This window comes from Amyelois transitella, chromosome 7 (assembly GCF_032362555.1).
Source record: "Amyelois transitella isolate CPQ chromosome 7, ilAmyTran1.1, whole genome shotgun sequence".
NCBI lineage: Eukaryota > Metazoa > Arthropoda > Insecta > Lepidoptera > Pyralidae > Amyelois > Amyelois transitella.
This window is the reverse complement of record NC_083510.1, coordinates 3,614,953-3,749,518: the sequence shown is the minus strand read 5'-3', so window position 1 is coordinate 3,749,518 and position 134,566 is coordinate 3,614,953. Positions and strand designations below refer to the sequence as shown.

Genomic DNA, 134,566 nt, shown 5'->3' with positions numbered 1-134,566 from the left:
AATCAAATTGTTAGTACCTAATAGTCATAGTAGTAGACCGAAAACTAGCTGTAATTTTTTGAGTACCACATCGGGAGGACATCTGCTCATTAAATCTTGAGATGTTACCATTATCCAATAAGAATTAGGTTCCCCGCAAAGGTGCAGAGGTCAGACGGAAGTCGCATGGTGTAAAAATTGACTCGCCCATCTCAGGACCGTGGTTATAGGCGCACTAGGACTCCTCTCAAGGAGGTGAGGCTGCGACCGGAACTAACGCAAAGAGAACTATGATTACAATCAGAGGAGATTCTAACGGAAATCAAACTCATTCTATATAGAATATTTAGTCCAGCGTACTACAATAATTGTCAATGATTGTAAACACAATTACCACCCCCTCCCCAGGGCAACAAATGACAGTTAAACGACCCATTCGCCTGTGATTTGTTAGCAATATGCTTGAGATTTGAAACACAAATGCCTCTTAAAATTCGTTTCAGGTGTTGTAATTAGCTCTTTTCTTCGTTGGAGGCTTGCTTGTATTAAGATTTTGAATATTTAATGATTATTTAATGTCATAATAATAAGTCTATATTAATAACTTAAAAGGATGTAGTCGGAAAAAATATATTTTTTTTTTATATAGGTACGTAAAGGCTTAAATTTTGGTATTCTTTAAGCTTGAGCCTGACCCTATCTCAGAATCTCAATTCTATAATTAAACCATAACTTCAATTCTATCATTTTAGTAAAGTACCTATAATAAATGGGCATCTCTTGGAAAGGCATGTGACATCTTCGTCTACATCGTCACAGGTGAGATGGAAAAAAATGCGTCATCCAACATTTAATAAAATAAAAACAAAAAATAAACCTTCTAGCTAAACGTGCGACTTTTGACTAAATTGGACTTAAAAATTCACCTGAAGCCCTAATACGCGCGTGTATGAAAAATTGGATTCTGCACATATGTTTTGCGCATTATGTATAAAATTGAACATGGTGTTTTCAATTCTTACCGGCAGTTCCCGTAGGTGTTAAGGTACGATTGGTATCGCGTTATCCGATGCTGGTTTAATAAAGGCGATAATTAAATGTTGTACTTGAGTGGTTTATACCGCCGCGTCCCGCCCCCCCGACGTACGATAAACGAGTTGTGTGTTAGTTTGGACATTCGGACCTACAAAACGATGACCCGAGCCGTGGCGATATTAAAAAAGTAAGAATTTATTGTACTTTACTTTAACACAAAATAAATTTGCCAAAGATTAAACTTGATGCTAAAAGTTTCAGTCAGGGATAAGTTAAAGAAGATATGTGTTTGAATGTGTGACGGTAGATGTAAAAACATTGTCACTTGTGCACTTCGTTCAACAATCGCAGCTTGTGCAAAATTGATTCAAAGATAATTAGGCATTACCTCGTGACATTCAAGTTTAAAGGCATAATATTGAGACCGTCAACTTCAATTTAACTCCTTATTAAGTCGCATATTTCCACATTCCTCAAAACCGGTTGATTGAACTGCTCACATAAAATCGTTTTAACACCTATAGTCTCCAAGTGTGAAGTTTGGACTTCCGTTCATGCCGAAATACGTCGTAACCAGGCAAGGAGACAAGCGCGCCGCGTTTTATAGGCGTCGTAAACTGAGAATCGTACTGTAATAGCGCAAACATACTGAAGGTGACAATGATCTCTAAATGAATACTGCTGGACAGATTATAGCAGTAAAAAAATTACATACACACATATCATTAGGTACGTCTTTATTCCATAGGGGTAGTTACATCTATACCCCTCGTGGGGCAGACAGAGCCCACAGTCTTGAAAAGACTGAAAGGCCACGTTCTGCTGTGAGGCTTAATGATGGAATTAAGATTTAAATAGTGATAGGTTGCTAATCTAAAGAAGAAACCCAAGTTTATTAACCTTTCTCTTAATTGACTTTTACGATCTGCATGGAAGGCATTTCATCACTACCAGACGGGTGTGGAAGCTTGCTTTAGATGAATTCGTTCCTATTCCTTAGTCGCCTTTTACGATATCCATGTGAGAGAAAAAGAAAAATGTGACGAATGAAAATAATTCCCAAACAATTGCGATATAATTAGAATCAGAAGTGTTTACCTTCAGTATTAAATTATTTTATGGCAATATAATTAAATCATTGATTAAAAATATATTTGATATTATCTAAAAATAACTAACCAACTTCTTCAGTTTCTGTCCATCATCTCATACTTAAATATATGTCAGTGTGAATGTCGACTTTACGGCACCACAGGTATGTCAGATTCGTTAATCATCACTTAAATTGAAATCGACTACCGTTTTTATATGTTTAAGAGTTCATGAAAGTTTAACAATGTTATTTTTCTGTGAGAGTCTTTAAAATTATTTTTAGTTTAGGCATTTTTTTGTAGTTTTATGATATATCGTCTTATTTCGTACAGCTTTATATAAATGTATTTAATTTATTCTTACTCATTACGGCATACTAGGGTACGGCCGCGGAATCGAGACATCTTGTTGACATCAGTAAATTTACTTATGTTCGCAAAAACTTTTAAGCGGAGGTGCATAAATCTTTGTAGATTATTATGTAGCTTAGATTATCACTTAAAATGTATAGAGAGTTAAGGCGGACGAACGGTTGAGGTTCATATGGTGAGAGAAAACATCGTGAGTAAACCTGCTCATTCAGGCAACTGGATGGATGTGTAACCATATGATCCAATACGGGTTAGATTCCCCTGCAAAGGTAACGGAGGTCACATTGGAGTCGCTTCGTGTAAAAACCTGGCTCACTCAATCCAGGATCCATGGCCAAGAACTTACTTTGGGCTCCTCTCCAGATTGGTGAGGCAACAGCTAGTTCGATATATTTATGATACAATTATTGTTAGTTAACAAAGCGAAGCTGCAGGTAAAATCTAAAATACCTATGATCAATAAATCGCCGCTACATGAGGCTGGCGTTAATGCCGCCATTAAAAGTAATGAGCATTGGATGTTCCTGTATGAAAACCTGAGAGTGCTAGCATCGTGTTATTAAACCAATCTTGTTCAGGAACCTATTGCGAGATAGATGCCCGCCATCCTTCAAACTGGTCGATAAAAAGTAAATCACAGTGTCCATTAGACTAGAGAAGAGACAATGAACGTCGGTAGTCGAATAGGGAAAGATGCCCGGTTAAAATGCTTGTGGCACAAAAAGGCACAAGTCGAATCTCACCTCGGCCACTGTACTATTGACAATTTTCGAAGATTAGTTAGAATACAGTTGCTCTTACGGCGTGGGAAAAGATCGTGAGGAAACCAGCATATTTAGGCAACTGGATGTGTAACCATGATCGATCCAATACGGCTTAGGTTCCCCTGTGATGGTTGCGGAGGTCGGAAGGGAGATGTTGCTCGCGACTTCGCCCGCCCTAAATTTCTATACGTACGTACGTACGTACGTACATACTTAAAATCCCGCCTCTCCCATTATATATTTATGCTTAGTCAAACTGCTTTTATTCATCCTCTCCACATCTCAAAAAAATTAACTTATTTTTCATTCCAATGTCTAAGTCATATTACTGCAAAGCTTCATGAAAATCTGTTCAGTAGTTTTTGCGTTAAGAGTAACAAACATACCCACGCATCATTAAAAAATTTCGCATTTATATATAGTTATTAGTAGGTATATATAGTTAGGATTCAGATAGCGACTGATTTAAGCTTCTCATTTTAACTGCCTTGAACAATCTGTAGGAAGAAAAGCAAATGGCACACACTCCTTTTTCTTCGCTGCCTGACGGCTGTTAGAAACCGTATTACAATGAAAACACATCATTTGTAAGTGCGCAAAGCGGAGCAAGCGCCCTGGGCGCAGGTCCGGACGGGCCATTTATCGGCGCACGCGCATTCCCCACCACGCCCCCCGCCCGCGGTCCGAGCACGACCACCACGCCCCCAGGGGGCGCCCTGTATCTGGGAAAATTTGAATAAGCAGTACGGCCCTGGACTTATTCAAAAATCGAAGATGCCCTTAAATAATGAACTAAACATATTCCTCCTAACTACCATAAACTATAAATATCTCTTACTGCTTTGAAAGAATGCAGTCTTCTCTAATATTGAACGGTATTATACATAATTGACCACGAAAAGTAAAACAATTTAATATTTTATGATGAGATGAGCTGATAAGACGAGCACTTTTCAAAGGTCCCTTTTAAAACATTTGGCAGAAATATATTAGTACCATTAAATCCTCTATCCTTCGATACTTTTAAGATATTAAAATAAGATAATGCTCTCCTTTGAATTTTTGATATATGTATAATATTTTTTTAATCTATGTCGGCCTGCAGTTGAAATTATCAGAGTGAGAATCCATGGATTCTCACCTCTCTGATTGCGTCCCTGCGTCTGCGCAGGCGTATTCAGTGCGCGTGAAATACTGTACAACGTTATTGCAGCCGCGAGCCCGCCATTATAATGAGGCGTTATTTATTGAACAATCCTGCAACTAATCACTTCACATTCGTGGCATACAGAGAAAATAATAAAAATTAAAGGATACTAGTTGTACCGCGTGACTTCGTCCGCCTCAAATCTCTATAAGTTGTTATTTCTCATGTTAATTCAATGACTTCTAAGCTTCGGCAAAGTTTCATGAAAATCCGTCAGTAATTTTTGCGTGAAAGACTGAGTGACTACAAGCACAAATCCTTACAAACTTTCGCATTTTTAAAGTAGGATTTAAAAGATAAGAAATCAATCGTTAGCGTAATGTTTCATTAGATGCATTGATGCATATCTAAAAGTAACGTTAAACATGTAAAATTACAAGGACTGCAATTTTGTAGTTTTTTTATGCGAGGTAATTTGTTAGATCTTTAAGGGGTAAACCCTTAAAGATTGGAGACTATTTATATAACTTAGATTTTGGTAGTTCTACAGCCTTTTTTATTTGGCTTTACGTTCTTTGTATTGGTGGTTATAGATTTTATATATTTAAGTTGTTATGTGTATCTTGGTGCAAGTACTTCCTTGTATATATTAACCTTTTGTCATGACAGAAAACATCATGCAATTTCAATAAAATATTGACACATACATGTCGAGATCTTTATCTCTTGCGGGGTAGACAGATCCAATAGTCAAAATAAATTTTATACAAAAATGACCTGAATGTTTATTACTAACGCGTGACCACTCTCATTCGTTTAGCATGTCAGTATCATAGAATACATTTCTTTGGCGTGCAGATAACATTATCTGTAATGAAATAGGCAATTTTGACAGCCAACTAACTGTTTCGAGCAGCGGCAATACCGTCAATCTTCATCTATCTCGTTGTAATGATCCATCAAAAAATCACTTTCCATTGTATGTTAATTTATGATCTTATTACTCGGAGGCATCTCTTATTGGTATTGGATAAGTATTGCAAACTTCTTAGTACCGACCTACTTTAATTTCAATACAATGAATCTTGGAGTATTAAAAGTGCTTATACCTAATAGGTAATAAAATTATAAGCTTTAGCATAAGAAATTGGAAATCTGTCTCTCATCTCTGCGCGTTCCCGGTTGCACTCTCCACAGAAGTTTTGCGGGGCCCGGGGTCCGTCTTCCGACTTTTCTCTCTCCACTTGGCCTTGGTCAGGTACATTGGAAATATCCGTTGTGAAAAGTACTTTAAATATAATTATAAAATAATAAAATCTTTATTACATAACCATAATATAACAATTAACATAAGTGAATAATAGTAATGCCTGAACTAGGGTAAAAAATCACTGACATTTAATTTACCATAATAGTCGGAATTGTGATCAATATATCTACTCGTAATATTTCATAAATTTATCGTATACATACTGGTTCTTTTCTTGAAAACGAAGACCATGACCATAATGAGAATGTGCCTCTAATATAAGTAAGCATATATAAAAGTGTATACAAAGAAAATTATGTGTTATTGGACGCGAGGCTCTCTCCACCCCGCCCACTATGATAGTGCTAACGAGAGTGGTTATCCTCTTATCCTCCATCGCAGTATTCAGCGCACTGTTGTATTCCTGTTGTACCTATTATATTGCCCCTATTGAAAGCAATATTAAAATCAACATTATCTTATTTTTAACTTTATACCTATTTACAAATTCTAGGTAAGTGCGTCAAGTGCAGTGCAAAATAATTTTGTTTTAAATACCTATATTATATAACGTGATTTGCTATTCTCTGGTCAATATATGCTTTAACGGGGACAAAGTCAATATATCCACAGCTTTCCGAGATTAGATTACTCTATAATATGTACAAGTTCCAGTTATAGAGTAGGTACGTTTATTTTGACCAGTTTCTGTCTTCAACTTGACAGGGAATATTTTTCAATAAAAAAACTGACAGTTAAATTATCTATATAAACTCTGTTACAACTCGTACTTATCATACATTTAGAATTTTCCCCTAGGTCAAATCTTTGGTGCAAAAGGGAACCCAATATAATGGACTAATATGGCGAAACATCCCATTATAATTTATTATGTGTTGCTTTTTGGTATAACATTGACAGCTTGCGATAGTCACAATTAGTCAAATGGTCCATTATTTAGGTAGGTAAGTGGGGCGCCGATACTAACACCTACGGACGGACGGTCATTTGTTTTATTTAGCATCAAAAATGTTTATGCATAAGGCATTTTCCACTTAGGTAAGTATAGTACATACATATCCAAGAATTTTATTGCATTTAATATGCATCCCTTGCTTATCTGGCGACATCTTTACGCCGTCACAATAATAAAATCACGCAACGCTACCAGTTAAAAAACAGCGAAAAGTCTAAATCGCGCAAGCAAAAATTTCACGGATTGGAGCATATATACAACCTCCGACACAACATCGTTGAAGCCGCGGTTCCCCAGGCATCACACCTAGCCTGGCGGAAGATCTTCTCTTTGGTGGCGATCGGAAGAATCATCGCTCCCGTTACACTTATTAGTGTGTTTGTGTATTTAATCCGAATCAGTGTAGTTTGTTTGTAGCATCTTTTGCATTTGCGCTTTAAAAGCGGTAGCAGACATAATAATTATACTAAAGTTAACTTGACGTCATTAAGCGATACCTTGTATCCTATTTTGAAAATGATTTCTATTCTTTTTCATCGCGTAAGGTATTTACTGAACCAATCTGCATGAAATTTTACAAACATACAGTATGGGTACAGAAAATGACATAGGTCACGCAGATGGAGGCGCGGACAAAAGCGCCTTATAATCTATCCAATACGAACTTTTAATCTTCAGAGATATTGAGACAATTATTTTGGAAAGCTACACATTTAGATAAATTACATGGAATACCTCGATAATGTGCGCTTTAAATTATTATATTACGTCATTCATTAATTCATATACTCACGTCTATATCCCTTGCAGGGTAGACAAAGCAAGCAGTCTTGAAAGACTGATAGGCCACGTTCAGCTGCTAAGCTCAATGATATAATTGAGATTCGAATAGTGACAGGTTTATAGCCCACCGCGTTAAAAAAAACCCCAAGTTTATAAGCTTATCCTTAGTCGCCTTTTATTTCATCCATGAAAAAGAGATGGAGTGGTCCTATTATTTTTTATATTTGTGCCGGGAACCTTACGGCACTATATAACGACATTTCCATTTGCCAGGAAGTTTCCTTGTATGTATTAGTTAGCGGACACTTCTAGAATCAGCTTAATCTTATCAGGCATCGAACCTATAATTTAATATCTCATACCACTGTGCCATAGGTGAAATTTTAGCTATAAGTACTTAAGTATGCAGGGTCGAGTAAGTATTTGATATAAATTACTCTTGATGGCAAGTCGTGGTACTTTATAGATATTCAGATTTTTCATTCTTCCTAAATTTATGATTATCATTTCCTGTTGCTTGGTGGGACGATAATAAGGTTATGAATTAAAAGTAATATTAAAAGAGTTAAAATTCTAGAAAAGGCATACTTATATCGACTAATATTGTTTTACATTCATATTAAGATATGGAGTGGTCCTATTCCTAATCCATATCATTCCCATGGGTGTCGTAAAAGGCGACTAAGGAAAAGGCTAATAAACGTGGGATTCTTCATGTAGGCGATGGGCTTACTACTTGTCACTATTTGAATCTCAGTTCCGTCATTAAGCTATGCAGCTTTCAAGACTGTTGGCTCTATCTAATCAGCAAGGTATATAGACGTGACTATAGGTATGCATACAAACATACATATAGTCAGGTCTATATCCCTTGCGGGGTAGACAGAGACTATTTGGCTTAATGATAGAATTGAGATTCAAATATAAGTATATATATATAACTATAAGTATGGATTTAATATAAATATCATCTTTCAAGTTAGGAACGTCAGTTTTCTTTGGCCTACCCCTTCTACCTTGGTTCAGCGGAGCCTGGGAAGGGAACTCTTTGTCTTATCCAGTATTTCAACATCGGTAGTAACAATGAAACACCCACATCACCGTGCCCCACAAAAAGTAACGAGGATAACAGAGAAATTAAATTGAGGCAATTAAAACAAGGCTAAAAAACGTTTGGCAAGATGTATTGTATTTATTGAGCTCTACAGGGCGATCTAAATTGATAAAGTGATTTTTTGTTATAATCTTAAAAAAAAAGAATACAAAACGTGTAAAAACAAATCATCGGCGGGAGAGTCATTATTGAACAAACACACATATATACTCAAATAAATACAATAAAAAAAATTATTTGTTCTTGATTTGAATTTTAGACTTATGCTTCGCTCGGTTGGTTAAGAAATTATTGATTTAGTTTTGTACCTAGTGATAATTTTTACATAATATCCATTAATGATGAAGCGAAGGAAGTATACAGAGATCGTGGCAAGTGGAAAGAGGTAGTCTCTGCCTACCCCTCCGGGAGAGAGGCGTGATTTTATGTATGTATGTATGTAATATCCATTACGAGTATCATCAGAATTTACAAGTATTTACTTTCAGGTACCACAATTTATTTATAAATCAGCTAAAGTAATTTTGTAATTTTTCAAAATAATACGAATACGCGTACAGGGAATCTGATTATGTTATGCTTGTGTTAAAAAATTAGTCTGTTACTAACGAAGCTCCGTTAGAATATTAGAAGATGTGTGCATAATTCTTACTAATTTGTAAAAATTCATTTTTCTTTTAAAATTTTTATATACATTTTGAGAACAAAAGTGGCAAATCTACGGAATCAGTTTTAAATCAGCCTGTAGTAGGCCCTGTTTGTTCGGGTGATGAGTCGGCATATCGTAAGTCGATACTGCCTGTTGGGCTATTACTTTCCATACTTACCAACCTACTAATCTGAGTACACAAATATATTAATAGAAATAAAAAACCTTTCCTTACTTTGGTCTCTTAGTAATTAGAACTTATTCACTTCCCACAAGAAAATGGAAAAAGCCTGTTCTACTTTAACTTTTGCCCGTTTTGTTTTATTGTACATATTATTGGAATGAAAGATACCTTTTGTCCTTTCCAGTACTCCAAACTGTGTGTGTGCGAAATTTCATGAAGATAAAGTGTGAAGACGTTTTCTCTTCCCCCGGGATCTCCAGCAAGTGGGACTAACGCCAGAAAGGGAGTGATGATAGATATTCTATATCTATCAGTCCCATATGGAATGTATTTTTATTCCCACAAATTATAGCTTATAGAGTGGAAGTATCACTGGAACTGAAATAAAAATTGTAATTACCTAGCTTGTGACAAATTTACTTTACTTGACTGAATTAGGTATAGAAATGGAAAAAATTAAGTCAGTTTTTTTAGAAGTAGATAAAATCTACATCATAAATTGAAACATGTGGAGTTTTGGTTTTAAATTCAAGAATGCTTCTAAGGAGCGAACAGAACAAAGATGACACCGCGTCTCTCACACAGATTAACATCAAGGGTAATTTCACCTTATAATAATGATTCTATTAAGTACATCAAATTTCACTAGTAACATTTCAATGCGAATAGTTTCCCATAGATCTCGAGACAAAACAACAAACACAGAAAGCCAATAGCCATTCAGAAAACCTATTATGTTAATTTAAAACACATCAGAGGTGTGATAAGATCAGGGCTCGTTCACACCACACCTCCGAAAACAATAGTTAATAAGATGATTTATATCGACCCGAGAACTTGGTTCGACACGTTCAGACATCGGTTTAGCATAATCTCGGGTTCGGATCGACTTGTACAGATGTATGGAGCGAGTGATATCCTTAATCAATGTGCTTATGATAATTCGAGGTGTGAAAAGTGTGATGACTCGTGTAGAGGGAAATGTTGAAGTTAGCAGCCGTATGCAAGTAAATACGCAAAATATTTTGACCTTGTAAGTAGAGATGAGGAGCAAGAGATTACATAAAAAAAGTATTAAAATTATGTATGTAACTGTTAACAGAAGTTTATAGAATATTGTAACCACAAAGTCTCAGAAACCAATAATAGCCATCACAAATACACAAAATTCTATGACATTCTACTAGACGTGAGTCAAATACACTCTTAAGCAATTAATGCACAAAGCAAAATTATTAAAACTACCGTTAACACCAGTTATTAGACTTCAGTAAAACATTAAACAAAAGTCTCGGACACAATCAAAGAAAAAAGAGTCGATAAAATTATAAAACAAAAATATACAAAATTGTTGGACATTTTACCTGGTTACGAGGACCACAAAGACTCTTGTGCAATATTTTTGTTTTAAGCATTCACAGTACAACTACATCTAAACACACATCTTCATCCACAACTACATCAAAACTACTGGTATCACACTTAGCAGACTTCCGCGAAACATTGAATTACTGAAACAAAAGTCTCAGAAATTAATCATAGCTTTGTCATTATCGATATCCAATGTCGCGATTTCTACAATGACTCCTAGAGTGACTTCGCCTCCCAGTTTCGGCAATTAATTCGGTAAGAGTCTGGCCACAGATTACGAAGTTTGTCTTCAGGCCGGCACCATGACGCGCCGTTTCGTCCCTCGCCGTGTTATTATAAAATAATGAAAGTCAAGCCCCCGCTGCGCCGTACAATTGGCCTGCTTAGCCGCTTCTCCACCGTTTAACTATTTTAATTTTTCGTTTGCCCACTAACGGTGTTTCGTAACCGTGTATGAGAATAACTACTACGAGTTTTGCTTGTTTGTCGCTAGCGAGTACGTTAACGTACGATTTTCCGTGAGGAAGAGACTATAAATTACCATTTGTTACGATTCTTTCAATGGTTCCAATCTTTTTCAAGGCATGATGGACAAATACATAATAAATCTTAACAGCACTCGTCATCGGAACCTAAGAGATAGAATTAAGTAGTGAGAAAAGACAGGACATTACGATATATCAAAGCTCATGAATAACCCCATAGATCACTTTTTTCAAGAAAGCTCAAGTAAAATGAGATTTTCTATCTCAGTGGTAATACGAATTACTTTTAATTTTCTGTAGTTATTTGGGGTCTACATGACGTACCTATGATTGACGAAATTCTATTTTCATCGTAAATCTCTCACGACAGTCGCTAGCGATACCAAAACTTGTGGTAGCTCTACAAAATGTATCAGCAATCATTTCTGCGCGTCCGAAGTCCGCCTTCCCGTGATTGTTGATATTAAATTAATTTCACGTACTGTATTCCATCGTGTAGTATAGTGTTCTTATCCGTTGTTACTGTAAGCTGCGAATACTGGCTGGGTTGTAATTATTGTTTGGAACATATTGGAAACTTGTTGGTTTCATTCAAGCATACTTACTGACTTTGGGTACTCATATAATCCGTAGAATCGAACGAGTTATAAAATAGAGTAGTGAGGATCTTTATACGGTAAATAAATATTTTTCAGGATGTTCCTAGTTGTCATCTTCTTTGCTTGGGTTGTGCAAGAACTTTGGTAAAATTGCCTTATAAGTAAGTACTTATTGATTTTAATTGCAGAAATTAAAGCGTAAAGCAGTTGCATAATACTATATTTAATTCACGGTAACTCGGAAAAAAAGTAAACTTGCTTCACTAATACTTATAAAACCGGAAGAGATTTTCCCAACTAATTATTACACATAAAAAGTATTAGCAAGTTAATTTCGCGCGTAGCACGCATGCGCGACATACCCTGCGCCTGCGCCGCCATGTGGCGGGCGGTTGTTATCTCGGCATCTTCACGCGCCGCCGCGCGTGCGCGCACGCACCCCCTCCCTACGCCCTGGGTTGCTGTTTTTTAATTTGTCCACTCTCACAAACTATCCGTATTATTTTCGGGCGATATTTCACTTAAAACAATTATAATTCTAACAAGAATTCGCCATTCCGCCGGTTCCAATAGAAATGAAAGATTAAGAAATACGGCCCTAGAATTTTATGTTTTAGCTTATTAGCCCTAAGTAGCCAGTGCGGTCATTCCAATTTTGATTTCAATGTAAAAGTGAGAAAATATTTGGCGGCTTGGCCAGTGATAAACTTAACCGTAGATTCGAAATGAAATTAATTCACAGTAGGTGTAGTGTAGCTACATATTATTTTTGCGATCATAACCGAATTTAGGTAACAGCTTTACAGAACGTAGGTACCCGTGTCACATAGATATTCTAGTTCAACATTATTCTTTCTATCTACGTATAGATAGATACTAATGAGGTATAAACAAGGTAGGCAAGTAAATATAAATCAACTAAGTTGAAATAAGCATTCGATCAACATGAACTTTAATCAATGAAGTTATGTCGGCGTCTTTGCAGTTTAACTAACCGAGTAAATCTATGAAATACGAATGCTGTGTAATGGATGTGGTAAATGGTTGTAATTATATAAATACTAGCTGTTGTCCGCGACTATTTTCACTGACAATCTCAATACATAGAGACAGAAATTCTATAAATCACATTATTTGCTGGACTTTTATTTAAGCCGAAAGGCTAGAAAAGACAGAAATGTCTTTTCTAGACTTGGCCTTGTCGACCCAGTTAGAGACAAAGGCGTGATTATATATGTTTTATATTTATTTCTTGCTATATATAGCCGTACTTCAATTTTCTTTGACAAGTTTAAAATTTAACGGTTATGGATGTCATCTTACTCTAGAAAAAACGTAAATTATAAGCTTATAATTTTTGTTATATTCATAAATTTTGCTCATTTAAGTGATCTATACCTAAAAGTATTTTTGAATACTTGCCTGAAACATATCGTCAGCAAAATGCCGCATCCACTAAAGTCCGTGTTCCCACGTGCATACTTTCGGCTAGTTACAAGGCATGTCCACAGAACGCTGACTCAGCGTCTCCTCTTTAACTCCAACTATGATTGTTCCTCTCGGCATTGTCTGTCAAGTCCAAGACCATTGATAAATATCCGTTTTAGACAAAACAACATTTCTGTTTGTTTGTAAAACCATAATTGTTTAAGAAAATATACACAAGACTTTCAAACGAAAATACACAATAGCAAAGGGCTAGCAACCTGTCACTATTTTAATTTCAATACTATCATTAAGCCAAACAGCTTACCGTGGCCTATTATTTTTTTCAAGGTTGTTGGTTCTGTCTACCCTGTAAAGGATATGGACGTGATAATATGTATCTTCAGTTTCCGTTTACCAGGTTTTACCTTGGCTACGACCTGGAAGAATGACAAGGATTAAATACGTCTCATGATGGAGAATCTCTTGTAGCGGAAGCGATGATTCGGCTCGACCGCCACCAAAGGGAATATCTTCCGCCAGGCTAGCTGTTATGCCTGGGAAACCGCGCGACAGACGATGTTGAGTCGGAGGTTGTATATATAGCTCCAATCCGTGAAATCTTTGTAATCGCGATTTAGATTCATCGCTGCTATTGGCTAAGCGCGTCGATTTCGTTACATTATCTTATCCCGAATTCTTATATCTCGTAAGTACATAATTTCTGTTGTCTATTTCAATACATATCTATGGCGATGCCTCTTACCTCATGCTTCTCTCCAGCAATCCCACAGTTAATTACTTTTCATTAGACAATAACGCATTCTCTTGTGCAATTTGTATTAGATGAATTTGATTTTGGACCACATATATAATGTAGCTTTAATATTTCGGGGATATTTCCTGTTGCTTAAGTAGCTTCCGAGTGACAGTTTCAAAAAGCTTAATATTACTCTGGGGTTAAATGTATGTGGTACTACGTACTTTAACTTGTGTAACGATATTTAAATTTCCTCTGTTAACAAGAGCGATCAGAGTGGAGTCGTTTCGCGTTATTATGAGCTTACCCTTCCTCTGCTTCTACGACTTAGGCGTCCCTTGTTTCCTATCTGAGGTGAACGCAATTCGATGAAACTAAACCTCGATAATAATATATACATACATACATTTAACATACATAATCACGTCTTTTTCCCTTATGGGGTAAACAGAGGCAACAGTCTCACAAACACTGGTAAGGCCACGTTCAGCTGTATGGTTTAATGATAGAATCGAGATTCAAATAGTGTCAGGTTGCAGCTCATCGCTTAAAAGATGTAGTAAAAGGCTGCTAAAGTATAGGTTTGGAAAGGAGATGGTGTTCTTATTCTAAAGCGCCAGGAACCACACGGTCTTTATAATAATTCTATTAAAATCAAACGCAATCTTTACTGAGTTGTGTAAGTCAATTTTTCTTTTTTTTTGGTCTAAGAAATGAAATGACAATAGAACACTATAAAATACATACTTATTTATCTTTGTTTCTTCTTATTTGACAGACATAAAAATATTTTAAACCAAAATCTATTTTATTACCAAGGTTTCAAACTTAGAGCGCATAAATAAATACAAACGAAATGGTTTCAAAACGAATAAGTACGCTAATTATTTTTCAACAAGAAAAAATCTATTAGCGTCAATTAGACCGTGTATGTTTGTCACAGATGGAAAATTTAACAAGGCTCATAATGCCAAGTTAGCAATTAGTGGTTGTAAAGTACACTTACATAGTAAACTGGTTGTCCAGTATGGTTATAGGTCATTAGGATATTAAATGGAATTGAATGGAACGAATGAATGAGGTATGTTATACGAAAAAAAACATAATCTTATTATTTGTTGTGTTGTGTGTTGTGTTTGGCTTAGTAAAAAAAAGAAATAGCTTAAAAACTCTGGGAGCGAACATCTGCTTTTTTATTTGTCGATTGAGGTATCTCATGACTATTTCCAGTATCAGTGTTGCCATTTAATATGGCAGCGCCGCCAGCCTTCTGGGCACATTCCCTAAGGTCGTAACTATGAAGGGACTGTGTACAAATTTTTATTTTTTTGGTTTTTTAATAAATATATTTTTTCATATGTGTAGTTTTGTTTATTTTAGTTTTTAGAATAAAATTGGTGTTATAATTGATATTATTTTTGGACTAAAACATAATTCTTAATTTAATCTATATTTCACCTTATTTTTTTTACTTAAATATTTCGTTGCTATTCGTTACCTTCCCTAACATGAGAAAAAGGAGGAAAATGGTAAACGCATTGACAAAAAGAAGACCCAGGGTTCCAAAGAATAACAGCTGAAGGTTCTGGAAAGAGAGATGAGGGGAAGAGAGATATTAACATAATACCAAATTAAAATACCGATACAGATTACTTTCTCTTAAATTTTCGCAATGTATTGTATGTAGGTATACAATACACAAAATTAGGTAACTACCGACGCTACCACCTTACAAACTCATTTGTAACCATCACTGGCCATTAATTAGTTATTTTCTTACAATATATTCTTACCACCCGTCGGAGTCTCGTATCCCCATGCGGTCAGTATCTCCCATTGATAGAGGTCAGAGGCCACAACAAACATTGTGGTGGTGAAAGGTAAACTATTGTTCGTTTAAGATTGACCGTTGTGACGCAACTGTATGCCTAATTTGCAAATGTTGGTAAACGAAGTGCAAGAGGTGGAACCTTTATATTAAGAAGTAGTAATAAAAATATAACTATCTAGTGTAATGTCGAAATATGAAAGAATTAAATGGTTTTGTATTTAATGTGTACGGTGTAAAGACTTTAAATTTTATGTACGCGTCCGTCCTTAATTTTTGAATTTTCATTATAAGTAAATTTGTAGATACTTTTATGAGAATAAAATGTCTTTAACTATAAATAAATGTTCCTGTTGAGTATCCACTCAACGGTAATATACCAGTTATACCGATACATTAAAATATCGCGTATATCAACCCTGTTGGACTAGAAAAAGCAGCTTCAAGTTAAACGTACTCGTAGCACCATAGCTTATGTAAAGTTATGTATACATTATTAGATATAACGAAAGAATTAAGAAGGTTACAAGCCCATCGCCTCCAAAAAATATTCTTGTTGTACTTTAAAAGCCTAACAAAGCTAGATTCAGAATCTATCATTAAGCCAAATAGCTGAACGTGGCCATTCAGTCTTTTCAAGACTGTCGGCTCTGTCTACCCCGCAAGGGATATACACGTGGCCATATGTATGTATGTACAAAGCTAGATCTACATCTTTGCCCAGCTGGATATAAACCTGGGTGGAAGAAAGTCAAGACTGACGTAGCATCCCGTGTCAGGGGCACATTACCCCGGTATTTGCATAGTAATCGCGCCGGTCGCGGTCAGCATTTAATTGCAGCCCCCGGTAGCCTCCGTATCCGTAGGGTAACAACATCACTAGCATCAAATTGAAATCAAAATTCGTACTGCTGATTTGCAAATATCAAGAAAATTAATGTACAACTTTTGCGTCGCACTGAACGACTGAGTGAGTCACTGACGGACTACTGCTGTCTCATAATTAGTTATAGTCACTCAGTCAAACATCAGGGTTATGACTTTCAGTCAATTACAAACACAAACAAAGTTGAAACTACTTATTGGGTAGCAAGTTACATACCTACATATGGGTAATATAGTCTAATATACATATTTATCGCATCAAGACATAAATAGCCACACAAACATAGTACATGTCAAGTCTTTCTCCCACCACGGGCAAAATCATATACCTAGATTTTGTCAACCACTAATTATTTATGAAATTTGCAAAGAAATCTATGTATAAATAAAAAGCGAGTATGGTAACCCTACCTCTCGGGGTATATCTAGGTATACTATTACTGAATCGTATCAGACGTTATCAGCCTTATGATTTTATGGCCACTACACAGCGGTAATTAAATAAAGTATATGGCCGTTCGAAATAGACAAATATTAAACTGGGTCAAATAAAATTAAACTGTTTATTAAGGTTCTTTACTAAACTTAAGGAAAAAATATGAGATACTAGCTTTTGCCCGCGGCTTCGCTCGCGCAAATGTATTTATATTATAAGGATACGCCATAAAATTTCACCCATTTTTTTATCCCGTATCGTGCGGGGCTGTTTTATGTTTATATTTGGTTTAAATTCATATGGCTTCTCCCGTCTTGTCCCGTCTCTTCTCGTTCTGTTCCGTCCCGTCCCAACCTGTTGTGTCCCGTCCTGCCCCGTCCAGGCCTATCCTGTCCCATCCCATCCTATTTAGTGCCATCCTGCTTTCCGCAACTGATACGTATTTTTTACTAACCAATATTTAAGACTTCTCGCACTTCGACACCTATCACTATCAAAAATATCAAATCTAATCAACAAATCAAAAATTAACTGAAATAGAGAGTAAAATAAGTTAAATAAGTCAAGTTAAAAGTTAATGAATCAAACGAATAATAATTTCAAATAAAATATTTGTAGTGTGTAATATGTAGTTTCGCGTATGTCCGCTAGGGGCGCTGCTAAAATTACACGATAAATTAATTTTTTTTTTTTTTTTTTTTTATGTAATTACTCGTTGTTGCCTGAAGGGCTTAACAACTTAACCGGACTTTTAGTGGCGGGGCCTGAAGGGCCTCCTGCCGACGCAGTGGCTGCTCAAAGGGTTCCCAGAGTGGGACGAACCTCGGCTTTGGCGCCACCCGTGTAGGTTGAACCTAGTGTTCAACTGCCATAAGGGCTGACTAAGTGGCGGATCCACCGGGTGCCGCCGTGGGGCGGTACCTAGTGAACCGGCCACTAGTCCTACTTCTCCGCGTTCGCCGACGAACGCGGTGTATATACGCGACTATGTCGGCACGGTGCCTCTGTTGGGAAGGTAGGGGGTCTGAGGGGGGGACGGCGGCCGTAATTGGGTCGTCCGGATCGGAGAGGATATCCCTAGGTCTTCTGTACCTTGCGTTGGGTGCGGGGGCATAATTGGCAGCTTGCACTACCAGTGGGTTCGGGTGGGAGGGCGCTCGCTCAAAGAAACGTTGTGACGTTTCTTTGAAGTAACGAATTATCGATGGGATTTCCAGTTCCCTGTGGAGATCACTCATTCTGGTGTACCGGGGGGCCCCGGTAGCCTTCCGGAGGAATCTATTTTGTATGCGTTGAAGCAATACAATGTTGGATTTTGCCGCGTGCGCAAAACACACGCTGGCAAAAGAGAGGACGGGGCGGATGCACAACTTGTATAATGTCAGTTTATTTCTAAACGACATTTTTGGGTTGACGATCATGGGGCTGAGCTTGTAGAGGTACAAGGCAGCTCTGTTTTTGACGCGTTTGATATGAGGACCAAATGTCATGCGACTGTCTAGGGTGACGATAAATTAAAATATTTTACGCTACCTAGCTAAATGACGGTAACGAAACCATAGCGCGATCTATCTCGATGCCAACGCCATCTATCGAGCATCGAGACAACTCGTGATAGTTAATAGAAAATAAAATTCGGGTGTTTTATTTATGCATACCGATTACGCCGAGATTTGTGGACCGATTTACGTGATTCTTTTTTTGTTCGGTAGAGTATACTTTCAAGTTGGTCCCGTTGTTACCTAGTCAGGATCTGATGATGGTATTCCAGGGAAATCAAGGGTAAACCTCAAATTTACAGGCAATTACGTTTTTGACAATTTCATAGATCTGTTTAAGTATTTGCGTCTGATAGTCATCATCCCATGTGAATGAGCTGATGATGGAAGGTACAACTCCTCAACGGTTAGGAGTTGAAAGAAAATTCTTACGAAGTTATACGTACATGTGAGGCTATTAGGTTGACCTGATAATAAAAAGTAAATCTCATTAACGTTAAGAATTTAGGTGAAAATGGATGCGGACAAATTTCGTCTCTTCACTTGTTTCCTTTTAGCTGTTTGTATGGGTAGTGTTAACACAAAATAAGGATTTAAAGGCGTGATGTTATTAATGTTATGCATGTATGTACATAATTATGTATGTTATTATGTATGTTAAAGAGACGACTGAAAGTTGTCATACAAAGTCTTTTTTTTTAAGGATGGGAAATCATCAAATGACCTCTCCCGCTCTGGGTGGAACGGAAGGGAGTGTCAGACTTTTACTGACTAAAACCCACCTCGTTCCTTCAGTTGCCCTTTGCGTTCCGGGGCCACGGTATCTCGTTAGAACTTTCCCGCAGCCCCGGCTCAGTTTATCCCGTTTCCCCCCCTTGGGGGTTGACATTTCAAAAATCCCTTCTTAGTGCTCACTTATGTTACTAAAGGAACCTCTGTTCAAAATCTCAGACTCCTATACCGAGCAGTTTCGGCTGTGCGTTAATAAATCAGTCACCCAATCGCACCCCCTAAATCACGATTGGAGGGTAGTTTGAAAAAACTTATAATGTCAAACATATTTACTTGCCTATGTACGTGTTCATGCCAAGTTTCAAGTTTATAAACCCAAGGAATAAGATTTTTCATAGAAACGTTTTTACCCCTTTTCCCCCCCTTGGGGGTTGAATTTCCAAAAATCCTTTCTTAGTGCTCCCCTACATATCCCAAGGAACCTACATTCCAAATTTCAGCTGTCTACGACCAGTTGTTTCGACTGTGCGTTGTCTGTCAGTCAGTCACTCAGTAACGGAAGAGTTTTATATATATAGATTATTAACGATTTTCAGTTGAAAAAAATTGTCTTAATTTAGGAAAACATTTATTAGTTATTGTTATTATGAAATAAAAATATAAAACAAATTATAATCTTTATAGAAATAGAAATTTTTCTTGTTAAATATTGAGTGAAACATAAAGGTTATCAAATTTATATATGGTATGTGATGAAAAATGAAAAAAAACTGAGACAATGTGTAAATCTGCTCTAAGTTCCCAAGGCACTTGAGATTCCAAGCAGAGAGTCAACTAATATTCTTTACCAAATATTTACAACTGTGGAAAGTAATATATATCTTAGCCCAGTCTTTAGAGACGTATCGATTTCTTAAGTAGCTGAAAATACCACCGGATACGTTAAAAACAAGTTTTTATGAATAAATAGAAAATGCCTAATGGAATATGATTTTGTTTTTGCCTCTAAGTTATAACTGAATCAATAGAGTATGTTATTTACGCACAATATTCGTGATCATTGTACTAAACTATATTAATATAAATCCCCAAAAAGTGGAGCAATAAAATATAGTACTGGTTAAAATACGCACGGCCCAAAACGCGAACCAGCTTTTTTTGACGTCAAATTTAAAGCGATTAAACTAATTTATCTACAGTTTATTCAAAACAAAGCCCATTGGTCGGCGTTTTACGACACGGGACCTAGTTTACTTTCATCAAGAAGCTATGAATCTAATGGAGTATAGAGAGAAACAAATAGCAAACAGCTTTAGAAAAGTCTGACAGGCCACGTTTAATAATAGAATTAAGATTGAAATAGTAACAGGCTGTTAGCCCATCGCCTATAAAAAGAATCTCAAGTTTATCAGCCTATCCCTTAGTCACCTATTACGACATCATACGGGAAAGAGATGGAGATGGTATTATTCTTTTTATATTAGTGCCTGGAACCACACGGCAGCATAGTTTAAAATCAGATAAAAGTAGCTTTGTACAAAACCTGAAATTAAAAAAAGACCATAGTCAAAGGCTCACCTAGGATGAAGAAGACACTTAAAATTACGCCTTCGTCCCGGAAGGATAGGCACATACTCATCTTTTTTACACTTGCCACGATTCTTACATACAGTTTTCGCTTCATTAACAATCAAAATGCAATTGCATTAAACATTAAAACTTATATCGAAGATGTACTTACTCCTTACATTTATCCTTCTATTCCCTTCTGATTTCCTTGGTTTTCATGCTATACGGCTATTCGCGACGTCTTGACCGAGCTATAACAATTAATTAAAATACAATGAACAGCCCTGTAAATAAGTATACATATACTATGCTTTGCTCGGTACGGTGTCATAGTGTGGGAAATATATTAGCCCTAAAAGGACTGGCGATAAACTGAAACGCAAACTTTATTCAAAAGGGAGATTCATAATTCGCTCCAAACAAAGAGGTTGTCCTTATGAAACGTCCCTAATAATTTGTCGCGACGAAATTTATAGAGTTTACTTAGTCGTGATTATATGTCAAAGAATTTGTTTTCATGAATTTTGGATGTCTTCAATTCGGGGAAGCGTTTACTTAAATAATTACTCTCATTTTTACGAGTACACTAGTTACACTTCCCTTGCAAAATTTCGAAGCCTAAAGTTCGCTTTTCACCATTTCTCTCCGCATTTTGTCTAGTCTTTGGTATTTTCATTTAAGTCCATTGGCTCGCGGAAATAACTGCATCGCAAGCATGTATATTTAGATTTTTAAAAAAAGAAAACGAAAAATATGTTTCGTTATAATTCAAAAGGAGTTCAGAAGTTTTTTTATAGATTGCAAATAGGAATTCGGTATTTTATAACGACTATCTGATGGCAAACAAGGCAAACGTTACCATTACCTACGTTTTGTCAAAAAAACAAAACCCCATAAAAATGCACTGTCTACCAGCACAGCAGTTCGTTTTACAGGGAAAGAGTTAATTAAAATTAATATATTATGTTACTCTTTTGTAAACTTATAAATGTTTGAAATTGCCTTTGTGTGTTTTTTTATTAAACAATGAAACAAATCTGTCCTTATTGGACGGTCCGGCGAAGGACTACAATTGTTGCGGACCAACCGCCGTAAACGCCGATAACGGAACGCGACCATTCAGACGGGGAAATTTATTTTTCTGGACAAATGGTCTCACTCGTAAATAATATTTGACTTCAACTGTAAATAGCAAAGTTAAAATTAGATTCGGTGCCTTATAAATGTGATCCAAAAGCTTATAACGTGCTTACATGCAATTACTAACATAAGATTATTAAAATTTAAGACGATACACTAACTTAATAAGCTGCACGTTGATATGGTGCAAGTGATTAAGTATGTACCTTAAATTTGATAACATATTATTAAATTCATTTTCATCCTTGCTTATATATGTATATTCAGTCTTAAGACCACAAAGTAGAGCAGCGAAGGATTAAAGAAACTACGTGGAAAAAAATCCTAGCTTACTTATTGTTTTTCTTCACTGTATTCGACTCTGGCCCAACATAAAAAAATTAAAACCGACATTTTTTCATTCGCCGCCCACCGTTGAGGCCGAAAAACACATTATTTATCCACTTTTCCGCTCCTATAATAACTTCACGAGCGATGGCCCCCGTGGAGAAGGCGGTAAATCAGTTATCGCGACAACAATGACTTTCTGACTCGCTGGCCATCTCCACCGATGTGAATTTTTCAGCGCCTGCCTTCTACCGTTGCGCCGAAGAAATTCGATTGAATACAGTCTTGCGATTTCGTTTATTTTATGAATAAGTATTTTCGAATGCTGTTATCTATTTCCTGGTTTGAGGATTTTATTTTTAGCATCAAATTTTTGGTTTATTTTAGGAACAGAAAGAAAAGCTTGTCTGCAATTGTACCTGACTAAAACTCGTTTTTAAAAATCTCAAGGTTCATTTGTCACCTCTGTTCTAGAAACAAAAGTTGCATTACTTTCTGTACCCCTGGTCTATCTTTATTCTATCTCACCGATGGGATTGCTCAACTTCTTCCTTATTTTAACTTATTTCTGCGAAAAACAAGAGTGCTCTAAAATAACAGAAAAATAATAATTAACTACCTAAATGATATAGGAAATATTTTTAGGGCGGCTGCCTATCTGAAATATTTCCTACTATAAGTTTTATTCTCATTTTTATTTTTACTCTTTTTCTTTAACTTAAATATTTCCTACTATATTTGAAGTTATATTCTCACTTTTATTTTTACGTAGGTACTGTTGTTTGCTTAACAATTTGGACTATTATTTATTTTCAAAAGAAAGTTCGTACAAACTGAAGTTGTTGGTTAATTTCCCAAATCGTATAAACGTTAGGCGTTTCGAATCGGATTGAGTCTGTGCTAAGCGGAATTGCAGAAATTCGGCCGATATCGCACTGACACGAGCGGCCGGCACTCACCACTACTAGACGCATCATAGTATACTGCAGTATGAACAGATAAATCAAAATTTGGTATTCATGTCAACGCACTTAAATGCTAAGCCGTAACAGATAGTCTAGGTACGTTGGGGAAACATGCAAACATATATTTAATCATGTCTTGAAAAGACTGAAAGGCCACGTTCAGCTGTAAGGCTAAATTGTAAATTAAGTTGCGAAAAATGGCCTAAATGTCTATCCCTCCAATTATGTAATAATAGCATCGCAATAGCTGATAAACTTGTGATTCTTCAAAATTTTGGACTGTGTCAATGACTCGTCTCTCGGTTGAAGGATTGTCATAACTGGCTTAGTGATGGAATTAAGATTAGGAGATTGTGAATATTGTTAGCGCGCCGCCTGGCCCAAGTACTTATTGCCTTTTCCTCGATAAATTTATACAATCTGGGTAGTAACTGCTAAACTAAGTCTGCACGTATAATTTTTTGATTCTGAAATTATTTTAGTTAAACGGCTTAACTTGATTCGGGTATTCAGGCCACAGGATCTCTTCATCCATAAATGAACTCCAATTTTTCTGACGACAAACGGTTCAATAATGAAAAGTGTTCACGTCAAATCTCCCGATGTCGTCGACCAGTTGTTCATTGTCAAAAAAGACGTTGGATATCAGTTTTCTTTTCTACTTTTGTGTGTTTTATGTCTAATTTTTGCATGTACTGCGTTATCAGTTGTTCGGTTCCACCGTCCACGTGCCCGTCGTTAATTGACTTTCGGCTCAGTTCGTGTTTCGACCAGTCATCGTTCTAGTTTTATATTTTTGGCGCCTATTCCAATCCTAACAGCCCTATATTTTTTACATGCCAGATCAATTATGATTTCGAATTGGTTTGATGAATATGAATAAAATCCCATTGCTGTTGTTTAATTGCCTTGTTGGTTGGGAATACAGTTCAATAACATTGTTGGAGCGGTTCTTGTTAACATTAATATTGTTAATAATAAATTTTTGAGGTTGTGTGTTTTCAAGTTGAGAATTTTCCATTGCAATTTTATTTCGTATGTCAAATAGAACGTCTAATGAAATGTAATTTACAACAACAAGAAAATATTTGATAAATTACAATCAGTGCGTCGGTGGTCAAATGGTAAGGTGGGTTAAAATGTGTGGTGTGAATAAAAAGCACAGGTCCCCACCACGGCGATGCATTGATGACTATTTTCGAAGTTATGTACACTAACCGATGTTCTTACGGTGAGGAAAAAGAATAATTAGGTTCCCCTGCAAAGGTTGAAGAGATCAGATGGGAGTCGCTTCGTGTAAATACCTGACTCATCTAATCCAGAATCCATGGTCAAAGGCACACTCCGGGCTCCTCTTCAGAGTGGTGGGGTGCAACCGGGACTAAAGCCAGGTGGAAGAAGAAGACCTACAAATGACAACAACAGCAGACTAAGTGCGTACCTATGCATAATAATTGCAGACATACAAAGTTTATAATGAGAGTTTCACATGAAGCAGACAACATTATCGTGAGGTAATCATCAGTCCTTCAATATTACAGTTAACGTAATATTTAAATGAGAACTTAATTTATATTCCAATTAGTTGATTCCTCATATGCGTGTACGCATGTGCGGACGTTTCACAACCGTAAAAAATCCAATTTTGATGCAAATAACTGCGAAAATTATACAAAACGTGCATTTTCGCTTTCGAATTCGTGATAGGATCGCTTTAATTGTGGCTATCTGTTTATCAGTGTTAAAAAAACTAGTGGTGCATCCCTGTTCGTGGGTTAATGGTAATATTTCGATATGAGCTTTGATAAATAAGAGGTAGTACGCTTGATGGCCGTGTGGCGAAACGTACAAGTGCAAAATAAAATACGGGCAGAAGGGAAACAGGAATCGTTATTAGTAATGTTTGTTCATAGAGGTAAGTTTGGAAAAATCACTGTAAAATTTAAAATACAAATCAAAGACATTTTTAAGTAATAATTCTTATATAGGATACAAACTGTTCCGAGTGGCCGAAGGGGATTAGCAACCATTATTCCTGAAGTTCACGTTCATCATAGAGCTTAAGCTAGGTATGGTGATGGAGAGTTGTACTATCAAACAAGAAAGAAAGCCTTCAAATTATATTAATATTTTCTCAATCGCACACGTAACGCGAGTTATGTATTTGCACTTGTAAGGATGTCCATGTTTTTCACTGTTTTGCGCAATATCTTCTGTTTTTCAATGAAATTTTGGTCACAGGTGAATGTAACTTGGAATATTTTTTATTCCAAAATTACCACGGAAATAAGGGCCCGGACTGCAGCTAGTAATATATTATATAGCTTATAATATATTACTAGCTGCAGTCCGGGCCTTTTTAAATGTTATTTTTAAATGTCGGAGTAGCAATTCTGTAACAACATTGTTTTGGTTTAAAGGATTCCTACGAAGAGGCGTCACGCGATGCATTTGTCTCGCTCATTAATTAATCTTTATTTTGTTATAATTATCGCCAGTGAGTTAACATGATATGGGATGGTATTGCTTCGATGTTGCTTTATTTAGGTACCACTTAATAAGCCCGGGTTTTATTACAGCACCTGCCTTCTAAGGAAATACAAATGTTTTTCTTATATTAATCTTTATCGTAACCACACAAATTAAAATTAAATTTGTAGCATAATACTTGATGATAATTACCTACAGTGTCCCTGATTAAAAGCTATTTCAACCTACTCGTACGCATCCCCTGTACATCATCATCTATCTCCTGCCTCGGTCGTATGTCCAATGTCTCTTGTCTGAGTTATGTACTCTTACATTAGTTTATTGTTCACAAAGTTTTTCGAAGACCACACGATGTTTTCACAGTGAGGAAAAACTTTGTGAAGAAACCTATACATTAAGACGACTAAGGGATATGCTAATAAGCTTGAAATTCCTCTAGTAGGCGATGGGCTAGCAACCTGTCACTATTTGAATCTCAATTCTTTCATTAAGTCAGGCAGTGGACGTTCAGTCTTTTCGAGTAGTTGGTCACAGTCTTGTGGCGAACTATTTAAATGCAAGAAAGTATTATACTGATATTATTCAGTAGAATTAGACAGTTAGAGTAACACGCGGCTCATTAGAGCGGTGTGAGTGTAGGGTGTCTGTCTAGGGACCGATGCGATCGCTAGTAGCGTTTGCAAATTCAAGTACGTATGTAACTAAGGTAGGATAAATAAATAAATATATACGGGACAAATTACACTGATTGAGTTAGCCTCGAAGTAAGTTCGAGACTTGTGTTACGAGATACTAACTCAACGATACTATATTTTATAATAAATATTTATATACATAAACATCCGAGACTCAGGCCAATCAGAAAAAGTTCTTTTCTCATCATGCCCTGTCCGGGATTCGAACCCGGGACCTCTGGTGTCACAGATAAGCGTACTACCGCTGCGCCACAGAGGCCGTCAAAGGATGGTTTTGAATATGAGATAAGAGTTCTGTAAGAAAATTGTATCTATATAAAGTTCTTTGTTTATTGGTTCCGGTTTTGTGTCGGATCAGCATTCATTTCATATTTTCATCTACTCGCAAATTTTAAATTTTGATGAAATTTTGATGAACTTATAACACTTAATTAGGTTTGATACATATTATAAGGATTTTCTTTGATTTTGTTAACGCGACATCCCGCTTTCTTGATTGCAATTCTCTTTAGAGAACATTCTTGACAAACTCCATTCTATGCCTTGTAGCTCTCAGATTCCTTATTCCAATTAATTACTAGAAGATATTTTTGCAAACCGTACTTTAAAAGGTTTCACAAGGTCCGATGTTATCAATCGCAAACACTCTACATGCGAGTGAATATTTGATTAATTGAAATTTCTAATTTATATCTGTTATATACTACATTTTACCTTGCTATCCCAATTTTCGTCATTGTTTACATATAACTTATACCTACCCTGGATTTGTTGATAGATTTTATCGCATAGTATTTTCTTAAATGACTTTGTCGTAACCAAAAAATTGGGAATAATACAAAACTAGAAGAAGTAAATGCTACTTATAAACTAGTGGCTATATCAGCCTTCAAAGCCTTTTCAATTTATTTGACAAATAACGACACATGACTCTTATATTCGTCATAAGGTTCAAAAAGTCATTTTTATTGACATATATTATTCCGAATCCTATTATCTCGTCTTCGTGTGTTAATTACAATTAATAATTCTGTGTTTATATTCAAATTAAAAGTTACAGTTCAAAGAATGAACGTTAACTTTGTTGCAAGGTATCCGGCAGGTGTCGTAGCAACCATTAATTAGTTGGTGCTAACTAGACCGATGTCAATTTGTAAGTTAATACCTGACGTGATAAGATTATTGTTCGCCGATATGAAAATATTATGTACTTAGATGCAAAAAAATATAATCAAAGGGTAGCCATCACTAGGTAAGAACTAAACCTTCAGGACTGATGATAATTATTTAACATAATTAATAGATAGATAATTTTAATATCTTTATCTAATGTAGATCAATTTTGAAAATAAGAAATGATAGGGTATGGTGGATCTTAAATATAAATAGAACTACTACTCCGTATCTTTCCCGTAGATGTCGTAAATGCGAGTTAAGGAAAAAAGGCTAAAAAACTTAGAATTCTCTGGCGGGCGATGATGTGAATCTCAATTCTAAAATGAAAACATACAACAGTTTGTTGTCTCGTATAATCAAATAGATATCTAAGCATTTTTATATACATACCTTAAACACGTCTATATCCCTTGCGGGTAGACAGAGCCAACATTATTAAAATGATCGAATGGCCATGTTCAGTTTGTTGTTGTTTAAACTGAATTTTAAATTAGAAATCGATGAAATTGAGGAAATTATGGAGGTTAATAGATATAATTGGACTGCAGGCGCTAAATAACTGCAGACATGGACAGTTGTGTCGCGTGACTGGACACGTGGGGCGCCAACTATATTTTTGAAGGTGTGTAAACGCTTTCTTTTGCATCAAATCGTTCCACCACAACTTGGAAGTGTGCATATATTTACATTCATATTATACATATAATAACGTCCATATTCACTTAAGACAAAGCTTAGCCTTAAAAAGACTGACTGGAATGGAGTCTATTTGCTGTCTTCTGTGATTTCACAGGATAACCTAACCCCGCTTGGATCATGATTAACACATAATTGCCTAAATGTGCGGGTTTCCTTACGATGTCTTTTTTAATCTTATAGTAAATTTCATACAGGTATTTATATACGGATCTACTTATTAATTTGATTTTCCTTTGTAATTCAAGTTTTCAACTTTAATTTATTAAATGCATAACAAAATAACTAAAGGCACTTTATCATAACAATTAGGCGCAAAACATCGAGTTACATGCACCAACATTTCTAACATTCGCATATTTCATTCTGTACATTTCTGCGCGCTCATAAATTGTTCAACTATTTCGATAAAAGCACAAATTTAAATTTATGCCTTCGGTATGCATTTTAAACGCGCAGGGAACTGCAAAAACATGGGGGTTTGGTATCTCACGAGATCTAGGCTCTGCGGCCGCGGACATCTGAGTCCAAGCCACGATTTCTGTTAACTGGATGTCGTTAAAGGATTTGTCCACTAGTTTAGCTCTTTCTAATATTGAAATAGATAATACTGACTAGAAACTGCATAGCAGAAATAAAAACAAAGATATGGTAATACATTTTTTATAATTTTATTTTGTGCTAACAAATAATTGTAATGTATGCATAAATTAAAAAAAAAATAAGATATCTATGGTAATACATTTTTTTATAATTTTATTTTTTGACTGTCATCTATGGTAATTTTTGGTAAATAACTCCTTCAGTTACAATTGTTTGGCGTTTGTATAATACCTAAGACTTTTATTACTTACATTTATAGTTAAACAAGATTTTGCACGAGGCTTGGCTCCCGTGCAAATTTCTACGACCACTTTTGTTAGTGCCTTCCCTTTACTCATTTTTATCGGTGTAATAAACTATATATAATTTGGATAACTAATAAAACAATAAAAATACTGTTAAAATAGTGAATAATTTTCTGTTCCTATTTATTTCGTTTATTTAAAAATTTATTGAGCCTTTAAGGTACAATAAGTGAACTCAGTTGCTAATAGCATTCTTTACGAATCAACCTTTAGAAAATAGGTGTAAATTTACAATACTAAAAATCTGTTCCAAACAATATCTATGTACAATAACTGCACCCTTTCCAGTTCCCATGATTTAAGGAAATCAATTGACTACGTGCAAACCACGTTGAAATAGTTAACGAAGGAAACAAATGAGCTAGAGAGACAGTTCGTGACTAGAGTGCTTTCAGCATTAGTCCTGTCATGTACCTAACCTATGTACACTGTACAGTACAATGTGAAAGTGGATTCACACACACGGCCATGAAAAATTACGTTACCAATTGGAACTGTGATCGATACTGTACAGAGCTAATCGCGTGCAAACATCGAAAGGTTAATCGATTTTTTCACATTTCTAACAAACATTGCCGAGTGCAGGTGAATCCGCGAGCGATGTTTCAATACTCTTATCGATATTATTCCGATCTCGGTACTCTGACGAAACACTCGACAAATATGATGCATCGGTACGATGAACGATAAACCGGCAACCATTATTTGCTGTCACAAAAAGCTAATAACAGACCAACATCACTTCTAACTTCTGAGCAATAAGAACCAATATTTATGTAACGCATTATTCGCAATGTCGCGTTGTAAGTTGGTGTCAGTTTGACTATGGCAATTATTAATGTAGGGAAATCAATGAGGGCTCATTTTGTAGATTGCCTGCTACTCGCGGTAATGAACGATCGGCTCTTTCAACTAGATCATATCGGATGGATTATTTGTTTGAAAACTTAATTCATTACTTACTACTGCTTGCCTTTAATGATTAATTCCATAGTTTTGTCGATTATAGAACCACTTCGTTGATACATAATAAGTATAAAATGAGTAGTGTGGGTTATTTGAGACAAACTAAGATAAAAATTATAAATATTTTGAATACCGCTAGCTACTTAATTGGAAGCTTATTATGGATTCAACTAAAGATAACATTTTTCTATTTAATTGTTAAGCAAACAATGGCAACGGTTACAGACGACCTCCCAGTTCGTTGCTTAGGGTAATTAAAATCAGAATGGGTTAGGCCTAAGTAGACTTGCAACGTAGACCTCAAAATATTTATAGATTGGGCAAAGAATCATATTTGGGTAGGACCGTATAAGGTTGTTTTGTTATGCTTTTCATTCAAAATCATTACAAGACTACCAGGGTCTTGTTATGGTTTTATAATTTGTTAGTATAATAAATAATATGCCTTTACTACATATGGCTAGTTATGGGTCCAGCTTGCCTACGCTACTTGAAAATATTGTTAGCAAATTTAAGTTTCACAAAATTGACATTCTTTGCTCTGACGTCTGTCATGTCAATGCAAAAGTCTGTGCTGATGAAATATTCTAATCAGCTAGGCGCATTGTAAAAAGTGCGGTGTAGTAGCGATGTACGATAAGGCCGGTGTCACACGGGCGCATTTGCCCGCACACGGCGCAGGCGCGGTTAGCATAACAAAGGGCGCAATTTGGAGGAAAAATGGGCGCAATCGCATCATCTCCGGAGATGATGCGCAGTCGCAGTTTGTTGAGTTATGGCTTCTTGGGATTTTTAACGAAAGTTGTGAAGAGTTTCCCACAGTGTTGATGATATATTTATTATTTGACTTTTCACAAGGATTATGGACGTGACGTGCAATTAATAAATATTTTATTTATTTAATCTATACAATTTAGTTTTCTCTAAATTGTATGGATTAAATAAAATATTTATTAATTTAAAATTTATAGCACTAATAACATATACGCACAATAAGTTGACTTGATGCCATGTAAAAACCCTTATCTTCTATTCGAATCTTTGGACTAAATTGATTTGCTGATGTTGCTCTGTTCAAAACAAAAGGTTGCCTTTACAATATCACATAGTCACTTGCACTTACACCGAAACATACCCACGGTGTAATTAATTCCTTATGACATTTCAACTGACCTACTATAAATAACAATTCGTGATTCATATTTAGGCGGTAATAAATAAAAAATTATATTCCGAGCATGTCAGCACTGATACAGATTAAGTTAAATGATACGATCTAGATATTTGTTATTCTACGACAAGCACGACTTGCATTTATCTAATGAATATTTTAGTTCTGTGGGACACGAACTGCCTTGAGGTAAGCATTTTACTTAAAGAAAACTAATGCTATACCTACCACGCCTTACTATACAATTGCTGAATAGTGTCGGTAGCTAAAAAAGCTTACGCGTTCGAAGTGAGAAATCTCCTTTTTTGAAGTCGGTTAAAAATGTTTGTATGGCTTGCAGCACTTTAGAATGGGTCGTAAGAGACGGCGAGAGAGAGCTAAATTTATACCTGACAGACCTATAAAATCACAGTGCAAGTTATTTTCATTCATATAGTTACTTATTGACCGAAAATGTAAGTATCAGTCCTAGCAGATTTTATACCAGATTGGTTATAGTTGCCGATTTAATCTTTGTTCCTTTGTTTTAATTAGGAAGGTTTTCATGTTATTAATTCATCAAGGAAACAATGTCGTTTATCGATTATTTCCAGTTGCGTCTGTCCGAGAACATCTCAAGACAACATCAAGACGTGGTAAGTATACATAATACAAACAATAACTACCCACTATTCAAAAACACACATACGTTTTAGTCGCGAATAGATTGCGGTAAAAATATAAACCTGTCAATCTCCCAACTGGTATACACAATTAATTTTGTGGTTGGTGTGTGGAAATGTGGTGCCTTCACGAATTGGCTCGTGAACTGCGGCTGCGTGCCGGCATGCGCCCGAGTGCTTAACACGTTGCGTGCCGGGCTCAGACCGCAGTCGGTTGGGATACTTTTCAACCGAGTTTAAAAAAAAAGAGATTCTTAATTCGAATGTTTGTTACGAAAGTAATTACCTGGTCAATGACAATTTTTTTGATTTTAATTCGTACTCTAGAACATTTATACTCAAGTCACGTAAGTCACTTTCATAGTCCCATGCTCGTCAATAAGTCCGCCTTTGCTCAACATATTCATAATGTAAGTTTCTACTACATAGGTACTTTTTTTTGGGCAATAAAGATAATTTGTATTGTATTTGTAAGATCTGAATTTTTGTAAGTATCCAACCCATAGTTGAAGAAACTGAAAATGTTTTAATATCATTTCAAAAGGTATTATTATATATAACAATAACTAAACAACCATTGATTTGATTATATAAGTATACCTACTGCTTATTCAAAAAAGAAATCTACAATAAGGCACTTTAAAACTGTACGTAAACTTTGCGTTCGGTGCAAAAGGATATGGGAACAGATTTTAGAATACTTAATACATACTTACTCAAACTTTTGGATTTAAATATGTACTTACTTATTGATAAGTTTCTAATTAATTTAGATTTTACATTATTTTTTTCAGTATAGTGTATTGAATAACAGTTCACGTTAGGTATCGGAGTTTGAACGTTTGAACAAACGAAAAGTTGGGTGTTGTTTCAATATAGGTATGCGACAGGAAACTGCTAAATTAACTTTCAAATGAAATAAGTACCTACTTAAGTTTAAGTAAATAAGATCTAGATAAGTTATTACAAAATCCTATTGTAATAAAATTTTATCTTCCTTGTAACATGAAAAAGTAAATTACACGGGTATTGTCGAACTTCAATGGGCATTGTTAGTTGATATCTTATGTTAATTAACAATCGTTTTCCAGTCGCCGAGGCTTCCGAGCGGCGTTGCGACACGCTCGCGTGTAGTTTTTCACAACAATCGCAGGTTTTTACAGAATTTGCATACACGCCGGACAAAGCGGCGAGGACTCCCGATGTTAATATCGCTGAATTAACCGGGAGTGGATTGTCGCGCACTCGAACACAGTAAACAATACAAAACGAAGCCGAGCAAAAACAAACTATTGAAACTGAGCAGCAACAAGAAGAATAGGAAAATTGCTTTTGTTTAAAAAAATCTATTTGTTCGTGTGTCGAGATGTACGCGCCTACAGTGCGTCGTCGGCGGGCGACCAATGGCGCGCGCGCGACGCCCGCCTCCGCCGCCGCGGCCAATGGCGGCGCGCGCTGCGCCAACGCCAGTTTCCTTTTTTAAAAGTTTCGCCCTCGACTTCCATCCGATTTCCCGCGTCCACTTCTTAAGTTATGGACGATGAAAAAATCCGCAGATTTATTATAAGGCGTCACTTCTTGCAGGGTTAAATTATGATGTCCGCCGGGTGACGGTCTCACCACTAATTTCAATTTTATTGAAGTTTTATTGATACGAACGTGACTGTAATATGAAAAGTCTATATGAAAAAGAAGGTTTACTGAATATAACTATAGAACATTATGAGGATACAGACTAAAAGAAGTTGACGTTAATAGGTTGTTAACATTATCAGAACAGTTTATCGACTCTGTGAATATCGATACTTGATATAAATCCACGATTACAAAGTAAAGGATTCTTTTTTGTACTCATCAAGTGCTATGATGCAGCAAGTCTTCAATTCACCATGTTTAGGTATGTTAAGGTTTTTCTTTCTCAGAAGGACATGTTTACTTATTTAAAAACATCTTTTTTATTGATTGATTAAATCATCATTTACCTAAATAAATAATTAAACTTAGAACCTTAAATAATTACTTAAAATTGTTAATAATATTTCATGAACCCTTCTAATACCTACTTAAATGTATTAATTGTTTTTAAAATATTAATTAAATTTAAAGGTAACTACCCACCCTATCGCATATTTTTGCAAGGTACCTACTACTTACTCGCACATCAGAACAATTGCATAAGTAGGTATTCAATATCTTATCTCTTCCATTTCCTTCTACGAATAGAATATTTAGGGTAATATAATGTTAGCCATAGCAATTAATTTCATTAGTCTCATGGAGATTAATCAGGATACATGCGCCGGTGGTCGAACGGTTAAAAGGTGCCGGGACAGTAAGTACAGGGAGGCACAGAATCAAATTCTACTGCGTGACCCTTTCCTGAGTTAATATGTAAGAACATAAGTGAAGAAAAGCAACTAGATATATGACCATGATTTAATAAGGGCTAGGTTACCCTGCACAGGTTGCGATGGTCAGACGTAAGACGCTATGTGTTAAAACCTTACTTACCCAATGTAGGATTTTGGTCATAGACACACTTCGGGCTCCAGTGAAGAAATTAAATTTTTTAGGCCATCTCATCCAACATCTTCCAGACTTCCAAAATCAAAATAAATATTTTATAGAGAAAATAGGAGTTAGCCTTCGCAAGCACTTCTTCACGACATTTTACATTCAATAAATCAAATTGAAGTTAAATCAATAATAGTAGGTATTTTTCAAAAAGCTATAACTACCTCAGCACTAAGATATTCAAACATCACGTTGCTTATTCTAAAAGAAGAATAGCTGCGTATGCAAAGTATCAAAAAACTTGATGACATTCCTTCTACTTAGCTAAAATTTTATAAGAAAGTTACTTGAGTAGCTCTAAGTTATGTTGCTATAAAAATACCTAGAAAATAAAATTTGCGTATAAATAGTGAGCTTAAAATATATGAATGCTAATCTTGACAGCAAAATTACTAATTTGGTGCAATATCAACTCGCTGTTTATTGATTCGAGTCATTCAACCTTTCTCAATGAAATTCAATTTTATTCATATTAGTCAGCGTATAAAACCATACCTACCACAATAAAGATTTACGATATGATAAAATGCTACCGACAACATAATTTGACCTCATCTGATTTCTGATCTACAAAATCGAATAAAACACTCTACGATCACAACACTCAATTAAAATCAATCGATAAATAGCGAACGGCTATCACCGACGCGATAATCTTTACCAGAAAACACATATCATTTGCCTAATAAGATAGGGCGTTAAATCGCCAAACAACCATTTATAATCAGTTCATTTAAAAATAAGCGCGCATAAAAACCTCGTCAAAGATATTGTCAGAAGATACTGGCTGGTTCACGGGGAACGTTCGAAAAAAACGATATAAAAAAATACTCGAGGCGATCCGTGACTGGTATTTTTTTTGTTTTATTATTTTTAATTCATATTATCGTATGGCTATCCCCTTTAATTTTGTTTTTAAGTATGGCCCTCGGTGCTGGCAGCTACGTTTATGGATATTCTGAATTCCGCGGCGCATCGTCGATACTCGAGCGATTTCGTTTATGTAAATGTGGGCGTGGGTGCGCAGGTGTGCCAGGTAATTGTGACAGATGCGATGCTAGGAGCTTGTAACAGCGTCACCAGGGATAACAACCCCATGTCAACCCTTTGCCTTGTTGAAACATATCAAAATTCCAAGGACAGGATCCCTGGGAACTCTGGATTTTCAAATTGACATTCTTCTTTTGGGAAATGGGCTAGCAACCTGCTTTGTATTTGTATTTACCGGTATTTTATTTCTTCTAAGTAAGTATATTCCGGAGAAAAAACATATCCTATGTAAATAAAATAGTGGCGATTTCATATGGAGCTCATTATTTCCGAATAGTTCTAAACTTGGCCAATTTTAATAGAAGATCGCAAACTATGCTAATACAAAAATTCATGTATTCGGTTATCATAAAGCACAACAAATATGGCTGCCATTTCATACTTATTCAGTGGTACCACTTGAACTTGGAATATCCTAAGTTTCAGCATGATAAGTACTACTAGCTCTGCCTTCCCCATAAGGGATAAAGATGTATCAAATATATATGTAACTATACCTACAAGTGAGTCCAGTAATTCGTGTTGCAATTTTCCCGCCCGCGAGAAGGCGGTACTAAAGAACAACCACTTATGATGATATTTATTGAACGTTCTAAATAATAAGTAAGTAGTTTATTAAACACTCTACAAAGAGTACCTATTTGAAAATGTTGTTTAAAGTAAGTACTATTTGTAATAGTGATCCTAAATGTTAATATTAATTCAAAGAAAAGTCATACTGAAAAACGTCTCATTGTAATAGCTTTACGATTTTCTGGATCATCTACCTTTTTATAGATCTTTCTCTTGCCTTGAGTAGAGACTGATTAGAATCATAGTTTTTAAGACGTTGGCTCTGTCTACCCCGCAAGGGTTATAGACGTGACTATGTATTTATTAATACACTAGCAGTTTGAAGCTGATGCGGGTATATCACTGCACTTGTGTTTTTAAATGCTTGTCCATTCGATATGTGTATGTGCCTATCTGCACCTTACATCAATTTTCTGTCTAAACTATCAATGTTAAAAAAAGCAAAATTATTAAAATTGTCATAATACTACCATTGAACTAATCTCTAATGCAGATAATATGAAGCTTTTCATTACATAGAATAAGTTTCCTGTACCTGTGTGTTTCGCCTCCGAGTAATAAAGTAGTTCCACGATTAGACATCAACCAATCATTTACTGTAGATAATAATTGCAACCTCAACTTAAACCATTCATAATAATTGCTTTAACTGCATCGAACGGTAAATGGGATCGCAACAATACCTCACTGACACGAAATAAACAACAAAACGCAGGTACGAGGCGGGCCTTGTAAAATATTGGTAATGCAATGTTAACGAGATCTCGGTTATGTAAAGATGCAATATTTTGCATTTAATAAGGGCCGTACATAGCGTGGCGCGCGTGGCCGAAGGCGCAAGATTGGGGCTTGATACTCCGTTCTTCGATCTGGACTCGCACAGTATGAAATTATTGGGAAATTCGCTTCGTGCTCGATGCATCTGCTCGGTCTTGCTAATGCTCGCAAACGATCCCTGGTTTTAAAGATAAATCTGTGAGATAGCGTTCGACTTTGCGTATAGAGACTTGAAATTTAATTCCGTGCTGTCTGGAAGTACTTTAGCTTTTTACTGCAGTGTGGTTTCAGTTAGAAACTAGATGGGTCGGGCGATGAAAGGGTTTTCATAGGATAGGTCTGGATGGTTAACCTATAAATCATGAGTCCCTTTGGTTTGTGGTAATTATAACCTAACTTAATTAAAATTATGATTCACCAAACAAATCTTCAAGGTATAATAATAACAAGTAATAATAAAAATCCGTCTTTAGTAGTCATTATCTCAAGAACGTGATTTTTATTCTCCTTTGCATTTGATCGTCAGAATTTGTTCACTATCTGTCACCAACAACTTAGCTTTGCAAATTTTAAGACTGAGAAATTTAAACTCATTTGAATATACAAAAAAAAACGATTACCAAAGCTTTATGCAGAACTAAGAATCCAATAATGAGTGCTCACAGTACATAAATTAATACTTTCGTATTGATTTGGCCCAAAGTGTCTGGCGGTGTAGCGGCCGGCGGGCTGGGCGGGCCGGCACCTGTAGTGTGTTCGACTGTTAGGGTATTCCTCCCAAACCAATATTTCATACGAGCTCTCCTGCAATTAAGTAAGAATTAAACTTGTGTTCACGCCTAGAGGTGATCGAGCTGATAGATAATCAACACTTTTGTGCGATTCATTTATGTGTTGGTTTTGATGGTCAAGGATTGTTAAAAAATGTCTGATGACTATGACAACATGTATGAGTATGACACGTCAAGATTGAAGAGTCAACAATTGTACCTAAGTCCTCCACGATATGAAAAAATGTACCTGCGCTCATTCGAGAGAGTTAACTAAAAAAAATAAGTACAGCTTGGAAAACAATTTATAGCTATTTGAAAGAAATCTCTAGACTGATCCACAATTGAAACAAACATTTAAAAATTATGTAATTTATTAATTAAAAGAAATTACCCACAAAACAGTTACAATTAATTAAACAGTAACTATAATAATTCAAGTCTTGCATCGGAAAATTTAGAATTACTTACAAATTAAGGCGGCCATTGTTCGTACCGGACTCCGCAGCGATACGAGCCGCATCGTATACAATAAACATGCTCATAAATAAATAAATAAGGCCGAATTTAATAACAAGCCTCGCCTAAGTAATGGACGCCAGAAGGCAGCGTTACATATATTATGAAGCCCGATTTTATAACTTTTACGCACATTTCTTAGCGATGTATTAAAATGTTTGAACACTATAATTTGGAGGACCGGAGGTGCACCGACATTTTTTTGGGGAATCAAATTCTCCGAGACGATTTTTTTATTGCTTATATCCAATGTTTGTTGGTATTCTTCAAATGATTCATAAAATGAAAATAAATATACATTTAATATTATGGAAAAATTAAATGGAAATGAACCATTCAGAACATCATTCACGTCCTGATTTGGGTCGGCCTTTGGGCTTGTAGAAATCTTTTGTAGAATAACTCAATTCAATAGCTTAATAAACTGGATTTAAACGAGATACTATAAATTAAAGAGCCATCACATATATTCATAAAGAGATGAAGATTACAAAGTTATAAATATTGTTCTCAGAAATAATTTCACACGATCGATTTAATTTGCAAACACGATTGTTTCGGCGATTTAAATTCATCGTGCATATGTCTCGGCGGACACTGTGGCAGAATATGCATCGAAAAATGCGATCGCGATCCTTTGGTGTCGGCAAATAGTGTAAAAAGTGTGAAAGTGCATGTACTGCACTCGAATGATGCGCCTCACGAGGCGACGCCTTTGGTGACGTTCCTTGCACAAGACAAGAATCACTTAATTGCATTCTGAACAAACATTCCGCTTCTTCAATCATAAGTTTCATTAATTTTACTTCGGTTATGGTGTGTGCGGTTTTTGCTATTCGGAGTTTGGATTCGTAAGCGCCGGTAAGGGAGCTGTTATTCGGAATATTGCAATTGGCTGGTGTCGCTCTTCGTGAGAAAAAACGAATAAACGTGCGAAATTATGTTTTAAGTAACAATTGTAAAAGAGAAAATCGTTTGACTGAAACAGAACATTAAATAATGATCCTTCTGATAAGTTCTCTTTAAGAAAATATAATTAGCGCGACACTCGGTGTGAATTTGTTAGTAAAAACAGAGAACCTTATACGCATGATTGATAGTCTTATAAAGTTAATTTTACATTTATTCACCTGAAATTCTCTAACCAATTCTGTCTCTCGTTAAGCGGCAATAAAATCTTATTCGTCTCGGTTAAGATCGCTTCTCAGTAATACTCTGAAGATTGTGATGAGCTTCTATTTAACATTCAAGATTGGAATGCGCCGATTTGAATAGCTGATCGCGAGTGAAAAATAAAGAATGCTGGCCGGCAAAATTAATTTACTTGTTAGAAATCGCAATTTCTCTAGGCTTCACAGGCATGCTCGGGTGCATGTCGGGCGTGAGGACTTTATCCAGAGGTCTTTGGAGTACCGCGATCTAGATTGGCGGCGGCAAGGCTGCGGTGATGGTATCGCCAAAGCCGCGACAATTGCCGACACCGGCGCCGCCACGCGAATTATTCAGGCGAAGCATCCTGGACGTGGTACGTCGTTGACATTCTAGCTACTAGAGCGTCAGGTTTTGATTTCTTTATTATACTCGTTGCAAGGTCTCCGGAGTGTTGAAATGCCAGCTTGACCCAAAATAGTTTATTTGTTTGGTCATATCAGTACTAAAGTAATTTTAATGCTTCTATAAAGGTAGTAAATGCATTCACCTTCCTTTAGAAAGGTTTCAGTTTTCAGCTAGATTTTTTTCTAGAACTGATGGCCGAAGAAATCGCTAAATGCATACGTAGTTTATCAAAATTTATAACACTACTGTCCGCGTTCATAAATTCGACAAACATCTTTCGGAATATTTAGTTTTTTACCTAATCTGTCAAAAATCGATCTGTCAATTTGAAAAAAAAAACAAGGCACGCGAAATTTAAATCAAATTAGACATTTGCCGCTTTTTGTCGCATGGTTCACGAAGTTCACTTTTTCTGATTTTTTAAGAGAGGTGAGGATTTAACGAACGCAAGCAGAAAAAGTATAATATTAAGGGTGTTTTAGATTTATCAAATACACTTCAAAGCAATAAGAAATGATATTGAGTGTGCTTAATAAGAAAGGGAAATGAACGTGATCAAACCCATGGAAATCAATATACCTACATAGTAGCTTATCTGAGATTGAAAAAGTCCATGAGGTAGTGAGCCATTTTGCAATTACGTTAACTTAAACGAACAGATAATTAAACTCATTAGAGTGAGCAGATGGAAAGCTGTTAACGATACAAAGTAGCAAATAAATAGTTTTTATCGTGAAAACATTTATATTATTTATTTGATAGTCGTTTGGACCAGCACTTGTAAAATATCAAAGTTGTCATTGATATTTTATTTATAGTATATTTACGATAATATCTACCAGTGGTATTTTGAAATTAAAGTTAATGTTTATTTATGCACATTATCCCAACTAATATTATGTTAACTGCGAAAGTAGGTAGTACTATGTTTTGTTTGTAACCAATCTACAAAAGCAATCTTTTTTAAATTTTGCGTGTACATATATGATGTGTGTCCTGCTCTGCAGACTCTTAATTATATATACGTGGTATAACAAGAAGTTAAAACAGAAACAGAGAGACCAGTGAAGAGGACACAAACAAACAAATTCATTTTTGCTATATTATTTTTAGTTAGGATTAGTTAATTAGACATTAATTTTGGACAAATATTACAGCACAAACAACATGACGTTTGGGTTCCCGCCAAATGTCTTAATGTGACAAAATGGAGTCTTAAGCAAATTAAAACTATTCAGGGTTCCTGGAATCGAATGTGGGGGGGGGGGGGGGGGGGGAGGGCCGTGCCGTCACGTGTCCAGCATCAGATAGCCACGGAATGTTGCACGTTTGTGTGTGCCGGCACGCTAACTACGTAGGTACAGAGGATTTACAGGAACAAACTTTTTCCTGTGATGTCACCAATCATGTCTTCAGCGTCCGAGATATCAAATAAAATCCAGATGTCTGAGACACTGTAGAGATCTAACTGACATTGAAAAAAAAAGGACATACATACAACGTATAATTATGTCCATATCCTTTGCAGGGTAGACTGAGCCAATAGTCTTCAAAATATTAAAAGGCCACAATCAGTCTTACATTCCCACAGTATATACTATAGGTACCGCAATTTATTGTAAATTCTAATCATCAAACATTTTTTAACTTGAAATTCTTCTAGATTTGAGATGGGTTAGCAACCTGTCTCATTGAATTTCATTCCTAAGCCATATCCAGCTGAACGAGGCCTTCGAGTATTTTCGAGACTATTTGCGTCGTCTACTACAGAAATCTTCTGAATCCGAGATGTCAGAGTCTCTGATTATTCTTAGAAAATTCAGCAAGGTATACATCTTAGAATCTTCATAAAAGTAGATAAACCTTCAAATTGAACGAAGATGCCAAAAACTAGGTAAAATCAATGGAATATGTCATACTCTTCAGTCCGTCTTTATAAACAGATGCTGCTTATTTTCTATATTAAAGCTACTTGTAATTTGTTTCATTACAAGATTTAACACTATAAAGAACTTCTAACGGATATAGCACTACGTGATAATATCTACATTGTCTTTGTGAAAATCCTTATTATCTGAAACCTAAACTAATATTTATGTGGTCAACCGTTTAATTGAGTCAACTTTACTGATTACGGACTATTGATTCTTTGACGAAAGATAAATAAATATAAGTATTTAGGCTTTGTCTATTTTTGCAACAATTTAAAGCAAACTTTGATCAAATTAAGCGTTATAGGCTTCGCAAAGTAAAAAGAAATTACTAAAACCAGTTTAAATAATCATATCTTTCTCATAAAGTATCTTAAAAATGTATATTGCTTATATTTATTTAATTGAAAATTGAAACAAAAGATGTTTATAACATTTCTAAAGACAATATGAATATTTCATAGCAAAACTTAAGACCAAAAACAATGCAGATAACTTAGTGTTTGAAGTATAAACAGTATCGCTAAAAACATCGATTATGCGATTCTGAAACTTATCGCATACACCGATTTGTCTTTGCTAACCAAAAATAGAGAACGACAAAACGTGTTATGAGTCGGGATTTGAAAATGGAACGTTAGTCTTCGCAGACCGCCGGGCGCGGTTAACATTCCCGCCTTTTTGTCTGTCACCAAAGATGTATTTATTGCAACACTGAAACGCTGATGGCCGCGATCCGAGGCCCAAAGATACCAGATTTGACAACGATCCTCTCAACTTTGATACCAAAACTCCTATTGTATCGGTTTTTGTTTTTGTTGCGTGCGCGTTTGATATTCTCTCGCGGATCTCATACGCGGTAGCTTCACCGTCGCACGGTTTAATTTTTATGCCAGAATCTTTACAGTTTATAGATCGTAATTATTTATCTCGCATGAACCACGGGCATTTTGTGTTTTATGATTTTGCCTCATAAACTCCATTATCCAAACTTTTTTGACAAACTTTTAGTCAACATCTTACCTCATTTCGATTAAGACTACATTATTACAGTTGCATCAGTAAAGCCTAAGTTTAAAAAAAAAATAATTTATGTTCAAACTTACACAAATTGAAGTAAAATGCTTTATTAGTTTAGTAATTTATTTTAACCAAATTATGGTTCCTGCTTAACATAATATAAGCTACTAATCCAAACATTTCCCTTCTCAGCCTATCTCTAAAATCAAACAACAATATCGAACCTCCTACCCCGGCTCTCCTAACAACCGCACCGCATCGGTCCTCGTTTCAAATATGAATAAATTGCATAAATATTTATTTGCCCACATTATGCCACCGTCTCCAAAACGAAGTCAACGAGTGGATACAACATTCTCAAAGCACATAACAGTTTTTGCCGGGTATCGGCTGGCGCACCATTAGTGCCATTTTTAGGACACCGACGGACTCTCACCTCGCCCTGAACATGCTGTGCCACCCACGAATATGACGGCTCGGGGAATTTCAATTTAGCGACTGATGTGTATTCTGTCATGAGAGTTCTATTCTAAATGTGTTCTAGAGAAACAGTTCGTCGAAGATCACGTTTAGAGCATATTTAAAGGGCTTTGAAAAAGTTTCTTGTCTGCTAAACTATTCAAGATATTGTTCCTTTCAGAGTGACTAAACTAATTGCCACTAGACTGGAAAGCCAAAGGTTTCGGGACGGCTTAATGATAAAAAATTATGTTTTATAATATTGATTGTTGAGAAGTTACTTGTTAAAAAGCTTAGTAAAAATTGTGATTAATATTATATGGTATAATAAAATTCTCCGTACTCCTCCGAAACGGCTTGACCGATTCTCATGAAATTTTGTGAGCATACCTATTGAGTAGGTCTGAGAATCGGCCAACATCAATTTTTCATACCCCTTAGTGATAAGGGTTGTCCACCCTTAACATTTTTTTGTAACTAGAAATTATTTAAAAAATATTTGCCGGGACAGCTAGTATGGTAAGTATAATTTTGGTGTGTCACACGACACAAGTATAAATTAAGTTATAAAAATAGTCAAGTTTAGTTTTTTTTTATAACTAGAACCTTCGAGTATTTAAATGTACCAACAGAATAAAAAAACAACATAGCCTAATATTGTTCTTTTATGTTACTCTTATAATATTATATTGATAGATTTTATTTCATCGTATATTGCACAGAAGGTAATCGATATTTACCTATTGCAACCTAATTTCTTTGGGCGTATTAAAGGTAAGTATTATGTTAACTTATGCAAGTATACTAACGTATATAATAAACAAACTATGAAACAATATCGTGACAGGTTTCTATAATAGCAACTCTTACTACATTCATAAATTAAGTGGAAAAACTGGAAAAGCATCAAGCACGCGTGTTCATTGAAGTAAGCCGCCGCACATCGGCACGTACGATACTCAACCTGTCTAGTACACTCAACTACATTAAAGTTGTAATATACATACCTACATAAAGTGACGTCTATATAGACGTGACTTTATGTAAAGTCTAGGGATATCCCTTGCGGGGTAGACAGAGCCATCAATCTTGAAAAGACTCAAAAGGCTACGTCCAGCTTTGTTTGAAAATTGAAAAAGGGACAGGTTTTTAGCTCATCGCGTTCAAACAGAATTTCAAGTTTATTGGCTTTTCCCTAAGTCGTCTTTTACGGCATCCATGGGTAAGATGTTGTGTGGTCCTATTCTTAATAACCGGCACAGAAAAATGTAGCCATACAGCTGATACAGTGTGACCTTTCAATCTTTTCGAGGCTATTAACTCTGTCTACCCTAGAAGGAATATAGACATGACATGATGTATGTATGACGTGACTTTATGGGAAAAATTTAAAAACTGAAGATTCTTTCAGGCTCAATACTGTCACTAAACTGAATCTTTAATAATAATAATAATAACTCCGCAGGGCAGCTTGTGGCGAGCTGTTGGGGAGTAGCGACCCCACGGACCTGAGTGCTCCTAGGGGAGGCCCCTGTTCCTCGCCTCCGATCTTCCTTCGCCAAGGTCGGAGTGGAAACCGATGAGGGACAGGACCCCTACCTCTGGCTTGCCTTAACCGGCCGGTCAGAGTGGAGTCGCGAGAGCTATACGCTCGAAGGATGGAAGTGTAAAATGTCATAACGCCGGGGGTGCCTGACTGGATCACCACGATTTCACGCCCCGCAGTCTCACCTCTCGACATCCTTAGCCACCCACGCCGATGTTGCCCTTTTGTTGCCAATCATGGTGACTGATTTGAGGGGCCCATTTAGTGAGTGGCGAGTCACCACCTGCCACATAATAGTCACGTATTCATGATTATGGCAGGTGTCCGAACTTCTCCAGCAATAGCCCAGTTTAAATCCATCCAAACGTCAACTCCATAACCCATCATCCTTTTCCTTATTTTGTAATAGCTCCACCTCCTGCCGAGACCTGTTTATTATATGGCCTAGTCTATTGATATGGCCGGGAACGGGTTTTGGCAGGAGAACAACATAACATCAACTTCTCCAAAGGGCCTCTACGTGTTGGATTTATATCCCCACGCAAGCCTCTCAAAAATCCGGGGTGTATAGACCCGTGAAATCCAAGCGGAGAAACATAATAATAATAATAAAAGTTTATTTATTTTCTCCACAATAAACAAAGTATTAACCTAGTTACAGTAAATAATTTTTACTGTAAACTTTATTACATCACTACGCCGTCCAACCAACTAAACGTGGCTTCCTTGTCTTTCGACTATCTTCTAACCCTACTACAAATGTCACATTCTCACCTGTTTCAGGTGAGTCATCAATTCCTATAACACCGTTTTACGCCGTTGACTGTACTGTACTCTCGTACACCATTTTCACGTAGTCTCGTTGCAGTCTTTTGAGAAACACACAATCCCTCAGTAAATCTCCACGCGGGGTTCGCGGCACGTGATACAGCGTGGGTGTACAATTATTTTAGGAATTCTATAACAACATTTGAAGACTGGTTTTGGTAATGTTTTGCTAGATATCACCAAGTATGTCTTATGAACTGTTAAAAAGCGTTTGCTAGCTTTTGTCCAGTACTTATAGTCGTTTATTGCAATTTTAATAGGTCCGATATGTACGCCCTTATTTTAGTTACTTAGTTATCTACCAGTAACAAGCTTTGGTTATAGTGTCCATGTTGGTTAAATAGGTTGAGTTGGTTATTCAACATTATCTATACGGATTTTTTTTAATAAATTGCAATGTTTTACGTAGGTACACAAATCATTTTATAAATTGCAATTTTTTCACGTAGGTACACAAATCCTTGTTTTTTATCAACCATTTTTTCTCCATTTTAAACACTATTAGGGGTCAAGTAAAAAAAAAGGTGATAAAAGCCTTGCCCCACACATTTTCCAGATTTGACCCCGAAGTTGACAATAACTTATAAAACTAGCTGATAACCACCTTTCGACATCTGTAAAACGGGTAAACCTCCGCAACACGAGTTAGGAAACTGCAAGAATCCGAAGGAGAAATTTACGGGAAGCGTGAGTAAGCGCGCGAACCACAGAACATAAATACTCGCCTCATTAAATAAAGTCCGCGCAAATTAAGTTACATACATACATATAATCACGTCTATATTCTTGGCGGGGAGCTAACAGTGTTGAAAAGACTGATAGGCCCCGATCAGCTTAATAATAGAATTGAGATTCATAAAGTTGCTAGCCTGTCGCCTTAAAGCTGAATCCCAACTTTATAAGGCTATCCCTTAGTCGCTTTTTACGACATCCATGGGAAAGAGATGGAGTGGTCCTATTCTTTTTTCTATAACTGCCGGGAACCACTCGGCACAAGTAAAAATTACAGAAAATGTGGGATGGAAAGCGTGGTGACAAAATCTTCACATTCAGAAAACTAGAAGTGGAAGCATGATAGTAATATGTGTCAAGTTTCCCTGCAGAGGTCAGACGCTTCGAGACAAGCTTCGTGTAAATACCTGACTTCTTAATCCAGGTTCATGGTTATAGGCGCAGCTCATACTTACCTCAAGAAAGATGAGAACGCAATTGAGACTTACACCAGGAGAGATGTCTATTAGTAACCCTTTTCAATGCTATAAGGTAAAGAGTCTAAAGTCCATCAAATCAAATTAACATAACATGTGATTTACCTACCTCAGGATTTAACCATGCACTTTAAGACATTAACTTTAACTATCCCCTTATTGAATACAACTTTTAACTTTTTGAAGAATTTTTCTAAGACTGAACATTTTGTGGTTCAATTCAATTGCTCTTTTTTCCCCGGAAGAGTTAGCCTCACAATACTTTTGACTGCACCTGCCCTTAAATTTTAACTTTATTCAAACTGACCTTATAACAAGTATAGGGGGCAATTTAACAGACTTATTGTCTCCGCTACAATGCATTACACGACCAAAACGAAATGTCTGCGAGTCCTGCCGATACAAAACAATGGTATTTAATCAACCATGATAAATGCAGTATTCATCCACGTTTTTTAACGATGCTGGCGTATTGTTTCGGGTCCGCTTGGATACGGAGATAAGTCGGAGTGGCTTAGCTGACAAATTGGAATAAAACGAATATTTATTCCCGTACCGTGTAAAGGTACGGCCCGTTGTTTACGTGAGCACTAAGAGATTTGCATACGCCTAGTTTGCATTAATGCAAGGTTTCCGAACTTCGTTTGGAACTCCGCTTTGTTACACATTCTAATTTGATATCAAGACAAGCTGAACATTCGGTGAAATATGTTCTCCTATTTTATATAATGTAAATATAAAAAACCACGAGTACAGACTTCTTATATTTTTATTTACTTAGGTACTCTAAACGGCCATTGACAACCTGATATTCATTGGAGTTTCTTCGAAACTGTTAACTCCTACTCCTTATGGGTTAACGTAATGTGTGTATATACTGGATAGAAAGCGTAGTAAAATATGGCTGAAATATGTTCGACTACAGTAGCTATATTCATCAGTTATAACTCTTACCGTTCATGTTTCCATCGATACACCATAACAATGTTTATTTATTGGGATATAAGAAGCATATTTGCGTTTCCCAGGGCATTCTGGCGGGGTTTTGTATAAATCACGATATTTTGTTGAAATAACGCTGAGAAACCGATCGGCATCTCGTGTTCGGCCGGCGATGTCCGAAGGCGCTCGTAAATTTGTGAGGTTTAACAGCAGGGTACCCGGGCACGCATGGTGGACGGATAGACCACCATTTTGATTTACAACCTCACTGGTACAAGCCGTTTGTTCGCAATTCTTGACATAGCCGGCTGGCAACGGAGCCGTTGGCTAAGTTCGCTTTTCTAACTCATGTTTTTTTTACAAGAAGAAAATCTACCGCAATACGACAATCATTCGTTTCAGTAATTTAATTAGTGGATGTTAAATGTAGTAGTCTCAATGCAAAGTCAAAACTTTGACACATACGGTATGCGTTATATTCTTCTCCAATTTACTCACTCGACCACAGACGCTCAATTTTAGCAATTCTTAAGAAAATCATTTCAAATACTAAATATTTTGAGTGTTTCTTGTTTTTCTCATTATATTTTTATTGCACTTGTAATGTCTATGTTTAAGTTGAAACCCGTTTTTAAGTAAGCAGGTAAAGGCGGGCGATAAAAAAAATGTAAGCTTATAAAAGCGAACTAAGTCAATTGCAAATTTTTGATAAAACCAAAATCTTTTATGCTTGGTTTACTATAGTGCGAATTACACTATGGTATTGGTTATTCATAAGGTATTCTTTTTCTATGGTCTTAGCTTGTTATGGTTTATTATCATTGTTATTGTAATATGTGCACTCACACCTAAGCTTACACATCAATAGTCTAAAACAAATATTCACAACTGTCCGATCTTAGGTCTTGCTATCAATCTGTGTAATTAGTCCCGTAATTATTTATTTATGTTTATAATATGCGGTAATAATTTCTTTGTAATACTTACAGAATAACATTCCAAAGAATATTTCTATATTCTGCTGGCTGTAGTCAAACAAACACAGTAAGCTATGAAAAAAGTGGAGTCACTCAAGCGTCGTAAACATGGTTAATTAATTTATTAATTTACATCAATTAGTCGTAATACGCCGGCATAGCGCCCGATACGCTTCAATAGTTTTTCCGTGGAAATTCGCCCGGCGACGATTAGAAGCTCGTTTAGGGTTGCGAGACAACATTTGTGTCCAATTTATTTGCCCAATAAGTCGTTCGCCACGAACTTAGACCTCACGAACATTTTCATTTTTTTTTTACAAAATTGTGAAAATTTCAAAGAATCAGTCTTTGAAATTTTCACTTTTTTTTTTGATGCACACAGAACTTAAAATTTCTTATGACAGAACCTACTTATTAAAATTTAATCATAATCAGACTAAAGGTTTGAAAGTTATCGCGTTACAAACATATATACATACAAAAATAAATTTTCGACCTAAGTTGACTGGTAGGCCTCACTCATTTTGCTCGCTGGGTCAATTAGGGAAAAATCAACTCCATACTAACATTACGAGTACAAACATCGCTTTAAGCCCATAGTAGCCCAGATCAGACAATTATTATTTATTTTTCCAAAGTTAACTACTAAAAATATTAAGAACTTTACCGGTGACGTATAAAATACCATTAGATTTTTTTGTGGACTTAATTAGCAACTTGATGTCACTATATCAAAAATGAAAGTCATATGTGTGTGTGATAGAAAGTTAAAAACACTGCACCCTTTCCTGCAGATGTTTTCGGGAGTGACTGAAGGACAATCACAAATGTATTTATTAATATGGACTTACTTATGTAATTATTAATTAATTCATTTGTAACGTCGAATCAGAGACGTTTTAGCAAAAGGTCAGGTCGAGAGTACCCGAAACTGACTAGCTTGCACGAAGAGAGTTATGAATGTGGATGAAGCGAAAGAAGTATGCAGGGATCGTGGTAATGTATATAACAACTTACATTTCAATTAAATATTTAAGGACATATGATAACCCTGAGTTCATGTTAAACCAATTCCGACAATCGCCGGCATTCTGTTATGAAAATGGTCATTGAGGAAAAACAGCGGTAAAGAAACCGCGGGTTCAATTGATTTTCTTGCTCCACGTTCCAGCGAAAGTCGCACTGCAGCTGCATACAAATGGAAAATATTAGCCATAGATGATGCATCAGTTGCAACCAGTTGTGTAGTGACCATAGACATAGATCTTAATAGTAACCGTCACTAAGCGCATGTGTTATTATATAAAATTTGATTTAAAAATAAAAATAAACCCCATATAATAACACATCTCTTTTTTGCATCAAGGGCTTAACTAAGAAAACTGTTGATTAAGTCATCAATATTTTCTATCATTCAATTTTATATAACTAATGTGTTGTTATATAAAATTGAATTTTATATAAAAAAATACCCCGTCACGAATTTTTCTTATAACACCAGCTCTCTTTGCACCGAGGTTAAGCTAAGAAAACTGTTTAATTAACATCAATATTCTCTACCAGTACGATTTCTCTCGAGTATCTTCGCCGACATTCGGTCTTTCTTCACCACTTTCAAATGCCACTTCTTTTAAACGGCTTAACCGATTTTGATCAAACATGTCTAAAACACTCGCACGTTAATTACCTTTAATCCAAAAATGAAACTAAATTGAAATCGCCTTATCGTTTGTGAGCACAGACAGACATAAAGACACGTCAAACTTATAACACCCCGCTTTTTTCGTCGACTTACATAAGGGCTTTTTGTTTTCTTTTTAATTTGTTAAAAAGAAGGCCAATTTACCACGAAATTTGGCACACAAAGAACATATAAGTAATGTGCACGCACAGGTGTATTTAGTACTTTGTAGGGTCTAGTTTGCTCTATGTCAATGAAATTGACTTAAAGATTCATACATTTTCATTTAACTTTGTAAAATTGTTTCCATTTTAAATAACGCAATAATGACTTTGTGAAAAAATTGTAGTAAAGAAGTATTCGCCAATGGCAACTAATAAAACATCAGGGTATCCGAGGTTTTTTTTTTAATCATGTCACCTTTAATATAATTTGGTCCTTAACTTTGGGAAAAGTAGCAAGAAGAAAGTCGTACCTTAGACATATAAGTATTATACATATTTACAAGAAAAAAAAAAGAAGAAAGACATAGGTTATGCCAGTAATATTATAAATACGAAAATTTGTAAGTTTGTATGGATTGTGCCGTGTGGTTCCTGGCAGCAATACAAAAAAGAATAGGACCACTCCATCTCTTTCCCATGGATGTCGTAAAAGGCGACTAAGGGATAGGCTTACAAACTTGGGATTCTTTTTTAGGCGATGGGCTAGCAACCTGTCACTAGTTGAATCTCAATTCGATCGCCTATTCTAAACCAAATAGCTGAACGTGGCCATTCAGTCTTTTCAAGACTGTTGGCTTTGTCTACCCCGTAAGGGATATAGACGTGATCATATATATGTATGTTGTATGGATGTGTGTTTGTTACTCTCACGCAAAATCTATTTAACGGAATTTGGTACATTTCATCCCCAAATTTCCACGGGAGCGAAGCCCCGGGACACAGCTAGTACGATATAAGTACGACTTTCATCGCCCTCGGGAATAGTCCGGGGTTCGGTAGTTCAAGTATTAGACAGGCTTAGTAAAAATGATATTAGTAAAAGAATATTTGCAATAGATTATTCAGTTGGAGCAGATTGGACATTGACAAATAAAGGCTGTCAAGCGAGTTAGACGGGGAGGCGGGGGCCGAATTCTCAATAATAATCCGGCAACATTAATAATCCGAATGGATTGTACGTCTCGAGATGATGTGATATGCTACCTGTGTTTGATTAGACAGCAGAAACCGGGGGCAGGTGGACATTCCTCACTTGGTTCATGTTCCGTATGATCGATGTTGAAAATGTTGAAAGAAATTTATTTTTATTACGCATTAACAGTTTTAATCAGATTGTTGTGTCAGAAAGATAGAATATTGGGCATCTGTAGAACTACTCCATAAAGTACATACATAAAAATTTGTATATCCCTTACAAATTAGTGCAAGCGTACAGACAGACAAGCCCGGGAATATTTATTACAGAAGGTAATAAAGGTGAAGTAAGTAAATAATAACTACACGCTAGCGAACAATTGCGATAAAATAAGAAAATTAAATTAAATAATGAATTATAATTAGACGAAATAAACCAATAAATGTTATCACAGCCTCCTAGATTATATTTTTGTTTGAAGCAAATGGTTACTGATTACGTATACAATTACTCACGTATCTCTAACTCCTGATGACAGATACCTCAAGTTTGCCAACTCATTTATTTCGCCTCAATCAAAATGATAACGGGACAGCCTCACCTTTATTTTATTTCTCTATTTGCATAATTTAATCGCATCATACTAAGTATTTATAAATAATACAGGTATTAAACGCTCAGTGAACACGGATCATTGTAACATAATTCGAAACGTAACATACTATTATTTTATCTCGGATAAATATATACTACGTTACAGATTTTGTTGTCAGCGGCAAGTGATAATTTTTTTATATCCATGTGCATCCCTTATATGTGTATCTCATTAGCTTCCATGCTGGTCTGCACATTGTAAAAGGCAATCAAAGGTAAGACTAATAAACTTGTGATTTTTCTTAAGCCATGGGCTAGCAACCTGTCCCTTTTTTAATCTCAATTCCATCATTGAACCATAGAGTTACGCGCGGGGCGTGGTCATAGCCTGTCAAAAGATTGTTGGCTCTGTAGTCAGAGCATCTTTATGTAGAAAAAAATTACCGACACGAAAACAGTAAAAAAAATCTTTTTTTTTTCAAGCTTTCAATTGATAGACAAACCAAAATGGGTCACTTTAGAAGTAGGTATGCATAATTTAACAATATATTTTACTAACGCCTTGGAGGCTAATCTAAAAGCCATCAATACACGTTATCTGCAGCGTCACTAACCCAAGTTAGGGGCTATAAATGAGACTCCGGAGCCATCACGGGAGCCCTAATCGCTGACGATATTTCCCATGCTAATATATAACGTAAATTTATAGTATATATTGTACCTATATAATACATTCTATCGATATTTGTTATAAGAAAAATAAGAATTAATATTCATCGCCATAAAAATTTTTTTTTAGGCGATAGTGTGCAACCTATCACTATTTGGATCTCAATTCCATCATTAAGCCGAGTAGCTGAATGTGGCCATTCAATCTTTTCGGGACTATTGGCTCTGTCTACCCCGTAAGGGATATAGATGTGACTATATGTATGTATGTATGTAAAAAGAAGAAAGATTACGTATTTTTCATTTGTAAGAGATATACTATAGATAAGGTTAACTTAAGATAAAATAATTTAACTCTTTCTCACTCTCCTATGTTAAGATGCACGCTCCGCCGCTATAATTCAGAGCCCAGGGTAAAATGTAACGCTATAACTTATGGGGTAGACAGAGCATAGGCTTTGGCATTTGAGTTATCTTTTTCGAGACTGAAGTGAGTTAAAATGACTCAAAGGTCATTTTTAGCTAGTTTTATGATGGATAGGTAATAATCATAACAAATAATCTGGCAAAGATCGTGCCATCAATTAAACTTTTACACCTATCAATGATCTCTGATGACGGCAGATATAGATATACGAACAATTTGCCTTGTATTTTAGGCCAAATTCTAAAGTTAGGCTGTGGACAGATAAATGTGAAGACAATCATCACTTCTCTACTTCTAAGGCCTATGTAAGTCAGTGGTCAATGATTATGAATCAATGATGATCAAGATTATGAAGTCACTAGCAGCTCAAATATTTTTTTGATTAAATGTAATGTATTAATATGCATCATTTCCGAATCGTAACGAAGAATTATGCTGAGCTGCAAATATAGTACTGAGTTCTTTAAACAGAACTCATTAACATCCTGAGTGCATTAAAAAATATTCGATGTTAATTACAAGGCATAATAGGAATCTTAATCGTGTGTTCATAGTCTTACACCTAAAATAGATCTCAATCGTACTTATAAGAAAGGAATTCAATAAAGCAAATAGTGTGAGTGACCGCGCGGCTACTGTAACATATCAGATTCAGTAGCCGATACCCGCCCATTACTTTATCATCTCTTATCGGTAATACAACTCAGATAATCTATGCTTAATTTCCTATACTCGGTTGTACAAAAAACTTATGTCAACCCGTCTATCTCAGAATCTCGACTAGTAACTAGAAGATAGAATTCGAAAACTTCGATAAAAAAGTTAGTGTTGTCATCGTTTATTATATTAGATTATTGGGTGGGTTGGTTTAGAAATAATGACCTATAAAATGTAAGGCATTATTCGATTTTTTTTAATTATTCGTTTAGATCGATTATTCGATTAGAGAAACGAGGATCGAACGTAAAAAGTCATATATATACTAAATTATTAAAATTTACAAGTATATTTACTTGCCGTTCAAAATGACAATGGTGTCAATCTTCAGGGAGCACTCCCACAGGTTCTAATCATTTACTTTTTTCTTTTATAATTTCAGTTTGTTATCATTAAGTTTCTTAAAAAGTAATTATTAATAATCACAAATTTACTCAGGCACAAATTAAAAACTAGGTACAAGTGAATGAAGGGAAATGCCTTTTTTAATGTAATGGGTACGTCAATAGTTCAGTTAGATTTTTAGGTGATGATGCCATTTTGACTAATCGTCCATGCTTAAATTAACAGTTTGAATTATTCACAATAACATGACCTTCGCTAACGATAAGGCAATTTTCTAAGGCCATTGAAATTAGGATAAGATAAGATTTTGATTATAGCTATAATAAAAATCGTAAGTACAACACATCGATCACTCATTTCTAAATTCATCATGACCACAACAAATAATAAATGGCTACCGTTTAGTGTACATGAATGCTCATCATACAAATCTCAATTTCCAGGAAGACCTCCGTAAGCCGGGCCAACCCATGGGAAGGGCACACCATCACTCAAAACTTTTCACTTATAATGATGTTAAAAATGTTACCTAACAGTCGTTCGTGTCCACCCATTGTACTTCTCAATGGGTGAACAAAAAAAGAGTCGCGTCTTAAAAATGAGTTCCAATTTATTTGAAACATAAAAAAGTCCATTTTCCCATGACTCCGCCTGGGCGTTCTGTCTCATTCGCGTTTGAGCGCCATCCTTCTTAATAATTCTTTTGGTTTTTTATTCGTACGCCTTGACATTTGGGAGTTGGTCGGGTCACTTATTAAATTAGTCTTTGTATTTAAATGAATGATTAATTAATGTATTTTTCGATATACATACATTGTTGCTGAATGCTGAAATGTTCATTTAAGTTCATTGATGCCCACACGTTTCTATAGGTTCAACGCCATTTTACATTTATTTTATTAGGAATATAATATAGTGAAGTTTGGTACCAATAGAAACAAAAGAATAGGACCACTCCATCTCTTTCCCATTGATTTCGTAAGTGACTATAAACTTGGCTCTACTTTTAGGCGATGGGCTAGCAACCTGTCACTATTTGAATCTCAATTCTATTATTAATGGCCTATAAGTCTTTTCATGACTGTTGGCTCTGTTTCCCCCGCAAGGAATATAAACGTGATTAAAGAAGACCAGTGATTCCTAGAAAGCCTGATTTCTTGTCTCTTCACCTTCTTAATAACTGTTTTTTCTTAAAAAAGATACAATAATTTCTCAATTTAACGTTCCTCATAACCTCTAAACACAAACCTAAATCTGAAACTGTATCCAAATTATAATTCGGAAACCAATTAGAGGTTATGAAACCAAGACCAGTAGTCGTATCGCTCCCAGAAATCGGGTATTAGAGAACAATCGGGCAGCTTATCTCCCCAATCCATATCCAATTCCCATAGCGTTTCCCCGTACAGTGCCCACAACTGATGTCGTACATTAATCCTAATGTACCGATCTGCTGGCTAAACGTCGTTTAATCTAAACAAAAATATTTCAATGCAATAAAACTATGGTTAAAAAAGGTTGTATGGGCACGGTGCTCGTAAGGCATTCGACGAGTACTTCTGAGAAGGTATGCGGTCCACTGTCATATCACGACTGTAGTGAAGGCCGCCGCAGCGCGTCAATCGATGTCGGTGAATGTTACTTGTGCATTTCATTGTTAAAGTAATCTTACTTACTACATCATGTCTCATATTATGTGTAGGTAAGTATTTTTGTTACTCTTTCTGGAAAAAAACATGCAGTACAACTTTCATTAAGGACGTCTTAATGTTTAATTATACAAACAACTTAACTTGTATTTTGCTATATCATTAGTACAGTAGACAGAGCTTTAGCTTCTGCTCAAGGTTTTTGTGAGCTTTTAAGGGTTAAAAGTGTAATAAAAAAATATACACGGGATATATTTGTTAAAACTGTAAGCTTCTACGTCAAAACAAGCTTTAATAAATCGACCTTTTCCTTCCCTAGCCTAACTCACATAGATCAGTTTTCATTCAATCAATTTTCTCTAATATCACGTTACACTAAACATCGACATGGCACCTCCCTAGTCCCGTAGAGGCGCAGGCGCACGACAGATGATCAGTCATGCGCCTGATGCTGCGCGATAAGCCCGCGGTAGCCGCTCATTAATCTCCCCCCACCACTGCCCAATACTACCATTTTACCAATTAACCGGACGATGATACATAGCACGGATTCTAGGAATGAGGCGGAGAAATCTGGTCTTGGACAGTCTTGTATTGAGGGTATAAAAGCCATTTGATAGCAAGGAAAGTATAAAAAGCATTCGGACATGTGTTTTGATACTTAGAGCCAGCGCGGCAGTGGTCGAATGGTTAGAGTACCTGAATTAAAAGCATGAGACACTGGTTCATATCCTGCTAATGACTTTTCTAAATTATAGTTACTTTAATTGATAATCTATGCTGTCATGGGAAGGAAAAACATTTTAGGTAACCTGCACTTTCAGGAAAGCTAGGATTTGTAACTATGATTTTATATGGGTTTGGTTCCCTGGAAATATTTTCAAAGAAAGAAAGCAGTCCTGTGTTACCCAACCCTGAATCGTGGTCATCGGTCTCCAGATTCCTTTTATGAGATGAAGATGCAACTGGGACTTATACGCAGGATGAAGATAAATTATAATAAAACAGACGAGAAGTAAAAAAATAAGGATATAATAATATAAATAGTAAGTAGGCGAGCCTTTTTTTATTCGATTGTACATTGTAAATCGGTACATTAAAAAAATACCATCTCAAAACATTATGTTTGGCACGGCACAATTTTTTAATTTGATCCTCTTATAAACGTTGGTTTTGCCGTTATAGGCAGGATTTAAAATAAATTTCTTAAAGCCATCCAATTTCGTCCGCACAATTCGGTAATATTTATTGACACATCATCGCCTCTTGAGAATGTCCAGTTATATGGACCGGAGACGATTGGGAGAAATCAGTTAATGCTAATAAGGCTTTGAGCAAACTGCCAATTGAGATAAAGCTGATGTTAAATGCCTTCTACTCGTACCTATAATACCTTGTTGTTAAAGACAGTTAAGTAAAGCTAAAACAATGATGTTTTTTTTTATTTAGTAGTATGTATTTTTATTTTCGATGACACAGACAGAGTTACGCCATTTTGATTTAGTTATATTTCCTACTGGATCTGGTAATTGATAAAAAAAACCAAATGAAATTAAGTGACGTCGTAAAAATATGTGAGACAAAGTTCCCCTGAGATATATACACTGAAAGTAAATTGCAAGAAGGGAATGATGTTCTTTATACCTTTTAAAAGGCCTTTTATGAAAATAAACTTGATACCATGACCTCGTCCTTACCTACAAACGCAGCGATTTCATGTACCCAGTAGCGATCGTAACCCGGCCGTCGCTCCGGCTATTAGGGTCAGTTCGCACCATAGAAATCTTAATTAAAATAAGAAAATAATTCCCGATTTTTTTTACAAATAAAGCGTCAATTTAATAGAGCGGTCCTACAAGAAGCCTTTTTTTCATGAAGGGAATTATGAATGTGGATGAAGCAAAAGTAGTAAGCCGGGATGCTGCCTACTCTTTCTGGAGAGATGCATCACTGTATGTATGTATGTGTGTACGAAAATTCTATTAATTACATTCCACCGGACCCGAAGTTACTAAAACAGTCGCTCTGTTAAAAAGTCGTGTCGCGTCTTGTCTCGCCTCAATGTGGATCAACCCTAATATGAGAGGATTTATCAATCTGGCCAGTTTACGATGCCTTAATGCAGCGACAGAAATGCTGTTTGTTTAATGGTCCATTCGGTCCACAAGGGAGGAAACGCGCCGCGGGCGGCCGCTGCTGGTTAACCCTCACTTTTATATCCAGCGACTACCGATTGTGTTTATGACTATTTACTGTCATAATTAAAAGGGTTATTAATCAGTTTTTGGTGGGTATACTACGGGCCTCCATTTGTTCAATCCACTCGTTGAAATGTAAAAGGCCTCCGCATCGATTTTGGTAGTATCACTTCTTTAAATGTAACGGGTAGACTGAGCCAATAAACCCAAAGCACTACTTTGACTAGATAGCAAATTGATAGAAGTAAGAATCAGGGACAGTTATAGGTTGCACAGTACATTTATTTATTTATTTGGAAGACCAACAACCGTTTACAAAAAATAGCGCATTGTAAAAGAAAAAAAAAAACCAAAGGCTTATCAATAGGTCCTATGGATATTTTAATAACTAAATATATCATATATTTCATCATGTCATAAATTTTTATTATTATGTCTTACTTAGAAGGTATATACGTCAATCGTTTTATTTCCCTGTCATAAAGGAGACATTGGAAAATTTCTTTAAAACTTTTAAAATTCTATTTGTTTACCACATTGGTACAAAAAGATAAATAAGTACAGTGAATAAGATAAACTTCGTGTAAGATCACCCTTTTCTAATTACGAAATGAATGTAAAGTAGCATTTATTACGAGACTGACATGCCTACTCCAAGGCTTGTACCAGTTTGAAGATACCAGCGATATAATGACCGTCGGTGGTCACGTTTCATAATATATTTAATTTAATTTGGACAGTAACCGTTTCCAGAATAGCACCGCGCCGAGCTCGGTTCTCGGAAATCATAAAGGCTGTGCGCGGGCGCAGCGCATCGTTTGTAAGTCATCCTACTTTCTTCGTGGCGACACAAAATAGCTTCAATATAGAAAGCCATCTCGGTATTGTACATATTTTCAATTCTTAAATATTTTATGTATGGTCATTTTTACTGAGCGCTAAGTATAACCCGTCACAGAGTATGATATTCTGTGGTTCCATGCGAGTTTTGAATGAATAAATAACTCTTTATTAAACACTAAAATAAATAGTGCCAATAAATCCTATTTCGACTTATTCCTGACAACCAGTGAGGCGGATAAAAGTAAATACAGCTTAAACTTAACAATCAGTCCCATTTAACAAGCAAACTCAAGAGTTAAAGAGTATAAGTAGATGATAACTACTTAATTATGTAGGTACTCGTACTGCTAAACGCGTGACCCAATAGCGCTTCGATTAACAAAAATATTTTTCAATAACAATAAGAATACCACGTAACAAGTATGTGAAATATGCAGCCAAACAGAATTTCTGAATTCATCCTACTAAAGGTAATAAATCTTTAGTTACAAGTTTTCTGGGCAAATAAATAGGATAAGGCTGACTTAGCGATTTCCTGAAATAACTGGGTTTAAATGTAGGTATTATTGGCAATCCTTTCCAAAATACTGCGCTCATACGTCACACATATTTTCATTGCGTCATCAGAACAAAATTTATTCATAGTACTTAGAAGGATAATCACCAAAAAATGATAACGATGACAGACGACTTCGACTGTTTTTGCCATGTTCACACGACCCCACCAAAATTGAATGACTTATGTATTTGAATACAATCCTATTGACGCATAGGGAGGTATTGCTCGACGCGTACGCAGTTTAACACTCGATTTCCATGTCATTATCCACGCTGCGCTGGTGTCGAAGCCAGCATATTAATATCGTGAACGGTCAAAAGTTAATCGGGTTTAAGTCGTTCGCATCGCCCACGGAGATTCATCACAATCGTCATTATTCACACACAAATTATGTAATTTCAATAAATGGAGCTTATTGAATAGTGATGAGCGTTGGTAGGCAGCGGTGGAACCCCTGGCGCGCTCCCCGACTGCCCGTATCATCAATAATACGACTCCTATAATAAAATAACTTCCATTACGGCTGCAACACTGTTTATAAATTCACAGGTTATTCCACAACGCAATGTATGAGTAAGCGCGTGAAGTTATGGTAGTGTTAACATGCTGGTGGTAAGCAACTCTCCCAATAAGCACTTAGATCGTCATTGTTTAAAATAAATGTATTTTGTTTGGATAAATCGTGCGGGTGCCAGAAGAGGTCGCGCCGGGTGTTAATGAATTTCGTGTTAATAGCCCAGCTCAGACTGCTGCTTCTCAGTTTCTATGATTAACTAGTATTTATGTATCAAGTAGTACTAGTTTATCAACTTTTGTAATTTAGTGTTCCTTGTGATTATCCGCCACGCAGATACCTGCTGCTGTGAAGGCTAATTTTGTTTAACTTTTCACAAATACATAGGTATGTTCATAATTGAATTGTGTTCGTATTTTGTGGCTTGATGATTTTGATAATATGATTCATATCTTAAGTGGAGTAAAATTAAATAAGTTAGTTTTCAGTTATAGTGGACAGCTGATAGTTAATGGCGTATTGTTCAACATAAAACAATAAAATATAACAACATTTGTGAAGACCTAAGCCTTACGCATTTGATATTCAAAGTAGGAAATGAAATATGCAACTGGTGCGATATTCCGTGAATACTAAGGATTGTACTGTGCCTCACCAATACAAGTACCGCGCCATACTCCGAAGGAAACGGAACCTCGCATACTGAATGCTGCTCATTTATCACCGCAAGAAATGAGTACAATAATAGAGCGTTAGCGAACATGTCCGTAATTGATTTATAGGCAAATATTAAATCTGTTCTCACCAGGCCCTCGATGACTAATGACCCACCAGGCGATGCTTCAAGTTTTGTTTTTTACCCATTTATCCACGTTACAGACTCGCCAGTACTTGATTGACACAGCTTCGTGTGCTGCGCACAAAGAAACCTCGGCATCCCATCCTCGCTCATTTCCTAACCGATCGGCCGTCATATCGATCACGGGTGTATGCCCAATGTAAAAATGTCAACAAAACGTCCCGAGCTCAACAGTATCACACTTATCAAAACAATACAAAACGCGGGATGTTATCGATAATGATCGCGGGCACGACAACCCTCAGACTCCATTTTTTGTGGGTTGACATCGCGCTAATAATACTCATGAGAAAAATGCGCGGCGGACCCCCGTCATCCTCCTTTTGTTTTTAATTTCTACCTCAGTGGCACCGATTTAATTGGGCTCAACTCGAGCGAGCGCACCTTCGTATTTCACCTCGGCTCGCTTCATTTGAATATTTAAAGCATTTCGGGCCCTCGCCGCATTATTTTCTTTATTTACACAATATTTATATATTTATTTCTCGCTCGACGTCATTTATTTGGTGACGTGACTTACCGATGTCGCGTCCTTCCCAGTATCGACATGGTTAACGCGGAGAATTCTCTCGCGTTCCGTTTAAAAGTTTTATGTCGTCGGCTTTGTCTTTTTGGCAGACGCGTCGCTGCCGCGTGTGGCGAGCCCTGCTCTTCGTTGTTTTCTGGCCAGCTCTTATCTGGGACAAGATTGCTCGTTTTTAAATGAAGTTATATCGCCCCGATTGAACACGAGACTCGGAGGCGAGGCGAATTTTTAATTAGTTTCCGAAGATAGAGAATTTTAAAGGAGGAATGCGGGAGCCGTGTCGCGAGTGTGCGCGGATTCCTTAATTGAGACGTGGCGGCGTCGCGGTCGCAAGTCGATTTGTTAAGGGCAGAGAGATTAATTATGAATTAAAGACTTAAATCGAACCGTCCTGCGAGCCTGCCTGAATATTCTGGTTACACTAATGAACAGAATTAATGACCGCCATATTTCTTAGTGCCATATTGAAGGATCGCGTGATGCGGCATCGTCCTCGCCTCGTTTAGTTTGAAACTACAGTTAAAAGAAAATCAATTTCTAGATATTTATTTTTACCATATAATAAGTAACAAGACGAATGAAGGAAAAGTCACTGATTCGGAACCAAAGCCACAACAGTGAAGCCAATGTTGTCTGGTTCCCGCTTAATAAACTCGCGGCAGACCTTCGCGGCGTCCTCCAGAAGACTTTCTGGAGTTGTTTCTCCATGATCAATAGGGAAAGTTTTGCGGCCATCTAATTCGAACAGTTTACCATCCTTATGGATAAATGTAACAAAGTGGTTGTTTATAACTTCACCCTCATTTCCGTCCGCGTTGCCAGATTGCATGATTTCTTTATAAGCGTCTAGAATGGCTACAGAGTTTTCCAGCAAGGCTCCCCTGGCAGCGGCATCGAGCCCCTCGGCGTCTCTCAGGTAATTCTTCAATAGGCCATCGTGCAGATCAATTTTGTTGGTGTTGTTAGCCACACTGTGTACCAAAGCAATAGTGCCGCATACATTGCTTAGTACTTGACGCAAATGGAATACATCTTTGGGTGGTTGTTCACCTTTTTTCAGCAAATAATTTTCTTGTTCATGTCGGTGTGACTCATAGGCATCGGAAAGAGGGAAAAGTAGTATAACAGCTAAAACGGGCTGGGGCACCCACGACAGAGCTTCTCCTTCTAGGCCTATGACATCCACCATGCGCCACTTATCAGAAACTCCCAACTTTGATAAATACTTATTCATAGTTTCAGGGTTAGATTCCATAGGTAGAGCTACAGCCATTATGAGTACGCAATATTTAGATTACTCAAAATTGGAAGATAGGAGATAGATCTCAAGTTTGATAGCAACTACAATAATGTTTTTCACTTTTTATGACAAACCCGACAAAACTCATAATATGACAGTAAGTTTACTTTTTCCTAATGACAAAGTTACAGTATCAGTGATATAAGAAAAAAGATCGTGTAAATAAAAAATAAAACAAAAATCTTAAACCAATGAAATATAGGTTTCCGAGAAGGCACAATACGGTAAAGAACTTAAAAGTTACCAAAATAAAATAACTTGAACGGCTAATATAAAAGTTGACTCATACAGGGCTGGCACTTTTCTCATAATATCAATGATTGCACGTCAATATTGATTGAAGACTCTTATTCAATGGGCACGAGTAATCAAACATTTAATGGTTGCACTCAATATCGGCCATTTATTGGCTGTACGACGTAAATTGTTATTAATTATTACTTAGGCAGGTGTCTCCATACACGTTGCCGCTTTGCACGCCGGCACGTCACGGCCCATTTAGTAAACAGATACTTTTCAACTTAATTAGCAACAATTAATATATTGGACATAATGTGTGCAATGACAATATAACGCTCTTAACAAGTCTACTATAATGAGTTATGCAGTAACAAGAAAATGGTTTGAAGGGAGCAGTTATAAGATACCTACTGCAGTTATAAGTTACTTACGTACTATGTGCAAATCCATTCTAATTTTTGACATGACGAAAGACTATGTATTTTAAGTACGATTTTTAGCAGCGTTTATAGGTAAAACTGGTTACAAGTCTTGTGATTATTGATAAAATGGTACTAACCGCTATATAATATCTAAGTGTTTATACCTACTTACCAACAAAATTAAATTTAAAAGATATGTACTTATAAGTCAATAATAAGCAATCTTGTAACTTTTTTTATAAGAAAGTACCTACTTATTATCGACTTGTTTCAAAAATGTTGTTGAAAATTTGATTGTACCTGTACTGTTTCTACAAAAATACCTATAGGTCAAGGTAGGTAGGTATTCCATCCAGCCAGGTAATAACATCGCCAATAATAAAATGAAGTCATCCCGCAGTTCTCGGTCACAATCGACGGGTTACCACAGCGCCGGCTGCTCTCTCATTAACATGTCAAATTTTGTCAAACATCTCGCACTCCATTAAGGGCACCATGTGGGCGGGGCTATTGAGAGGTTCAGTCGTGTACACACGGGCTTATATGCGCAGATGTATCTACGGATTGATCAACAGAATACTAACAGTGTAATACGCGTATTGAAAAGTACAGTTTCTTTTTCAGAGTAAAAATGGGAACTTCACATCATGAACTGGATTTCATTTCTTGGATTTTCGTTGCTTGCATCAAAAAATTACCTTTAATCAGGCAGGGAACATCGTGAATTTCAATTTAAGAATAAAGTGAGAAAGGGAACGCCTCTTCGAGGTATCTAAGACATGAAAATATAATAAAAAAATTGGTAAAATTCTCGCCTTGCTCTCCAGGAAAGAGTTATAAGTACTTATATTTACGTTATCAAATAACATCTCTTGAGTTGGGACATCAATCTTCACATATTATACCGCGTATAGTCTTCGTAGCACTGAAGGCGTGGCGAGTCCGTGTTGACTACCTTCAATTATGATCGGGGAGCGCTTATTATTTAGAAATTCTGTCGGTAAATACAATAATCGATTCGCATGACAACGCGCCGCCGGCGGGGCTATGAAACACTTTCCATTTCGACGGGTAAGAATAATGTGTAATGATTAATAAATGGGCAATTAATATTTTATAGGTATTGCAAAGACACAACTAACTTGTCCTACGATCGTGGTAACAGCCGCACCCGGTCTCCTCCGCAGGGTAAGTAGGTACACATTTAGTGAGACCATACTGACAGGATTAAGACACCTATTGCAAAAAAGGGAGCTTTGGAACCAAACCACATTTTAAGGGGACTACTTCTTATTCTCGAATAAAACACTCAAATCACCATCTAAATATTTTATTCGCCCATTTACATACATTTCTTTAATGGCTACACTTCTCCACTAGATAGCAACATTTTACTAAATCCGCTACATTTTTGTACTGGACAATTTCATTTGGCGAAAATCTAACATATCTCCTGCACACCCAGGTAGGAAACAATAAGACCATAAGAAATAGCACAAATTGAGCCTTGACTACAGCTACCCCGAATTAAATACAAATATTATAATTTATATAAAAATAGCTGATGATTTTTTTGGTATAATAGAAATTAATAATTAAAATTACTACATACTTTCTTTGTGATGTTAATTTACCTTTTTTTAATTTTAACCACCTTTTAAAAAAGAGGGTTCTTAGTTTGATTTGTATGTATCTTCGCAATTATCTCGCGTTTCGCTGAACCCATTTTTATGCGGTTTTCGGGCAAGTGCTTGTTACACATAGGTTTTAGAAATTTTAGAAAAAAATTACAGACTTTAAAAACGGGGGGATAACGATGGATGGATGTTTTTACAAAATTATCACCTGAGAGTTAATGTTCTTAAGGTATGAAAATGTACTTTCGGAAAACCCTACTTACTGCTATCGCAGTTGGGTAAAAAGCAATAAATCTTAGCGCCATTCTAAAAATAATACATATCCACAAAACTAAATTCACTTTAAGATTATACAGCAATTGAAATGATTTTTCTCCTAACGTAATATTGATTAGAGTCATTCACAGTATATTTCATTTTAATAGGTATACTGTTTTACATCACCTAGTGTACAGTCAGGGGCAGATAAATGCCGTTAACATCGCAAAGAAATGGACCCTTAAAAATAATATAAAACAATGGTCTAATCTACTGAGAAAATGTAACATTAGAACAAAGAATACGATCACAATATCAGACACATAATAACGTTAACTATAATCATTTATATCAGTCAAATCCATTCAAACTTAGGTAACTTAATACTTGTATGGCTAGACACTATTTTATAAATCAAAAATATACATCTTTTATTATGTTAAGTAGGAGTGAGCAAAGAATTAGAGCTACATACATATAAAAAATTGTATTTAAAAAAATTATCGATGTGCACGACATTGCAGATATTTTCTTGTTGGTATGTAATTTTTTTTAGCTGTGTTAAAATACCAAACAGTTTCAAATGTAAAACTGTTAACCTTCTTTCAAATTATTGTAAACTACTAAAAGGTAGTTAGTTTGACATGCAATGCATCCTCAAAAAGTTGCTAAACGTCACTAAGATAATCATATTGTAATTTTCTACCAAAACACATCCAAATTTTATAATACGTTCCCAGATAAATGTTTTCAAAATGTTAATAGCCATTTACACTATCCAATCTCCTTCTTTGGTGGCGAAATATAAAATAAATTTGACAGTCAGTTGCTGAAGCAATCTTTTATACAAAAATAGTGTCCAAGCTTACAACTAATAATATCAGTATCAACACATCTACATTATTATTATTAAAATAGAAAATTATCAAACATGCTGAATATAGTATACAATGTAGTAAATACGAGTAAATAGATAAAACAACTGTAAAACACGTTCAAGAAATTGTTCGTTGAAAATATGGGCTTATGACTACAAAAAGTTTAAAAAAACTACGTTATAATACGAGAATATCACTTGGTAATTGGTAAGACTTGAATAGAAAGACATTGAAAAGACGAACAAATGCCTATGTTAATAAATTTATCGACATTAATTGTTACTGCGTTGTATATGAGGTATGTAATTATGTACAGAATAGGTTTCTGTGATTTAATATTATTACTCCTGAACAGCGAACAGCTTAGTCTCTTTTTTTTCACTTTTTCTGAATGAAAATTATATATGAGATCATAGATGCAATTCGTATTGATATATTAATAATATTATTGTAAAAATAGCCTTATGTTCAGAGTCACCGTTAATTCGGATTCATATTTACCTTGATTGAAATATTGGCTAATAGTGTTAAAAAAGTTGTATATGGGGAAATAAGTAAGTATTCAAAAGATGTTTTCATACCTTGTAAACGAAAGTTGATATCCGCTTTTATCGTTTCTTAGTCCGGAAAATAGCTCGAGGCAAATATATATCCGAATATCCCTTCTTTCCTTATATCATAACATTGCACAATTGTAACGGAGATTCAAAGAGTTATACAAAATGCATTGTTATAAACATTCATGTCAAAAATGTAATTGATTAGAACATTTGTACAGCTTAAGTGTAGTATGAAAAAATATTCAAACGTCTTGAAAATATCATTAAGCCTGTTTGGTCAATAAATTGTTTATATGTAGTTGATTATTCACTAAGTGTACCCTTATTACAGATATAATTATGTATTTAATTAAAATTATATAATCTTGAAAAACGTTTAAAATTATTTACTTATAAAATTGGATGACGATTTAAAGCGGAGACGTTTTACATAGTACGTACCTAATAAAGTCAACAATTCACTTAAGGTGATATCAATCATCACATTACTAGAATTTCTCATTGCACTCGCTACCGCATTTCTATCATAGCTCACGATGACTGCCACCGCAGATACAAAAACTAAACTATTTGCAATTAAGCATTAAGTTTCTCGGCAAAAAATGGGATACTATCGTTTGTTAGTCACCGGAATTCCACTAATAGCTGCACGTTATCATAATCCTCTTAGTACGGGCGAGAAACGAGATATTATCGTGAGAATATGATAATAGTTTGTATCAATAACAGAAGAAACAATATTGAAAAATAAAACAATTTTGGCGTAATAAGCATAAGCTGATTATAGGTAAACTTGATAAGTTAAAATAATTTTGCGGTAGTAATGTACTGACATAAGAAGGTCGAATTGGAAAACGGAGCGATTTGGAAAAAGAAAGTCTCAAGGGACTTCTAACGCTGTTTGAAAACGAGTAGTATTTTTTATTTCTCCACGTTTGAATTTTTAGACAATTATAGTTTTTAAAAGAAAAGTTTGTGGTATTTAAGTTTAATTTACGAAAATCTAAATATGTGTACCTATTTATATGATAAAAAAAATATTTCGACGCTATATGAGCCTTAAGAGTCTTAGTTTTCATTTATATGATTCACATGGACGTAATAAAGCTAAGTCATTATGACTAAACACTACAATATATTCATATAAATTTGGAATTAAAAGTTGAAAATATTCTAATAGAAATGAATCTAATGCATTGAATAAAGAAGTACTAACATTAGTCGTTTTATGTACTTTTCATTTAAAAGAATAATATAAAAGCCTTATTTTCTTATAAAAATTATATAATACTTTATCTAGGAATTTATTAATTTCGATTAAAATCACAAAACGTTTAAACATCTAATAAATAATCATATTAATATTACGAATGCGACAGTTTGTGAGTTTGTTAACGCTTCGCAAAAAATACAGAACAGATGTGAATGAAAAATTAGTGTAATATCATATTATATTGTAAAGAGCGTGAATAATATTTAGCAAATAATGTCGCGAGGAATATTCAATTATATTTTATGTAATTCATAAATCTTTTATTAGAAATATAGGTAGAAATAAGTATAAGATAATGTATAAATAAAAATCAATTCCAGACTCAAATCGATTATTTGCAATATATTATTTGGTACAAAACGATATTTTAATTAAAAAGTCGCTTTATATTTTTAACGATATTATACGAATAAAAGAAATATATGGTACAAAAAATAAAATATAATTTAATACGGAATAAATGTATAAGGAATTTGGATTATATAATTATAGCAAATGTGCGTATTATTCGCGACTGTTATTAAAATTATAAATTAAAGTTTCAGTTATAATTTGTGTTCTGGCTTATAAATTAGAATCTATGTTATAATGTTTGTCATTATATCACCTGTTTTATGGCCCCGATAATAAAAAAATGCAAATAAATAAACCGTCTCCTCCCATCATTACTTTATACCTAAAATACTAAGCTAAAAACTATTTTCCTCCACGGAATGATATGCACCTACTAAATAAATATTTATGATGTAAAATGCTACAAAGTCATTATTAATTCGAGTAGTATTTTGAATGCGCCTAAATTATAAATCATCGATCAGTAACGAAGAGGTTTTGCTAAAAAACATTTATAGGCGTTCAAAATAGATTTTCTTTAATTCAATCAGAATAAAAGTTAACATACTTTTTAATAACTTTTGTTACAATATTTGCAAAGAAAATCGTTCTAAAATGTTAAAGCATTGTATTTAAAAACATTTAAATAATGTCGGAAAAGCAAACTGTAGTTTCAGTTATTTTATTTAGTTCTTTGTAACATTTAGTATCTTTGGAAGCATTTTATGGATGACCTTGTAATATTTAATTGGGTAATAAATGCCCATTTAAATATTCAGAATTCAGAAGACAATGTTTTTGTTTTGTTCAAATATTAATTTTAGTTCGAGACAATACATATTACCTACATAGAATATAGTTTGCAATTAAAAATGTACGTAAGTATATGAAATCTTAAGTTGCTTATTATGAGCAGTTTCTGGTTGTTTAATTCGATTTGAATATCGTAAATCTTGTCAGAAAAGATTATAAATCTGTACATACAAAGAAAGTTTACCAGTGTAGCATAGATTAGGTAACTCGAACTAAAACCAACACGCCAAACACGTGATAAGTTTTAACAATTAGACTCGCCGTTTTCATGGTGTCCAGAATCGAAGCTGCTGAGGTGTCCGAGACCTTTCGGAGGGATAGGCGGAGGGGTTTCCTCCTCCTCGTCCACTCTAAGAGGTTCCGCCATCATGGATATTATCTCGTAGTGTAGCGACTCAACTGCCAGGTCAAGATCTGAAATGTTAATTTAAGTTTAATTGAGGTTTTAGGATCTTATATGAAGTTGATTTCTCTGCGAAGGTTGCTGAGTTCAGATATAGAGATAAGAGTCGCTTTGTGTAAATACCTAATTTAACCAATCCAGGATCGGTGTCAAAGGCGCACCCCTACCTACTCTGCAGAGAAGTGAGGATGTAACCAAGACGCTAGGAGGAAGGAAGGGTTTTAGGATGAAGCAGAAGAAAACAATTTATTTACATGGTCAATACTGCACGATAATGTGTAGGTAAATGCGGCCTAATATGATTTACTCCTTCTACAATACAAGTTACAGATCAGTCTTCTATATTCCACACTAGAGGCCACCCGCGACTTTGTTCGCGTAGAAGCTCTATCATAACGTAACAATCAATCCCGCGGGAAGTCCGGGATAAAAAGTAGCATATATGTTATTCTGGGTCTTTAGCTACCTCCGTAGCAAATTTCATTGTAATCGGTTCCGTAGTATTTGCGTGACAGAGTAACAAATATCCATACATACATATTCATAAACTTTCGCATTTATAATATTAGTAGGATCTATTAAAGAATAGAAAGGATTTATTCTCAAAATTGGATACAAGGTATCATTTATTGACGTCACATCACTTAAATCTAATTATATCTACTACCGCTTCCAAAGCTCATATGTAGAAGAAGCGGCAGAACAAACTACACTGCAGCATTTTCACCAAGAATCAATTTGCAAATATAGATCTCTTAAATCTAAATAGTCGACGAATGCACATTGTCTACATTAAAAGAGAGAGAGAGAGAGAGAGAGAGAGAGAGAGAGAGAGAGAGAGACTCGCCGTTGTGGTGGGCGGCGTGGTCGGCGTTGGAGTAGGCGTGCGTGTCGACGCACACGCCGGAGTCGCGCGCGGCGTCCGCGTCGGGCGCGCGCGCCGAGCGCCGCGGCACCGCCGGGGGGGCTTCACACCACGACTTCTTGTCTCCTAAAACGTTCGATCTGGTGATATCCTATATAGTACGAGATCCGGCTGCAAAATCACTACGTTCATCGCGTTGTTAATCAAACTCACATTTTAACATACATTTATGAATAGGATAATACATAGATAATAGGGTGCCAGTCAATAAGTGGCCGCAAGTAATTTTAATTAAATTAATGTTAATTAATTTTCCAAAAAAAATTTCGTTCACTTGTTTTTTAAATAAAATATCATCCACATCATAGAAATGTATGTAAAGAATTCGAAAATCAATGGGTGCCGTTACACACTCGGCCGCAACTACTACGCAGCCAGGTGTAAACAGGTAATATTTTGGTCTATTTATACGTTCATGTCGTACACGCATGTTTTTTATATCAAATTAAAGCTAATTTTTTTTTTAATATGATGATATATCGCTGCCTGTGAATAAATGGCCGCAAATTAGGGTTGCTAGCTGTTAAAAATTCGAGGTATCCGAGATAAAGTGAAAGAGAGTTAGCGCGTAACGCCACTTGTTAGACAAGGATGGCGAGTACCAGCTGTGCGAGTATTTGAAGCCATTGCGCACGCGTATAGATAGGGTTCTCAACAGTGCAGCTAAATTATTCTTATATGCTAACCTTCTTTTTGAGCTCGTTATACACAACGTTGTTTATATCATTTATTTATTGAACTTGAAAGTGTTATTACGTTGATAAAAGTAATATTAACATTTTAGAAAAATGAAAAAGTGTTTTTTGTGTAGTAAAACTCAAAATGTGCTGGATTTTAATGAAATAACTTTTAAGAAGTGTTTCTCTATGTTAATGTTTCGCCGCAACAAAAAATATAAATATTGTGATATTATTTTAACCGTTGAATCTACTAATGATTTTGGATACCATAGAGAATGTATGAAAAAAATAACTGTTTTAAAAGCAAAAGATACGTTACGCGCTAACTCTCTTTCACTTTATCTCGGATACCTCGAGTTTTTAACAGCTAGCAACCTTAATTTGCGGCCATTTATTCACAGGCAGCGATATATCATCATATTAAAAAAAAAATTAGCTTTAATTTGATATAAAAAACATGCGTGTACGACATGAACGTATAAATAGACCAAAATATTACCTGGCTGCGTAGTAGTTGCGGCCGAGTGTGTAACGGCACCCATTGATTTTCGAATTCTTTACATACATTTCTATGATGTGGATGATATTTTATTTAAAAAACAAGTGAACGAAATTTTTTTTGGAAAATTAATTAACATTAATTTAATTAAAATTACTTGCGGCCACTTATTGACTGGCACCCTATTATCTATGTATTATCCTATTCATAAATGTATGTTAAAATGTGAGTTTGATTAACTACGCGATGAACGTAGTGATTTTGCAGCCGGATCTTAGACTAACGAAACAAAAGTTCAACGAGTCATATTTGTTAAGATATATTATACATACATACATACAATCACGCCTCTTTCCCGGAGGGGTAGGCAGAGACTACCTCTTTCCACTTGCCACGATCTCTGCATACTTCTTTCGCTTCGTCCACATTCACCAAAGATATATTATACCTTTATATATTTGTACTCGCGTACCCGAAAACGGCTCTAGCGGTTTCTTTGAAGTGTGAAATCAATCTAGCTGGGTCTCATATCCGGGAAAATTCGTTTTTCCCACATTGTAACTCAAATTCATTTACAGATAAAAAAATGGTCGCTAGAGATCTATAATTTCGGCGCGGCAACTGTCAGTGGACTGACGGCTCAGTTGGCGAGCAATGGGCTTTTAGTCGATGTTTTTGTTTGATTTTACTATATTTATGGTTTTTCTAAATTGTTTTTGGCGTGTTTTTTTATTTTACTACTCTCTATGGTTTTTCTGACGGGCATCCAGTACAATTCGGACACTCTGCTACTATTATTAATAAAAACACCAATTTAAATTATACCTTAAGCAATTACAAACTCATTTTTACATAGCCATTTAATTTCAGAATTGTGCATTTTAAATTTATTGTCTTCGGGTAACCATGATCCAATATCTCCATTCCAAGATCGTGGTCACAATGTGTACCCAGGATTTATCTCGGACGCAACCGGGACTAACGCCAGGATGACAATGATGAGATGACAAAGGCTTATAACACAATATTTCTCTTATCTCATAAGAACAAGCCTAACTACTAAATACTATAAATAAAAGAAATAATAACCTGAAACCCGAGGCGGCAGTGGCGGGGCATCACCGGGCTCGCTCCATGAAGACCGGCTGTGGCGTCTAGTTTCAACTATTTCTCCATCAATCGAGTCTCTGCAACAACAAAATAATATAATTACAATTAACAAATGCGACTATTGACGAAACTGCAGTTTCGATAGAGCAAAAAGTAAGGTATAACATAACAATGGTTAGTAACCACTGTTTCGCTTTCCATTATGACGTGAAATGAGACAGCGATAGTTTTTCGCGCGAGGAAAACTGCGGATTAACGATCTGTATAAATGAGATATAAACGCACAGTATGGAGTATTGTCATATAGATTTCGAGTGTGATCTAGGGGTTTTTAAAAGAGAATTACCCACGGGAAAAATACTTTTCATTTTACACAGGGGAATTCGAGTAGATATTCTAGTACATACACAATAGTTAGCAACACTGACCTGTACCTGTCGCAGTGTTGCCTGGTGGGGCTCCGAGGGTCGGCCGAGCGCCGCAGCGGCAGCGGGGGGGCGGACTTCACCATGGACTCCGAGCTCGGCGAGCGGCCGTCCGCCGGCGGAGTGCCCGCCTCCAGTGGCGCGCTGGACGACATGATGCTCTGGGGAGCTGGCTCTTCTAAGGAATACTGATCGAGAAAAAAAAAAAAAAAATGTTGGTTATGGTATCGTGTGTCATCCTAGCGTGCAAGAATAGTGGTCTGCTTTGATCCTATTTAAGGGATGTAAGATCAGTAACTACTGCCAGATATATTACATATTACAAGCTGTCCCGGCAAACGTTGTTTTGCCATATAAATAATTTTAAAGTAATAGCTCTAGTTAAAGAAAAATGTTAAGTGTGGACAACCCATATCACTAAGGGGTATGAAAAATAGATGTTAGCCGATTCTCAGACCCACTGAATATGCATGCAAAATTTGGTTAAAATCGGTAAAGCCGTTTCGGAGGAGTACGGAGACAAACATTGTTGTGACACGAGAATTTTATATTACATATTATGTACATTCAGATAACGAGATGTGTAAGCATGATCGAATATGGATTTAGTTTCCCACATGTTGCAGAAGAATCGTCTCCCGTCTCACGCTTCGTGAAAAACCTGACTTACACAATCCAGGATAATGGTTGTAGCAATACTAATACAATATCAAGACCGTGGTAATCATTTCCTAGCAATTAATTAAGGGCTAAAGTGACATATTTTGCTCAACAGAGAGACATAGTAAGCAAATGAAAAATAAAATAAACGAAAAATTATGGAATAATACTTACAATAGGCTTGTTGTATAAATGATCTTCATAGAAGTTATCATTTTGTTGTATACTTTGAGATCGTTTGTCTAGCGCTGGTACTGGCGGTAAAGGTGTACTGAAAAAGAAACATTACATTATTATATGAAAAAAAATTGTCATATCATTGCGATTTTTCTATAAGGTTTTTAAACAGATGTTTTTTACAACTAAAATATTACTTCTCGTAATTCGTATTCCTCTCGTAAGTAGTATCGCTGTTTCGCTTTTTATTATGACTTGAAATAGAACAGCGATAGTTTATGCTAACCCCACTGAAATATCAATACTGTATCATAGCCAGATTAATTATTAAAATGGCACTTACTTGACTATACTTTCGGAAAGCTGCCTCCGAGCGCGAGCCAACCCCGGCCCCAAGTTTTGACGGAGCTGGTTGAATCGCTCGACTAGCCGCCTGAAACCAAAGAGAGTGTAAACATTTCCGAAGTTATGCTGTTACTTTTAAAATTTAAGTTTGAATAATCAACATGTGGTTAGTTTAAGTTGAGCTGTGTACATACATACACGGTGACTTTTAATCCAACTGCATCCTTTTAAACATAGACTATACCCATGCTTCTGAGCCGTTTGAGCCTATTTCTATTTAAATTAAACGTCATCATTTTCACATTTAAAAAAGTCACGTCTATATCCCTTTCGCGATAGTTACAGCCAACAGTCTCAAAGACTGAAAATCCACGTACAGCTGTGCGGCTTCATGATGGAATTGAAATTCAAATAGTGACATGTTGCTAGCTGTGTGAATATAAATATAATTATCTATGATTTGAGTTACCTTAAGACAAAAGGAGTCCGGCACTTAAGAATAGAACCAATTTAGCTTTATGTATATAATTACTAGCTTTGGCCGCGACTTCGTCCGCGGTGAAGCCCTCAATGATGAATAATTTTCCCCGTTTTTTTCACATTTTCCTTTATTTTTTATTAATAGTTGCAGCGTGATGTTATATACCCTAAAGCCTTCCTCGATAAATGCTCTATTCAATACAAAAATAATTTTTCAATTCGAACCAGTACTTCTTCAGATTAACGCGTTCAAACAAACAAACAAACAAGCAAACAAACAAACTCTTCAGTTTTATAATATCGCGGCACCTGTGCAGCGGCTTGACGTATAGCTGCAGCGTGATGTTATATAGCCTAAAGCTTTCCTCGATAAATGCTCTATTCAACACAAAAATAATTTTTCAATTCGAACCAGTACTTCTTCAGATTAACGCGTTCAAACAAACAAACAAGCAAACAAACAAACTTTTCAGATTTATAACATTATTATAGATAGATATAGACGCATGAATAGCGGCACCTGTGCAGCGGCTTGACGTCGTCGGGCGCGAGGCGCGCGTGCAGCGCCAGGCCGGCCTCCAGCACGGCCAGCTGCGCGCCCACCAGCCGCCGCAGCCGGCCCGCCGCCGCCGCCTCGCGCGGCGCCGCGGCCCGCGCGAACTCCGCCGACAGGAACGCCTGCTCGTATTTCGTGATGCCGCCTTGCACGTTTGCGTCGATCGTGCCTGGTAATCAATTGTCAAGCAATGTCGTACAAATCAATCTTATACAGTTTCTTTTGGTCTCTTAAAACTGATACAGTCATTAATTAAATTGTTATTCGATTTATTATTAAATAATTGTACGACGGCCTCTGTGGCGCAGCGGTAGTACGCTTGTCTGTGATACCGGAGGTCTCGGGTTCGAATCCCGGGTAAGGCATGATGAGAAAAGAACTTTTTCCGATTGGCCTGGGTCTTGGATGTTTATGTATATAATTATTTATTATAAAATATAGTATCGTTGAGGTTAGTATCTCGTTACACAAGTCTAAAACTTACTTCGAGGCTAACACAATCTGTGTAATTTGTCCCGTATATATTTATTTATTTATTTATATTTATTTATTCGCGACAACTGCATGTTGACAAATAAAACTACTTTGCTTTTTAATTTAATCGCGATGCTTACCTTGTAGCCTCATGGAGAATGGATTGATATTTCGCGTAGGATCTGCAGTGTACTGTGTGATCAAACTGAGTAGCTCGCGTTCTGTGGATTCCATCGTTTCACATGCGAACTGAAAGACAAACAAATTTTTGTAATACATAAAAGAATTTACGGACAGACGTATTTAAAAGCTCCAATACTATTTCTCTCGAAGCTCCAACTGTTTCTGAATGAATGTTACGATATTTTCTCCAATGCGTCATCAATATATCCTTAATGTTTCCTAAGTCACTGTCAACGCTCCCACTTTTAAACGCTTTAAAACTCCGTGAATAATCTTAAACTCTTCCCTTCACTTCTCCGCATTCCTACAAAGGTCTGACATTTATTATGACCCTCTTTTGTTTCAATATACTAATTAATTTATCAATAAGAATTCCGTTCTCCCCGCTCTTATACAGTTTCTGAGAGAGAATCAGAGCGTTGTAACCGCTCGAACTCTTTGTACTTTTGACTAAAGTAATTGTTTAATTAATAGAATTGAACCTTAATACGCGTAAATGTCCACTTTTAATCAAAATGTTGTCCATAACTTACTTCAACCGGTGGTATTTCTTCGACAGACCGTGATATGACTTCGGACCATCGCAATATTCCTGGCAGCGTGTTTTCGGTCACAAGTGTCGTACGTTCGATCCAAAGACTCTGGAACCAAGATATAACAGTTTAAAGAAAAAAAGTGGCAAAGTTAGTAATAGGTTAAGGTCGTTTCACTGTATTACTAACTCGATATTACAATTCAAAATGGAAAGTACATTTGCGTGACTAAGTTTTTTAGCTGTTCCGAATGAATAACAAACAAAAATTGCATAGTTTAGTTGCTGTTTTTACTCAAAGCCCTATGGCAAACGCAAAAGCGTTATGAGAACCGATTCTGCAGGAGTCACTCAGTCAGGAGAGATAACTACTTCTTTCACTTCATCCACAATCATTACTCGTCGGTTAAGACACTCACGTCAGTGGTAGGCGCATATATTTCTTTATATAAGTATCAATTTTTATTATTAAACGTAAAGTCCCAAAAGACAGATGTTATTCTAGCTTCTACAGGAATTGCTACAATCAATTATTTTTTATTCAAAAACGTTTATTGTACATAAAATTGCTTTCGTTCATAGTCTTCTCAAATAAACTTTGGTGCTGTTTGAAAGCTACTGAACTGTTAAGATACCAGTTCATGCCTAGTTCAATAATAAATTGCCGAGAGACGGATCCATGGACTTGCTTGTGATTACGAACTTATTACACTTGTGCTTTAATCTTATTTGAAACTGTCAATAAAGATTTTTTTTTATTATGTTGGTACATCTTAAATGTGCAAGGGTCCATGGGAGTCCGGTCATTTGGTAGGCGTTCATGGGGCCGAAGCCAACGTGAAGAGGCCCTATGGTACCTTTGGTCTAAAGTGAGATGACTGCAACTATGGAAATCTGTCCTCTGATTGGGATATATCAGCGGACGATCCTCCACAGCTGCCAAACTATTGCCAGGGAGGGATTGTTACTGTGTGTATAGCGCATGTCTGTGTGTTCCCCAGGAGGTAGGGTCCATGGTGTCGTCACTCACCAACGGCTTCACCACAAGCCCTTCCGTAGAGGGCGATAGGGTCGTCACGTCCCTACGCCTTTATTATTACTTCTATTGACCTGTACTTTTGCCAGAATGTCCCCGATTTGATTGAGGTAGGTTTGCCTTCGCATTCGTAGTAAGGTTAACTAACCTTAAACTCGTTGTCCTTGTCTATGGGCGGTTTGTGTAGCGGTCGGTCGCAGAGGAACGTGTCTACTTCGTTGCAGGCGTAGAATTTCTTCACTTGTTCTGGCGCGCCGGAGGGCCACGCTCGTCGCGATGGCACGGGTTTCACATTGCAGATTTGTATGTCTGTATCATAAAAATATATGTATTTTGTACTTTCATGTTTGACATCGTATAGGTACGTGAGGAAAATACCTATCAGTTTGCCAGAAAGAGGGATATCTAGGTTTCATAAAATAGACAAGGACCTGTGGTATTAATTAAGAATAAAAAATGTACAATTCTAAAATAATGAATAAGGATCGTATTAAGGCTTACTCCAGGCTAAAAATGACTAGAAGTGCACTATAGGCAAGCTGGGAGAATGATGACGGAAATGAATAAATCAACAGCTGAACATGGCCTTTCAGCCTTTCCAAAACTGTTGGCTTCTACCCCTCAAGGTATATAGACGTGATAATATGTATGTATGTATGTATAAATAAATTAATCGAAAGATGATTATGATGATCCAGAATAAATCTAAAAAGTCATATCGCTCAGAGGTAGCGTATAACTATACACACAACTAGGTATTCTCACATTCATTAAAGTTCATGTTCAAGCATTTAACGCGTACGATGCCATCTCGCGGCAAAAACTTACATTGTCCCTCGGATGCTATGATGGAGTCGTCAGGCGGCGTGTTGCGCATCAATATGTGGGCAGCCATGTATTCGGACTGTAGCCGTTGTGTAAACGCACCTATCCTCTCGTAGTCCTGGCCGCGGTAGACGAATTGTTTGTTCTGGAAAAATAATAAAAAGCCATATCAACACTCACTTTTTGTGTGTCATACCTGACCACGAATGTGTGACGCCGAACGAACGTCTTCATTCGTTTACTATGAATCACTTAATAACAATATCACGCCTAAATCTAAACGAAACTATATCTAAGTACGAGTTTCTGAGTATATCTCAGAAACTCACACTTAGATAAAGTTAACTTTACGTAAACGTATGAGAACATCGCGAAACTAAAATGTTTTTTTTTTTACTATGGTGAGATTTCATGGTTCTAGATCAATTTAATGGCGAAGTTACAGAAATGTCGTAATCATAACTTATTTCGTATTTGATATCTTCAAAACAGTAACAAAAGGTGTAAGTCAACATCGACAGGTTCCATTTATAGTTAAAATTTTTTAGGAGTTATATTAAATATTCCGATTTCTCTGAATAGACATTTATTATCATAACTTACTCTGACAAATAATGGGCATCCTTTGCCGTAGAAACCCACTCGGAAATACTCTGGTTCTGGTCTTATGTCGTTGAGAACAGAGTCCAAGAACGAAGCGTGTGTTCGCAAACAATGAGCGAGACGGGCGTAGTCGCATAGACGGGTCTCGTATAACGTTGCCAATTCGCGGAGTAAGGGAAGACCTTTTTCCCAACACTGAAATGACACAAGTTTAAATTAATAATTTAAAACGAGGAGAATCTGTTTTTGTCCATAGTCGAATAGATAGTAGATTTAGTGTAGATTCTTTTTACATGACCCAACACGTCGCGGTTGGAGCATTCGACATAAGTCAAAATTTCATGTCTATAAGAGCTTGAAGAAATTTTGGTGATAACCTATCCGCCGCTAATAAAATAAATTATTTATTAAACTTTCGTATTAATAACATTTCATACCTTTCCACGATCGAAGTACTGGAGCGCCTGATTATAAAGAGCTTCTTTTCTCTTCCACTCTGGTGTTTCTGGGTATTCAAGGTCCACTCCAATTTGATCGCTATCCCAACTGAGCGTTTCCGCGTACAGCTAAAACGACAAAATATTTCTTAACACGTCTCGAAGAATGGTCGTCAGATGCTAAAATAAGATGAATCAAAACACTATCGCATAACTCATTAATACGTACAAGGAATTGTGCTGTTCAATATTATAAGGCGAAAAATGTAACTAATCACCGATTGATCTACTTATACGAACCAGTAATGTGCAGCCAGCTTCAATAAAGTTCTCCGATCCTATGTGCAGATCGTGCAGTTTGTAAACGTAGCGTAGATACATTTCTTTTCGATCAATTTCGTTCTTGTAGAAGTTCTGAAAGAATGAATGACTTTTTTATAAATCACTTATTAATGATCGTGTATCAGATTTTACAGGGTTTCTCACGGCATTTCGAGTATTGAGAAAAAGGGTCCAGCCCTCGTTTGTAATTTTATTATGATTTAGCTAGATAAACTTACCAACAAATTGACAGTGGCCGCCATTCTCTTGTCGCGGTGTTCGGCGCCCTGCATCACAGCTCTATAGTCCAGTAACCTCTCCAATAGTCTTGTCACGCAGCCAACGAAAGCGGCCCCTGCTTCCCGCCAGCCTTCCGTTGAAACTCGCTCCATGAGCCTAAATTGAGAGAAAATGGTAAATTAAAAGTTACGACGCGCTGTAACCGCGCTGAAATTTATCTATTCGATGAGGATGACAGAGATGGACATATCAATGAGCAGGATAGCAATAATTTGGACTGCTATTAATTTGCTCCAAAATAAGTAAATATTTAGACGACCAAAGGACTGCTAAAGTGTTTCTAATGATCTTTTACTGGTGAACTGGAACTCTCTGACTGGTAAAAAAGTTTATCCAAACTAACAGGACGTAGGAATAGAAATAAATCCGGAAAAATGCGTGAGATACTTACACAGAACTTAAGTGCTCCCTGAATGATTTGCATAAACAAGGAAGATTATGATAAGTTTTATACATTACGTGCATAGATCAATAGCCATTGCTCTTAGGAATACAGAGTATGTATTTATCTAGATTATTATTTTGAACAACTCAGTCTAACAGCAAACAACATCAAAACTTAACAATTTAAGCGTACACGTTGCCTACTTTGAGATAGCACCGATAAAAATGAAAAGGTAACAAACAATACCCGATAATAATAAGTAAAATAACAGTACTTACACAGTATCAAACAGCCTTCTATAATGATCGTCTGCTTTATTTTCAGCCACCAAGGAGTCCAATTTATCAACGAGTGCCGCTTCAGTTCTCCTGGCGTGTCCGGCAGACGCTCTCTCAGCGGCCATTAGCGCCACTAACGCGCCTAGGGCCGACCGCCGTAGGGAACCCACTAACGTCACTTCTAGTAACGCGCCTACGCCTACATTGATTAGGTGGAGTTGAGCTGGACCTAGAATGGAAAATGGTATCTATTATAATAGGATCACAATAAGAAAAAAACGTGATACTGTCGGTATTTTTAGGGTCCTTATGGACCCATGTAAACAACCGATTTTCATGAGATTACAGCAGTGAAAAACGGGTGCCGTGATGTCGACATCACGGCGTCTTCATCTAGTCTAGAGATTACACTGCACGGCTCTCTGAACTCTCTCTAAACGAAAAGTGGCGTTAGTGTTCGGAAGGCGACACGCCCACCATGTAGCGTCACCACAGCTGCAATACAATGCTGTAGTACAGACCCAGCCGGCCCCACGCTGCCAGCAGCTGGCGGCCGGCCTGCGCTCGCAGCCGCGCGCGGTCGGGCCCGCGCCCCGCCCAGCGCTCCGGCTGCAGCGCGCCCGCCGTCACCAGCGACACGCCCACCATGTAGCGTCACCACAGCTGCAATACAATGCTGTAGTACAGACCCAGCCGGCCCCACGCTGCCAGCAGCTGGCGGCCGGCCTGCGCTCGCAGCCGCGCGCGGTCGGGCCCGCGCCCCGCCCAGCGCTCCGGCTGCAGCGCGCCCGCCGTCACCAGCGACACGCCCACCATGTAGCGTCACCACAGCTGCAATACAATGCTGTAGTACAGACCCAGCCGGCCCCACGCTGCCAGCAGCTGGCGGCCGGCCTGCGCTCGCAGCCGCGCGCGGTCGGGCCCGCGCCCCGCCCAGCGCTCCGGCTGCAGCGCGCCCGCCGTCACCAGCGACACGCCCACCATGTAGCGTCACCACAGCTGCAATACAATGCTGTAGTACAGACCCAGCCGGCCCCACGCTGCCAGCAGCTGGCGGCCGGCCTGCGCTCGCAGCCGCGCGCGGTCGGGCCCGCGCCCCGCCCAGCGCTCCGGCTGCAGCGCGCCCGCCGTCACCAGCGACACGCCCACCATGTAGCGTCACCACAGCTGCAATACAATGCTGTAGTACAGACCCAGCCGGCCCCACGCTGCCAGCAGCTGGCGGCCGGCCTGCGCTCGCAGCCGCGCGCGGTCGGGCCCGCGCCCCGCCCAGCGCTCCGGCTGCAGCGCGCCCGCCGTCACCAGCGACACGCCCACCATGTAGCGTCACCACAGCTGCAATACAATGCTCTAGTACAGACCCAGCCGGCCCCACGCTGCCAGCAGCTGGCGGCCGGCCTGCGCTCGCAGCCGCGCGCGGTCGGGCCCGCGCCCCGCCCAGCGCTCCGGCTGCAGCGCGCCCGCCGTCACCAGCGACACGCCCACCATGTAGCGTCACCACAGCTGCAATACAATGCTCTAGTACAGACCCAGCCGGCCCCACGCTGCCAGCAGCTGGCGGCCGGCCTGCGCTCGCAGCCGCGCGCGGTCGGGCCCGCGCCCCGCCCAGCGCTCCGGCTGCAGCGCGCCCGCCGTCACCAGCGACACGCCCAGCTCCATGTAGCCGCACCATAGCTGGAACAACAATTACAATTAAGCTGACTTCTCACGGCACGAGATATCAAAAGTCGCGCCGCGCCCGAACTCGCTTAGTGCCGTGTGACGATTATGACTAGGCACGAAAGGGACTGGCGCGTCTGATCCGCTAAAATACGGTAAACGCGCGGCGTGACCCGCTACACACAATATATTGGGTGCGCTCCTTGCCAAAAGTTCACGCACTTGTGAGAAAGGGTGACTCTACTACAGTAAATGTTACCCGATGCAAATTTATTCAATAAGATGCCAAAAGTATCGATTTCATCTTGGGGCATTCGAAACTTTGATTGGAGACAAGGTTGCGCTATTATAAAAATCAGACGCGTGGGTAGCGCGCCAGTCCCTTAGCCAAACTCGTGTTATCGGAAGGTTGTTCAGAGCCATCGGTTGGAGATAGGATAGTTAAACGCATCAAATTAACTATTTATATCTGAGAAACATTGATTGATATACCAAGTGATGAGAGGTAGCCCGTTAAAAAGGAGTAGTAAACGTATGAGTTAGCATCGTACAGCGTCTCAGCATTTTACTTAGAACAGATTACTTCACATATGTTTTGTATTCAGTTCCAATAGGTCATCAAGAGCGCCACGCGTAATCATTAAAAATCATTTAATAACATAATTTTTGGCTTTGGAATATCGTTTTACACAGTTATCAAGTCTTGTTATTTTTAAATCTTAGTTTCAGGGGATTTCGACCCGAACATTGGTGCTTCGAGCCGGAGTTTATTTAATTTTTGAACCAAAATCTACATAATTTTAGGGTTCGAGCAGTTCCAGAATCCACTTTTATTGGTTCTTCCAATAAGCACAATACATTGATTAGGTTTGGTTCTTTGTTTGAATTTCAAATGCGACTTTATGATACGTTATTAATAATGGACCTTCAAAACAGTTTGAGATATATAAACTTACCTGCGTATCAAATTGCGGAGGCTCATCTCCCAAGAATCTTTCCAACAAAGGTTTGGCCAAATCCTGCATGGCATTCAACAGCACTTTGCAAATTTGCACGCGTAGTACCATCCAATCGGACGGAAATACCTAAAAAATACAATGGTAATTATAGTAAGTGATATAGACTTACGTTTGTTTGCAACTGTAACCATTGTTTGTGCTGTATGGTAAGACAATTTATACATAGGCTAGGAGTATAATGACTAAAACTTTGACAACTACCTTCCGTACTAGTTAAAAACTGAATTACGGCATGGTAGTGCGGTCAAGTTCGCTAAAATATTTAAAAAAGTAACATGTGAAATATCAGAATACTAGTAACTTAAGAAACAGAACGATTTTAAACACATCGCATTCAGTATCGAATGAAATGCACTTCTTAAACAGCCAACTTGAAATTCAATTAGGTATAACAATTGTATACTCACGTCTTGCTCAATAAGATGCCTGAAAACCAGGAACGATCTCATGAGGAAGTCCTTCAAGGGTTTTCGGTCTTGTGGATGCGGCGCCAGGTGGCTCCACAGGCGCTGGTAGTGCGCCGGCTTTAGTAGCTCTATTGCTCCGAGTAGACCCGCCACCATGGCGCCCTGGGAACATTTCATATTTTATGAATATACATACATACCATCACGCCTGTTTCTCTTTGGGGTAGACTATGGATTTTCACTTGCTACAATCCTTACAGACCTCTGTCGATTCCTCCACACTCATTTCTCTTTTGCATGCATATTTGACGATTACGGGGACTCCTCACATCTTCCTTTTTCATGATGACATTCGAAATTTGGTTCATAAATGTTGTACGAGGAAGTCACTGTCCCGTTATTACATTATGAATTATTTTATTTTATGATTTACTAATTTTACACAATAAATACTAATAAGGGAATTATAAGTTTCATATTATCGTTTTGAACTTTGTTTGCTGTGCCTGTTTCACATGCGTGACAGATGTCCAATATTACTGTACCAACACAGGACTGGTTAGGGTTTTAGCAACTAATAGTATAAAACTAACAATGCACCAAAATTATTTACAATAATCCCACAAATTTAGGTTAAAATAATGTAGACAAGGTATAAAACGAATTGATTTTTGAGGTAAAAGTGTCCAAAATGAATGCAATTGCATGGAGAGCCGCAGATGTAAAAACTCACCAGAACTGGAGAATTCCCGCCAATCAAATGCAATACAGTCTCCACCAACATGTCTAACGTATTCAGACACAACACATCTACATCTGGGTCCAACTCGTCTTCCTCGACAGGCTGTTCTGGGTCGTATTTCTTCCACAATAAGGACACTAATTCTCCGAGCATTTCAGCACATTGGGATAGTTCCTCGCGACGTGCGAGGTGAACGCGGAGGTGGTGGCAAGCCGTTGTTAAGACTATGTTGCGGGCCTCTGTGGAACAAATAAAAGTAAAAATAATTAGATTTTTGGGACTGAAATTCCATGTTCAGCTATATGACTGAATGATAGAATTGAGTACCTTTATTATATCCCGGACGTTTCGAGTCATGTTCCATTTACCGAACTACTCCTAGAAGTCTGATATTAGGTATAAATTTAAAATATAACCAACCTGGATCCTGTCCCAAAGGTCCCTGCAATATCTCCTGGGCGGCCGCGAGCCTCGCTTTGGCGAGGGCTGGCGGAGCGTTGGCCCCGGCCGCGTCTAGCATAGACGCTGATACTCTTGCCGCTTCCACTGGCCCCAGGGCAGCGGCCACTTCTTTGGCTACGCTGGCCCATGATGTCATTAGAGCCACCTGAAAATTGCGTATTTGTATCTAGGGTTGAGCTCATCACACTTCTTTGCGTGTGGGTTTTACAACCTCCGTCATTATTCTTATTTGGTACACCTTAATACTTTGCCTCGTGATTTGCGTTGGGAAATCAGAAAGGATGAAAAGCAACCGGGACTAACGCAAGAAGGATGATGACTAAATCCACAGGATATCTTTTAAAGCTGTCTTAATACTGTCCTCCTGTGACCCGAGCGAACAATCTTCTAGAACGACCGGCTTAGTGAAACACAATTGCAGAGAGGCTTCCACGAGATTCAGACACATACCTGAGCTGGCGCTAAATGCTCTCTATGAGGATGATGTGCCAACGCTTTGAGCGCATGTAACGCGGCCCTGACGTCTCTTCTAAAGCTGTCTTCATACTGTCCTCCTGTGGCCCGAGCGAACAATCTTCTAGAACGAACAGCTAAGCGGAATACGGCGCCTAAAGAACGGAGACATTTGCGGATCGGCTCTTGACCTTCCGCCCCGGCGGCCCATTCAGCGCAGTGTTGTACTGATGAGAGAAGGCCTCTGTGGGGAAAAGATTTACTCTTTAGTCGATTTCGTTGGTCTTCATTTATATTTCGTGAGTTTCAACTACTGCCTTTGCTCAGTCGGCCGAAGCCAACTTGGACCAAGCAAAACGCGATAGCCAAGGATAGAGCGGCGTATTGAAATAATACATACTCTTCGCGTATATCTACACTACTACCGTACTAAGTGCCACTATCTCGCCGATTGGCACACAGCATTCTTAGCACTTTGCCTTATCACAAAACGGCAAACCTCGAGCCATAGCTTCCCTTAAGTTAGCTTCTTTACAGTACTAGACGAATGTCTTGTTAAAAAAAAATACCTATGGAGATAAAATTGGAACCCTACGACGTCCACTGCTTGCCAGTTACAAATTAAACAATATTTACTTACTTATACACGAGAGCGGCTGAGAAGTGTTCCTCAATATAGACGTCGAGGACCGGTCGGAAATGCTGGAATCTACTCTCGTCGAGAAGGCTACATATTGATACGAGAACGAGAAACACGGTGCCCGAGTGAGGTGTACTGAAACAACACAAAAACCTATATATTACCTATATATTAACAACCAGAAATCCTTAAACGAAAATACGTGATTTTTATTTAAGTCTTATTAAGTTTAGTTTAATTAAGTCTGTATTCGGTCAAAAATACCGCCTTTTTAAATCGCAACTAAATCAGTATAATACTGTCGAAAAATAAGGACCGTTAACTATAACAATTAATATAGTAATAAAACAACGAGTACCAAGCTATTTCAGTACCGTCTCGTCGACAACGGATAAACTGTTAATTTTTCGTGAAACAGGGACATATTATATATATTATATGTATACTGCCCGTATTTCGTAGGTATGTGTGTGCTATAATTCCGTTATAAAAAAATAAAAAGAAAATTCAATATTTTAATGTTCACATAAACTACTATATTCAAAACTGAGTCTTCGTCTATCGCACTACAATACTCTAATAAAACTAAAACTCTTACCTATTCCCATCTTCGGTGGAGAACAACGCAAAAAGCGCATCCAACACGTCACGTAGAAACTTTATCAGCTCTTCACAACTCAGTCCGTCGCCAAGTCTCAGTACGCGTAGTAACGTCTCCTGTACTTTCTCGGGATGAGCCCGCCATTGCAGTAGGGCGAGTAAATCCTCTGTAAATATATATATATATCGCCCAAGTAAATCGAGAAATCCTTTGAACAGTATTTTTAATTGAAGGGAACGTTGAATTTCCCTCTTCCTGATGGCTTCAGGATGGGAATTCGACATAGAACCGACTCGGAGGTCGAAAAATTAAACAAATTTAATATTAATAATATTAATATATATATATAATATATATTATTCACCGCGGACAATGGCTAGATTTTACTTATTGCATAGATGAATGTGGATGAAACAAAAGAAGTATGCAGAGATCGTGGCAAGTGGAAAGATAAAGTCTCTGCCTACTCCTCCGGGAAAAAAGCGTGGTTTTATGTATGTATGTACTAATAGAAATTAACGTAATAAACATAAACTACTATTGAACTTAAATGTTACAGTACAGCAGCCCCAATAGATGGCGCTGTTCTATCGCCATATATCTGACATCGCGCAATGGTTTTGTTTTTAAACATATCTAACAGCGTTGAATGGATTAATAATGGTTAATTTTACATGATTTCGAATTTTTTAAATTGTTACTGCCTGCACTTGCAGTAACAATGTTTCACTGTCCTGTCACAACTTGTTACCTAAAAACAAACTCACCGTTCTGTGTAAGTTTAGTAGAACAAAGCAAGGTACTGATCACGCAGTTCTCTTTGGAGCTTCGTTGGAAAGACGCTACTGCTCCATTGACGGGAGCAGGTCTGGCGGCGTCGTTTGCGTGCGACGGTAGTGATAAATAGGGTGCTGTGGTTAATCTGAAAAGGAAAAGATATTGTCATTTTAACGTGCCGTGCGTTGCCGGCATTTTAGAATTGCGACAATAGCGACTTCTATCAGATCTTGGAAACCGTGGAACAAGTTCCAAACTATGTAGATTTTCTACATTTTACACACAGTCAGTTTCATAAACCCGCAGATACGTCATGTTTTCATTCTATGTAGTAGCAACGCTTGGTATTCGATCATTTATTTATTTATTTATTTAAACTTTATTGCACAAAAACAAAAATGTACAAAAGGCGGACTTAATGCCGTTTGGCATTGTCTACCAGTCAACCAGCTGACCAAACAGAAAAAACTTTAAGTTGGTGGTGCGATAAAGTGCACATGCATCATTTTTGGTAGTGTGTTTTTGACCGACTCAAAAAAAAGGAGGTTCTCAATTTGTCTGAATCTTTCTTTTTTAATGGTGTTGTATCACCACTGTGCCAGCAAATTTAAGATCGTACCTTGTTCGTATTAAAAAAACCGCGTTATACGTCTATTTCTCAACATTTCACACATGTAATAGTCACGTAAAAAATTTACTGCACAAAGTCATTATCTCCGAAGTGAAATTGACATTGATGAAAGTGAAATATATGTACTTACTTGGTAGGATCATCGCATTTGTACACGTAAAGTTCGTGCGCGCCGTCGCTCAGTGTAGCACCGCTCGGCTCCATTAGACGTGCGAAAGAGAAACCGAACAGTTTCCTTTCGTTTTTGTCTCGGGCTGAAAACATCATATTTCATAAGGGTCTCATAAATTTTGACTATTTCTTCTTTAGTTTACATTATAAAATAAAATTTTAGCTGCCATATCGTACTCATAGATAGGCACTTACTGCTAAAAACATAATTTGATTGAGCTCCTCGCTCTGACGCGTTTCATGTAAGTCATGAAGTGCAAGCGAGAGCGCGGAACGAGCGACAAAGAGGCACAATCGGCCTTCGCGTTCGGCAGCGAATACCTCCTTCTCTATATACATACAAATCTATTAAACAAATGAAATTTATTTATTTTTTTCAGAAATGCTACCATTCCTTCAGTATTTTCTTAAGACGTTGTCACGTTCAACTATTTTTTTTTGTATTCGAATCGCGTTGTTCTCACAGACTACATCCCTACAAATGAATGTAATACTAACTGGAGCAGTGGCGGAACTCGATGCGCACGTGCGCGTGCGTGAACGTGTCGAGCGGGACGGTGAGCCGCAGCGTGTCCTGCCACGCGGGGCTGTTGTTGTGGTACAGCACTAGCGACTCGTAATTGGTCGACGCGCTGCCACTGGCACCCCAGACGCATTCCTGTACACAAATAAACGACGTTTGTTTAAAAATAGAAGTTATATTTTGTTTTTACTTGATGGCCTGTACCTACATTGAATTATTGATAGTTATGAAAAGATAAATTAATAATCATAATCTTCCTCCTGTGTTACCCAATTGGATTTGTTTGATAACGAATCAGGGGACCACCTATAATCATGACACAAGAGTATGAATCAGGTAAATAGAGACAGCAAGTCCGGTTGAACTCCGTAACACTCTTAGAACGAGGACTTGCTCTGGATGAATATCTATATCTAGAGGAAGAAGAAATAAGGAAAGGAACTAAATGAAGAGACTTAAGAATGATTCATAAACCTAATCCAGTAGTTGTTAAATCAAGATATCAAGATTTATAAAAAAAAAATAAAAGCAATTCAACTTACACTTATAATCTGTCCCGTATTATCATGAACACTGACGGTAGCCAGCACATTTTTCGCTGTACTTTTCCCGCCTCTTTCGAACTCCGCTTTCTCCAATGTCAAATAGAGGTCATTCCGGACATCCCCGGGCATTATCACGTCCGGGAATCCCCGTTTCGCTGTAATCGTGGCCCCGGATGAGACCGCTTCTGTTATGTTCCCTGTATGTGTCAGCAAGCGAAGGGCTACCACGATTCCTGAAAGAATTATGAGTTTCAATCAAAACAGATTGATACTAAAGATTGATAGAATATTGAAGATACAATTTATTAGACATTATTAACGAAAAATGTTATGTATATTTGAGTTCAGACCTAGATCTATCTTCATAACAAAAATCGTTCCGGCATGAAAGCAAGACATTTATACATTCATTCATCACGTCTATATCCCTTGCGGGGTAGCTAGCAGTCTCGAAAGACTGACAGGCCACGTTCAGCTGTTAGGCTCAATGATAGAAATGAGATTAAAATTATGACAGGTTGCTAGCCCATCATCTATAAGAATCCCAAGTTTTTAAGTCAATATACATATTCAGTCATTAACTAGAAAGTTCTAGTAATTAATTACACTAATTGCGATAACGACACTCAATAAGCTTGTTCCAATTTGTAAATACATCATTAGGTTTGTAAAATAGTCTAACAATTATTTGATTACCTACCATAATTTGGCTGTCCCGGCAGTATGTTGCATTTGTTCGTCTGTTTTCTAATGAGCATGTCGTGTAACTGATGAAAATCTTTCTCTTCACATTGGTAAACCTTAAAATGAAAACATAATTCTATAATCAAGCAGTTGTTCACTCTTCATTCCAAGCGTTAGATTTGCTACAATCACCAATATTTTAGGAATAACTCAACTTAATCACCCTTTTCTTGATGTTTTTTGCTATTGAGAATGTCCAAATTTCCAGCCTAAGATGACTCTTCATCATATTTGAAATTACGATTATTAGCGAAATAGTTTAATTTTTTTTCTCATACAAAGCTCAGGATCTACGCATTTCGCAACGAAACTTACGACTAAGGGCATTAAAACGATGTAAACAATTATTCAGAGTCCTAATTAAATTTACCTTAAAAGTATACTCCTTTTCTGTAGAATGCGGTCCCGGCTGCCTCAACACTTCAGCTAAGGGCAACACGCCGGCCCCCAAAGGTCTCCTGGCCACGGGGCCTTTCCGTTCCCCGGTGCCACTGCCGCCGGTCCCGGCACCGGACCATCGCCCGACCCGTATGACCCACGCGACCAGCCATAGCTCTCGAGAGAGATCTGTTGTTGATAGGTCCTGGAATCAAGAAAGTTTGCTTTTAATGAAATCACATACATACATATAAGTAAGTAAGTAAGTAAATGCTTTATTGTTCACTAAAGGAGTACATTGCAAATAAAAACAGTACAGTACAAAGGCGGGCTTATCCCTAAGTGGGATCTCTTCCAGATTCAATTCTCTTCTTTCACATATAATTTACGACGTAGACAAAGCCAACAGATTTGAAAAGACTCTAAGATCATGTTCAGCTAGATGGTATTGAAACACAAATAGAAACAGATTGTTGGTCTATAGGCTTGAAGAAGAAGAATAAACCCAGGTTTAAGATTCTGATTGAGTTTAACAAGCTACAAATATTAATTTCATTATCAATAGTAAAATAGAAGAATGTCTTAAACCTGCAATCTTATCGTGGTTAAACTTGTGATACTGTTTTCTGCTCCTCGAAAACATTCATACATACATATAGAATAAACGTACGTATTGCGGGGTAAACAGAACCAACAGTCTTGAAAAGACTGAAATGCCACGTTTAATATATAAATTTATAAAGGAATTGAGATTCAAATAGTGACAGGTTGCTAGCCCAATAGAATAAATGAAAATTGTGCATTTGTTACCGTTGATAGACATACATTGTAGGCATTCAACATGTTCCATGTGCCTTTCATTTCTTAATAAGGAAACGTACCGAAGAAACCAGTCTAAGATTGGCAATCAATGTCTAATTGAAAGTACCTACTGGCACGCAAGAAAAATGTCTTAAAGCTCTGTGGCGATTTACGACGAATAAGTAACTCTTTTCTATATTCAGCAATTGCTGACAGAATGAATATACATACATATATATAAAACAAAAGAAATTCTCGTTAAAGAAATTACATTATTTCCTGGAAATATACACATATGACCACACACAATGTAATATCATTCAAAAAACAAGAAAGAACACAATGAAAGCAAATGCAAGCATATTCGTTAGGAACAAGATATCAATGAGAACCGAGGTCACAGAATAGTAAAATCGTGGGAGCGCCAAGTAGGCAGACCATTCTGACCGTACAGTTTTATCATCCAGTTCTACTAGTAAGGCAGATCGGATAAAACAATGCGTGCATATTTATTTTTATTTTAAAAGAACTACAACACAGTTAATGATCATCAACGTATTATGATGTACCGAAATTATGAAATTCTCCAACCCTAAATAGATGTCCAAGGAACAGGAATTGTATATATATTCATGCACATCAAAAAAAAAAAATTATAGAACTTAAACTAAGGTGAAATTTAGTACAAAAGCACTACTTGCATCTAGAGAAATTTCTTCCAGTAGACCCATGACAGGAAAACGTAAAGAAAGGCATTGGCTTGTGTACATAATTATTATGATATAAACTGAGTTTTATAGTGATTTTTTCGAATACAATGCAGTCATTGAATAATACAGTTATTAGCCAGGAAGCTGTTAGTCAAGTACATAATTTTAATACACCACCCAAGCGAAGCCGAGCCAGGGGGGGATACCTGATAATTTATATTTTTATCTAAGTTTTAATGTAAGTGATGTAAAATATATATCTATAAGAATAAGTCTTTGAACATAATTCTGTTATGTGATACTTACAGCAAACAGCGTGCTATTCGCATGCAGCCTGTCCACATAATTCGAGAAGCCGTCCCTCGCTATCCGAACTCTGAACCTCTCCGACAGCGGTTGCCCTCGCCTCGCGTCATGCAACCAAAGCAGCAATTCAGCCTCGTCCCCACCGGCCGTATGGCCGAAATCTCGCATACTACACATGAGATGGTAGGATTGTGACCCAGTATTCGTAGGGGAGGAGCCATTTGTGAGAGTTCCCGAATTGAAACTGCTGCCTGAACCGCCCGCGCGTCGTAGTGTGCCGCGCCACTGAAATTGAAATATTTTTTTTATAACAGTTTTTTAGGCATGTTCCACATAACTTCTGCATTGCATACATATTTTAATGCACGCAATGAAATTTTAATCGGTGTATATTATTCAAATAATTTTTTACCGGGACCCTGTGGTTCCCGGCACCAATATAAAAAAGAATAGGACCACTCCATCTCTTTCCCATGGATGTCGTAAAAGGCGACTAAGGGATAGGCTTACAAACTTGGGATTCTTTTTTAGGCGATGGGCTAGCAATCTGTCACTGTTTGAATCTCAATTCTATCATTAGGCCAAATAGCTGAACGTGGCCATTCAGTCTTTTCAAGCCTGTTGGCTCTGTCTGCCCCGCAAGGGATACAGACGTGACCATATGTATGTATGTATGTATAATTTCTATCATACATCCTATACATACATACATATAATCGCATCTCTATTGCCTAAGGGGTAGACAGAGCTAACAGTCTTAAAGACTGAAAGGCCACGTTCAGCTTCATGGTTTCCTATGTAGATTGAAAACCAAGGCTTGTCGGTAGTCTATTGGTCATATTAAAGGAAAAATTAACTTACTTATGTATGAAAAGACATTATGTTGTGTGAATCTGCTCAGCATGGATTTCGGAAATTCATGCAATCATTCATGGGAGGAAAAACCCTTGTCAAAAACTAGTTACACAAAACAATCAAAATATTGCTTGTAAAGTTAGTCTGCTTTAAAGAAAAAAAAAGGACAAAGTAATTTAATTTATTTGAAACACTTTCTTTTAACAAGACCTTAACAAAAACTATGGTTTTAATGTAACTCACCGATGAGTCAGGGATCTAGTGACTAGTCTTTGAGTAATAAGAGTTAGGCCGAGTTGTTTTGTTTTGGACTCAATAGCTTAAGATGAACAGGATAAAAAATTGCATTCACTGCCAGGTAAAAGTAACAAATGGCATTCTTTAAACAAAATATTCCTGTTTTGACATACGTTTTAAGAAACAGCTCTAAATTGAAGTCGGAGTACCGGCAAAACTGATACTTCTGTCTACCCTGCAAGGGTTATAGACGTGATTATATGTATGCATGCATATAAATTCATTACTGTTGGTTATTTTGGACTTTATAGCCCAGTCAGGCCAGGTTTCCTCCAAAGCGAAGAGGAGACATGGGTCGCGATCCATTTCCACCGACGCTAAGCGGAGAGATGTGTAAATAAAAAAAATTATTGGTTATTCAAAACACATCTCATCTCGTCTCCTCCGCTTTAGTGGAAACCGGGCCTAAAGAGCCGAGATGGAATTATAAGTACACTAACCGCCGCTGCTCTCTCAGCACTTTCCTGGTGGACCCTGTACAACTCGACCAGACTGATCTCTTCGGGGTCCACAGCCGTCGCACCCCGCCTAGGAACCAACTCTAAGCCAAGTTTTCTAGAACAAAAGAAAAAGGTCGTTCATTTATTACCAGAGACAAGGGTGCTGTAAAATTAATGTTTTTTTGCTAGATCAAAAACAAGGCCGTTTATATTATCAACACTAAGGTAACTTTAAATTTTAAAGCTCCATGTACAAAACGCCCACCCACTAAGTTCTCTGTCAGGACCAATGGTAAATAAAACTACTAGCATTAAGTCCGCTTATTGTACTACACATCTGTATTTTGTTTAATTTATTAAACAAATTAGAACTGTTTTCGCCAAAGCAAAGGCAGTAGAAGTGCCAAAAGATGTGGCATTAAATATTTTCTGCACTTGTGATCAAGTTGTATTGCAGAAAATACTTTTGCATGTTGGCTGATGGTATGATGTTTTTGGCTTTGTACCTTTGAAGCCAAAAGTCAAAAATGTCTATTATGGGATGTATTTAATAAGCGTTACTCATAACAAGTAAACCCCAGACATAGAATATACTGGAAGTTTCACAAAATGTTATAGGCTGAAAGGAGAAATAAAAAAATAACTACCATAAACGTAAAAAAAGCGTAAATGGGAATCTTTTGAAATATATTCATGAAACTACCTGGCACCGAACATCCGGTACAATAAAACAAAAGACAAAAGATAAGGCGGTAAAATAAATCTGTACAAAAAAAAGAGATAAAATTACCAACCAAGACAATTGTTATACAGGCAAGCCTCTTAGAGATTCAATAAACGTTAAAAATTTATCAAAAACCGGAATGCGAAATCCTGTTTTTAGCCAATAACCAAAGCCGCGCATCGAAACTTGCGCCGGCGACGATCGTCGGGTATTGGAACCGCCGAAATAACCCTATTTTGCATGCATACCTGACGGTCCGAACGCCACTTCGACAGTCCGCAAAACGTGTGAATTTTATGAATCAGAGAAGCGTAGGTTAGTCTCAGGTAAAAGGAATTCCCTGCGAGGGCTCTGTGTCAGCGGTTCTACTGTGATAATAACGGACGGAGAAAAGGCAGTCATCTGTGGTAAGTTGAAATACTGTGTAATTTTAGATTAATGATTCTACAAACAGTATTTGAGTTTTTAACACATATCATTTTTATACTTACTTATTATTTTCCCAAATTTGATTTTAATACTAGGTGTAAATAAAAGACGCTGTGTGGTTCTCGGCACTAGAATAGGACAATTCCATCTCTTGCCCATGAATGTTGTAAAGGCGACTAAGGAGTAGGTTAATTACTTGGGATTCTTCTCTAAGGCGATGGGCTGGCAACGTGTCACTATTTGAATCTCAAATTCATCTTCAAGTCATGCAACTGAGCGTGGCCTTTCAATCTTTATGAGACTATTAGTTCTGTCTACCCCGTAAGGGATTAATAGGTGATTATCTGTATGTATTTAATACATGTTGCTTTATGTAGACAAATGTGTTTGTCTTGATTGTCAATATTTGATAAAAACAAGTTCCAGTTGCAACGTAAGGTGGGTTAGCCATGTGTTTTTTAGATTCAAACATCTGTGCTATAAACGCCATAATTAATCGGGACGAGTTTGTCATAAAGCTAAGCATTGCGTTCTAATGGCTAGATAAATGTTACCAAGCCAAGTCACAGTTATAATAACTACGTATTTATCATCATCTTTTGTGTTTCATTAGTTACATTTGATTTAAAACCTACTTCTAGAAAATTCCCTTTTTGATTTTACTTCTTCATGAGACAATCGAAGTTTTCTTAAATTTCGAACATGAATTCGAGTTATTTGAAATTTGATCGATGCAATTAAAATGATAAAAAAATAAAAACAGGTTTAATAAATATTTTCAAAAGCAAATTAGATAACCTGATACAATCGGTCACGTAAGCAATGTAGCAGACCAAGCTTTCAGCTCAATCTGATACCTTCAATCGAAAAACAGCTGTAAAAGTATTCGCATTAAGCTTGACTTTGCATTAAAAGGTGACAGCTTTATAACATACATACAAATATGTAGAAAGGCTATACTTTTCTTGCGTAACGTTGTGGTTTATGACAGAGCCTTGACAGAGCTGAATTATTTCAAAGGTGACACATTATTTCCGAGTATTTATTGAGGAAACTAAATGTAGGTAGGATATTTTGTAGAATCCTTATAGTTTAAACAACACTTCTTTATTAAATTCACATTCTTTTACTTCTTCATTGAATCGGCCATCTTTAGACACAGTCCCAAGCAATTCTACATTGGCATCTAAATTCTTCTGAGCATTGCAAATGACCGATGGCGTGTGCATTGGAAAGGTCGCGAAACCAGTTACTGAGCCGGCGCGGTGGGTCGGCGGGAGTCGTCGCCAATCATTGGTCTCTTTGTCGTATAATGCCGGGTTCAAGTCTAGCTCGAATTGGCCAAGGGACAGACATATTCTCAAATTCAACTGGCTTTATAAATCCTATCTGGATGTTTACATCATTTACAAAAGTAAAGAACTTTTTTAAGAAATTATGTATGAAATAGGCTAACACAGCTCAAATTTATGATTTTAATAACACGTGGGTTTAATGATGATTTTTACTTAAAAACAAAAATAAAAATACTCTATGTACACATCATCTAGATGATTTATGAAATTGGTATTTAGCACATACATACATTTACCTAACTAGGCATTGTAGTGTATGTGCGCTTGGTCATATACTAGTTAAATGCATTGCAGTTTGCTGCAACAATGGCATTGTTTGAATCTTGTATTAGGCACGAAAATAGCGTGTTAAATATCAAGATACTATTTGAGCGAAATTCTAAAATAGTATTAGGTTAAATGATATATCATTGCTAATTAAAAAAAAATCCAATGTCCCTTGGCCAAATGATTATATAATTCTTAAATCTTAAATTATTATATTATAATTTCCTAATTTCAATATGGAAGCAACGAGTCAAGGTGAAGAAAATGCAGGTTATACTGATAATGTTAACTTGAACAACTATAATATGTATTAGTATTCACTTTATTAACAATTCCTTTTTTTCCAATTATTTGAATGCAATTTTTACTTGTTCTCATAAAAATCTATAAAATTATGACTTCAGTACCATCAACCTCGAATGCTAATTTCAAGGAAACAAATTACCATGAAATCATGACTAAAATATAAAGTAGTATTATGAGTCTACCCATTAAAATAAACTTATCTTAAAGAGTCTAGACATATAATTATGAAAATTAAATAGTTAATTTTATAACATTGACAAATCATCATTACATAAATCAATGCCTTAATAACACAAACCTCAAGCGACCTATGTCAGAAAAAGGAACAACCGAGAAATCACATACCTAATTTTTAATGTTACTAACAAAATATCATGAATAAAATATAGCGAGGTTTTAAAATATCTAGGCATCAGAACAGTCAAGATGTGAGAATCGTGCGCTCGAATATTTGTCCACGTAGTCGTTTTAACAATTTTGAGACAACCGAGGACCAGGTATAAGGTTCGCATGCCTTTGCGATGACACGGCTAAGAATATAGGTGTTGCTATGGCACTTGTAAAATACACTGCATTTGAACTTTTCCTTCAATAAGTTCAAGGTTTTAGCTACGGTTGTTGGCCAACCTGTGATATCTAATGTTTCGAAACTTAAAGTACCTATAGGGAAAACAAAATTATTCGTGGGTACCAAGTTATTGCTTAAATAAGGTTTTATTAAGGTGTCCATTCAAAAAATAGAAAATAAAGTGTTCCAATCAAAGTACCTATTACATAAAATTGGTTTCAAATTAATAAATGTGGGCCTATGACATTAGAGCCCATCAAATTATAGCATCCAACAATGTGTTAATTAACAGCCGCAAGCGATTCCCACTCGTTAAAACCAGTCATAATATCACAAAAAAATAGCATACGATTCATCTAAAGTACCACGAGCACGGAGAGAACGCGAGACTAAAAGTCAGAAGAACTCGTTCGCCGTTGAATCTCCAGGCTACTGACTACTGTGCACTCACCTGGCCAATGAAAAGGACAGCTAAATAGCGAAGCGGTATGAAAGAAAGAGAGAGAAGTATATGCGCTTACGCAGCCGTTGTTCGGTAGTGAAGACCCGCGCGCGTCGACTAGAGTAGGCCGAACGAATGAGCTTTCCAGTTTGTGTTTGGTCCCCGCGGTGGCAGGTGGTGTGTCGTGTTGACTGCTAGTACACCATCGTACATTTAATACAATCACTCGCCTAAATATTATGACATCGTGGATATTATCGTGACGTAAACTTTATTCCTTTTCGATATAGTTAGTTTTCACAATAAGTGAAGTGTTTGTGCCGTGACAAGACAAAGTGTTAACACAATTTTGAGAAACTAAGGCGAAAAGAAACTGTTAAGTTCAAAAAGGTAAGTTGTGTCACAAAATCTCGGCGGGATGGATCGAGACGCGTTTAACTCATATCGACGAGGCGAGGAATGCCGTTTGACAGCATACATGTGCGGGAACAAAAGCTTATGCAGCACACTCATTTCTTTTTTCCCCGATTGCTTTCTTCACAAGCTATATCGAGTTGATTTGCCGATTGATGACTTTAACCGATCTATAGTAAATTTTAAATTTCAAAATGTTACATTTCTATGCACCGCGGTAAGTTTCTCACAGGTAGCTATCGTCCCCGTTTACCTGAGCATCGGTCATTGTAGAGGGACGCTATTCTCTTTACCGGGAACATTATTGAAGTGACAACAGGCTTTTTCTTTTAACTCAATAATAGTTAAACAAAGAACATATATTTTTTTGTGGCTTGGATCATCATGAATAAACATGTTCGATAAAATAGCATGCTTTTGCAGTAAATAACACGTGATTTGTTTTCACGGTTCAGAGACCATTGAAGATGGTCTGGCCAAGGGCATGCCAGTGAAAAACAATTCACCTGCTTTGTATAAACCCGGACATTATTAAGTTTCTATTTAAATTTTAATCACTGTCGCTAAGTATGGTACAGAAAAGTGAACATTTTCTAATGAATGACATGACTTATGCAATTCCTAGAACTAATCACCGCTATTTACTTTATTTGTCCATTAACTAATTATTATTACTAAATCATCAAATCACTTATGAAAGTAGGACGCATCGCTAATAAATTATCAGACAATAGGTTGATTAAATAAAACCAAGCGCTCGTTGTCAAGAATATCATCAGGTGAAATGGCACCATTAAAATCATCCTGCGTATCTAATGTGCTCATTTGAAATTTAAATTTAATGTATGTAAAGCTTTCCTGGAGACTTGTAGTCGTGAGTATATGTGGTGTGGGAGAGTTTTGGCTAAACAACAAGAAAAAACATCGGTTAAACTGAACGAATTCCGGTCATGCACTAACCACTTGCTTAAAAGATAACCTGTCAAATGATAAAGAGTCAGACGATAACCTCAGTTATTATCAATGACCATCACTGAGATTTTTTTGGGATCTTTGGCACTTTAGTACATTTGACATTGAAGAAACTTACTTGTTCTAGATTGCAAACAATCGAGATAGATATAACTTGCGATTTAACATTATTCTTTTTCAAGTATTGTGTGTTGATATTATTTATTCGTACATTTTAAATAATCTCTCGCAGTTAAAATATCCATTGTTGTTTATTCATCGCACGTGTTATCAATAACCCGCATGGAGATGACAATAGATAGAAACAAACGTGCGTACCTACTTCCATATTTCTTCCGTCTGTAACCTTATTTTGTTAGAAATTATATAGAAAATATAGTTATATAGAGCGTGAAAAATACCAACACAACCCATACATGAAACCCAAGCTGTATCATGGCGTAACCGCATAATCAAAGCGCATTTCCGTATCGTTCATACTGTAGCACAGTGTACTACCTACTATGTGACGAAAATGTGACTACGGATGTGACAATATCAATCCATGACGCACCCGGCACGTTTCTGAGTGACCCAGTCAATGCGTAATATGGTGCCAAAGTCCCACGTGGTGCCCCTATAGTTTCGTAAAGTAAACAAAGTGGTAACACCACAATCGACGATCACAATGGAAGCTTAATTATAAGATGCGCGTTACCAGCCGAGGAGATCAAAGACCTGAGTGTCGACACATAATTGAGTATCAGTATCATCACCATTTGAAACAAATTTAAGAATGTGTTTGTTTTATTAGTTACTTATAAAGGCACGCGACGATTTCGAGAAGCAAGATTAAGAACGATATAAGAAAAAAATAATTATAGTACATAGCTGCTAATCGAGTGCTACAACTATAGAACTCTTACTTAAACATTGACTTAACTATTACTAAGACAAGTGCAAATTTCTACTATTCTTCACGCTCAGTCACCTCAGTCATTAGAACTGCCAATAGGATAATATTGACGGGTCGTGATCGCGAGTACCAATGAAGACAAGTAAATTGCAACACGGACAGCTAGTCACAGGCAGTGTGCAAATCTCAGCATTTCTCAACTAGACCGAAACATTTCGTGTTATTAGACACGCTTTTACACAGCTGAAAACTGCTTTGTAGACACGTGGTAAATTACAGATTTTTTGTCAAGAAAGTTCATCTTTATTGTTAACATTTATTTCACATCAATTGTATTTCATTGATTCATGTTCGACATTGGTACCTATTAAAGATCATTCAGTAAAGAAGACGCGACGAGTGCAAGCATAGGTATGTAATTTTAAAAGTAGCATTTGGGAAGAACGTGTCTTCGTAAGACAAAAGACATAAAATAGAGGAATTCTAAAAACGGCGACCAACCGAACACACAGGGGGAATACGTAAACGGCCTATGAAACAAATACCTAAAAGGCCTGAAGCAAAGCTTTCATAAATGGACCTTGATAATAAATGAAAAAGGGTTGTCAGACACAAAAGGTTTAGGGCCAACCAACCGAGAGCGTCTGTACTAGTCATAAACCATAGAATACAGTGAAACCCCGTGCTCTTCATTGTTATTAAATATCTATAGTCTATTGGTCAAATAAAACTAGGGTAAAATATCACCAACTAATAATATTACTATTAAACTACGACACTTAACGACATTAAAACGTCCAGAAGAACTAGTTAGGTGCCTATGTTAGCTAGAATATTACTCAGGCTGAATTTCATTCCAAAAAAATCGTATTAATGATTACGGCATAGACTAGCAATGTCGTCTAAACAGGTTCAGGTCAAAAAATTTGCCAAGCAATGCATCAGCGCAGGTTCGGAGGAAGCTAAAGCAGCAGGGGGCGGGTGTATGGGGAGGGGGGTTCAAAACGCAGGAGGCGCACGAGCAGCGGCCGGTCGACGACCCGCCACATGCCCTGCGCAGGCGCAACAATCGCCTACATAGTCGATCCAACCAACGATTATAAGATTATGTTAGCAAATTTAAGACGAACTCAAATATGACTTAACGACTCAAATATGACTTAACAACCACCTAACTTTTGCGACACCATTGCATCGAGTCAAACATACTGATTCAGTAATATTTTAAGTTATATTTTAAGTTAACAGCAATGATCGAAACATTTTGTCACCATTTCAATTTTCAAAAATATTGTCGAAAGTTTCAACAAAGTGTGGGCCTCAATGGCCTTCCTGAACATATCAACGGGAGATGTGACACCGCGTAGGAACGAGATCAAGAAGTCACCAAGGTTAGATCTATTTAGACAAATCGTCTCAGACCTAGTTCTGCTCATTCACAGATCGCCAATATAATGAACAGTATCAGGTAGTCCACAATATTCAACTTCTAAATTAACAATTTACCCCAGTAATAACAGTAAACAATAATTGTTTGCTTTGTTAAATATGAGTGCAAATTAAGATTCAATATTAAGCCACATTAAAACTATGACTATAATCAAACACATCTTAAGGCGTAACGAAATAATCTTATAAAAAGTGGCGAAGTGAAGAGCTTAATGCGGAGCGTGGGCGAGGTAGCCACATCTCTAAATTATGTGAGAGGTCATTGATTGAGGGACACTGGTATTCGTACCTGCATCTGTACTAGTTTGGATAACGGTTCGACGACATAATCAATTGAGAAACTTCCTACATTAACAAAGTCACTAATTGTTCCCCTGAAAATTTATCCATTGAATCTGAACAAGTAAGTGTCAGTATACACACAGATGTTACGCACGTTTCTTGAATCGAAACAGCAATAAAGTGTACCGTTTACGTTTCTAATTCAGTATTGGTCGCGTATGGCACTTGTCAAGGCATTGTGACGGTTTATTTATGGTGATCCCATGCTGTTTATTGTGTGTGTCGTCGAGTTTCGTCTTTTGTATCATCAAGCGTGTTTACATGTTTCGTTATTTTTGTTTCAGATACTAGGAGAAAGAATAAATTAAGATGGCGTTGTTGGGTATGGTGTCCGCGGTGGCGGGCTTTGTCAAAGTCCGCTACCTCATCGACAAGGCGGTTATCGACAATATGGTGTTCCGAATGCACTATAGAATCACCTCGGCCATATTATTCCTGTGCTGTATACTCGTGACTGCCAACAACCTAATTGGTAAGTTCCTTTACACTGTTTAATTTGTTTTTTACTTTTTATACTAGAAATTGTCTCATATATTCTGTCACTGCGATCTGGTTTCTTTCAAATCGAAAACTCGAAAGTAACTCTGTAACCATACCGTCGCGGTAGAATACAGTTAACACACGTACGTTGCCTCTTTTGCATAACATTAACCTTAAACTTTAGTGAACTGTTGCTTGAACAAATTATAGATGAAAACTTAAACTAAAACGTTAACTAGAATTAATTAAATAAAAATTTAGAAGGTATGACAAAAATTAGTTTTTAGAACAAAAACCATGTACGAATTTACATCTCACTTAGCCAGGTAGAATCAAGTGAAAGTTTATTAACACGTTACTTCCTAATTTCCCATTCTATTAAAAACCATTCGTCAATGAGAATAGAACTCAATAACTGAATCCTATTGACCTAGTAGAAGTGCCACTTAACACTTCACATGCAAAGATAACAGATCTCCTAGACTGACCAGACGTTGATGTAGGAAACACCGCAAAATGAATCATTTTCAGGTCATTGTTCACTTTCGAGGTAACAGTTACCCAATTCGAAACGACTTGTACAAATAGTCGTACGTGGTGTGATACACTACAATCATGAATCATCGAACTTATAGTAGGTATCGGTTAGAAAACATATTTAAATTACAACATAAATTTCATTACCAATAATGATCTCTTACTGCTTAATTAAAACAAAAACCAAATTAATTGTTTTGTTTAATATCGAAAAATAACTGATTTCACTCTCAATAGTAAAAAAATAAATATACCAAATACAAATGAGACATCCAAAAACAGTATTACACTTAGTACTAGAGTTAGTGGGTATAGAATAAAGAAGTTAGAAATTTTGTAAGTAGTTTATCTTAAAGTCATGAGGTCTGTTTTGTATGCAATAAATCAATTATACCAGTAATAATTGGATACTGATTTGATGTTATTAGTTTTTCTTCGACCACTTCAAGTGTTCAACTTATGTTTATATTCTGTTATCGTTCGACCCTCATTTCACAAAGTGAACATAAACAGAGCTACCGACTTAATCGCCACTTGTGAACTACATAATGTGTGTTAACTTCCAAGCTGTATAGCAAGTGTAATTGCAATAACGATTAAAATTGGGCAATCGATTTTTGGTCATTAAATTGTACTATTTATAGTCATTATAATTGTAACGCGCAAAAAGTGATATGTGTAGCTCCTACTTTTTGTAATCATTTGATATAGATTGTAGTTATATACAGTCAATAATTCTAACTAACCTGACCAGTTATAGGCATTGGAGGTCAAGCATAAGCCATTATCGATATGCATATAACTTATTGTTCCAGTACTTACCTGTCATTTAACCAAATACATAAGTACTTGTCGATAAGTACGATAAGTCCGCCTTAGCTCAACATATTCATAATTTATGTTTCTACATATGTATTTTTTATGGCAAATAAAGATTATTTTATTGTATTGAGTACTTGCTTGCCAGGAGAGCTATGCTGTGAGACATGTGGCTGTAAAATTCATAAGCTTGATTTTTGATTTAAAGAATACTAATATTTTCACGAATGTTTAGGTTAAAATATTGCTTATAAGCTTAAAGGTGATGACATGAAAATTAATCTACAAATCTCGTTTTCGAAGCAACGAGTAATATTTAAAAGCCAATGTTTTAAAAACCTTATAAATTTTTTACGATGATCATTACCTTTTAAATTCATTAATTGAACGAAGAAATGAAGCGGAAAGGAGAACATAAACATAGCCACACAGAGAACAATAGTGTAACAGCGTGGTAAATCAAAACTTCCGTAAAATTTATTAGCAGCTTAAATATAAATACGAGTTTTTGTCCAACATCTTCCTCACAATGAGATCTAAAGGATGCGAAGACCGCGCAGTTTTGGGAAAACGTTTATTTATAATATTAGGCCACTTGAAATTAATAAGGAAATAAAATATTCAACGGCATAAAAATGGTACTAGAAAAGGATCGGGCCAAAGTAATTTAATCTTCAGAAGAACTAAAAGAACCAAAGATAATCTTTATTATTAATATAATAATCGATAATCTCACTAGTGTATTATTTAACATTGAATCACGTTCGAATCTGCATCATTTGTCTTAGTCAGCAAAAGTTGTCGTCGTCCGTGATCCTATATAGTTTGCAAGCATGACTTCAGGTGTTCGTAATCAAAACACAGCAAGCGATAAGAACCAGACGTTGCTATGCACTATGATGCATATGAACAATAACATGCATATGCATGAGGGAACTATTCAGGTTATGGTCTAGGCATAGTAACCAGTTACCGATAAATTATCGTATATGGGCATGAAATTATTTACACTAGCGAGTAGTTGAGGGTGACTTTTGTAAACAATCGTTCATAAATTAACAAAGAAAGAAGGCCCAGAGTGTCGGTGTTTTTCCGGAAAAGCCGTGAAAATTAAATTACTGTGAAATGAAGTTACTATTGAGTCGTAAGTTCATTCATAACATAGACAAACAATAAAATAATCGTAATAACACAAAACAGAATCACAGGAATATGATTTTGCAATTCTATTGTTTCGGTAATTTTTATGGACAATAAGCACGAATTGTGTGAAAAACCATATTATTGTAGCGATATGACCATAGAGCACAGAGGATTCAGAAGTTAATTTCGTTCTTTAATAAAGAGCATAATATACCGCAACTTATTATACATTTAATTACTAAACAATCCTAGACAGATTGTTAATGGAACAATGTTTAATAGCCCGTCCGCTGATTCCTGAGAGGAATCCACGACCGAACAAATTAAAAAATTAATAACATTAAGTTAAACTTCTGAATGTTCTATGCGACGTCTGTCCACACCAAGTTCGCCGTGACCCACTATGCTCGTGAAACTAGTATTCTCTGAGAGATCTGGTTGCAGACAGTACTTATCACATGTGTTACAGTTACCGTAACTAGTACAACTTGTAAGGGTCTGTTTTCTATAAGCTTCCACAGTGTACTTACCTACTTAGGTTCTTTACAAACAACTAAGCGTTGCCAGTTAAGTATTGTATGAAAACAATCATAAAATAATGCGACATAAATAATTTTATTTTTAACATTTTCGCTTTTATATTTATTTTTCATTTATATTTTCCTTTACGCCTACATTTTTATGGAACTCGTAAACATATTGCCATCCTTCTTGAGACATCATGTGAATATGTTTTTAACATAATTATTTTCTCAATTTATTTTTATTGACATCAGGGGTTAAACTTTAAAACATATCAATACATATGCCGGAAATCTACTATCTATTTTATTTACTATCCATATCCTCTATTACTGCGTATAATAATGCATTAGCTAAATCGATTCAAACATAACTTTTAATCGCAGTAACATTTGATAAAATAATTGTTAGTAAAATTTAAAGCATGCATTCATCAAAACTTCAATTACATTACAACAGCAATGCAACAACTCGAACAAGGTAATCATTCAATTTATCTAAGTAATGAGGACTTAACCTAGGCAAAATTTTATTTGAAAAAAAAATCTGCAAAACATTTGTTAATTTAACAATACTTAAGAAATAATCTTAAAGATGTATTTTTTTTAAGTTTTATTTTTTAAAATCTCACGAATATGATAAATACAACCGTTTTTACCATAAATAAGTCCTACTCATACAGGTAAAATATATTTTTGTCAAGTTATCAAGTTCACTTGTCATATAAATGCTAAACAGGGCTAAATGTATATTATGGCGCAATTACCAAATGACGGCAGTGGAACGGCGGCATGTTCAGTGAATCATGTGGCATAACGGTAGTTTCTCATTAGTACATTGTGTCTAAATGTGCAAGTTTCTAGGGCCGTCGTATTTCGTCAAATTAGAACTCTTCTTGAATGTCACACGGCGATAGTGTATTAAAAAGGCGAAATAATCAATTTTTGCTTGGCAGACGTTAAAACCTACAAAATCAACAACACCATGCTGTGTTAAATCAACGGCTGAGAATTAAAGGGAATGCGTAATGTTATGAAATGTTAAGAAATTTAAAAAATTAAAGAGTTAAGTACTTATATCTATGGTGCCAAGCAATGAAGAAGAATTATCAATAAATATTTAATGTAAGTCAATAAAAGAGGAGCGAAGATCAGGCGTGATTTTATGTATGTATGTAAGTCAATACCTTGATTTTGCCTTGAATAAAAACAATCTATTTTATTGTTAGCATAGATTTAATTAAGAATTGCGAGAAAACCATTATTTTATTTTCCTTTTTTTACTACATTCAATTGTAATTAGGTTTATGTTAATAAGTATTTAAATGCATAATAGGATGTAAAAAAAAAATGTTAATAAATAGTTGTGAAAATCTTACCTACTGACTTATAAAAAAAAAACTAAATAGTTTACATCATGATTCAATGGAAAGTGGATTAAATCGTCTGAGCTGCATTTCAATTAATTCAGTCTAAATCAATTCTTTACTTGAATTTGGAAACTTATGAAAACTATGTATATGTAGATACGGCTATTTTCTTAAAGTTATTCCAAACAAAACTGTGCTAAGTTTACGAATTGTGTATGTTATTTAGACATTTACATATAGAACTAGCAGATGCATATTTTTTATTCTTCACAGGATAGGCAATATCTTATTCCATGGCAAAGTTATAAGAACTACAGTTATCATATTAACTGTTACAAATCCGGAACATAATCGTTATGTTCAAATTATGTTAGTAAGTAAATTGTAATGACCAAACATCATTATCTAGGCCTGGACTATTCCAGAGCAGATATGAGCCTTATCTTGACCATTTGGTCGCTCCTAGTATTGTGGTCAACCAGTTTTGTGTCCCTCATAGTAGTTCAATGTTAGCCCAACCCAGAGGCGTACTCATAATGGGTTAAGTTACTTAGTCACTAATCAGTATACGGCGATATTTTTGTCTATTATTATGACAGTAATCATTATATAAAAAACAAAAAATCCAGCCAGCTCCGACTATTTGCGGTAGAATCAACCAATCAAATAATTATTTGTAAACGGCCGTTATTTAACAGATACGGGTCCTTAGGTTCCTTTAAGTACATAGGATTAAAGTCGATACGATAATTTTATCAGTCAAATATATAACTAAAATTAAAATATATTTTGAGAACAAAGTTGTTTTAACGACATCCACATGAGATTTTTTGTTTATAGAATATGTATTCAACTTATAACATCAAACGTTTAATTATCGTAAAGGAACTTGGTAAAATATTTTTGTGTATAAATATTAACCACAGATTCACACACATACTTCCATAAATAAATTTAAATGACCATCAAAAAGCGTTTCTTGTATTAAGTACTATATTGATGGTTTACCGTTCCAAAACTAACAGGAAAACTGAATTAGTATGTATAAGTAACGATGTTTATGAGAAATTACACATCGACAGTATAGTAGATGTCTTAGTAACATTTTCGATGGATAGGAAAATTAAGCTTGACACTTACCCAAGGAAGGTTATCGATATATTTTATTATGATACTTTATAATACGGATAAACTAAATTTTAATTTAAAAGTCAAAGCATATAAATTGTTGGGAAAGGGTCTTCTTCATTACCTATGTAATAGTAAACAGATCAGATTTTAGGTATAATTTCCATTTTTTTGTTGCTAACACGATTATTATTGGTGCATAAGAGTTCATAATCTATCTATAATTTCTACGTGTTGTATAACCAACAATAAAGCCATCACAACACAAGGTGAGCCCAGTCACGGTCGCCAATTGAGGCAGGTGGGGGCAGATGCAGCTGAAATTACTATATTAGCGTATCCGCAAATGCTCGGTGCAATGTCGAGGACGAATAGTTGGAGCAACCTATATGTATTTCATTTATTATCAGTAATTTGTTCATGTTTTCCTGGACGAATTTGAGTATTTCAATTTTACTCTGTCGGTCTCATTTCTATTTTTTTAAATAAATATTTCTAAGTTTATAAACTTTTCTAATAATAAGGAGTCTCAAAACGTGTGTGAACTGTAAGGGCATCATTTAATTGGTAGAAAATTGTAAGCTGAACTACCTAACCTAAAACCAAAAAGTAAAAAAGAAATTTGGTGTTATAAAATAATTAAACCATGAAATTTTAAGTCTTACTGTCAACTAAAACTTTCCAAGTGCGTAAATTAAACACGTCCACACACCATACATTAGTTATCTTATCAGAAGCATATTCAAAAGAACAAGTTCGTAATACGCATCAGTGTCTGATAATGAAGTGTTTGCGGGCTTTCCGCTAGCTATTTGACCATTAGTTTTATCTAACTAATTTGATGGAAGTCACTTGTCGACATATGTATATTGAACAAATCTTATTTTTTTAATAAAGTTTACGTAAGCAGGTTATTTAGATACTTAGTCTCGTGGCCAGTAGTTTGTATACTGTAGACATGAGCAACTGAATAATAAATAGGTGATATAAATATCACATCAAAATCAACGGTGAATAAACTACAAAATATATCATAACCACGGGTATATCTTTATCCGATGAAGAATGATGATGATGATGAGAATAAAAACAGTCCTTAAACGCCGACTTGCATGAAGAGAATGATGATGTGGACGAAGTAAAAGAAGTATGTGGTGATCGTGGCAAATGTAAATACTTATGAGCGGATGGTATGTTCAATATTCTCCGAACTTTTTCTGTCTGATTTCACAGAATAACAGTCAAATTTACTCAATTTCAGGTGAGCCGATCTCCTGCATCAACGACGGTGCCGTTCCCGGCCACGTCCTGAACACATTCTGCTGGATCACGTATACATTCACCCTTCCGCATGCCAACAACAAGGGAATCGCCCATCCTGGCCTTGGCAACGATTACGAAGAGGAGAAACGCCACCACGCCTACTACCAATGGGTGCCTTTTATGCTGTTCTTTCAGGTACGTTTCATTTTTAAACGTGTACGATATATAGAGCTATGCTATGAAAAGAGATAATTAAAGTTTGGACGTTATAAATGTGTCCTTAAAAGTAAGAAAACCATGATTCTTGCACCGCGATTTCATACATACTAAAATTGATTCGGTGATGTAGAATAAGTGGAAGAAGAAGCTACAATAAGAGAGAGCTTTAGGTACCTACATTAAAAATCCACCTGCTCATCTACAAACTGTATTTACAGTTCGCATTTGTGCATTCAATTATCACGTCTTTGATTCGTTTCAATTGGTAAATATGCCAAATACGCATTCCACACAGCCAATGATAAAGGCAATAAAGAAGTAGAACGAGGTTATCAAACCTGAAAAGGTCAAAAGGCAAGTGACATTGTACATTACCTAACCATCAATTGAGTATTTAACAAATAAAGTGCTTATTTTATTTTAGTTTACGACTTATTACTATTAAAGTTGTGGTTTCGCTACCGTTGAGAATTTCGGAAAAAAAGTAGCTTATGTCACTACCAAAGGTTATAAGGCCAAATTTCGTGAAATCAATCCAGTAGTTTTTAAGTTTAATCGTTAATACATACATACAAAAATATAAATCTTTTCTCTTTATTAATAATGTATATGTGGATTAAGTGACCATTTAGTATTCCAGACTGTTTCATGCAAAATGCATGACACACATGAAATTAAGAAGTCTGGGACTTACATACACTCACGCACGAAAAACCCACGAACATTATGCATAAGTAGGTAGCCTAGCCCAAGTGTTGTATCCTGGTACGCTAGTCACACAAAATACTTATTGCGACAACATTCATTTTAACGTGAATTCATTCTTATACATTTTCCCCGTAACATGTAGGTAATTAGACTAATCGCCGCCCAGTTTTCGTTGTAAGTTAATAGTATTACTCAAATGCACACAGGTATAATTCCTTGTAATTGATGCATTAAAATCTTGACAATCAAGAATGAGTAGAAATAAGTGACTTTCAAATGCTTGAATAAGCACTCTATTAATTAAAATATTTTTTTATTTTCAGGGAATGCTCTTCTACATCCCCCACTGGATCTGGAAGAACTGGGAGGAGGGGAAGGTCCGCATGATCTCCGATGGCATGAGAGGAACTGTCGCCAACATGCCTTCAGATGACAAGGGTGACCGTCAGGTAATACATCTTAAAATTAACCGTCCAAAATTTTATCTTCCCATGAACGTCGTAAAAGGCGACTAAGGGAAAGGCTAATAAACTTGGGTTTCCCTTGTAGACGATGGGCTGGCAACCTGTTACTTTTTACAGCTGCCACTTTATACAGATGAACGTGAGCGTTCCGTCTTTTTAAGACTCTTTTTGGACGTGATTATATGTTAAAGTTATATATTATCACGTCTGCGTAAAGTTTTTGTATCAAATTATATTTAGGATGGGTAGCGTTTTTGACAAAACAAGGTTCAATGAAAAATTGTACAAAGAAGTCTTAACACACTAATATAAAACATATTTACGCAATATAATAACGATATCATGAAGTCATTAAACACAACCACAGCAGTTACTCGATAACCTCTGTATGCTCATCTCGAGTTATGTGGGTACAATTAAAAATCTTTTGAATATCGAGTACTGTATGCCTCACATAATATATTTATTGTCCACTAGCGGTAATGACTACTTTCAGAGTCAAAGCGAGTAAAACGTGGTATTGCCATAAGGAACTCTTATCTTATTCTTAACATGTATACATATTTATATAAGCCCCACTGAGGTGTAGTAGATATAGTAACTTCGCTTCTTACTTTTCGATTTTTTTTTTGGTTCTTTGACAACTATTGACGAATACTGCACTTCCCTTTTATCCAACATAACACTGGTTTTAGTTTCGGAATATTAAACCTTCCTCCAATATTCTAATGACCCAAAATGAAAATATGGTACCAATGTTCCTAATTGTCTGACCAGCACTCTATATCTATCCAATTTAATACAATTGAAATAAACATCAATTAAAGATGACCGACCTTAATGAGGCAAATTAAACGGAATGTCTCGAGCTTGATGCTGCCTAGCCTTGGAGTCAATCTTTCAAATATCAGATAACAGAATATGAATTTCAATCTATGTTAGTAACAGATGACCTTACTAAAATAGAAATGAAAATTGTTGACTATGAAAATCAGAAATCTACATTTGTGTCCAATTTTTGGTCCGTTAATACTAATATTTTTTGGATGTGCTTTGAACTACGAATTAGGTAAAGTCGCATACAATGAACATGAGGGAAAATAATATTCAATAAATGTATCGCTTCCTCCCTAACATTTCGCTCTCTAAGTTTCTTATTTTGTAAAGCACATTATGAAACTAGTTGCGTTTTTCCACCAACTAAAAATTAAGACCCAATGCAGCCCAAATATCAAGCAAACTTGTACTCTGTGATGTACAGCCTTGGCCAAAAGTCTTAGGCACCCCATAAATATACACAATGCATGTTTACTATTGAAAGCTGTGTGAAAAAGCTGTATATACATGTTTTCTTAAATTTTATTGTTACAGAATAGACTAGTACAATATCTGATGGACACGCTGCACATGCATAATGCATACTCTTTCGGATATTTCTTCTGCGAAGTGTTGAATTTCGTCAACGTGGTACGTATCCTTTAGTTATTTTAATGTCAAAACCTATTTCTTTTGTTTCTAAAATATACGTATTTTCATATATTTTGGGCCGTCGTTGAAAACTTCATTTAAATTAATGCTTGTTTTTAAGGTTGGGAACATATTCTTCTTGGACACATTCCTCGGCGGAGCTTTCTTGACTTATGGCACTGAAGTGGTTAAATTTTCGAATAGGAATCAAGAAGATCGTACCGATCCTATGGTAAGAACTTTAAAAAAAATAATACTTTTAAAAATATTTCATAAATAGTCTGTAAGAAGTAGAAGTAACCCATCAAAAAAAAAAATTGAAGATACAAAGATTTAACACTATGGCAAATGTAATCATTTTATATGGAGTCGTGAGAAATACAATACGTTACACACATGCTTCTTTCCATGTTTAAATTGCGAAATTTCATTTTCAGATTGAAGTATTCCCGAGAATAACAAAGTGTACATTCCACAAATACGGTTCTTCGGGAACAATTCAAAAACACGATGCCCTCTGTGTTCTTGCTTTGAACATCCTTAATGAGAAGATATTCATCTTTTTATGGTTCTGGTAAGTTATATGTCTTTCTCTAGATACGTTAAATAAATAATTGACATGATCTGACTCAACCAAAGATTTATAAACATAGTTAAGTCTAAAATACTTAACGATTCTACGTCGGCTACAGATATAGCTATACCACAGTCACCGAATCTACCCACTATTATTTTAGAAAATCAATTAACTAAGCACATTTTCTATTAAATTCATATATTTTGCTTCGAATTCCAGGTTCATCATCCTGTCAGTGGTATCCGGATTAGTATTAATTTATTCTGCAGCCATGATTCTTATGCCAAGAACTCGCGAGACGATTCTGAAGCGACGATTCCGTTTTGGCACACCCAAAGGCGTTGAGGCTCTCGTCAGAAAGACCCAGGTTAGCATTTTATTTGATTTTTTAAGTATGATGAAGATGGTCAGTCACAATCAGTCAGATTTTATATGTATAATGTTGCTCTCCAATACCTTTAATTAGCATTGGGTGTGTAGGCCATACCCTTGAACTGTTCTGTCTGTGGTTATACAAAATTATCTGCTCCTGGAGCCGAGACTTAACTAAGGTTAGATAACAAAATGTATGCAGGCTGCATGCATTGGTATCCCTACTTATTACTTATCTGTTCTTAAAATATTTAAAACCAACTGGCGATATTATGCTACAGAAAAATAGTTATATGGTTTATGCAACCGCCACAGTAAGAATAATCTTGAGATTTGCCGGGCTTCGAAATAATACTTAAATTTTACTCATTTCCAGATCGGCGACTTCCTGCTTCTTCACCTACTTGGCCAGAATATGTCTCTACGTGTGTTCGGGGAGGTACTGGACGAGTTATCACGAAGACTGCACCTAGGATCTAACGCTCCTTCGGCCCCATCCACTCTCGAAATGGCTCCGATTTACCCTAACATTGGCAAGTTTTCCAAGGAGACAGAGACGTAAACGAATGAGGAGGGAAGGCAGGTGGGCGCAAACGCAATGTTTCATGACATAATGCTGTGTATCAATACAGGCTGTGCACTTGGTTTTAGTCTACAAAAACCCATTATCATCACGTGCCTATAGTTCTTTTGCGCCCATCTGCCTGCATGTGATGATATTGAAAAAGAGCAATAAATATGCTTTAGCAATAAACGAAATATTTTTTATTTTCATTCAGGGCTTACTCCATGAAATAAACTTATACATATATATTGTTCTTTTTCTAGGTTTATAAGAAATCAGGTATTTGAGATAAACAACGGTTCATGACATTCCTTTAATAATGTTTATTTAGGCGAAATTGTTGTAAATGCAGAGCTGCAGCCCTCTAGGCTTGGTTCCATTTAAGGTCTCATTAATTTGTGCGTTTCTATGAAGCGAGAGTGACGAGAAATGGATTTTGTGATTGGATGTTTTGATGAAGGTGAAAGTGTACAGACCAAGACTGTTAAGTATTTTAACGTAGTGACATAATAACACGTTGTTGTTATGCTGTGAACCTAAGGGTTTTTGCCTTTTACGATTTTTAGTACTAGATAATAAAATGAATAATCTTTAATGAATTTACAATTGATCTTAGCCACATAATGCCGCTGAATTTTTTTAAACTAGATTGTAAGGAACAGACCTATTAATTCCATAGTGTAGGAGATTATGTAATAACTGAAATCACTATATCGAGCAACATGCATATCTCATTAGATAAGTATTTTGAATGTGCATTACAGTGAATGTAAGTGATTTAAAAGTGACAAAAAGACAAATGTTTAGAAATTTAATCCTTGTGCCTTATCGTAATCCCAGAGGTGCAAAATATAATAGGACAAACAATAATTGAGAAACTCCTAAATTCATAATGTACTCGTAACTTTGTGCCATTATAAAAATTATATGTATATTTACTGCAAAGGGGCAACATTTCTTATGACTACTATATTATTTTGTCTATTAATTATTGGTAAGATGATTTAAAATAATACTATTTACTATAAGACATAATTGATTTAGTTAGACGTATTTTTGAGAGAAACAGTGTTTAAATACTGGCTGTAATATTATTATACAGAAAACATATGAAATGTATATTTTTACATCAATATGCTTGTACCTTGCAGTTCAATTTATTTACACTGATCGATAAATGGCGATTATGTTAATCGATTAATTAGAATTTAAGTGCGTCAATTTTTATGCTATTTCTATTAGACATCTACATTCTTCATTTATAAAAACGTAAAGACATTATTACGAATTGTAATTAATTTCAAGAATTATAAGGTACATTTAGATAGTAAGTTCCATTTTTTAAATATAAATATGAATAAAATAGTATGTGCTGTTTTATTTCTCAGTTATAACAATTTATTTGTAATTTTCAAAAGCAACCTAGATTTATTAGGTAATCAAGATATCAAAATGAACCCTATAACTTTGATAAAACCAAATTAGGAAAACCCTGATTTAAATAAATAATTTTAAAGCGTTACTTTGTGTCAAATACTTTTTACTACTAGGTACACTTATTCCACGATTTAGTTAACATTTGGCACAAAGTTAAACTACACAGATCTACAAATAAAACATAGTAGTTACTTTTCTTTCCAATAATAAGATGTTAACAATAATAATGAATTTTGCTAATTAAGAATGATTTTATTTTTTATTTTGAAACTTTTATCTCCAAGATGTGAGTGCCAACGAATAAAATAGGAATGTTATCGCAGTACCTCTTCCGTTCTAATTGTTTGAGGTGATAACGCAAAGATCAAATAATCTTAATGCAAAAACACATAAGATATATAACTTTAGTAACAATTTTCTTTACATAAAATTAACTATTAAATACTTTAATTGCTATTTTATTATATATTACACAAAATAAATAAATAACCAGCCTAATAATTATCAAGTAATAAGTATCTATAGCTATCCCAAAGTTAATTTAACAGGTATACGTAACTATACGCTTTAATATGCCAGTATTGTGATATCTCAAAAGAAAAACAAAATCAACATAAGTTATTGAAAAAATTTTTTTTTTAAATAAGAATTAAAGACTTTTGTTAGAAACGATAAACTTGCAAGTAAAAGGACATCCTGGAAAAAGATCAGGTAAAGTTAGCGAAACCGCCGCGCTTGCTTGATGAGAGTTATGAATATGGAAGAAGCGAAAAAAATATGCAGTGATCATGGCAAATGGAAATATGTAGCATCTGCCTACCCCTCCAGGAAAATAAATAAATAAATATATACCGGGACAGATTACACTGATTGAGTTAGCCTCGAAGTAAGTTCGAGACTTGTGTTACGAGATACTTACTCAACGATACTATATTTTATAATAAATACTTATAAAGATAAGTATCCAAGACCCAGGCCAATAAGAAAAAGTTCTTTTCTCATCATGTCCTGGCCGGGATTCGAATCCGGGACCTCCGATGCCACAGACAAGCGTACTACCGCTGCGCCATAGGAGACTACTTATGTGTGGCTGTCATCCCGTCTATTTATATCAGTTTCCATATTTGTTTATTTTGGTAGGTACAAGTGCCTTATCAAATCGTGTCCATCTAAACTAAAAGATCTCTTTTATTAAGTAGGTGTATAATCCTGATTCTTCTCTGAAATACTTCATTTCCATAGGTTTCTATAGTTTCAGTAGCGAATAAATTTGAGTCTGTTTTGTCTGTAATGTATCTAATAACCGTAATATATAACCATACAAGTATAGCTTACGATAATGTTGCGCTGACGCACAGCCGGCGGCTAATCAACTTGATACTCACATAATTGCGATTTACTCTCTGCGCTGCACTATGACCAATTGACTATTTGAAGTACATACTACTCGTACATGCCATGACACACTTACTGGTTCATCCTGATTTTTTAGTCAAACTGATTTACTTCTTTGCTGATTGATTTTTTTTTGTTTTTGCACTGTGACTGATTTGTATTTTGACTATTATCTAGGTCAAGAGGCAAATACACCTAAATAAAAGAAAATTGTAAACAGACAAACAAGGTAATCATAACACAACAACTAAAGGCAAGTTCAAAGTTCAACAGATTTGTTTTATACAATGAGGAAGCACTTACCGATTCCCCCAGTCCAGTTTGGCGACAAGTTTGAGCCGCAGTGCCCTTGTTTGGTCCTGCGTCAGAGTGCCCGCGAGCAGGGTTCGACGACCGCTCAACAACTCTCTCATCACCTTTGCGACTGCGCTGAACCGGTAGGTCTCGCGTTCCTGGAATGGTGGGAGAGTTTAGAAAATAACTAAGTATGGAGGCAGTCTCTTAATTGGCCTAGCACAGGATCTGAATTTGATGTTTGACCATTTAAGAAGCTGCAACAGTTCGTAATATGTAGACTAGTTGTAACCAGCGATATTTGTTTGCGTAAATCTTTCGCCAAGCAGATTCGTCCCTTCCTATCTGGTATATGACTCTAGAAAAATATACGAGTATGTTTGAAATTGAATTTCTTCTAATTTCCGAAAGCATATCCTAAAGCATAATACTTCTGATGTCGGTCGCGTTCTCCATGACCCAGGTTCCACTAGTCCCGTCTAAAGAGGAACCTATAGTAGAATCCCGATTATCCGAACATCCGATTATCCGAACTCGCGTCACGGCTCTAGTACCGCGCAACTAGCGACACGTAGCGATAAGTTTAAACGCGCCTCCGAATGTTTACTCCCGCTCTCATCTAAAAGAAGAGACTAAAACTGAGGATGAATGTCAAGGATCATCTCACGCAGAAGCTTTTGAAGCTCTAAAAATAGCTTTTAAGTGGTTTGAAAGACAGGACCTTACAGCTGTTACAACTGAAGCGCATCAGGGATTTGGCTGCAATGAAAAGATGTGATTGAACCACATGTACATATGTATAATTGTTTTTAAATCATTTTGTCTAAACGACGTAGGTGCAAATGTCAAACTCATTACATAATATACATTTAAATTTCAAATATTGTTTGATTTGACTATGAAATCGATTATCCGGATTTTCGATTATCCAAATTACCACTGGTTTTAATTGATTCGGATAATCGGGATTCTACTGTAATACAGGTTGGATTGCGGTATTTGCACGAGAAGAAATTGCTTATTTCTTAAATAGCTTCTCACAACATCCACAAGAACATCTTAAGTTACTGGTAGTTACTGAGAGTTCTCTGAATCATCACAAAAACGACCCTCAACAATCACTTTACAGTAACAATAGTGATAAAAAGATAACTACATACATCAATAAATGAGACACGTAAAATGAGTCACATAGCGTTTAGTAAAGACAAAGAAGTAAGAACACTAATTTACAATTCAAATGAGTTCAAAATATGCAAAATCATATTTACAAGTTAAGATAAAACATATTTACATAAATATCACAAGGCTAGATAAGTTGATATTTCCATGTTTAGACCCCACAACATTTAGTGGATGAAATTATTTATTTATTTATTAAAAAATACGTTATTTTTATTATTTAAGTTCTCATTTATAAAAATAATGCTTGCTTGCCTAAAAGTAATTTCTGTTTGTATGAATTATACACCAAAACATCTCATGTTATGTAGTTAGTTTTTTATGTATTTAAAAAACTACTTTTTACATATTTATAATAATCCAACTGTATTATTATTTCTCTTAAGTTTAAAATTTATTATGATTATAATGTAACAAGAAAATTAACACATATGTTTGCATAATTAATGTATGTATTATTATGCAAACATATGTGTTAGTGTTACATATAGTCATAAAGTCATCTAAATCCCTTGCGGGGTAGACAAACCAAACAGTCTTGAAAAGACTGATAGGCCACATTCAGCAATTTGGCTTAATGATTGAATTGAGATTCAAATAGTGGCAGGTTGCTCGCCCATCGCCTAAAAAAGAATCCCAGGTTTATGAATATCAAATTTATAATAAGAACATCTAGACTTACCTCTCGAAAATTTGGCTCTAAAAGGAAGCACATTTCTAAAGGCACGCAACCTAAACTCATCATATCATAGTCATCTCTCACATAACCAAAAAATAACAATGAACAAGAATAAGGACATTCGGAACTTGAATAACATTTTTTAATTAGTAAAATTTTAGGTAAGATAAGATTTGGAAAGTCCCCGTAATACCATTTATATTAAGTGTTACTAAATGTTAGATAAAATAAATAGATACTTCATCAATGCATACCCTTTGTTAGCCTATATCTTTATGATAACTGTATTTCACGGTTATCTCAGATACGGAGAGTTGCATAATTGCTCAGGAAGTATATTTATTTATTAATTGATAAACTTATATAAAATAAACTAGCTGTCCCGGCAAATGTTGTTGTGCCATGTAAATATTTTTATAAAGTAATTTCTAGTAAAATAAAATGTTAAGGGTGGACAACCCTTATCACTAAGGGGTATGAAAAATAGATGTTGGCTGATTCTCAGACCTACTCAATATGTTCACAAAATTTCATAAGGATAGGTCAAGTCGTTACGGAGGAGTATGGGAATGAGAGTGACACGAGACTTTTATATAAAAGGTAAATAGTAACTTTTTAGTAAGCACAAGTGGAAGACCACAGTCATTTTGTTTTGCGTATAAGTCTCTGAATACAGATAATGTCTGAATACAGTTAAAATCTTTTGAATACAGATAATGTCTGAATACAGTTAAAAATTTAAAAGTGATTGGGTCAGCAGTATAAAAACAAATAAACAATCAAGCAAGCGATCTTTCCTTAGGGATAAACAAGGACAACAGTCTAGACAAAACTCAAGGGCCAGGTTCAGCTGGATACAACATGTCTAAATATAATACTGACCACATATAGTTTTTTCCATAATCTGGCCCATTCCCGAAGTACACAAGCTATTTCCCGAACAAGTGGATCATCCTTCAATTCAGCAATAGCCGTGGCTCCAGTGCCCTTGACTGTGCATGGTCGAATTGACACCACACAGCCCGGGAAAATGCCCCATGCTGATCTGTTTTTAGTGCTGAATCCTCTATACCAAGCTGGAATTATATAAAAATTATATTGGTTATGAATAAAATATAAAAATAGAAATAAGAAAAAAAAATTAAAGGGAAATTTATGTTACAATATTTGTCCAATGTAGGTAAACTAATATTGAAACTGCAAAAGACTTTTTTTGTAATAAATAATCTCAAAAACTGAGTAGAAAAATAGATATATGTAGAACATGAATTGCTTTTTACCTCCATTTTCTTCTAAGATCTGAACAGTCTCACCAATTTCGATTAGCAAACCAGATCGAACATCTCCCTTCCAGTTGTAAACTCCTGAAACAAGCAAAATTTTTCAATTCGTAAACTTATTTCCACATCAAGCAATTTAGTGACGCTAAGTGTGTGCAGCTACAGCACTATCACTTCCTGAAGAAATTGTGAACATACAAAGATAAGAGGGGAATACCCATTATAAAACTGGAGTATTATGACCAGAGATTTACCTAAAGTTGGGGTGTTGGGTTAGTATGGAACGTACTTCTGTACTTCAAAAATTCTGGGATTCGGCATTGATACACTTAATGTGACCCTATGGTGAAAGTTGTTCAGTTTGATGGTCTGAATAACCTCAGAAAGTTTTTGTACTGACTAAAAAATCACGGGGTATAATTCTGGAATCCCGGTAGGTAGGTAATTTTTGAATAAATATGATCATCCATCACTTATGTTTATAAAGGTGTTTTTCATACCTAATACATGATAATTTTCAATTTCTTGTTTAATAAAATTTCTGGGATTCAAAATAATTCAAATCCCGAAAGCAAGAACCCGCCTCCATACTTTCTTAGCCAAATATTAGTTTAGGTTAATATGCATCCGATTATCCGATCTCTAATTATGACTATTGTTCTTAATATTTCTTAGTACATAACAAGCAGCTATATTTAACATAATCCCAGCTGGACAGATTTTCCAGTTGACAAGCCATAACAGCAGTCTCTTTTTGACCAGCATCTGACACATAGGTGTGCAGTTTTGATTAAGGACACCCACTAAAAGGGGAACAATATATGGTAAACAATCGAAGACACAAAGTTTATAACTTAAATTTCAGATTGGATTATGAACAATAATTATCTTCAAAATTTTCCAAGATTGTAAAGAAAATAATTAATTAATTTAAATTTTCATTTTTCAAAAACTAGGTAGGTAAATAGTAATCTATCATCTCCTTAGATTTTACAGGTAGAAGAGATAGGAATATAAAGATATTTATCAGACAATAAGGGAAATACAAAGAATGGTTACAGGCATAATTAGGAATTGTGGGAAATAGTCCATTTATCCGGAACGATAAAACGGCAAAATAATATAGGTAAATATTGCATAGGTACTGTGAAAGTATTTTCAAAGCGGTAAAGATAAATAAACAAGGTACCTATTCAAATAGGAAAAAAGACGCAGATTACATTAAAATAATGAGAATAACACAAGATTTGGAGGAGAGCTAATGTAGGTCTATAATCTGGTAAGAGAATAGTTAATATTCTCGTCGTGTAAATACATTTCCGCCGCATATAACTCAGGGGCAGCAGGATGTGTATCGTACGTATCGCTTTTGATTGAATTCATACGTCTACTTACCGACAGCTAATTTCGGAGACTTTAATGGAATCCACATTTTTAAATCTGAACGATTCCTCGTTCTATTGAGGTAGGTATTTTTTAATAAAACATTGTTATTTTTCCACAAATACAATAAAACACGAATGAATACAAAAAAACTCTACGCTCTACAAAAGCTGACCAATAATTTGACAGATGGAAAAAGTGTTGCGTGCGTTCCTATCCAAACTATTGTAAGGTTGCGTCTGAACATTGAAAATTATTTACATACTACAATTGTAAATACAAAAATTGTATTTTCACCCTATGAAGACAAATATCAATATCGATAAATGAATTTTACACTCGCTTTAGTTACGCACATTAATTGATTTCCAAAACCGCATACTACCCAAACATTAATCAGAAACTTCTTTTAAAGTTTCCACTGAACAGCGTCATGACATGACATAAAACTGAGTACAACCTTTTTGGTAGCATGTAACTAAGAATAAGATTTTTAAGTTATGTTTACTTGTATATTATGCTTATATCAAATAATTTCTTTCTTTCTATCTATGTAGAATAGGACACGCTCAAAATCAAATTCAATATTTATATAGAAGAACAGGCCTTCGCATGCTCGTTTTGACATAAATGGTTAAACACAAAATACCCTTTCTATCATTCTGCAAACATGATGCAGTCCGGGCAAAGTCTGAATGTAATTATTCACGTTACAAGTAGTTAGTCTCTCGGTTTAAACATCTTAATGGACAGTGTATCAAAACTTAAAACTTATTCATCAGATACCAAATAAATTCATTTGGCTATATGAGCAATCAGGTTAATTAGTACCAGATCTATGAGATTTTAACTTAGCAATGCTTGTCTGTTTCTTGCTAGTATGCAGATTTGCAAATGTATGTGTGCGTGACTTATGCGTAAGCTTAAATTAATTTATCGATGTCAATAATATCTTTATGGGGTGAAATTAAATATATATATTTAAATTCGCAATCCTTTTTGCTTACAGATTGAAAGTATGCTAAATTTTCCTCAAAAATTCACAATAGGCTGAGGAAAGCTACACTTTGTCCTGCTGTCAATGTCAGATGCCCGTCAAATTAATCTGTCAATGTCACAAACTAAACTATGTATGTCAATGTTAGTCTGACGCAGACAATGCGCTGATACCAGACACTGTAGGGGTGGCGATTCTCACCAAAAAAAATCGAGGTCTAATATATCGATTTCCAAAAAATCGATCTTTTTTCAAATTGGTTCTTACACTGTAAGTACCGAGACACTAGGACTGCGGCGGAACGGAAAACGAAGCGCGTGACTTGTTTTTGAGAATTTGTTGAAAATATAGGAATATTTGCTTTGAAGTTAATAAAAAACTTTTGTACAGTTTTGTACAGTTTGTTTGCTAGATATGTATTGAATATTATAACACCATTATTATAGCAAATAAATTAATTTCATTTTAATTTACTGGACAACTTAATTTTAGTTACAACATTCAACAAAAACACTCGCGCGATCTATAGTTGTCATTATTTCCACATAATAACCACATGCAAATAAAAGTTTGAATTTGAATTGGAAAATAAAATTAGTTCTAAGGTATTAAAGCATCAAGATGAACATCAGATTTATCTTATATTTAATAAATAACAGTTTTTCAAAATAAATCTCTCAAAGGTCACGCACTTTTGAAACGGGGTCTGTTTTGAACTGATTTTCAACAATTTTTATATCAAAGTAACATATTAATTTATATTGTCTGTGGTTGCTGAGTATGTTTGGGATGTAAATTAAACAATTTTAAACCATATGATATTTTAAGCTTAAAATCGAGTTTTAAGTTGTCTCAGACAGTTGGCGCACATGTGCGCCACAGCAGATTACGGTGGCGGCGCAAATATGCTTATAAACGTAACTTTTTTATTGATGAGAAGTGAAGCGAAGAAAACTACACATACAGCCATCAAGCGAGGTTTTGAGTAATTAACCGGCAGCACTCTTGTAATACGGGCCTTTAACTAATTGTATGGTTATACCAAAACAAAAAAATCGAATTTCGATTTTAGTATGTCTGAAATCGATTCAATGCATAGGATCGATTAAAAAGATCAATTTTTTCACTCCAAAATATCGATTTTTCGATTTATCGATATCAGATCGTCATCCCTACCCGACCAGACAGCTATCGTATATAAACAATCTTTTCAGTTTGTTTACCTCTCTTCTTTTGTGTTGAGATTGCTTTTTGCTATCACGCGTGTGCAAACTGCTCTGTTTATTGCTATTATACAGTGCATTATGTCAGACGATTTTATACCACTAAATCAAAGCACTCCTGTCCAGGGAAGATGGCAGGGAAGGAATCAAAATCAACGATATCAAAATAACAGATATCAAAATGGTCAAAGGCGAGGATCTAATAACAGATGGAGTAATCATTCTCAAAGGAATTCCAGCTATGGGGTATGTATTTTTACTGAAGTTATTACATATAAGTTCATTGTTATTAAGTAATGGTTTCATTTTACACATACACAGGTTAGGAAACCAACTAACCTAAGTACCCTTAGTCATTCCAATCATACCACTGGTCATAGTGTTAAAGTGCTCGATGTAAAAATTAAATCATTTAATTCATCTGTATATATGATCATTGATGAATATGTAATGGTTAGCAATTCAAAGATTTTGTTTCCTTGAAAGTAATAGTGACTAGATTTATGCCAAGAGCTTGAGATTTTTTGTTAATTGTTCTTCTGATTGTTACAGAGTGATAGCAACAGCAGTTTTACTCAAGACAGCCGAAGCAATATTGATGCATATTTACACCCTTCCATGCTTGAAGACCCTTGGCGACATCTCTGTAAAACTAATTCTAAGTAATTTGTACATATGTATAAACATGCCGCATTTCTGAAGGGTTATGTAGATAACTACTATGTCCGTTAATTTCCAGATTTCTGTATATATTGTTCAATTCGTGTACATTCATCAATCTTCTATACATGTAGTCTTGTCAGTTTAGGATACTTTTTAAATTAATCTTTTATACATGTAGTCTTGTCAGTTAAGGATACTTTTTTATTGTTCAGTTTCAGTTCAAGGTATGTTTGCTTCATTAAGCTCTCCATAAAGTCATTTGTATCTAGCATTAATATTGTGTGTTGATCAACTTGACTTCTGATGAACTATTATTATTTTAAGTAATTATGACCAGTATTAAGCATTGTAAATAAATATGTGTTAAAGTTACAATTTGTTTCATTTACACACATTTTAAAAATATTATGGAACAATCTACTAATGCTGCATACACATGGAGACAAGAAATGGGTTTTACTAGCCTTTGTTGGTCTTGGCTTGAGCACACTAAATACCTACATTTAAAAGCGAACCAGCTGGCATACTAAAATAACTACATTGTAGACTGTTGTGTATGCTGCTAAGGGTTGTAATTGGTTCTGTAGTTATTTATGTGGTCTAGGTTTTATTAATGCCTTCTTACTTGTGTGAATTGCATATCAGCTGAGCAATACATTCTTTGTAGAAATACTTTGGTTTCATCGGCTTACAAACATAATTAATCGCATTGAACCAAGCAAACAATGTCTATATTTATGATGCTTGTTTTGCCATAGAACATTATGTATTTTACCATAAAGTTTGGTAGAGACCATGCTTATTTCCCTGAAATAATTTCAACAGTCAACCCTAGAGAACCTATAAGTATTCATTATACTTATAACCTCATCTTTGTCCTTTTCCAAAGTCTGCTCTAACTTTTTACCAATTATTAAAATCGGTTAAGTCAGAATGCGCAAACTGACAGACAGACAATATTGTCGTACTTTTGTTAGTGAGTGTGTAAGTATACACAATTTGCTCTACGTGCCTTTATTAAAATGTAACAATATTATTAATGTCCTGATAAATAACTGTAATATTTTTCCGTCTTATCAAACTGCCTGCATGATCCTACAGGGTCCAGATTCCAGAACCCACATGCAAAGCGTACCTACTCGTATTGTAAAGGTATATACTTACAAGCCTACATATAATCGCGCCATATCTCTTGAGGGGTAGACAGAGCCAACAGCCCTGAAATTACTGATAGGCCACGTTCTGCTGTTTGGCAATTGAGATTCAAATAGCTACAGGTTGCTTGCCCTGAAAGAAGAATCCTAAGTTCATAAGCCTATTTCTTAGCCGCCTTTTACGACATCCATGGGCAAGAGATGGAGTGGGTCTTATTCTTTTTCTATTGGTGCCGGGACCCACAGGGCACTGTTGTGCTACGAGTATGAGGAATATTTAAGTTATGTAGGTAGTACCCTCAAACGTATATCAAGTTGCCTGCATGGAACTCTATGTCTCGGTGATAGAGGGGAATTCACAGAGAAATTGGGCAGGTTGATATGCTGTTGATAGCAGGTAAGTACCATTAAAAAGGTGGTTACTTTATGAAAGCTTATTATAAGGGCGGGCACCTTTCTCGATCGAAAAAGAAGATGATGACATATGAGTGATCATGTTTATTTAACAAGGACTAGTAACGAGGAGAATGCTTAATAATTTTGCCTACGTCCGCAAAGCTAAGGGGGCTGGTGTCTTATCAGTGCCAAGAAAGGTCAGAATGCAATTCATTGTCTATTCTTGCTGCAACGTTACACTGCATCATACGCTTTTTATTAGTATCTACCCCGATTGAAGATGAAATACTTTGTGGTTGTTTTTTTGTTTTTGGCCTACTTGCATCTTAGTATTTCAGGTAAATAAAAGTTTTCTTGTATACATAAAAAAAAAAAACAATTCTTTATGCTTTACGACGTAGGCAGAAAGTTATAGGACTCGAACGTACTCGAAGGTACTCGAACACGTAGTTGGTTGATTGAATTATGGTTTAGGAATTGATGAGATATTAATTCCAGCACCTTAAGGGAAGATCCCATAAATTTTCTCCTGTGAAATATTTCTTTCTACTAAGTAAGTAAATACCTATTAGGAGACGTGATAACCTCAGAGGCGAAGCAGTTAAGATGCAGTTTTTCTCGGGGGTCTTAGAGCTGATTCTTAACCCGGATAAACACCTATTCGAATGCAGTTCCTGGGGTGTGGTGCCCCATACCTATGCTTTTTTCCATCGGACACAGGATGAAGATTTATTTATCCGACAAACTACAATGATCTATTTATCCATTATTAATCCTCCATTCATTATTATTTTTTGAGTACCTAATGAAGTTACCTAAGTACTTACCTATATTAATTAATCAGAAACAGATGTTACACGGATGTAGCTTAATTGATTGACCTAATTCATTTTTATCTGAGGTTTTTTAAAGTGTTTTATTACATTTTAATTATTTTGTTTCCAACTTAATAAAACGATGTACCTAAGTATACGTATCTGATAAATATGTAACTAGTAGAGTAGGTAGGTACCTAACTGGGTACTGACTTAATACAGCTCTGGTTCCTAAAAAAAATATTGACGAATCGAGATTATTTTTACGAACTTATTAATTTTACAGAAAATTGTACCGATGCCGAGTACAATCCAGGGCCGGATTGCGGCTTGGAGCCCACTTGCGCAACAAGAAGTTCTCACTTTTACCCTAAACATGTCTGCGAATGTTGGTGCAAACCCGGCACCTACAGAAAAGTGGAGATCAATGCATGTGTTGAATTGACTGATTGTTAGATAATATTAATAAAAAGTTTTGTTTATTTTTCCTTGCCATTTTTTTATGTATTCATACAATTTTGATACCTACTTATAAAATTTTGTAGATGGACACCACTTTATGAGAGTGGTGTGATGACGGTTAATTAAAACGATAAAACCGCTTTTGCATAATTTTAATTACCTGCATTAATTCAATTTATCAAATTCACTGTGGATGAAGCTGGAAGAAGTATGCAGTGGGAAGTGGAAGGATCTGCTCAGCCCAGTAGTCCGGGAAAGAGTCGTGATTTTGTCTGTTTTATAGATTAATGTATTTAATTCACAGGAACTTAGGTACCTGTCACTAGTTGAATCTTAATTCTATCTGTGGCGCCATCTCTACGCCACTCGTCAACAACATCAAATCAAACAACTGCTGTCAATCATCTCGAAGAAATCGACGCGCTCAGCCAATAGCAGCGAAGAACCCAAATCGCGATTTCAGAAATTTCACGGATTGGAGCTATACATACAACCTCCGACACAACATCGTCGGAGCCGCGGTTCCCCAGGCATAACACCTAGCCTGGCGGAAGATCTTCCCTTTGGTGGCGGTCGAGCCGAATCATCGCTCCCGCTACATATCGTTAAGCCAAATAGCTGAACGTGGCCATTCAGTCTTTTTAAGACTATTGGCTCTGTCTACCCCGCAAGGCATATAGACGTGACCATATGTATGTATGAACTTAGGTACCATCATTTCGGCACTAAGTTGTAAAGTAGGTATTTTAATAATTTTATAGATAACATCATAAGCAAAGTAAATGTGTGTTCAATCGTGACTCTAACAGGGAAATACTTTTTATATAACTTATTCTTCCTGTATATTTTTATACTTCCTGTATCTTATTGCTTCAGTTATCTTTTGAATTTGTAAACAGTAAGTAGTTATGTTACATACCAAAGTGAAAATTTTTACAGTTACCTAGGTATTATTTCAAGAAGGATACATTTTTAAAACGCTCGGACGAACACCTACACCTACTTACATCGTATACAGATATCAGATTGGATGGTTAAATATTTAATTTAAATAATTCATCATAATGACGGTTAAAACTGGTAGCTAATAAGTTTTTTTTTATAAATTTAATATTTTATACATAATTTCCTAGTGTAGAAAGCCAGGGTTAGATAAAACAAAAATATCTCAATTTAAAGTAAGTAGGTTATTGGAGCGAGTGACTTTGTTTTATGACCTATTATCAATTAGAGGTTAAGGTACTATACCTACATAATACATGAGTAATAGAAAAATCGTGTGTCACGAAATGTAGCTACTTCATGTCAATTTTAAACTTCGTAATTATTATACCTAGCGGTTTTAACAAAATTATAATACTTATATAAAAATCTGTGATATGGACGAATTTACAGATAGAATAGTTTTCATCTTTATTATAGGTATTGAACTGTAGATATATATATTAAAAATTATAAATAGAAATATTCCAAGCGTAGGCATGCTCGCGGGCAACAGCCAGTACATATAAACATACAAATAGATAACATCATCCACAACTCAGTTCATGTTTAGTTGCGATGATGATCTCTTTAGTCATCGTCTTGGTCATATCCGCGCATATAATGGGTTAGTAAAAAATATTGATATTTACATTTAAATTATCGCGAAGTTGAGAATGTTTTTGTGTTTGAGTGTATACGTGCAAATATAGATCGTAAAATGATTGTGCTTTTGATTTGAATTTGTCAGTGAAAATTACATCATTAGTTTTATTTATGGCGTTAATAGCGGTAGGTAGTTCCTTCTTCATTAGTAGAAGCCCAGGATCCGTTTATAAGTAAGATCCAGGAATGGGTAAGTCAAGTAGTTACTACGACTCCCGTCTGACTCCGAGACCTTATGGTATTAAGTATAAATATTCAAGATAATTCTTCATTTTGACCTAACCTTGATCTTGTGAACCACAGGCAACATACTTACATTTAAAATTCACCTGTTTAATAGATACCGTTATTTCAGCCGATTGTCCCTCCGGGGAGTACGATCCAGGGCCGGACTGCAGTTTCGAGGTAATCTGCCCTCGCCCAAGCGCACACACCTACAGGAGACACTACTGCGATTGCTGGTGCAACCCTGGCACTTTCAGAGACTCTGAGACAAACGCCTGTGTAGAGAGTTGCTATTAAGTTTTCATTCGTTTTCTAAAACTTTATGATAAGTTATATGCTTGCTGTCATTAAGAAGAGCATCATCCAGGGCCAGACTGCAGCTTCGGTGTGATCTGTTCTTACCCCATGCTTTTCTTCTGGAGACACCGCTGTGGCTGCAGGTGCAACCCTGGTACATTCAGAGATGCCGAGATTAACTAATGTGCAATCAGTTTATAGGTTAAGTTTTTTTTTAAGTTCTGTTATTCTAAGGCCAGAGTTGAACTGTCGTGGCGAGTATGAAATCCTCGCCCGTTTTGCGGTATTGAGATTCGGTAGTCAATTCAAATTTCCCCTGGCGTAAGGCTATCTAAAAGTATATTTAATGAAGTTTAAATATAATATGCTATTTTTTTAGAAAAAATAATTGAGATAAAAGTTAGTAAATAAACCATAAATAATTTTCTATATTCTATTTTATAAAATAAGCAAAAAGAAATGAAACACCCTGAAAATAAAACACTATTTCTTAACAATACCGTTGTAATAGAAATTGGAAACAAGAATCTCATTGTGATTGGGATAATCTAACAAAGGGGAATACTTAGAGGAGTTGCTTTAAGAGTACCTACCAAATTCTGTACAAAAAAAAACAAATTGTGATCTAGGAAAGTGCGATGGCAAATTGAATAATGTTAATCTCGTATACTCTTAAGGTAACGTGAACAGTGGATTATTATAAATATAAAAATCAAAATAAAAAAATGCATAAATTGTAGACCTAAGCATTATGTTTTTAATTCTTATTTTAAATTTAAAAAAAATATTATTGCCGCCTAGCTAAACTGTTTGTTGGTTTTTTAATAACGACATCAAATTTACTTGTACGAGTATTTTTATGGATCGCCTGTTTTTAAGAAGACATTCCACTCCAGATATTGCGGAATATTAAAGCTAATAATTACAAATAACAAACAATTTTCAATGCTTGCACGTGCGGTAGACAATTCATATATTATAACTTTTAAGTTCTTTTGTAGGTAGGTACTTAGTTGATTTATTCCTTTATGTTAAGTAAATTATATCATCATTATTAGATTCTTTACAAAGGAATGTAACATGCATTTTTTAATTTGCGTAAGACGACGCCATGGTGAAGGAAATAAACTAAATGTCTAAGACTTGAAATATTCGCAATTATAATGTCATAATGTATAAAGTAATTAAACAGATTCTTGATCATGGAAATACCAAGATGCCACAGCGATGACGAAGACCCTTAATCACGCGCGTAGAAAAAAAAACAAAAGAATACAGTCGTTAAGCTAAGTGTATACCAGCAGTTTTTGTGTATTTTGTTCATTTATTTATTACGTAAGGGCAAGTTGGTAATATTTTAACCTATAATTATTGTTGGCTTGGATCAATTTATGTAGAGATGTAGTGCTGAATGAATTTGACAAAAATATACAATACAATAAATATCGAGTATAAAAGAAAAATGATGAGCGGTCTGAAATATTAATTTCTATAAATTTTATCATGTGTAAACTTTCGTCTACACAAACTTAGATGTTTTGTGTTTAATAATTCCATACTAATTATGTAATGACCTAGGTATAGTTTAAGACCGTTATCATTAGATACTAACGTTACATTACATGTAAATTTGACTTTAGTAACCGCTCACACGATTACAAAAACAATTAACATTTTGTTAAGCTATTAAGACTTCTAATTTGGATTTTATCACATCTAACCGGATACAAGCTAAGTTAATTGAATCAAATTGATTATCTTCCAAGATTTAAGTTTGAAAAACTGTCATCAACTTTTAAATGTACATCATCCGTATAAAATGTGCTGCAGGGTCGTTCAGCCCTTTCGAGACTGTTTTCTCTGTCTACCCCGTAAGGGATAAAGTCATTATGTATGTATGAATATAACTGTACGTAGGCAAGTTGCCCCTTTGGCCACGGGCGTCATCTGGTGGGTGGGCTTAATGTAAACGTTTATCTTAATTAATAATCTGCTATGGTGGGTGCTTTGATTCGTTTGATCTATCACCTACTTGATAAAAAGAAAGTAAACAATGAACCTTTGTAGAGAATCTATTAATCTAAGTGGTTTACATAAAAAAAAGAAATATACCTTCTTAACTACGTACTCAAGAAAGTATTTACGTTACTTGTTACATTACAATAAAAATTACTCGAACATAATTTTTGCGTTTTATTTCAATGTCAAATCATTATGCGAACATTTTTACAAGTCTTGGTGTGTAGAGTACATTAAGAGATTTTCAAGGCTTTAAGGTATTGTATGTAAAATACATAAACATAAAAGATGTTTAGATTGTTTTGTGTCATAAAGATATTAGCATAATTGTTAGCACAGACTGATTTAACAAAAACAGTCATCGGTATACACTGTGGTGTATAATAAGCAACATAGATTTTAGGCGTAATGGACGACTAAAGATATTAATAACTTTTGGTGGAAGTACCACATTCCCTAGAAAAGTTGGTAAATTTTGGGCCGACGAGTAATAAATATTTGATGTATCAGATTGTCAAGGTTGTTGGTAAACATAATAATCCAAATGTGTGGTTTTAAACAAATTTTATTAAAAGGTGGTATAATTTGAAGACCATTTTTCACATATTGAGTCTTTTTATTCCATATTTGTCAGTCCTTCGATAACAAACCGTATAAGCCCCTGCCAATAAAATATCTGTCAGTAAGTATACGGAAATATATCTATCTGACGTATTTGCTCAAATTAATCATTATTATAAACTTATTTTTACTATCTGTGTCATACCTATATATAAGTATAGTAAGGTTTATGTATTTTTATATGGTCCACTGTAAGCAGTTAAGATTATACAATTAGTCGAAAACAGAAATTTTATTAAAAATGGAAAAACTTTAGTAGGTAAAAGATAAAAATATTTATTAAAACTTCCATAAATTGTAATAAAATAATAATCTCCAAAATAAGTATCTCCGAAGATATTTATTTGAAATTGGAATGAAAATGTTATTTATAAATATAACTTCAAAAAGTAAAACAATAATAAATGTAAGTCCCCCAAATTGGTCTAATCAATTCTGGCGGGACACCACGCGATTTGGAAATTAAGAGCTCACGGCGTACCTTTATGCAGATTTCTTTATTTTTCATAAAAAATGCCATATAAATTATTTTGTAGGCGACTAGTGAAATTGTTTTTTTAAAAACCTAACATTAATTGATATTTGCCTGATAGAGATATTTTTCCTTTTTTAAGTACATACGAGTATCAAAAGTAGTATGGTTGTTATGGTTTTCTTAAGAAATTGAAATAATATTTATTCCTATGGGGTTTATTAAACATAGAAAAACTGAGACAATGAGGAAGACCAGGCTGTGAAATCAGACGGAAGTTACTACGAGTACTTGACTTACCACTCCAGTAATCATGGTTCTTCTGTTCAACTAATGGAACAATGATTTATTAAAATTTCCTTTATAAGTTCAGTTTTCTATTTGAATAACAATAATTCTTTATATTTTTTTTTATCCAAATAGAAATAATGACAATATTTTAATAAAAATCAGTAAACGCTCTTACGGAAAACATCGTAAGGAAATCTGCACATTCAGGTAGGTGTGTGACTATGATCCAACATGTGTAAAGTGCTCTTGCAACATTTGCGGATGTCAGATGGATGTTGCTTGGTATAAAAACCTGACTCACCGAATCTAGAATAATGATTCTGTAATGTTTGCTCATGGTCAAAGGCACACCTCGGGTTCCTTTCTAGACGTGAGGGAGGATGTGACCGGGACTAACGCTAGGAGGAAGTACATTTGAAAAAAACTTTTAATATTGCTAGGTTTCATTAACATTTTCTAAATATTATCATGACTTATTATGGGGATTGCTACATGCTTAATGCTATAAACATCTTAAAAATAAATGCCTATCAATTATCTATTTGGCAACGATGTCAAAATATTTATTACAGAAGACAAATCAATCTTCCTCTTTTTCGTAAATTAATTACGGGTTCGCCCTAGGTTCGATTCCGGAGCCAATTTAGAGAGCTCCCGAAATCGGCTTTTTCGTTTCATTCGCTGTTTAACTTTGCCAATTTAAACTGTCCGAAACATCTTTGGCACTTCCATTAAACGAAAGGTTGAAACACATTTAACTTAAAGTGTATTAAGTTAACATATAATTAAACTGCTGAAAATGTTTGTTTGTACAAGCTAATCTCCTGCATTACTGAAAATCAGACGCTATGCAAATCACTACTGTAAACGGATGGATTTTAATATTAAAAGATTTTATGATGTAGGTATAGCTACCAACCCGTCACTTTCATCATTGAGCTATATAGCTGAACAATCTTTTTTTCTGCAGTTGCATCTAATTATTCTATTGTGCTCTGATTGTCTAGACATTAGTTACCTACTTCCAGAATATTTTGAAAGGCATCCGAGTCAGATAAATTTGCAAATGTTAAAGGTCATCTCGACGAACCCACGTTCCTGTACGTGGGCGTGGGTTTCAGAAAGATACTAATACTATGTAACTAACATGGCCCAAAAGAATGCCAAGCTTATAAGCCTTTCTCTGGGTTGACTTTAAGAACCTGCACAGGAAGATTGGCGTTTCAGAAACAATAACTCTGCTACGGCGTTACAAAGGACAATTTCAATTTGCTTTGAAGTAAGCTCGTTGAGATCCCATTAATTTACTCGTAAAGGAAAGCTCAAAAGCTCGAGGGCCCACATGTGGTTTCGGCGGTTGCGGACGCCGTATGTACGCGACCTTTATAGCTTATTATCACCCAAAAAGCTTTGGCCCTTTGCAATTGTTCCTCGTAATAGGATAATTAAAATTTTGACTAATTGGGATAAAAGTTAGCTAGCGGATTTGTTTAATTAAACTCATATCGCGCCTTTATCTTATCCTTTTTGCGGTAGACAGAGACGTCATGAGAAGGTCACGTTTAGCTTGGATAGTTTAATGATACCTATTTTTAATTTACCTATTTTATTTGTTGGTTCGTGCAGTTACAGTAGAAACTTTTGTTAATATTTTTACTGAACGTGGTCTTTTCAAGACTACTGACTCTGTCTACCCCGCAAAGTATATGTTCGGAATGTCTATCTATATATGTCTATGCTTTAAAACAT

General features: G+C 36.0%; 3 protein-coding genes and 1 long non-coding RNA gene across 5 annotated transcripts; 2 read left to right on the top strand and 2 right to left on the bottom strand.

Annotated features, from left to right (window-relative positions):
• Nucleotides 1-62,169: 62,169 nt before the first annotated feature.
• LOC106139960 (ubiquitin carboxyl-terminal hydrolase-like) lies at nucleotides 62,170-62,908 on the bottom strand. The gene has a single exon (XM_013341473.2). It carries the CDS (start codon nucleotides 62,851-62,853, stop codon nucleotides 62,170-62,172), a length of 684 nt encoding a protein of 227 aa, XP_013196927.1. The 5' UTR covers nucleotides 62,854-62,908.
• Nucleotides 62,909-64,862: 1,954 nt separating this feature from the next.
• LOC106141345 (dedicator of cytokinesis protein 4) lies at nucleotides 64,863-121,716 on the bottom strand. Its single transcript, XM_060944945.1, has 36 exons — nucleotides 121,548-121,716; nucleotides 120,153-120,236; nucleotides 119,755-119,948; nucleotides 117,021-117,169; nucleotides 94,090-94,204; nucleotides 92,498-92,782; nucleotides 90,673-90,885; nucleotides 90,259-90,358; nucleotides 89,556-89,791; nucleotides 88,989-89,148; nucleotides 88,450-88,573; nucleotides 87,679-87,833; nucleotides 86,909-87,077; nucleotides 86,311-86,445; nucleotides 85,668-85,914; nucleotides 85,176-85,362; nucleotides 84,747-84,994; nucleotides 84,014-84,175; nucleotides 83,544-83,672; nucleotides 82,458-82,602; nucleotides 80,929-81,157; nucleotides 80,205-80,361; nucleotides 79,945-80,058; nucleotides 79,645-79,773; nucleotides 79,208-79,402; nucleotides 78,608-78,749; nucleotides 77,928-78,088; nucleotides 76,745-76,852; nucleotides 76,169-76,277; nucleotides 75,519-75,723; nucleotides 74,517-74,606; nucleotides 74,171-74,267; nucleotides 73,340-73,524; nucleotides 72,891-72,988; nucleotides 70,545-70,688; nucleotides 64,863-69,708 (listed from the first exon to the last, which is right to left on the bottom strand). Exons 1-36 carry the CDS (start codon nucleotides 121,582-121,584, stop codon nucleotides 69,539-69,541), a joined length of 5,607 nt encoding a protein of 1,868 aa, XP_060800928.1. The 5' UTR covers nucleotides 121,585-121,716; the 3' UTR covers nucleotides 64,863-69,538.
• LOC106141240 (innexin inx3) lies at nucleotides 95,046-115,226 on the top strand. Of its 2 annotated transcripts, none has more exons than XM_060945213.1 (9): nucleotides 95,046-95,220; nucleotides 102,537-102,724; nucleotides 109,512-109,708; nucleotides 110,764-110,889; nucleotides 112,276-112,371; nucleotides 112,493-112,603; nucleotides 112,809-112,945; nucleotides 113,168-113,315; nucleotides 113,697-115,226. In XM_060945213.1, the coding sequence occupies exons 2-9, from the start codon at nucleotides 102,562-102,564 to the stop codon at nucleotides 113,880-113,882; spliced, it is 1,164 nt and encodes a 387-aa protein (XP_060801196.1). In that variant the 5' UTR covers nucleotides 95,046-95,220; nucleotides 102,537-102,561; the 3' UTR covers nucleotides 113,883-115,226. The 2 variants fall into 2 exon arrangements, with proteins under 2 accessions (XP_060801196.1, XP_060801195.1); XM_060945212.1 differs by lacking the exon at nucleotides 95,046-95,220 and adding an exon at nucleotides 98,340-98,570.
• A 4,487-nt stretch (nucleotides 121,717-126,203) lies between the features above and the next one.
• Nucleotides 126,204-127,271, top strand: LOC132901957 (uncharacterized). The gene is made up of 2 exons (XR_009656958.1): nucleotides 126,204-126,306; nucleotides 127,070-127,271. It is a non-coding gene; the product is annotated as an uncharacterized LOC132901957 (long non-coding RNA).
• Nucleotides 127,272-134,566: the final 7,295 nt, after the last annotated feature.

What these genes read in the sequence shown, in the direction of transcription:
- LOC106141345 (XM_060944945.1), bottom strand. Translation starts at nt 121,584, where the DNA reads ATGTGGATTCCATTAAAGTCTCCGAAATTAGCTGTCG. An exon ending in GATCTTAGAAGAAAATGGAG is followed by an intron (nt 119,949 to 120,152) that starts GTAAAAAGCAAT and finishes ATATAATTCCAG; the next exon opens with CTTGGTATAGAGGATTCAGC. An exon ending in CGAGTTCCGCCACTGCTCCA is followed by an intron (nt 88,574 to 88,988) that starts GTTAGTATTACA and finishes TGATGTTTTCAG; the next exon opens with CCCGAGACAAAAACGAAAGG.
- LOC106139960 (XM_013341473.2), bottom strand. Translation starts at nt 62,853, where the DNA reads ATGGCTGTAGCTCTACCTATGGAATCTAACCCTGAAACTATGAATAAG.
- LOC106141240 (XM_060945213.1), top strand. Translation starts at nt 102,562, where the DNA reads ATGGCGTTGTTGGGTATGGTGTCCGCGGTGGCGGGCTTTGTCAAAGTC. An exon ending in CTTTTATGCTGTTCTTTCAG is followed by an intron (nt 109,709 to 110,763) that starts GTACGTTTCATT and finishes TTTTATTTTCAG; the next exon opens with GGAATGCTCTTCTACATCCC. An exon ending in AAGATCGTACCGATCCTATG is followed by an intron (nt 112,604 to 112,808) that starts GTAAGAACTTTA and finishes TTTCATTTTCAG; the next exon opens with ATTGAAGTATTCCCGAGAAT.